Genomic DNA, 144,179 nt, shown 5'->3' with positions numbered 1-144,179 from the left:
GTCTTTACAGCTCAGTTTAGGTCCAAGACAATGACCAGTGAACTTTAGGAGGCTTGTTGGCTTGCTGGGACTTGTAGTGGACTTGGACTGAATTATGCAACCCACGCTGACTTTAGACTTGACAGACTTGACTATGCTGACTAGACTTCTCCCCTGTTTTCGTGCTTACCAGGCTTTGACTTTCCCCTGTTGGGGGTTCCACGGATAATGGCTATGTGACTAGGCCTTGGTCTCCCTCAGGAACACCAGACACTCTCAGGCCTTCACTTGACTGCTCCTCAGACTCATCTGACTAGGCTAGCTCCTCCCTGCTATATAAGAGAGAAATTTGGAGGGTTCCCATAGGTCACCAACAAGTCACCTGGTCACTTACACCTTCCTTGGATACATAGGGCTTAACAACAGGATTTGAAGGTACAAACACTTATTAACACCTTAATGCAATATATTAATTCTGCATGGCAATGAGAGTTCTGAGAAGTGTGGGGGCCAGGGGACAGGGACTGAGTCCACCTGATAGGACCAATAGTGTACAGAAGGGCCACTTCTGTACTGGGCTACCACAAACTCTCCCTCTTAAATAAAGCCCTCCTTGGCTTACAGTCCTTGAGGGTGGACGTAGAACAAGGCCACTAGCCAAAATGAGGATAAAAAGTTCCTGGGGCATTTTGTAAATGCCCTGCACGGGGCTAGTAACTTGGGAAGACTTCATGTGGAATATAAGGAAATGTTCGGACATCCTCAGATAAACAGGGTATTGAAACCAGGATGAAACCAATGTAGAGCTGCAACAATTAATCGATAAAATTGATTAAATTCCATAACAGGATTCGTTGTCGAAGAATTGAATAATCGCCTGATTCGTTGTCCGCATCCAGGAGTGACAGTGAGTCACTGTGGAAATTGTATCGCTCGATGCCCGGGACATGCAGTTCCATGTGCCAGGCAGGTGAATTCGAGCCCCTGAGCCTGCTGGAGTGCACATGGGGGCGGAGTACAGGTAGCATGGGATCAGAGAGGAGGGGAGGTTTTGTAATAATATGGGAGACGGGAGGGGGTTGGGCTGAAATATCATGACACGGGGGGCATCAGAGAAGGGGTATAATGACACAGGTCATCAGAGGGGGGGAATATAATGAAAGAGGGGGCCTCAGAGGGGGGGAATATAATGAAAGAGGGGGCATTAGAGGGGGGGAATATAATGAAAGAGGGGGCATCAGAGGGGGGAATATAATGAAAGAAGGGGCATCAGAGGGGGTATAATGGCACAGGGGGCATCAGAGGGAGGTTATATAATGCTCTACTTAATAAAGTGTGTGTAGTGCACACCGCTTTACCCATGGGAGTATGTGCAGAGCATTGCACCCTTGTGCCTGTAGTACAGTCACAAGGGTGCAATGCTCTTCACATACCCCCATGGGTAAAGCACTGTGTATGTAGTACATATACACTGCTATACACATGGTAGTATGTGCAGAGCATTGCATTCTAGTGTTTGTAGTACTACAGAGTCTGTACTACAGACATGGGTCGGGTGCAATGCTTTGCAGTCTGCACATACCCCCATGTGTATAGAAGTGCTATATAAAAAAAAAAAAGTAAAAAAAAAATGTAAATTAACCACTCCCCCAATAAAAATTAGCCCCCCTTTTCCTATTGCTTTACAAAAAAAATAAGTAAAAAAATATATATATTTTGCATATCTGATACTGCCGCATGGCTAACTGTCTAAACTATTAAAATTAAATGTTAGTAAATCATTAACATTTTATTTTAATAGTTCAGATAGTTACCCATGTGGCAGTATTAAATTTACGCTGGTTTCTGTACAGGATAATTAATAAGTACTGAGCTGTGTGGGGTTCTTCAGTCTTGTCACAGCATCTGCCCATTCCCCTCTTACACTGCGGACTGGGATGTACTCCACTATCTCCCGCTCTCTAAGGAGTGTAGATGTGTGGGAAGGTAATCTCTTTTGACCGCTTGCCAGTTCACAAGGATGGTACCCCCATGGTAGCAGTCCATTAAGGTGCCAAAACCCCAGACTCTCAAATTTGACCACGGTGGCTCTTCGCCTCTCCAGGGGTGGATCTTCTGCTCTGGGGTGGTCCCACATGCAGATATACTGTACAAATGCTTAAAATTTTTGGTATCTGATTGCTGAGCCTGCCACACTTCATAGGGCAATTCTTTAGGGCCATATTCCCATCTCCTCAGCGCCCCCATCTCTTCCATAATGGCAGCTATCTGGGCTTCCTGCCTGGCCCTCTCGGACACCACTGCTGGAACAGGGGGATACTCTTTTTCGGGTATAGAGAGTAAATACTGGTGCATGTACCTTATTAGTTGTGGCTCATTGCCGAACATCCACTCTGGAAGTGGGGGTGAAGTGGGGCCTACAGTGGACTTCTGGGCCTGGGGGGTGGACTCTGGGCTGGACTGGCTGGACGGGGTAGAGAAAACGGCTTCCGCTGGAGTACTCACATCAGACTCCTCTGTAGGTATCTCGGCCCAGGACCCCCAGGATCGATGGTGTGGAGACAGTCTCATCGGCGACGGCCACTGTTCATCAACCTCCGGCAACAGGACTTTCAAGCATGCCTCTTCAGCCCCGATCGATAGCTTCTGCAGCCGGTCCGCCACCTCTTGGAATACTTGAGCAGCGGCCGCTGCTACTTTGCAGGCACCGGGCACCATTTTGAGGCCCTCCTGTGCTTCCGCCATCTTGCTCTTCTCTCCAACTTCCTGCAGACTGCAGCGGTCCAGCGATGCTGCTGCTTTTCTATTGGACTTCGGCAAGATGGGACTTTCCGAGCTTCTGTATGGATTTTACACATGGCGGGCACAATTTCAATACTCTTCACAATGACAGACAAACATTTTTTCACCTCCCCCTCTATTTCACAAGTGCCTCTCGACATATATGGCAGGATAAGACTTCAAGGTGTGATGGGATTCAATGGCGCTGAGCAGGAGCAGACACATCAGGTGAGATGGAGGATGGCTTTATTAAAACAATGCTACGTGTTTCACCCGGGTGAAACGCGTAGCATTGTTTTAATAAAGCCATCCTCCATCTCACCTGACGTGTCTGCTCCTGCTCAGCGCCATTGAATCCCATCACACCTTGAAGTCTTATCCTGCCATTGTCTCGCTTGGATGGGAAGGCTGCAGACTGGACTTGTCTCTCACTCACTCTGACCACTGTTGTGTGTGAGCTTACACAACTGCTCATGGTAAGGGCATTTCCTATTATACCTATGGATCCCATACCTTGCGGTATTACGCTATGGAGCGCTCTTTCCTTCTTTTTTTCTCGACATATATGTAAGTCCCCTACAATTTTGGCACAATTTATGTCACACAGATGAGCTAATTTTCGGCAATACAGATACATTTCAGACTGGAGGGGGGGTACTTTTCGCATTAGGCACACACCTTTATCCTGTTCATAGGATGCTAAAAGTTGTGGTGCAGGGTGTTGGATAGGGCAGATGTTATAACCCTTGAGGCAGATGCGTGGTTATCCTCTACACCACCCGAGGTATGGACGCTGGGTCCTTGGCCAGGCGCGGGGAAAATAATCACTCTGATGCAAGGTTACGGAACAACGGCAGCTTTACTGAGGCAGACAGATGTTAAAGTCTTTACAGCTCAGTTTAGGCCCAAGAAGATGACCAGTGAACTTCAGGCGGCTTGTTGGGACTTGGACTCAATTATGCAACCCATGCTGACTTTAGACTTGATTATGCTGACTAGACTTCTCCCTTGTATTCTTGCTTACCATGCTTTGAATTTCCCCTGTAGGGGGTTCAACGGATAGTGGCTGTGTGACTAGGCATTGGTCTCCCTCAGGAACACCAGACACTCTCAGGTCTTCACTTGACTGTTCCTCAGACTTATCTGACTAGGCTAGCTCCTCCCTGCTATATAAGGGAGAAATTTGGAGGGGTCCCATAGGTCACCAACAAGTCACCTGGTCACGTACATCTTCCTTGGTTACATAGGGCTTAACAACAGGATTTAAAGGTACAAACACTTACTAACACCTTAATGCAATACATTAACTCCACATGGCAATGAGAGTTCTGAGAAGTGTGGGGACCAGGGGATAGGGACTGAGTCCACCCGATAGGACCATTAGTGTACAGAAGAGTCACTTCTGTACTGGGCCACCTCACATGTAAAGTTCAGTTTGAAGGGAGGATATATGTGAGGAAAATTAATGTGGAGTCATAGGTAGAAATATATGAAGAGAAAAAATAAAAAAAATAAGTAGGCAAATGTACCTTTGCTATATGTAAAAAGTTTGAGGTTATTCTAAGAGATGCTATATTGCAGTCCTGGCCATGTTCACACAGCAGAATTTTCACAGAAATTCTATCAAACAAAGCTTGCTGAACGGAATTACGTAATTCACCCTGAATTACGGTGGTATTTATGTGTTCTCAGAACCCAGAATTCTGCCGAAATTTAAGCCTAGTTGACTTAAATGGAATACTGCCATGGAATTCCGCCAATTTGAGGAATGCAGAAATTCCGCTGTCTGAATGGGACTGCGGAATCCCATTGCAATCAATAGGCAGTAAATTTTACAATTTTTGCACTGAAATTCTGCCGTGTGAACATAGCCTCTCAATGAAAATAAATGTATGGCCCCATATCAGCATGGGTTTTTGAGGGATCAATCCTGTCAAACTAACCTGATCAGCTCTTATAAGGAGATGAGCTCAAGACTGGACCATGGGGAATCGTTGGGGAAAAATGTGTGTAAGTGGGCGAATAACTGGCTCAGTGATAGGAAACAGAGGGTGGTTATTAATGGTACATACTCTGAGTGGGTGACTGTTACTAGTGGGGTACTACAAGGATCAGTTCTGGGCCCTATATGTTTTCAAATATTTATTAATGACCTTGTAGAGGGATTATATAGTAAAGTGGCAATCTTTGATGACAATACTAAGCTTTTCAAAGTGGTTAACACAATAGAGGACAGTGTACATTGGGCAACCAAAGTAATAAGGGGAATGGAAGGACTACAGTACACAGAAGTATAAACTTAGAATTAGGGTTTTTTAGTTTAGAAAATATACCGTACTTTAGTGGTGACCTAAAAATTATATCAGGGGGCAGTACAAAGATTTCATCCTTTACCTATTTATAACGAGGACTGTATCTAAAACAAGGGGGCATCCTCTTCTATGTCTAGAGGAAAGAAGATTTTTATGCCAGCACATTAACTATGTAATACTGCTGCATTTAAAGGTCCATACAGAAACTCTTCATAGTTCTACTTAACCCCTTAAGGACCAGGCCATTTTATACCTTAAGGACCGGAGCGTTTTTTGCAATTCTGACCACTGTCACTTTAAACATTAATAACTCTGGAATGCTTTTAGTTATCATTCTGATTCCGAGACTGTTTTTTCGTGACATATTCTACTTTAACTTAGTGGTAAAATTTTGTGGTAACTGGCATCCTTTCTTGGTAAAAAATCCCAAAATTTGATGAAAAAAATGAAAATTTTGCATTTTTCTAACTTTGAAGCTCTCTGCTTGTAAGGAAAATGGGTATTCAAAATATATTTTTTTTGGGTTCACATATACAATATGTCTACTTTATGTTTGCATCATAAAATTTATGAGTTTTTACTTTTGGAAGACACCAGAGGGCTTCAAAGTTCAGCAGCAATTTTGAAATTTTTCACAAAATTTTCAAACTCACTATTTTTCAGGGACCAGTTCAGTTTTGAAGTGGATTTGAAGGGTCTTCATATTAGAAATACCCCACAAATGACTCCATTATAAAAACTGCACCCCCCAAAGTATTCAAAATGACATTCAGTAAGTGTTTTAACCCTTTAGGTGTTTCACACGAATAGCAGCAAAGTGAAGGAGAAAATTCAAAATCTTCATTTTTTACACTCGCATGTTCTTGTAGACCCAATTTTTGAATTTTTGCAAGGGGTAAAAAGGAGAAAATTTTTACTTGTATTTGAAACCCAATTTCTCTCAAGTAAGGACATACCTCATATGTCTATGTTAATTGTTCGGCGGGCGCAGTAGAGGGCTCAGAAGGGAAGGAGCGACAAATGGTTTTTGGGGGGCATGCCGCATTTAGGAAGCCCCTATGGTGCCAGGACAGCAAAAAAAAACACATGGCATACCATTTTGGAAACTAGACCCCTCAGGGAACGTAACAAGGGGTAAAGTGAACCTTAATACCCTACAGGTGATTCACGACTTTTGCATATGTAAAAAAAATATATATATATTTTTTACCTAAAATGCTTGGTTTCCCAAAAATTTTACATTTTTAAAAAGGGTAATAGCAGAAAATACCCCCCAAAATTTGAAGCCCAATTTCTCCCGATACAGAAAACACCTCGCATGGGGGTGAAAAGTGCTATGCTGGCGCACTACAGGTCTCAGAAGAGAAGGAGTCACATTTGGCTTTTTTGAAAGCAAATTTTGCTCTGGGGGCATGCCGCATTTAGGAAGCCCCTATGGTGCCAGAACAGCAAAAAAAAAACACATGGCATACCATTTTGGAAACTAGACCCCTCGGGGAACGTAACAAGAGGTAACGTGAACCCTAATGCCCTACAGGTGTTTCACGACTTTTGCATATGTAAAAAAAAAAATTTTTTTTTACCTAAAATGCTTGTTTTCCCAAAATGTTTTCATTTTTAAAAAGGGTAATAGCGGAAAATACCCCCCAAAATTTGAAGCCCAATTTCTCCTGATTCAGAAAACACCCCATATGGGGGTGAAAAGTGCTCTGCTGGCGCACTACAGGTCTCAGAAGAGAAGGAGTCACATTTGGCTCTTTGAAAGCAAATTTTGCTCTGGGGGCATGCCGCATTTAGGAAGCCCCTATGGTGCCAGGACAGCAAAAAAAAAACACATGGCATACCATTTTGGAAACTAGACCCCTCGGGGAACGTAACAAGGGGTAATTTGAACCTTAACCCCTTAAGGACCAAGGACGTACCGGTACGTCCTTGGTCCTGCTCTTCTGATATAACGCGGGGTTACACAGTAACCCCGCGTCATATCATGGCGGGCCCGGCGTCATAGTGAAGCCGGGACCCGCCTCTAATAGCGCGCGGCTAAAAGTGAAAGTGAAAGTTCCCGGCTAGCTCAGTCGGGCTGTTCGGGATAGCCGCGGCTAATCGCGGCATCCCGAACAGCTGACAGGACAGCGGGAGGGCCCCTACCTGCCTCCTCGCTGTCCGATCGCCGAATGACTGCTCAGTGCCTGAGATCCAGGCATGAGCAGTCATCCGGCAGATTCGTCGATCACTGGTTTCCTATGAGAAACCAGTGATCAATGATGAAGATCAGTGTGTGCAGTGTTATAGGTCCCTATGGGACCTATAACACTGCAAAAAAAAAGTGAAAAAAAAAAGTGAATAAAGATCATTTAACTCCTCCCCTATTAAAAGTTTGAATCACCCCCCTTTTCCAATAATAAAAAAAACAGTGTAAATAAAAATAAAAATAAACATATGTGGTATCACCGCGTGCGGAAATGTCCGAATTATAAAAATATATCATTAATTAAACCGCTCGGTCAATGGCGTGCGCGCAAAAAAATTCCAAAGTCCAAAATAGTGCATTTTTGGTCACTTTTTATATCATTTAAAAATGAATAAAAAGTGATCAATAAGTCCTATCAATACAAAAATGGTACCGTTAAAAACTTCAGATCACGGCGCAAAAAATGAGCGCTCATACCGCCCCATACACGGAAAAATAAAAAAGTTATAGGGGTCAGAAGATGACAATTTTAAACGTATTAATTTTCCTGCATGTAGTTATGATTTTTTCCAGAAGTCCGACAAAATCAAACCTATATAAGTAGGGTATCATTTTAATCGTATGGACCTACAGAATACATATCAGGTGTCATTTTTACCGAAAAATGTACTACGTAGAAACGGAAGCCCCCAAAAGTTACAAAACAGCGTTTTTTTTTCAATTTTGTCGCACAATGATTTTTTTTCCCGCTTCACCATAGATTTTTGAGCAAAATGACAGACGTCATTACAAAGTAGAATTGGTGGCGCAAAAAATAAGCCATCATATGGATTTTTAGGTGTAAATTTGAAAGAGTTATGATTTTTTAAAGGCCAGGAGCAAAAAACGAAAATGCAAAAACGGAAAAACCTCCGGTCCTTAAGGGGTTAATACCCTACAGGTGTTTCAAGACTTTTGCATATGTAAAAAAATATATATTTTTTTTACCTAAAATGCTTGTTTTCCCAAAAATTTTACATTTTTTAAAAGGGTAATAGCAGAAAATACCCCCCAAAATTTGTTAGGCAATTTCTCCCGAGTACGGCGATACCCCATATGTGGCCCTAAACTGTTGCCTTGAAATACGACAGGGCTCCAAAGTGAGAGCGCCATGCGCATTTGAGGCCTAAATTAGGGACTTGCATAGGGGTGGACATAGGGGTATTCTACTCCAGTGATTCCCAAACAGGGTGCCTCCAGCTGTTGTAAAACTCCCAGCATGCCTAGACAGTCAACGGCTATCTGGCAATACTGGGAGTAGTTGTTTTGCAACAGCTGGAGGCTCCGTTTTGGAAACAGTGGCGTACCAGACGTTTTTCATTTTTATTGGGGAGGGGGGTTGTATAGGGGTATGTGTATATGTAGTGTTTTTTACTTTTTATTTTTTGATTTTTTTGTTTTTTACTTTTTATTTTTTTGTGTTAGTGTAGTGTAGTGTTTTTAGGGCACAGTCACACGGGCGGGGGTTCACAGTAGTTTCTCGCTGGCAGTTTGAGCTGCGGCAGAAATTTTGCCGCACCTCAAACTTGCAGCCGGATACTTACTGTAATCCTCCGCCCATGTGAGTGTACCCTGTACATTCACATTGGGGGGGGGGGGGGGGGGGGGGGGAAACATCCAGTTGTTGCAAAACTACAACTCCCAGCATGTACGGTCTATCAGTGCATGCTGGGAGTTGTAGTTTTGCAACAGCTGGAGGCACACTGGTTGTGAAACACCGAGTTTGGTAAACTCAGTGTTTTGCAACCAGTGTGCTTTCAGCTGTTGCAAAAGCTACAACCCCCAGCATGTACGGACAGCGGAAGGGCATGCTGGGTGTTGTAGTTATGCAACAGCTGGAGGCATACTACTTTGGCTGGGGATGCTGGGGATTGTAGTTATGCAACAGCTGGAGACACACTGGTTTGCTACTTAACTCAGTGTGCCTTCAGCTGTTGCAAAACTACAACTCTCAGCAGTCACCGACAGCCAACGGGCATGCTGGGAGTTGTAGTTATGCAACCACCAGATGTACCACTACAACTCCCAGCATGCACTTTAGCTGATTGTGCAAGCTGGGAGTTGTAGTTATACAACAGCTGAAGGTACACTTTTCCATAGAAAGAATGTGCCTCCAGCTGTTGCAAAACTACAAGTCCCAGCATGCCCATAAGGGAATGCTGGGAGTTGTGGTGGTCTGCCTCCTGCTGTTGCATAACTACAGCTCCCAGCATGCCCTTTTTGCATGCTGGGAGCTGTTGCTAAGCAACAGCAGGAGGCTGTCACTCACCTCCAACGATCCTCGCTGCACAGGTCAGTCCCTCGTCGTCGCCGCTGCTCCTGGGGCCCCGATCCCAACATTAACGCCGGGGATCGGGGTCCCCAGCACCCGGGGTGCACGTCCCGCACCCGCTCACGTCCTTCGGAAGAGGGGCGGAGCGGGTTGCGGGAGTGACACCCGCAGCAGGCGCCCTGATTGGTCGGCCGGTAATCCGGCCGACGAATCAGGGCGATCATGAGGTGGCACCAGTGCCACCTCACCCCTGCTGGCTCTGGCTGTTCGGGGCCATCTCTGACGGCCCCGATCAGCCAATAATTCCGGGTCACCGGGTCACTGGAGACCCGATTGACCCGGAATCCGCCGCAGATCGCTGGACTGAATTGTCCAGCGATCTGCGGCCATCGCCGACATGGGGGGTCATAATGACCCCCCTGGGCGATATGCCCCGATGCCTGCTGAACGATTTCAGCAGGCATCGGGCACCGGCTCCGCTCCAGATGGTTCCAGTCCGTAAGGACTCGGAAATGGAGACGTATGAGAACGTCATGTGTCCTTAAGGGGTTAACCAGATTTTGACTATTAAGACCATAGTGTGACAAAAAAAATGAAATGTGGGTCAGCACCTAGTCCAGCAGGAAAAGGTGGAATGAGTTTGTTGCATACTACAGTGTAATAACACAGTAGGTCTCATTTACTAAACTGAATCCTGTTTTTAAAGGTTGTTTTTTTTTTTGCATATGCTTAGAGCGTCATTACTATGACTTTGATGCAACAGAAATCACTGAACGTCTGAACAAAACCACTAGAATGCCCCATCAAAGTGCTTTGGTTTTAAATTAACATATAAACTCCACGTATTTATCAACTTTTCCAACAAAATTACAAGTTTTCTGCAGGGAAAGTATCAGACCAAGAAATAGCTGGTCAATAAAGAACACACAAAGAGCAACTCAACCACTCATTGTTAAAGGAAATCTGTCATCAGTGTCACCCGGACTAACCTGTTAGTACAGGCTGGTAGTGCCGATAATAATGATACTTTCCTTTTCCCAATCCATTGCTCGGTTCGCCCATTATGCTCCTTATTTGGGTGGCAGGCTTGGCGCACAGGTGCCTTCTCCAAGAGCAGGCTGATGTCACCACTTTTTCTGCTGATGAATAGGGGATAGGTAGGCATCAATATCATCAGTGTCACTGATGACAAATTCCCTATAATATGATCCCTATTTGTAATGTGTGTAGATTTTTTTTTCATATAAAATTCTATGAGTAAAAAAATTTTTTTTAACCTCTTAAGGACTCAGGATATGTGATTTTTTCACTTCACATAACAAATCATAACGCTTTCAGTTTTCCACCTACAGACCCATATGAGGGCTTGTTTTTTACGTGCTACCAACTTAACTTTGTAATGACATCAATCATTTCACCACAAAATCTTCAGCAAAACAAAAACAAAAAATTATTTGTGGGACAAAATTGAAAAAAAAAAATGCCATTTTGTCATTTTTGGCGGCTATCATTTCTACACAGTGCAGTTTTCCGTTTTACCTTATCTTTATTCTATAGGTCCATAAGATTAAAATGATACCCAACTTATATAGGTTTGATTTTGTTTTACTTATGTAAAAAAATTATAACTTTTTGCGCGACATTAGTACTTTAAAAAAAGTCATTTTCTGACCCCTATAACTTTTTTATTTTTCTGTACGGGGATGTGTGAGGGCTCAATTTTTTGCGCTGTGATCTGTAGTTTTTATTGGTATCATTTTTGTTTTTATGAGATTTTTGATAGCTTTTTACATATTTTTCTACAGCATACAAAGTGACCAAGAATACGCAATTTTGGACTTTATCTTATTTATGTATACGCCATTGACCGTGCGGTTTAATTAACATTATATTTTTATAGTTCGGACATTTACGCATGTGGTGATACAACATATGTTTATTTTTGTTTACATATTTTATAAATAGGAAAAGGGGGGTGATTCAAACTTTTATTAGGGGATTTTTTGTTTTTGTTTTTTTACACAATTTTTTAGTCCACATAGGGGCCTATTTCATGCAATCCTTGGATTGCATACACTGTTCAATGCTATGCCATAGCACAGCATTGATCAGTGTTATTGGTGCTCGATTGCTCCAGCCTTCCATGGCTGACGGGAGCATCAGATCACTGATCAGATGGAGAGGAGGAAGGTAAGGGCCCTCCCGTCACCCTCTCAGCTGATCAGGACACCACTGTTTTACGCGGTGGTCCTGATCAGTCTGGGACTGGAACTGTTTTTCCTTATTTTAGACGTCGTGATCAACTTTGATTGTGGCATCTAAGGGGTTAATGCCAGGCATCCAGCAAAAAAAAATCATTAAAATCTATAACCTTTATTCCAAAATCGTTTGTAGTCATGGCTAAGAGTGCGGACGCACTTGAAACATGAAGGTCGGATTAGTTTGTATGTTTACATTTTTCTATGCTGTTTTGGACTTAAAGATTTTGGAATAAAGGTTATGGACTTTAATGAATTTTTTTTGCTGGATCGTTGTTTTGGATTACTGCATGGGAGTGTTTAAAAGGAAACTGCAACCCTGCTGCAGGAAATATATAAAAGCACTAGGTGAGCTGATTTCTTTCCTTTCTTACTATTGAATGCCGGGTCTCACCACAATCAGTGATAACTGGCATTAGACACAGCTCCTGAGCCCGCATCATAGAAGGGGATCAGGCGCAGGGTGTACAGGTACACCCTGTGTCCGTAAGGAGTTTAACTTAAAAGGGTACTCCGGCCCTAATACATCTCATCCCCTATCCAAAGGATAGGGGATAAGATGTCTGATTGTGGGGGTCCTGCCGCTGGGGACACTCGCAAATCGCAATCTGTCATTCAGCACCCACTATTGCCAGCTCGCAAAGGTGAATGCTGAATGACAGAATGCGGGGGTCCCCAGTGGCAGGACCCCGCGATCAGACATCTTATCCCCTATCCTTTGGATAGAGGATAAGGTGTATTAGGGCCGGAGTACCCCTTTAATAGAAATGTCATGAAATTTCCATAGTGACAAATTGTTTTGGGTTGCCGAATGCTGAATGAGGGGGAAGAATGTTTTTGCGGTATTTATATCAGTATGCGCCACAACTGTCACATGAGGCAAATCTGCGCCAAAATTTACCAACAAAATCGCCACATAGTAAAATACATAGGAAAACATTACACAAAAAAGAAACTTAAACCCAAACCCATAGGGCATAAGAGGCCCACAAACACTACCCACAAACACTACTATACCAAACCCCAGGGCCGTAGCCCGGGGTGTAACACCCCTATTAATATGCCCCTAAAATATACCTTTTATTAAAGATGTTTAAAATGAACCCAGAAAAAAGATTATTAAAATTTAATTATCAGTGGGATCAGTAATCAATGTATATAGAGGAGTAATCACTCCATAACTGATAAGGAGGTACTGCACATACCTAGGAAGCCTGTTTAGCCGCACCAGCGGCGTTCTCAAGAGGCAATTGCCACGGCGAAACATGTTGAGGCCTGCAATATAGTTCAGTGGTTTTAACATTATCTAGTGGACTTCCTAGGTATCTGCAGTACCTTCTTATCAGCTCTGGAGTGATTACTCCTCCATATACATTGATTACTGATCCCACTGATAATTACATTTTAATAATCTTTTTTCTGGGTTCATTTTAAACGTCTTTAATAAAAGGTATATTTTAGGGGCATATTAATAGGGGTGTTACATCCAGGGCTGGGGTTTGGTACAGTAGACAAAAAAAAAACCACAAAATCAAAACCTGTTAGTAAATAAAGGGCAGTTGTCTATATTGGTACAATCTGTTATCCACATAGCCATGCACATTAGATTGCATGCACATCAGATCGCACTGCTTATAGCTAAATAGAGTGAACTTTCCAGGCTGCTTGCATTACTCTCCTGCTAAAATGGAAAAAATATCTGAAAAAAAAAAATGATTCATAGCACTTTCTTGTGATGTCATGTTTGTAATACCAATGCTGAGATGGCATTTATAAAAATGTTTATTTACCAAGATTATTTGCCTGCCACAGTAACCCCTTACAAACCTCATCACGAGAGCATTCAAGCTGCAAATGTACTCTGACACCAGAACACTTCTACCAGATAAGATTAGGACAGAAGATTAGTGGATCTCTAGATAATGCTTCAAAATCTCGGAGCTGCTCAGCCTCCTTGTTCAACCTTGCCCAGGGCTGGCTCACTCACTATACAAAATACAAATTATTCAGAGGATTAATGCCATGACTAGAACCAATAATGGAGACTTACCCCACAGCCCTATCGATGGGCAAGACACCATGAAAGATATGACCCCCTTTTTTATGCAAAAAGGTAGTCTTTACACATAAATGGCAATATAAATAGTTAGCCAAAAACAGTACATTGTGTTTACTCCCTGAAACAGAAAATTATTCAGTAAACAAAAAGCCATTAATATGTCTCTCAAACCTACTTAGAGCCCTAATAAGTTATCAGAGTCTCTCTCTATTACACAGGAAGATGGGTCAATCTTTTTTAATTGGTTAAAACGACCCCATCAGCCAATGAAAAAGCCTATTAGTCCAAAAATCACCCCATGTAATAGGGCCCACTAGTTACCTCTGTTTCTGGGGAACCTTGGTTCCAACCAATAATGCCACCATTACAGCTCAAACAGATGTGACACTGCTTTCTAAGTATCCTGAGTATATATTAAGAAAGAAAAGATGAATGGCTCCATTTCATTAGGAACTTCAGTAATGTCAGCAGGATATGTGTTTACATTTTTGAGCCACCCAAAAAACTGTGAGATTATGGACTGTGAAATCTATGGATTTGGCAGAAGTTTCAGGACTTGCATGGGACTTCCACAAAATCTATAGATTAAACGCTGTGGTCTCTGGCAAGTCTTATGCAGTGGTGTGAACATTTAAGCAAATATCCTGCCGTCCAAGCCATCACTGGAGTTGCCCTTTAAATAGGCACTGTCAGATTCAAAAACATTTTATATGTTGTAGATCTTGGCAAAACATTAAACCTTTCTAATATACTTGATAAGAAAATGTTATTTCCTTTTTATAGAAATCATGGCTTATAAAATCATGGCTTTGTTCAAGCTGAAGCACAGGCATGGACAAAGTCCATTAAGTGAGGATGTGCTAGTACTCCTCTGTGTCTGATAGGACAGGAGAGAGCACAGAGGAGTACTATCAGACAGGAGAGAGCACAGAGGAGTGCTAGCCCACCCACACTTACTGGACTTTGTCCATGCCTGTGCTTCAGCTTTGACAAAGCCATGATTTTATAAGCCATGATTTCTATAAAAAAGGAAATAACATTTTCTTATGAAGTATATCAGAAAGGATAAAGGGGTTATCCACCATAAGGGGATTTTAGTACGTACCTGGCAGACAGTAATGGACATGCTTAGGAAGGATCTGCACTTGTCTTGGGGCTAAATGGCTATGTTGTGAGATTACTTTACAGGGGTATTCCAGGCCAAAACTTTTTTTTATATATCAACTGGCTCCGGAAAGTTAAACAGATTTGTAAATGACTTCTATTAAAAAATCTTAATCTTTCCAATAGTTATTAGCTTCTGAAGTTGAGTTGCTGTTTTCTGTCTAACTGCTTTCTGATGACTCACGTCCCATGAGCTGTGCAGCTCCTATGGGGATATTTTCCCATCATGCACAGCTCCCGGGACGTGACATCATCATTGAGCAGTTAGACAGAAAACTTCAGAAGCTAATAACTATTGGAAGGATTAAGATTTTTTAATAGAAGTAATATACAAATCTGTTTAACTTTCCGGAGTCAGTTGATATATAAAAAAAAAGTTTTTGCCTGGAATACCCCTTTAACACTGTAGCTAGCTGTTTGTGATCTGGTATTTCCTGTTTGACTTTTCTTTTTTTGACTACAAATCCCACAATTCCATTTCTCTCCCTCCCACACATCAGCCACCCCACCCATTGAAACATAAAGGAGCTGCATCCATTCAAAAGACCTGTGGTTTTCAATCAGGGTGCCTACAGCTGTTGCATTAGTTGCAGATTGATCTCTCTCCCACCAAGTGATCCCTCCACCTATTGAAGCAGACAGGCTCCCTGTCATCAGCTGACTAGTGAAGTCAGGTCTTGGCCATATTGCAAGCTAAGGAAAAATCCAAGACAACAGTCATTTTGTATGCTGGTAAAAATAAATATTAGAGTGAAAATCACAGAAGAATTGTGAGAAAACCATCACACACAGGTACAGACACTATATTATAAACTACACTAACTTTACAGCCCCTATAGCATAGTCAAATAAAAAACATTCCTGGAATACCCCTTTAATGTTTTGCCAAAATGCACATATGAAAAGAGTCCATTTAATAGTACATTCACACAGCTACAGTCATGGCCATAAATGTTGGCACCTCTGACACATGTTATGCTATACACATGTGTATTCCCTTTGTGTGTATTGGAATTAAACCAAAAAAGGTAGGGAAAAAAAGCAAATTGGACATAATGTCACACCAAACTCCAAAAATGGTCTGGACAAAATTATTGGCACCTTAAACGTAATATTTGGTTGCACACCTCTCAGCCAGAACGTTGGACCACTCTTCCTTTGCAAACTGCTCCAGGTCTCTCCTATTGGAAGGCGCCTTTTCCCAACAGCAATTTTAAGATCTCTCCACAGGTGTTCAATGGGATATAGATCGGGACTCATTGATGGCCACTTCAGAACTATCCAGCACTTTGTTGCCATCCATTTCTGGGTGCTTTTTAACGTAGGTTTGGGGTCATTGTTCTGCTGGAAGACCAATGATCTCTGATGCAAACCCAGCTTTCTGACACTGGGCTGTACAGTGCGACCCAAAATCCGTTTGTAATCCTCAGATTTCATGATGCCTTGCACACATTCATGGCACCCAGTGCCAGAGGCAGCGAAACAACACCAAAACATCATTGAACCTCCACCATGTTTCACTGTAGGTACTGTGTTTTCTTTGTAGGCCTCATTCCATTTTCGGTAAACAGTAGAATGATGTGCTTTACCAAAAAGCTCTATCTTGGTCTCATCAGTCCACAGGACGTTTTCCCAGAAGGATTTGCAAAATGTAGTCTTGCTTTTTTATGTCTCTGTGTCAGCAGTGGGGTCCTCCTGGGTCTCCTGCCATAATGTTTTATTTATTTAAATGTCGACGGATATTTCGTGCTGACACTGATGCTCCTGAGCCTGCAGGACAGCTTGAATACTTTTGGAACTTGTTTGGGTCTGCTTATCCATCATCCGGACGATCCTGCGTTGACACCTTTTCATCAATTTTTCCCTTCTGTCCACGCCAAAGGAGATTAGCTACAGTGCCATGGGTTGCAAACTTCTTGATAATGTTGCGCACTGTGGACAAAGGCAAATCTAGATCTCTGGAGATGGACTTGTAACCTTATTTATTTTATTTATATAGCGCCTACAGATTCCGCAGCGGTTAACCTTGATATTGTTGATATGTTTTGATAAATCTTCCCCTTTGTGTATATAGGCTATTCCCTTGGATTTCTGCTGTGGATAACCAACGAATTTAACCAACACATTTTTCCAACAAATAAGGGTACAGAAAATTCTGTTGTCTGCACAGACGTAAGAGTATGTTGCTGCAGGTTTGTTGCATGAATTGTTTTGACTGAAACCTGTTCCATACAGCTTGGAAATTCCATTGCAGCAGAATCCCATTGTTTTCAATGGGATTCTACTGCACCGTGCACATGGCAGAATTTCTACAGCAGAAACATTTGCTGTGGAATTTCCAGTTGCAGCCTCCGCAGAAAGAATTGACATGTAATTTCTTTTTGTGGAATTTACTAGGAAATACATTGCTGTCTATGAAGACAGCACATTTTCAAGTGATCCCAGTGCCTGCTGCTTGCAGAATGTCCGCCAGAAACTTTCCGGGTGGACATTCCACAAAAGATTAGCAAATTTACAAAACAAATAAACTTTGGTGGCCATCCAATAATTTGTGCCAGAGATTGTATAACGTTCTTTCTGCAAAATTATTACTTGCATTCACCAGTCAGTAATAATATTAAAGAGTACCTGCCATCAAACCATATTTTCTAAACAAACTCAGATTATATTCACTAACTACTCCTAAAGGCCCTAACTACCCTAAAAAATGTCTGAGCTTTAAAAAGCTGTGTATCATGCCTTTCCCCTTGCCCATTGTGTAAGCTCCAGGCAGGAGCAAGTGGCCATTCCCCAGCAGGGACGACGTCACTGAAGCCTGCAAGAGCTGTGCCTCGCCATGCCCCACATGCACTTCCTTGGTGTGGACTTCTGCAAGTCCGGGTGGAGACCAAATTAACTGTTTGGGAACATAACAGAGCCACCTAGTGGACGTTTTTTTTCAATCACATTAAAAACATATAAAAGGTGGAGAATTTTAACAAGTAAATAGCAAAGTGTCTTATAATTACATAAGGAACAATATATTAAAAGTTCATTTTTGTGAAAGGTACACTTTAACACTAAACCCACATATGTAATATGTAGGTCAGATTAGTTTACATTCTCTGTGCAGTTTTTGACTTAACGATTTTGGAATAAAGGTAATGGATTTTAACTAATTTTTTCGCTGGATCGTTGTTTTGGATTACTGAATGTGAGTTCAAGAGGAAACTGCATCCCTGCTAGAGAAAATTCATGAAAGCACTAGGTAAGCTGATTTCTTTCCTTTCTTACTATTTAATGCCAGGCATCACCGCATTAGACACGGGTCCCAGCGGCAAATTTGCAGAGCAAAAAATAAATAAATAAATAAACCTTGGTGGCCATCCAATAATGTAGTAATTTTTGCCAGAGATTGTATAACTTTGTTTCTGCCAAATCAATAGTGGCTACTTGCATTCACCAGTCAGTAATGATATAACACTAAACCCACATACGGAACATGTATTCAGACATGCTAAAAAAGCTGGAATATAGCAGATAATTCTTTTACAAGCTAACAAAAAGCTGTAAGGTTTGAGTCTTTAGTCTATGGGTACTGTTGCCAGGAGTTTGGGGCATTGTATAGCTCTGCAGCTAAATATGTTGGTGACTTGCCTACTATATCACCGCTCTCCTGTGGGGAGATTTTTGAAAACCTGTGCTGAGGAAAAGTTGACCAGTTCCCCATATCAACCAATCATATTGCTTTTTTTTTAATTTTTTTATGAGGCCTTTTTTAAAATTAAAGAAGCAATCTGATTGGTTGTTATGGGGAACTGGTCAACTTTTCCTCTGAACAGGTTTTGATAAATCTCCCCAACCAGTCTCTTAGATCAGAAATTATATTTTTGGCAGCACTCTATGGCTGGACAAACATACAGAGAAACACAAAAAAAGCAAGCTGGGTGGGGAGATGTCTGGGAGGTATTAAATAGGCAATGATGTAATTCTGTAGTTTACTAGCAGTTAACCAGTCATAGCAGACTGATCTCCAGTCTTTATGGGACATCAAGCTTTAGAGTGGGGGTTAGACTGTGATCACATAACACAGCAGACAAAAGATAAATGATTCATTGTTCATGGGTGTAATTAATCCGGGATCAAACTAGGGCTGAAACAACTAATCGGTTATTCGGCAACTAATCGATTGATAAAATAGCTGTCAGCTATTTTCATAATCAAATAATCGGTTGGTCGATTAGTTGGTGAGACAATTTCTGAAGTTCACATACACTTAGCGATTATCACTATGTATATATGCAACTGTGGTCCTCAACAGCACACTCCATCTTCTGCTTCGTGCAGCTCCTTTCTGCAGCTATTGTGAGTCCATGGTTGTCAGGGTCTGTGCTAAAGGCCAGACTCGCAATAGTTGCAGAGAGAATTTGCAGGAAGCGGAAGATTATGTGTGCTGGCCCCCTCTTCACAAAATGGGCTGCTGTGGGCACGTAGAATGGACAACCAGGGAATGTGCTGCCCCTCCTATCTGGTCACAGGTAAGGAGCAGGGAGGGAGGGAGGGAGGGTATAGCCCTTACAAGGAAAAAAATCTATAAATAAAATTACATTTAAAGCGTACCTGTCAGATCCCACTGATAAAAAAATAAATAATAAAAAAATAACTTACTCAGTATCTAATCCTAAGCATGTATATCAAATTTTTACTCCTGTATTACCTATATTTATTAGGGATTGACCAATATCGATTTTTTAGGGCCGATACCGATAATCTGTGGAGGTTAAGGCCGATAGCTGATAATTTATATCGATATTCCGGTATAAATTATCGGCTATTTCTCTTTTTAAAGCGGGCGCTTTAAATCAATGAACTGTAGCGGCTTTTGCGGTGCCAGAGATCGCCGCCGCCACTTGCTTCTCTCCCCCTGTCTGTATAATGCCCCCCTGACTTATAATACCCCCTGTCCTGTGTCCCTCATATATAATGCCCCATGTCCTGTGCACCTCACATATAATGCCCCCTGAGGGTGCAGAACAGGGGGCATTATATGTGAGGGGCACAGGACATGGGGCATTATATATGAGGGGCACATGTCAGGGGGCATTGTATGTGAGGAACACAGGACATGGGGCATTATATGTGGGGGTCATAGGACAGGGGGTATTATGTATGAGGGGCACATGACAGCCCACTCTTCATGTGCCCATATAATGCCCCCCTGACTTATAATACCCCCTGTCCTGTGCCCCTCACATATATTGCCCCCTTTCCAGTGCCCCTCACATATAATGCCCCATGTCCTGCCCCCTCAGGGGGCGTTATATGTGAGGGGCACAGGACATGGGGCATTATATGAGGGGCACAGGACATGGGGCATTATATGTGAGGGGCAGAGGACATGGGGCATTATATGTGAGGGGCACAGGACAGAGGGTATTATAAGTCAGGGGGGCATTATATGGGCACATGACAGGGGGGGCTGTCATGTGCCCCCACATATAATCCCCCCTGTCCTGTGTTCCTCACATATAATACCCCCCTGATATGTGCCCCTCACTTATATTTGCCCCCATCACTTATAATTTGCCCGTCCATCCATACAGCGCCTGAGCAGTGCTCACCTTTCTCACACGCTGCTACGTTCTAGTACTGTGAGTGAGAGCTGCAGGGACGTGATCTCCGGGCGCCGACGTGATGATCATCACAACAGCCTGCCGTGGATGGCGTCCACGCGGCTCTCACTCCCACTGCAAGAATGAATCAGCGTGAGAAAGGTGAGGGAGTGGAGGAGCGGGACAGCTGACAGCGCCCTCCCCACCATGCTGTCAGCTGTCAGGCAATTGCTCCGCACGGCAAAACAAGGCGTGCGCACGAATCGCGGGACTTCAGTCCCGGCCTGAAGTTCAGGGCGGGGACTGAGGTCCCGCGATTCGTGCACTCACCTTGTTTTGCGCATTATCGGCAGGTTAGAAGCCGATAACGGAAAAAAACGTGAATATCGGCCGTGCCGATAATCGGTCAATCCCTAATATTTATTATAAAAAAAATATATATATATATATATATATGTTTTTACGCTCACAGTGTTAGAAATCCTCTCAGGGAAAGGGGGCATGTCCCTCCCTTTTGTTGGTGGGAGGTGATTGGTGTGTCTACTCATGAAATCTTGTCCAAGAGTCATCATTTGTCCATGACTCATGGATAAGCCTGATGCTGCTGCAGGACTAGTTAGTGTCCCAAGTAGGTATATGGGGATGCCTAGTGGTGGGATTTTAAGGGGATGTTTTCATTATAAGTATTCAAAAAAAAAATTAAACCACATTAAAAAAAAGGTCTTTCATTTTCATCAGTAACAAAATATAAAATGTTTTTTAATCTGACATTTAAAAAAAATTATTATACGTATTTAAATATAATAAAAAGCTACTCCTCAGGCTTCAAAGCTTAGCATCTAGCCGACCCCACAAACTCTCTCTGAAAGGGGTACTCCGGTGGAATTTTTTTTTTTTTTTTTCTTATCAACTGGCTCTAGAAAGTTAAACAGATTTATTTAAATTACTTCTATAAAAAAAAATCTTAATCCTTCCACTACTTATCAGCTGCTGTATACTTCAGAGGAAGTGGAGTTGTTCTTTTCTGTCTGACCACAGTGCTCTCTGCTGACACTCCTGTACAAGTCAGGAACTGTCCAGAGCAGGAGAGGTTTGCTATGGGGATTTGCTCCTACTCTGGACAGTTCCTGACATGGACAGAGGTGTCAGCAGAGAACACTGTGGTTATACAGAACTATACAACTTCCTCTGGAGCATACAGCATCTGATAAGTACTGGAAGGATTAAGATTTTTTTTATAGAAGTAATTTACAGATCTGTTTAACTTTCTGGCACCAGTTGATTTGAAAAAAATAGTGTTCCACCGGAGTACCCCTTTAACCCCTTAACGACGCAGGACGTATATTTACGTCCTGCGCCGGCTCCCGCGATATGAAGCGGGGTAGCGGCAATGTGCGGTATTAACCCTTTAGAAGCGGCGGTCAAAGCTGACCGCCGCTTCTAAAGTGAAAGTGAAACTAGTCAGTCTGGCTGTTCGGGACCGCCGCGGTGAAATCGCAGCGTCCCGAACAGCTTACAGGACACCGGGAGGGCCCTTACCTGCCTCCTCGGTGTCCGATCGACGAATGACTGCTCCGTGCCTGAGATCCAGGCAGGAGCAGTCAAGCGCCGATAACACTGATCACAGGCGTGTTAATACACGCCAGTGATCAGCATGAGAGATCAGTGTGTGCAGTGTTATAGGTCCCTATGGGACCTAACACACTGCAAAAAAAAAAAAAAAAAGTAAGTGTTAATAAAAGGTCATTTAACCCCTTCCCTAATAAAAGTTTGAATTACCCCCCTTTTCCCATAAAAAAATAAAAGTGTAAAAAAATAAATAAAATAAACATATGTGGTATCGCCGCGTGCATAAATGTCCGAACTATAAAAATATATAATTAATTAAACTGCACGGTCAATGGCGTACGCACAAAAAAAAATTCCAAAGTCCAAAAAAGCTTATTTTTGGTCACTTTTTATACCATTAAAAATTTATTAAAAAAGTGATCAAAAAGTCCGATCAAAACAAAAATCGTACCGATAAAAACTTCAGATCACGGCGCAAAAAATGAGTCCTCATTAGAGATGAGCGAACTTACAGTAAATTCGATTCATCACGAACTTCTCGGCTCGGCAGTTGATGACTTATCCTGCGTAAATTAGTTCAGCCTTCAGGTGCTCCGGTGGGCTGGAAAAGGTGGATACAGTCCTAGGAAAGAGTCTCCTAGGACTGTATCCACCTTTTCCAGCCCAACTGAAAGCTGAACTAATTTATGCAGGAAAAGTCATCAACTGCCGAGCCGAGAAGTTCGTGACGAATCGAATTTACTGTAAGTTCGCTCATCTCTAGTCCTCAAACCACCCTGTACGTGGAAAAATAAAAAAAGTTATAGGGGTCAGAAGATGACATTTTTAAACGTATACATTTTCCTGCATGTAGTTAGGATTTTTTCCAGAAGTACGACAAAATCAAACCTATATAAGTAGGGTATCATTTTAACCGTATGGACCTACAGAATAATGATAAGGTGTCATTTTTACCAAAATATGAACTGCGTAGAAACAGAAGCCCCCAAAAGTTACAAAATGAAGTTTTTTCTTCGATTTTGTCGCACAATGATTTTTTTCCCCGTTTCGCCGTGAATTTTTGGGTAAAATGACTAATGTCACTGCAAAGTAGAATTGGTGACGCAAAAACTAAGCCATTATATGGATTTTTAGGTGGAAAATTGAAAGGGTTATGATTTTTAAAAGGTAAGGAGGAAATAACGAAAGTGCAAAAACTGAAAACCCCCGAGTCCTTAAGGGGTTAACACACAATGCATCCCTTACTTAAAACACACAGAAGACCTTAGTCTGATTCCCTCCCCTCATTAACTTACTCTCTAATCTAACTCCCAAATAATTTTCTTCTAGTGGAAACAATAAATCGGCAGACTAATCGATTATAAAAATAATTGTTAGTTGCCGCCCTAGATTGAACAGATTACATTGTAGGAATATTGCAGGGGATTTAACTTTGTATGTACAAATAAATTGCCCCAATACTTCTTTAAGGATTGATTTTTAAATAAAGGAAGATTACTATTAACCACATCATATATTACATTATAGTTGTATTTAATCATTTTACTACAAATCACTTTGTATGCATATAAAATTCTCACACATGTCACATTACATGTAGGATAAGATTATGACAAAAAAAAACTGAAATGTGAACAGAATGTGAACAAACAGAATTCCAAAAATAAATGTATGTTATTTATATTGAATCAAAGATATAATGAGATGGGATTGAGATGGGATTCAGTTGTTTTAGGATAAAGGACACACTAATGCCAGTACGGTGGACAATGTCAAGGAAACACATTGTTCATCTCTGGTTTAAAATTATTTTAAAAAAAACAAAAACATTTGACATGTAACAGAGTTTTGATCGGTCAGGGTGACAGTGCTTAGATCACCCCACCGCCTTCACTCCCTGGCTTTATTTAAGCACTTCACTTCCCAGATTGCAGCAATCATATAATGGGGCTGTCCAAAGAATCTAGACAGAGATCACTGTGTGCCAGTGAGCAAATCGTTTACGTGTGCGCTTCTCCCTTACCGTATTTGCCAGATTTTGATCCACTTCTGGCTAAAATACTTGTTAACCCAGCTATGGGTCATCAGATATTTACAAATTTCCAGGAGCAACTATGTCTCTCTATCATCAGCAGTTCTTATTCAGTTATTTCAGTATAACCCCTTACAAGTCAGTTACAGCCAAAACCTGGACATCATAGCTCAGTAGTTAGCATTATTGCCTTTCAGAGCTGGGATCTTGTGTTCCAATCCAACTAAAGGCAACTTCTGCATCGCTTTTGCATGTTCTTTACATGTTTTCAAGGGTTACCTCCGAGTACCACAGTTATTTTTCCTACGCTCCAAAAAACATTCTGATTGGTACTGTATTTTGGAATTTAGATTGTGACAGCAAGTGATGATAAGCTTTGTAAAGTGCTGAGGAATAAAATAGACTATATTTACATTATAATGTAGATTATGATAGATTATGAAGTTATCATTTAGTGGTGCCTATTATTGAGCCCTGTTAGGCCAATGCCGGGTATGAAACGTTGCACTTTATTTGGATGCACCATACACTTCTTGTCTGAATGTTAGTATTTTAACACAAATTTTTGAAGCTGTTAGTTATCATGCCCAGGATATGAAACTACTAGTTTAACTGACTTAGCATTGTTTGCCTAATATTCAGAGATTTTGGAAGCCATTTTTGTGCTGATGGATCAGTTTTTTTCTCTTATGATGCAGAGACATGTCAAACATTTTGATAATTTCGAGTCTAAGTGTTTAGACCTCCACAATTTCTAAAACAAGCAGGGAGAAGCACCTGGTTATGCGCTTTACTACCGGGCTCGCTGCCATTTCTGTCTTGCTGATCAAGTGTGAGTGAGACAGAGATCACACTAAGCAGGGGAGTGACGCAGAGAAACGCACCTTTCTTCTGGCTTATTCTAGAGAATAGTGAAATCTGAATACTCAGACCCTGAGCGATAAAAACACTTTAACATGTCAAAATTGTTTTCTGACAGGGGCACTTTAAATAGTAGATGTCTGTTACTTTCTATAATGCTCCTTAAAGGGGTACTCCGGTGAAAACCTTTTTTCTTTTAAATCAACTGGTGCCAGAAAGTTAAACATATTTGTAAATTACTTCTATTAAAAAAAATCTTAATCCTTCCAGAACTTATTAGCTGCTGAATGCTACAGAGGAAATTCCTTTCTTTTTGGAACACTGATGACATCACGAGCACAGTGTTCTCTGCTGACATCTCTGTCCATTTTAGCAACCGTGCATAGCAGATGTATGCTAAGGGCAGCATGGTGGCTTAGTGGTTAGCACTGCTGCCTTGCAGTGCTGGGGCCTTGGGTTCAAATCCCACTAAGGACAACAATAAATAAAGACTTATTGTTATTATTATAATAACGTCAGCAGAGAGCACTGTGCTCGTGATGTCATCAGAGAGCATTCCAAAAAGAAAAGAATTTCCTCTGTAGTATTCAGCAGCTAATAAGTACAGGAAGGATTAAGATTTTTAATAGAAGTAATTTACAAATCTGTTTAACTTTCTGGAGCCAGTTGATTTAAAAGAAAAGGTTTTCACCGGAGTACCCCTTTAAGGGTCTATTCACACGTCACGTGTGACTCTACCCTAAGAGGGAATCTGTCATCACTTGCACTAACCTGTTGGTACAGGCTTGTAGTGCGGGTGACACTGATGAAAATGCTACTTACCACCTGCAGATCCATGCGGTGCTTCTTCATACGGACATCATGCTTACTTCTTCTCCTGTCTGCCTGGCTAATAAATATTCATAAAGCTCTGTCTGCCTGCTTGCCCCTTTCTGTGACTTCTGTACATGTGTGGATGCTGAAGTATACTATTGGTATAGTGCACAATCTAAGATGGCTGCAGCTAAGAAGCAGTACTGCGTGCCACTTCTGGGTGTACTCTGCAAGAGTTTGCAAAAACCGAAAAACAAGCATAACTGGACCAGACCAGCGGAGGCACAGATCTGCGGATGGCAAGTATAATTGTTATCTGTGTCAACTGGACTACAAGTCTGTACCAACAGGTTAGTGCAGGTGATACCGATGACAGATTCCCTTTAAAACATAAGGTTCTTTTTAAATAAAATGTTAGTCATTCTTAAACTTCTTCACAAAAGTTTGTACATTTATCTGCATAACAAAAAAAAAAAGCTGTTGTCACAAAAGTAAAATAGAGAAAATGTAGACCTTATATCATATTAAGTAGTTGCTGAAAATATTAAATGATTTCAACATACAAATAGAGTAGGAATGTGTCTAGGAATCAAACCAAGGTGCTATAAAACGCATTGATGCTTCCATGAAACCAACACTTCATTCTACTACAGTAGGTGGTGAGAGCGAGTCTTCGTCCTAAAAGACATGTGTACCATAGTTTAGAAGTTTGGAATCTTTGTGAAGGCCATCACCACAGAATTATCCTGAAACAGACATCCCTGCTTAAGTTTTCCAGTCTTCGTGTCCAGTGTCTTCAGCTTCCTCTTACCGTTGACTGAGGTGGGACACAACATATATTAAACCAACTAGAAGCAAGCCACGGACACCCATCATTAGAATGAGAAAAAGGAAGAGAATGGACATGACAGGCTCCACCACCTGGTTTCCCAGGTTCCAGCGTGGAAAACCCATATTCACCAGCTGCTGGTTAATGTCGGAGAAAGGAGAGCGCCCCTCCTGCCTTGCACCATCTTGAGGAGCCTGCTGTGGTCCTGCACCACCATTTCCTACAGTGTTAAAAAATCCCTGCACACAAGAAGAGATGAAAAACATTTAGCAAGCAGAAATTATTTATACAAATCTATACAGTATCTATGGATTTCCACCAGTCATTATAGCTTTACACTTCCATTGCAGCACATATTGTCTACCCAGGCCAGCTATTCACAAATATAATGTTATTACCTGAAACACATCCTTTGGCTGTGTTCACGGTGGGTGTTTCTATCACTTTTTCAACATGTGTTTTCTGTTTTGATTGGTTAACTTATTTAGAGACATATAATTTCACCAATCAAAACATTAAATGCATGTTGAAAAGGTAAAAAAAAAAATGTGCAGTGTGAACACAGCGTTAGGCTTCTTTCACACTATGAGCATTCATCCGTTATTAAATATCCATTTTCGGATGAAATAACGGGTGCTAACGGATTAATAAATATTCATCCGTTAAAGGGGTACTCCCGTGGAAAACTTTTTTTTTTTTTTTAAATCAACTGGTGCCAGAAGTTAAACAGATTTGTAAATCACTTCTATTAAACAATCTTAATCCTTCCAGTACTTTGTAGGGGCTATATACTACAGAGAAATCCAAAAAAGAAATGCATATCCTCTGATGTCATGACCACAGTGCTCTCTGCTGACCTCTGCTGTCTATTTTAGGAACTGTCCAGAGCAGGAGAAAATCCCCATAGCAAATATATGCTGCTCTGGAGAGTTCCTAAAATGGACAGCAGAGGTCAGCAGAGAGCACTGTGGTCATGATAACAGAGGAAATGCATTTTTTTTTTGGATTTCTCTTTAGTATACAGCCCCTAAAAAGTACTGGAAGGATTATGATTTTTTAATAGAAGTGATTTACAAATCTGTTTAACTTTCTGGCACCAGTTGATTTAAAAAAAAAAAAAATAGTAAGTTTTCCACGGGAGTACCCCTTTAAGACCCGTTATAACATCCCTTATGTATGGCCATAACACCTCTGCTTCCAGACTCCCACAGCCAGGACTACTACTCCCATTATGGAACAGTCTTGTTTCCATGATGGGAGTAGTAATTCCCTGGCTGCGGGAGTCTGCTGGGGTGGATACATTAGTGTTTTTACTACTACCCCCCTCATGGAACAGAGTCTGTTCCATGATGGGGGTTGTAGTACAGGGCTGAGGGATTGATCGGACCGGGTCTCACTTCTGAGACCCGATGCGATCAGAAGATATTAAGCAGGGGAGCGGGCGGTATGCTCCGCAACCCTGCGATGTATGATGTGTTTTAACTTTCATTTTTAAATCCCCCACGGGGAGCCCTGAATGGCCGGGACCGAGGAGCCAATCAGGGCTCCCAGCGGAAGATTTAAAAATGAAAATTGTGAGTAGCAGGGGGGCCATATGTATATTAAGAGCGCTGTGGGGTGGCGGGGGGGGGCAAGATATATAGCGCTGCAGGGGGGAGACATGTAGCCTATACAGTGGTCCCTCAACATACGATGGTAATTCGTACCAAACGACCCATCGTTTGTCGAATCCATCGTATGTAAAGTATAGGAAGTTATACTCACCTGTCCCCGCTGCTCCGGACCACGTCCTCACCGCTCCCGATGCTGTCCCAGGGGCTCCCGATGCTGTCCCGCTGCTCCGGTGTCTTCTTCGCGATCCTCCGGCTTCTTCCGCATCTTCTGCAGGGTCCGGGCCTCGCTTTCTGGTGACGTTATTATGCTGCTGCGCCGGCACGGCGTGCGTAGCGACGTAATAACGCCGGAATGCGAGGCCCGGACCCTGGAGAAGATGCAGAAGATGCCGGAGGATCGCGAAGTGGACCCGGAGCAGCGGGAATAGGTAAGCGAACCTGTCCGGGATGCTTAAACTGCTATTCGACAGCAGCTTAAGCATTTTGCGGATAGCAGTTAATGCGATGGCCCCAACATATAAAAGCATCTTATGTCGATGCTGACATCGACATGCGATGGCCTCTGAGAGGCCATCGTATGTCGATTTGATCATATGTCGGGGCCATCGCATGTCGTGGGGTTACTGTATACCTAGACCCCCACAGCGCATTAATAAAGATATGACCCCCGCCAGAGCATTTATAAATATATATCCCCCCCAGCACATTAATAAATGTATACCCCCCGCCGGCACATTAAATATATATCCCCCGCCAGCGCATTGATAAATGTATACCCCCGCTGGCGCAAGTAACCCCCTGAAGCGCATGTATAATGTACTGTCGCAGGCTGCCATCTATATACATATGCCGGGCTGCGCTATGAATGAAAATCATTCTAGCAGCAGCATCGGCCGGTCCGATGCTGCTGATAGAAATACTTTTCATTCATAACACAGAGCCAGCATATGTATATAGAAGCGCTGTGGGGGGGCAGATAACACTATATGTCTGCACCCCCCAGCGCTTCTATATACATTTGCCGGCGCTGCGCTATGAATGAAAGGTACATTAAAATTAGCAGCACATATAGGCCGGCCTATTTCATTCACAGTGCAGCGCGGCAAATGTATATAGAAGCGCTGGGGGGTGCAGACATATAGCGTTTATTAATGCGCCAGACATGTAGCATTTATTAATGCGGCGGTGGGGGATATATATTTATAAATGTGCTGGCGGGGGTCATATCTTTATTAATGTGCTGTGGGGGGCTAGATACAGTGAGGATCAAAAGTTTGGGCACCCCAGGTAAAAATTTGTATTAATGTGCATAAAGAAGCCAAGGAAAGATGGAAAAATCTCCAAAAGTCATCAAATTACAGATTAGACATTCTTATAATATGTCAACAAAAGTTAGATTTTATTTCAATCATTTACACTTTCAAACTAACAGAAAACAAAAAATGATGTCTGCAAAAGTTTGGGCACCCTGCAGAGTTAACCCCTTAAGGACCGAGGGTTTTTCGGTTTTTGAATTTTTGTTTTTTCCTCCTTGCCTTTAAAAAATCATAACTCTTTCAATTTTGCACCTAAAAATCCATATGATTGCTTATTTTTTGCGCCACCAATTCTACTTTGTAATGACGTCAGTCATTTTGCCCAAAAATCTACGGGAAACGGAAAAAAAAATTATTGTGAGACAAAATTGAAAAAAAAAAAAAAACGCTGTTTTGTAACTTTTGGGGGCTTCCGTTTCTACGTAGTACATTTTTCGGTAAAAATTACACCTTATCTTTATTCTGTAGGTCCATACGATTAAAATGTTACCCTACTTATATAGGTTTAATTTTGTCGTACTTCTGGAAAAAATCATAACTACATACAGGAAAATTAATACGTTTAATATTGTCATCTTCTGACCCCTATAACTTTTTTATTTTTGCGCATATGGGGCTGTGTGATCTGTGATCTGTGATTTTTGCGCATATGGGGCAGTGTGATTTTTTGCGCCGTGATCTGAAGTTTTTAGCGGTACCATTTTTGCATTGATAGGACTTATTGATCGCTTTTTATTCATTTTTTCAGGATATAAAAAGTGACCAAAAATGCACTATTTTGGAATTTTTTTGCGCGTACGCCATTGACCGTGCGGTTTAATTAACAATATATTTTTATAATTCGGACATTTCCGCACGCGGCGATACCATATATGTTTATTTACACTGTGTTTTTTTTTTTTATGGGAAAAGGGGGGTGATTCAAACTTTTAATAGGGAAGGGGTTAAATTATCTTTATTCACTTTTTTTTTGCAGTGTTATAGTTCCCATAGGGACCTATAACACTGCACACACTGATCTATTACATTGATCACTGGTTTCTCATAGGAAACCAGTGATCGAGGATTCTGCCGCTTGACTGCTCATGCCTGGATCTCAGGCATTGAGCAGTCATTCGGCGATCAGACAGCGAGGAGGCAGGTAGGGACCCTCCCGCTGTCCTGTAAGCTGTTCGGGATGCCGCGATTTCGAACTTTGACGCCGTGGCCCCGTGTTATAGATCGGGAGTGGACACATGACGTTCCAGTACGTCATGTGTCCTTAAGGAGTTAATATCTTGTACTGCCCCCTTTAGCAAGTATCACAGCTTGTAAACGCTTTTTGTAGCCAGCCAAGAGTCTTTCAATTCTTGTTTGAGGTATCTTTGCCCATTCTTCCTTACAAAAGTCTTCCAGTTCTTTGAGATTTCTGGGCTGTCTGTCACGCACTGCTCTTTTAAGGTCTAGCCATCGATTTTCAATTATGTTGAGGTCAGGAGATTGTGAAGGCCATGGCAAAACCTTTAGTTTACGCCTCTCGATGTATTCCCCCGTGGATTTCGAGGTGTGTTTAGGATCATTATCCATTTGTAGAAGCCATCCTCTAAGCCATTAACTTCAGCTTTTTCACAGATGGCATCAAGTTGGCATCCAAAATTTGCTGAAATTTTATTGAATCAATTTTTCCTTCTACTCGTGAGATGTTCCCTGTGCCACTGGCTACAATACAACCCCATTTCATGATTGATCCACCCCCATGCTTAACAGTTGGACAGAGGTTCTTTTTATTAATTTCTGTCCCCCTTCTTCTCCAAATGTACCTTTGCTCATTCTGGCCAAAAAGTTAAATTTTTAACCTCATCGGTCCACAGAACTTGTTTCCAAAATGCATCAGGCTGGTCTATCTGTTCATTTGCAAAGTTCAAACGCAGATTTTTGTGGTAAGGACGTAGAAGAGGTTTTCTTATGATGACTCTTCCATGAAGACCATATTTGTACAAGTATCTCTTTATAGTGGAAGAGAGTAGCACAACTCCAGTGTCTGCCAGATCTTTCTGGAGGGATTGTGCAGTCAAACGTGGGTGTTGAATAGTTTTTCTCACAATCCTGCGAGCTGTTCTGTCTGATATTTTTCTTGGTCTTCCAGATCTTGCTTTAACTTCCACTGTTCCAGATGACTGCCATTTCTTAATTACATTCCAAACAGAGGATATTGACATCTGAAAACGTTTTGCTATCTTCTTATAGCCTTCTGCTTTGTGAGTCAACTATTTTCAGTTTCAGATTTCTAGACAACTGCTTAGAAGAACCCATGGTGCTGAATGTTGGGGCAAGGTCAGATGAGTCTGGGCATTTAAAACCTTTGAGATTGACATCACCTGGTCTTCCCAGATGATGATTGAGAACAATCCATGACACTGGCAGGTCTCAGCTTTGCAAAGGGGGCAGTGCATGCTATAAATTCTGCAGGGTGCCCAAACTTTTGCAGGTGCCATTTTTTTGTTTTTTGAAAGTGTAAATGATGGAAATAAAATCTAACTTTTGTTGACATATAAGAATGAATAATCTGTAATTTGATGCCTTTTGGAGATTTTTCCATCTTTCCTTGGCTTCTTTATGCACATTAATACAAATTCTTACCTGGGGTGCCCAAACTTTTGATCCCCACTGTACATATGGCCCCCCTGCTACTCACAATTTTCATTTTTAAATCTTCCGCTAGGAGCCCTGATTGGCTCCTCGGTAACGGCCATTCAGGGCTCCCCGCGGGGGATTTAAAAATGAAAGTTAAGACACACTGATACATCGCAGGGTTGCGCAGCATGCCGCCCGCTCCCCTGCTTAATATCTTCTGATCGCATCGGGTCTCAGAATTGAAACCTGGTGCGATCAATCCCTCATACCCTGTACTACAACCCCCATCATGGAACAGATGGTTCCATGATGGGGGTAGTAGTACAAACACTAATGTAGTCTCGAATTCGGGTAGAAAACAGACATGGTGCACATCTACAATCTTGTATAATGATCTAATTGCTTCTCAGCATAATATCAAAAACTAACAGGTTGTTAGTATACATTTTTGATCAAAAAGTACAAGCCCACTCACCACGTCAAGGCCACCTATTCAGAGTGGGTCCCTAACGTCCCTAGCATAAAATGGCGTAGCACTGGGCAGCGACCACCACCGCCGTGACACCAGTGTCCACGGGGGGGGAGCGACCCACTGGCAGAGCGGCCCCAATGCGTCTTAAACCAGTCTATGGGCCGCACCCGCCCGCAGACACAGCGCCACGGCAGCAACGGACGCCGCCCTGCACCACACCAGTGTGAACAAGGTGTAATGGCTCACTTACCATGCTCTCCCAGTCAGACTGGGAGGCTGCTAGGAATGAAATGGCCCCTGTGTGGCTAATTACCACCTATATAGGGTTGGGCTGAGGGGGTGGGGAAGAGTGCAGCACATGTTCAAACAAAAAAAAGGGAAGGATAGAAATCACAGTGTGAATTCGGGTAGAAAACAGACATGGTGCACATCTACAATCTTGTATAATGATCCAATGGTCTGTATTCTACTCAAATTCATATTGTGATTTCTATCCTTTCTTTTTGAACATGTGCTGCACTCTTCCCCACCCCCTCAGCCCAAACCTATATAGGTGGTAATTAGCCACACTAGGGCCATTTCACTCCTAGCAGCCTCCCAGTCTGACTGGGAGAGCATGGTAAGTGAGCCATTACACCTTATTCACACTGCAGTGGTGCGGGGCGGCGTCCGTTGCTGCCGTGGCGCTGTGTCTGCGGGCGGGTGCGGCCTATAGACTGGTTTGAGAGGCATTGGGGCCGCTCTGCCAGTGGGTCGCTCCCCCCCCCGTGGGCACCTGTGTCGCGGCGGTGGTGGTCGCCGCCCGGTGCTACGCCATTTTATGCTAGGGACGTTAGGGACCCACTCTGAATAGGTGGCCTTGACGTGGCGAGTGGGCTTGTACTTTTTGATCAAAAATGTATACTAATAACCTGTTAGTTTTTGATATTGTGCTGAGAAGCAATCAGATCATTATACAAGATTGTAGATGTGCGCTATGTCTGTATTCTACTCGAATTTACTAATGTAGTCTCCCCAGCTGTCTGCAGACTTCCGAAGCCGGGAATTACTAGTCCCATCATCGGTTCCATGATGGGAGGAATAGTAGTCCCTCAGCACTGCAGGAGTCTGCTGATGTCACCTCTTCTGAGCATGCTCAGAAGTAATAGCGGATATTATAAACCAGGTGCAAACGGATGACATAAAGGCTCATCCGTTTGCCATAGACTTCAATGTTAAAAATAACGGTCGTTAATTTACCAGTCTCTTGTGATGGAAGGAAAATTAGTGTATGTGCCGTTTTTTCTTCCGTCACAAATAACGTCCATTATTCATGAGGAGCTATAACGGGTCATAACGGATAATCAAAAAATCCCATAGGCTTGAATGTGATTTTGTAACTGACGTATAACACCCGTTATTAAGGCTTTTCTAATGGATGTATTATGGCTAGGCGGTATACCGGTTCATACAGAATTTTTGGGGCTGCACGATATGAATTTTCCCCCATACCGCAATACCGGTTGGGCCCCTCCCCCTCGGAAATGTATTATCAGCCCTGCGCTGTCCCCACATCAGGGAACTAATCCTAGGTTACCCGCCAGCGCTGTTCTGCTCCCCCCCACCGAATCATGTGACCCGCCAGCGCTGTTCTGCCCCCCCCCAATTAATTATCAGCCCAGCGGGGTACTACTCACATATGTCAAGCACTGCCCTACTCCTCTTTGTTGGGGGCCGCCGGCGATGGAACTCACTGTACGCCAGTGGTCTCCAACCTGCGGACCTCCAGTTGTTGCAAAACTACAACTCCCAGCATGCCCGGACAGCCATTGGGGTGAAAATACCGTTATATACCGTGGAACCGCCGTAAAATACCGTCATACACATATTTGGTCATACCGCCCAGCCCTAGGATGAATTTTATAGTGTGAAAGGGGCCTTAGACTGCACTCATAGTATGGCTGCAACTCTCAAACATCAACTGAACCAAACTTAGCCTACTACAGCACACTATAATGATCTATTGGAAAGAAAGCTGCTAGTAAAGGAATTGCTAACATGGCTATTTACATTATGTACAAAACTAGCGGACAGAGAGAAAAAAAATCACAGTAGTGCTGCTTTAAACTGCATGAGAAATCCAAAATTAAAAAGCAAATAGATAGATTCTTAAAGGGGTATTGAGACGAAAACTGACTTACTGACTGAGTGTGAGATTGTGGAGGTCCGACCGCTGGGGATCCCGCCCCCCCCCCCCCCCCCCTAGTCTTTTGAATGGGCTCCGGCTTTCTGAGAGGAGCGTGTGCTGGGGTCTGCATGCACTTTAAGCGGGCACCGAAGAGACCCGAGTGCATCTCCGGTGCTCCCATAGAAATGAATGGAGCATGTGCCGACACCAGCACACGCTCCTCTCAGAAAGCCGGGACGTGTTCAGGAGGCCATCGGTCAGCCCCCCCCGCAATCTAGCACTTATAGGGGATTAGTCAATTTTTGATGCAGTACCCCTTTAACAACATTATATCTGGAGAACAGTTATTTAAGCAATAGTCCATAATCATGAAGACAATCTTGTGGCAACGATAATACATGTCTGCCATATAAGACTTCTATATACGTAGAATAATGTACTTGTTTGATCTGTAGACCTCTGTATTACGTGCACATGGCTGAATGAGCCAAGATGTTGCAATTATAGGAACCTTGCAGGACATAGAGACCTGAACCTAAGTAATCACCTACCTGCCGGGTATTGTTGCGTTGGCTGCTGGCCCTGACTCGAGGGTCATCATCTTGAACAATTTCACCATTTGCTAAAATTCGGACCATTTCCTTAAAAAGTATCTTTGGAGCTCAACGTATCTAATGGAAACACATAGTTTTAAAACATCAGCAACATGCATATAACAAATTATATCTGCATAATGTAATTATGGATAGTAATAAATAAGCAAGGCGTATGAACAAGGTTTTGTCCAGATGGGAAAAACAATTTACAACACTTGTTCACACAGTGCAGGACCTAGGGCATTTATTGTACAACGTGCACTGCTATGCAGCAGTAATCTAAGCAAACATTTTTGTTTTGTGCCAATTGCAGGTTTGCTTGCCCTTTTCCATTCCTCTTACTTTCAGTTATTATTAAAGGAACCCTGTTAGATCCCTAAAAGAGGTATTCCGGCCATAGACATCTTATCCCCCTATCCAGATGTCTGATTATTGGGGGCCTGCCGCTGGGACGCCCTACCCCATCAACCCCACGTGACAGCTGTCACGCCCCTTCCCATAGGCTTGCATTGAGGGGCGGAGCGTGATGGCACACATGCTCCGGGGACTGATTTTAACTGGGGTGCTGCGCGCAAGATCCCCAGCGGCGGGGCTCCCACAAACAGGCATCTTATATCCTATCCTTTGGATAGGGGATAAGATGTCTAAGCGCCGGAGTACCCCTTTAAACTGTCTTAGTACCTGGTTACCATAGGACACAGTGTTCGGACGGTGTGCCAATAACTTTTCTGTGATGTTGCACTTTAATAAATTCAAGTAATGCAAAGCTCAGCACTCAGGGTGTCACTCAAAACTGAGTGATGAAAAGGAAGGCAGAGGCAGTGTGAATAGATGTCACAGCCACGCGCCTTGTGTCATCATGATAAGCCCCCTTGATGCAAGTCTATGGGAGAGGGCGCATGGCCATCATGCCCCCTCCCATATACTTGCATTGTGGGGACATGACGTCATGAGAGGCGTGGCCGAGACGTCCCAATCCCCTCAGCCCACACCCAGCATTCAGAACAAAATGTTCCGAATGCTGGGGCAGTGGAGTACTCCTTTAAATTTAGCATCCAAATCCATGAACAGAGGTGCCATTCTCCCTGCTTTTGGTAGCTGTGCAATCAGAGACAAAGCTTCCCAGTCTGTCTCCACAGCACCCGTCACAAGACCAAGTGTAATGCACTTTGACCTGTGCGTTACATCATGCACAGTGCTGTTGAATTCTGCTTAAAAACACATCATTAAGTGACATGTGACGTATGAAAATTTAAACATGTGAACATCCTCAGTATCAGACACAGGGCTTGACAAATTTGCTTAAGAGTAGGGTCAAACACACTGTATATTGCTGGATATTTGCCTACCTACTCAAGTCAAGGGATAGCAAAAAAAGCTGCCTAATATGTGCAGCAAAATACAACAAATGTGACCATACCTTTAAAGGGGTACTCCAGAGGAAACAATTGTTTTAAATTACGTCTATTTAAAAATCTTAACCCTTCCAGTACTTATCAGCTGCTGTATGCTCTAGAGGAAATTGTGTAGTTCTTTCAAGCCAGACCACAGTGCCCTCTGCTGACACCTCTGTCTGTCTAAGGAACTGTCCGGAGCAGGAGATGTTTGCTATGGGGATTTGCTCCTGCTCTGGACAGTTTCTGAAACAGAGAGAGATGTCAGCAAAGAGCACTGGGGTCAGACTATTACACAACTTGATCTGCAGCATACAGCAGCTGGTAAGGTCATTTACAAATCTGTTTAACTTTCTGACACCAGTTGATTTAAAAAAAAAAAAAAATTCCAGTGGAGTACCCCTACCCATCAGTTGATTTGAAAACTTTTTTTCCCCTCCAGAAATCTACATCTAGCAGCCAAAATTAAGAAGAAGCCAGGATTTTTTTTTTCCTTTTTTAACAACCATGATAATTTTTCAGCTTTTGTGCTGTGAGCTGTAGTGTTTATCGATACCACTTTTGCATAGTATTGACTTTTTGATCACTTTTTATTTCAATTTTTCTGGGAGGTGACAAAAAAAAAAAAAATCAGCAATTCCGGTGCTTAGGCTCCTTTCACACTGTAATTGCTCCGTTACAAACAGACATTAATGGCTTTTTTTTTTTTTTTCAACATTAACTTCCATTATTGTAACGGGAGTTATAACGGGCAAAGAGGATCCCATTCACTTGAATGGGATTCCTCTAACGTCCGTTATAACTCCCATTAGTGTGGCCGAAGATAGCAGGAGAAAAAGACGGCGCAAGCACTAATTTTTCTCCCACTATCTTCATAACGGCCGTCACACTACCGGGACTAATCGGTAGTGTCAAGGGAGCCTTAGAATTTTTTGCATTCACCCCCTTGACTGTGTGGAATCAGTAATTCAATGGCTTGAAAAAAAAATATATGTTTATCATTAATGTTAATTTTATTTTGTTTGTTTTTCTATAAAAAAAAAATATATAGTGTTACTTCTTTCATATTTCTTTGGCAGGAGGGTGACAGGAGGTGCAGAAGAAGGGAGGGTGACAGGAGGTGTAGCACGAGAAAGGGCAACAGGAGATGCAGCAAGAGGGAGGGTGACGGCAGTGACAGGAGATGCAGCAGGAGGGAGGGTGACCACAGTGACAGGAGATGCAGCAGGAGGGAGGGTGACAGCAGTGACAGGAGATGCAGCAGGAGGGAGGGTGACAGCAGTGACAGGAGATGCAGCAGGAGGGAGGGTGACAGCAGTGACAGGAGATGCAGCAGGAGGGAGGGTGACCGCAGTGACAGGAGATGCAGCAGGAGGGAGGGTGAGAGCAGTGACAGGAGATGCAGCAGGAGGGAGGGTGACAGGAGGTGCAGGGGGAGAGTGAAAGGAGGGAGGATGACAGGAGGTTCAAGAGGGGCCTGGGGCTGGCTGGGCGCAGAGTTGTTACATGTGGCAAGCTGCAGGGCAGAGCCAGGATGCCAGGCCAGATGTCCAGTCCCCCCTCCACTTCTCCAGGCCAGATGTCCAGTCCCCCCCCCCTCCACTGCTCCAGGCCAGATGTCCAGTCCCCCCCACCCCTCCACTGCTCCAGGCCAGATGTCCAGTCCCCCCCACCCCTCCACTGCTCCAGGCCAGATGTCCAGTCCCCCCCACCCCTCCACCGCTCCAGGCCAGATGTCCAGTCCCCCCCCCCCTCCACCGCTCCAGGCCAGATGTCCAGTCCCCCCCCCTCCAGGCCAGATGTCCAGTCCCCCCTCCACCGCTCCAGGCCAGATGTACAGTCCCCCCTCCACCGCTCCAGGCCAGATGTACAGTCCCCCCTCCACCGCTCCAGGCCAGATGTACAGTCCCCCCCCCACCGCTCCAGGCCAGATGTACAGTCCCCCCTCCACCGCTCCAGGCCAGATGTACAGTCCCCCCTCCACCGCTCCAGGCCAGATGTACAGTCCCCCCTCCACCGCTCCAGGCCACATGTACAGTCCCCCCTCCACCGCTCCAGGCCAGATGTACAGTCCCCCCTCCACCGCTCCAGGCCAGATGTACAGTCCCCCCTCCACAGCTCCAGGCCAGATGTATAGTTCCCCTCCACCGCTCCAGGCCCGATGTACAGTCCCCCTCCACCGCTCCAGGCCACATGTACAGTTCTCCTCCAACGCTCCAGGTCAGATGTACAGTCCCCCTCCCCAGGCCAGATGTACAGTTCCCCTCCAGCTCATTTCCGGCCTCAGTCATATGCATTGTTTATGCAGCAGGGATAGGCAGCCAGGAAGCTGGAGATTGCAAAGGAAGAGGAGGCAGCAGCAGCGGCGGCACAGGAGTAGATTGGTTGGGATTATACCCTGTATGGTAGCAGAAGGGTATAATCCCAACCAGTACAAATCCCTCTAAGCTTTAGGTACCAGCCACAAATAGGTGTATTGTCTACCTGAATCCTAGGATTTGACAAGGCCTGCATATAGGTCATAAGTAGATATATAGTTATCTTCCAGAAGGAAGGAAACTATCCCTCTAGTCACAATGACATGTCAGAAGAAGTTTGCTAAAATAATAGGTATACTTTAGAAACAAAAAAATCTGTTTTAAACTCAGTCAATTTCCACACAAATGTTTTGCTGAATTATTTCATAGTACGTGAATGATATTTCTACAAATGAAGTGAATTCACCGCAGAAAACCACTAGCGTATCTGCCCTGTACAAACACGTTTAATTTTCTGGTCACCGCTTAAGCAAGTGCCTAGGAAGTTTCACATGAGCGAATGACAATACGCTGTAATGCAGATCCAAAATACGGCTGAATGAGGGTATGTTCCCACCATGGTATCTCCGCCTAGATATATTCCAGGTCAGAGATCCTGTGTGAGCTCCTGCTGAAGAAATGCAATTCGCTAGCAATTCGCTAAAATTCTGTTGCAAAAATCCCCCCCGCCAAAATAATGAACATGTTCATTTTTTTCTGCTAAATTATGCACAGACTACATTGCTGTCAATGGTGACTGCACATGTCATTACACGCCAGTCCGACCAGATGGGAGTACTCCGGTAACTAATTCTGTTATACTTTGGGTATATAAGTAAGCACTGTCTTTTCATTGTTTGACATGACTAAGGGCTTGAATTAAGCCCGAAACGCATCAGCGTTTATGTTTTTATCCTTTGGATCCTACCATAGTAACCTAGTTCATAAGGTTGAAAAAAGACCAGAGTCCATCAAGTTCAACCTATATCCCTACTGAGTTAATCCAGAGGAAGGCAAAAAACCCTCATGCTAGAGGTAAAAATTCCTTCCTGACTCCAAATATGGCATCAGAATAAATCCCTGGATCAATGTTCTGTCCCTATAAAGCTACTATACATAACCAGCGATGTTATTACTCTCCAAAAATGCATCCAGACCCCTTTTTAATTCTTTTACAGAGTTCCCCATGACCACCTCCTCTGGCAGAGAATTCCACAGTCTCACTGTTCTTACAGTAAAGATCCCCCGTCTGTGCTGGTGTAGAAACCTTCTTTCCTCTAGACGTACAGGACGCCCCCTTGTTATAGATACAGTCCTGGGTATAAATAGATCATGGGAGAGATCTCTGTACTGTCCCCTGATATATTTATACATAGTTATTAGGTCTCCCCTAACCCTTCTTTTTTCTAAACTAAATAACCCTAATTCTGATAATCTTTCTGGGTACTGTAGTCCTCCCATTCCCCGTATTACTCTGGTTGCCCATCTTTGAACCCTCTCCAGCTCCACTATATCTTTCTTGTACACTGGTGCCTAGTACTGTACACAGTATTCTATGTGTGGTCTGACTAGTGATTTGTACAGTGGTCTAAGTATTTCCTTGTCGTGGGCATCTATGCCCCTATTGATGCACCCCATGATTTTATTTGCCTTGGCAGCAGCTGCCAGACACTGGACACTACAGCTAAATTTGCTGTTAACTAAGACTCCCAAGTCCTTTTCCGTGTCAGTAGTCCCAAGTGTGCTCCCATTTAATACATAATCCCAGCCCAGATTTTTCCTCCCCATGTGCATTACCTTACATTTATCAGTGTTGAACCTCATCTGCCACTTCCCAGCCCAAACCTTCAACCTATCCAGATCCATTTGTAACAGTGCACTGTCCTCTATTGGGTTTACCGCTTTACAGAGTTTAGTATCATCTGCAAAGATTGCTAATTTACTATTCAACCCCTCTACAAGGTCATTAATAAATATGTTACATTGAACAGGACCCAAGTCTGACCCCATGTTTTAACCCCTTAACGACGCAGGACGTATATTTACGTCCTGCGCCGGCTCCCGCGATATGAAGCGGGATCGCGCCGCGATCCCGCATCATATCGCGTGGGTCCCGGCGCTAATCAACGCCCGGGACCCGCGGCTAATACCACACATCGCCGATCGCGGCGATGTGCGGTATTAACCCTTTAGAAGCGGCGGTCAAAGCTGACCGCCGCTTCTAAAGTGAAACTGAAAGTATCCCGGCTGCTCAGTCGGGCTGTTCGGGACCGCCGCGTTATAGGGGTCAGAAGATGACATTTTTAAACGTATAAATTTTCCTGCATGTAGTTATGATTTTTTTCAGAAGTGCGACAAAATCAAACCTATATAAGTAGGGTATCATTTTAACCGTATGGACCTACAGAATAATGATAAGGTGTAATTTTTACCGAAATATGCACTGCGTAGAAACGGAAGCCCCCAAAAGTTACAAAATGGCGTTTTTTTTTCTCGATTTTGTCGCACAATGATTTTTTTTTCCGTTTCGCCGTGAATTTTTGGGTAAAATGACTTATGTCACTGCAAAGTAGAATTGGGGACGCAAAAAATAAGCCATAATATGGATTTTTAGGTGGAAAATTGAAAGGGTTATGATTTTTTAAAGGTAAGGAGGAAAAAACGAAAGTGCAAAAACGGAAAAACCCTGAGTCCTTAAGGGGTTAATAGATATCATTAAAGCTTGAATTTTAACGGAATATTTGCTCAGAAGCTGGACCCACTACCTTTTGTTACACCACTATCTTTTGTTACAGGTCTGCACAGTCCTGGTGCCGTCACGACTTTATTGGGTGTTTTTCATCCCCAAATGAAGGACATGTTGCATTGTTGGATGAAAAACACCTAGACGTATTACTGTCTGCAAAAAGAGGATTTAATACACATGAAAAATATTCTTATGAGAAACTGGGTATCGTGGAGCAATCATGTGTATTAAAACGTATAAAGGGCTCAGGGTTGAAGGAAGATATAAAAAAAACATAAATAAAATAAATAAAAAAAACAGGAGTCATCTGACACTGATCCCCTGTATGATCCCACTGCCGAGCCCTTCCAGCTCTCCTTTGACGCATAGCAAATGCCCACTCAGCCAGTCCCTGGCCATAGCGATGAACCTTCAATATCAGCCCTTTTAACAATAAGATTAAAGGGGTATTCCAGGCAAAAACTTTTTTTATATATCAACTGGCTCCGGAAAGTTAAACAGATTTGTAAATTACTTCTATTAAAAAATCTTAATCCTTCCAATAGTTATTGGCTTCTGAAGTTTTCTATCTAACTGCTCAATGATGATGTCACGTCCCGGGAGCTGTGCATGATGGGAGAATATCCCTTGCTGGACAGCTCCCGGGACGTGAGTCATCAGAGAGCAGTTAGACAGAAAACAGCAACTCAACTTCAGAAGCTAATAACTATTGGAAGGATTAAGATTTTTTAATAGAAGTAATTTACAAATCTGTTTAACTTTCCGGAGCCAGTTGATATATATTAAAAAAGTTTTTGCCTGGAATACCCCTTTAAAGTCAGAGAGACATGGCAGAAGTTTTGATCAGTGGGGTTTTCAGCAGTCGATGAGACTTTCACTGTAACTGTACACTACACATTAGAAATTAAAGGGGTACTCCAGGAAAGAAAACGTATCCTCTAAGTAGATAGGCGATAAGTTTCTGATTGCAGGGGGTCCGACCGCTGGGACCTCCTACAATCTCCTGTATGGAGACTGGCTAATGACCTGTCCTCAGGGCGATATGGCCCCCACCCTCTGAGAAAGGCTCCATTGACGACCCGCTAAACAAATAATTGGCTGAGCCGGCTTAGCTGGTGATTTGGGATACATTTTATTTCCCCAAAGTGCTTCTTTAAAGAGGTTATCGAGAATTAGAAAAACAAAGCATATTTCTTAAAAAAACAGCACCACACCTGTCCTCAGGTTGTGTGTGGTATTGCAGCTCAGTTCCATTAAAATAAAAGGAGCAAAGTTGTAATTCCACACACACAGGACAGGCGTGGAACATTTTTTGGAAGAAATGGGTTCAGTTTTTTAATTACAACTTCATGTCTCTATATGACACATCAGAAGTTACATGAATGTGTATGTTTTCTGAACTGCTTTCCTGGACCCAGATTTCGGCTTTGAGTGTCAGCTTTAGTGGTCACCTGAGTAGAAACTTAAGGGGGTATTCCAGGAAAAAACATTTTATCCCCTATCCAAAGGATAGGGGATAAGATGTCTGATCGTGGGGGGGGGGGGGGGCACTGCTGAGACCCCCCCGCGATCTCCCTGCAGCACCTGCATTCTATGCGGGGACTGCGTCTCTAGTTTCACGGGGGTCTCAGCAGCAGGAACCCCAAACCCCCCCCCCCCCCGCGCGCGCGCGATCAGACACCTTTAAATATTTTTGCCCGGAATGCCCCTTTAACTTTCTTTTTTTTTATATATCAACTGGCTCCAGAAAGCTAAACAGATTTGTGAATGACTTCTATTAAAAAATCTTAATCATTTCAATAATTATCAGCTGCTGAAGTTGAGTTGTTCTTTACTGCCTGGCAACAGTGCTCTCTGCTGTCATCTCTGCTTGTCTCGGGAACTGAACTGCACAGAGTAGAAGAGGTTTGCTGTGGGGGATTTGCTACTACTCTGGACAGTTGCCGAGACACGTGTCATCAGAGAGCACTTAGACAGAAAAGAACAACTTCAGCAGCTGATAATTATTGGAAGGATTAAGATTTTTAATAGAATTAATTTACAAATCTGTTTAACTTTCCGGAGCCAGTTGATATATATAAAAACATTTTTTTTCCTGGAATACCCCTTTAAGCCATGGCGCAAAGCACAGAAGAGGGTCCAAGGAAGTGTAGACAACTCCGGGTGTTTGTGGTGGCAACTGGGGTATGCGATTTGTGGGTTCATAATCTAAAGCAGCATGCCATAATACAGTGTTTTCCAACAAAGGTGCCTCCAGCTGTTGCAAAACTACAACTCCAAGCATTCCTGGACAGCATACTGAGAGTTGTAGTTTAGCAACAGTTAAAAAAAAATGGTTGGGAAACAATGCCATAAGACATATGGGCTGGGTCTGTGGTAATGCAAACCCTAACCCAGTGTTTCCCAACCAGAGTGCCTCCAGCTGTTGCAAAGCTACAACTCCAAGCATTCCTGGACAGCATACTGAGAGTTGTAGTTTTGCAACAGCTGGAGGCACCCTGGTTTGGAAACACTGCTTTAACCTGTCTGACCCCTTGCTGTAAAGGAGATAAGTGTGATTGGTGGTGCCTGGCAGCCACTTATCTCCCTCCCTACAAGTTATAAGACATAGTGTGGCAATAACTACATCTCCTTTAGGTTGACAGTGCATGCTGGGAGTCGTAGTGTCGGCAGAGCACAGGCAGCAGATGGTACAGTGTTATCTTGTGTACAGCCCGGATGTTTGTGCCCACAGCTACTTGCGTCCTCAGTCCAGACACGTATGCCCTAGTGCCAGCTAGACAATGAGCCGGGTCACGATATCCGGGCGTGCTTACCAGCAGAACCCCGCTCCTCCACAGCCACTTCCTGCTGCTCTCCTCCAGCTACACACACACAGGAAGCAGGGCTTGGCTTGTGCTGGAGTCGGCTCAGTGCTGCCCTCTGCCGGGGCCCTCCTCAATCCATCGACACGAAGCAGCTGGGTGAGCATGGTACTTGTGGTACTTCTCCCCTGTGCGGACATGACAGGAATGTGTGTAGTGGAGTGATGTGTAACTCCTGGAAAGGGAAGTGCCAGGCTTGTATGGACTCAGGCTGTAACTACATATAGGAGGATTGTGTGACTAAAATAATCAGTCAGGAATGATTTACATGTTGCTGAGGTAATTATCTGCAGAGACACTGCCCCTGCTCTGCACAATATGGAGTCCATTGCAGGGTAACATTGTGTCTCTTCTTTTCCTTGTTCTCTGAAGCTCCCATTCAAGTCAAGAGATATTGGGGTGCGTTCATACTGGGGGACATATATCATTGTTGCTTTGGTAAGCAAGTTCTGTTGGCTTATTTTTTATTTGCTTTAGTTTTACTATCACGGGGTTGATAATTGTGGCTTACATAAGCATAAACCAATAAATGACTTCAGAACACCACTTAGTAACAGCACTTCTGTGGAAAAAATGAAAATGTGTGATATATATATATGTGTGTGTGTGTGTGTTTACCACTTTTTTACCACTTTTTTACCACTTTTTTTTCCCCTAAATGTACTAACTAGAGATGAGAGAACTTACAGTAAATTTGATTCGTCACAAACTTCTCGGCTCGGCAGTTGATGACTTTTCCTGCATAAATTAGTTCAGCTTTCAGGTGCTCCGGTGGGCTGGAAAAGGTGGATACAGTCCCAGGAGACTCTTTCCTAGGACTGTATCCACCTTTTCCATCCCACCGGCGCACCTGAAAGCTTTACTAATTTATGCAGGATAAGTCATCAACTGCCGAGCGGAGAAGTTCGTGACAAATCGAATTTACTGTAAGTTCGCTCATCTCTAGTACTAACCCATTTTTTTGTTTGTTTTTTTCAGATCCGTGTATGCAGAGGACTACTTTGCATTTGGGCGAATACAATGACCAGCGTTTTTTGGTTTAATATAAATAAAATGGTTCACGAGGGCTTGTGTGGGAAAAGTTTTTTTTTTTTTTTAACTTGTATGTTTTAAAAATTTTTACTTTTAAAGAGTCCTTTATTAAGCCGGGGCTTAGCGTTAGCCCCAAAAACAGCTAGCTCTAACCCCGAATTATTACCCTGGTACCCACCGCCACAGGGTTGCTGGGAAGTGCCAGTACCAATAGGCCCAGAGCATCACAAATTGCACTCCTGGGACTAGGGGGTAACGGGCTGACGTTATTTAGGCTGGGCAGGGCCAGTAATAATAGTCCTAAATAACACCAGCCTGTTACCGCCTCCAGGCCTGTTGGTACAGGCTCTTCCCGGCACCCCTGTGGCGGTGGGTAGCGGGGTAATAATTGGGGGTTAGCGCTAGCTGTTTTTTTGGGCTAAAGTTAAGCTCAGCTATAAGACTGCTTCCACTACTAAGCCTGTAAAGTACATAAAGAAAAAGAAAACACGTTAAAAAAAAAACTTTTATTCCAAAAAAACACTCCCCCACAAGCGCTCGATAACTATTTTATTAACATTAAACAAAAAAATGGTCGTCGACGTAGTCAACCAAATCCGAAGGATATACGGATCTGAAATGAGAAGGGAAAAAAACACGGAAAACAGGTTAGTACATTTATTGTCACCCGCTTGCACATCTCCCAGCCCCGCCACAGGACTACAACTCCCAGAATGTCCTTACTACAAGGACATGCTGGGAGTTATAGTCGTGCAGCAGGGTCAGGTGACAAACTTGTCACCTGCTCCTACTGCAGGACTTCAACTCCCAGCATGCCCTTACAGTAAGGGCATGCTGGGAGTCGTAGTCGTGCAGCGGAGGCAGGTGACAAGCTTGTCACCCGCCCCCGCCGCTAGACTACAACTCCCAGCATGTCCTTACTGCAAGAGCATTTTGGGAGTTTTAGTCGTGCGATGGGGGCGAGTGACAAGTATGTTCTTGCAGTATGGACATGCTGGGAGTTGTAGTCCTGCTGCGCGGGCCCATGCCACTCCACTACAACTCCCAGCATGTCCTTACTGTAAGGGCATGCTGGGAGTTGTAGTAGTGAGGCACGGGCAGGTGACAAGGAAGCCAGGGAAGCGGGCTGCATTGTGCCCCGCTCCCTGGCCTCCCAGTGGGAAAAATGAAGTGACGGCACTGTAATGTCATATTTCCCGCTGGCAGCTGTGATTGGCCAGGAGGTCTGGTCCTATCACAGGTCTGCCCGGGAAATATGAAATTACAGTGCCGTCACTTCATATTCCTGTCGGTCGTCTCCGCTCCACGGCCACCCGCTGCAGAGGTGTGGAAATAAAAAATAAAAAAACTACTTGTCCAAGGAACTAAAGCGGAACACAATCTACTTGTCCTGGTAGATAAAATAATTTCAACCAAATTAGTTTGTAAATAAGGTCTTTATTAGTGCACTCTTGTTTTTTCCTCCTATAATAGCCATAACTTTTATTTTTCCCATCTACAGACCCATGTGAGGCTTGTTTTTTGCGGGGATGTGTATACTTTGTAATGACACCTTTCATTTTTCCATAACATGCTCTGAAACAAAAAAAATTATTTATGAGGGGAAATTGAAAAAAATGCAAATTTGGGGGTTTTCTTTTTTTTCGCCATTCACCTTGTGGTCAAACTTACATATTATTTTGATTCTTTAGGTCGGCCTGATTACACCAATACCACATTTTTTTTAGTTTCCATCATGTTTTATTAATCATTTTTTTTTTTTACTATTTAATAAAAAAAAAAAAAACCCTGACCCCTATAATCTTAAATATTTCCGGATACTGGGCTGTAGTAGGGCTAATTTTTTGGGCTGTAATATTCTGTTTGTATCTGCACCATTCTGGTATTGATCAGACTTTTTGAACACTTTTTTTGTGTTATATGTTATAAACATAAAAAACACAATTCTGTGATTTGTTAATTTTTTTTACGTTAATGTCATTTACTGTACAGGATATAAAATGTTATTTTTTCAATAGTTCGGTCACGCTGCGGTGGGGTCGGGGGGGGGGGGTGATCCACCCCGCTAGACCACCAGGGATGGTTAAAAGATCCCTTTAGATCTAAAGGGTTAATAGCCGGCCATATAACATGCACTGGCGTATAACACACACCCCCATTTTAACAGGGAAATTTAAGTAAAAGGGACGTCACTTTTCATTTCCTGCAGCCGTTGCTAGTCAGAGTTCGGAGTGCGGCGACTTCAGGAAATGAAAAGTGATGCCGCGCAGAGAAGCCGGGAGAGGACGTCACTCATCTGCTTCACTGACTGCAGCCCACAAGACCCGCTGCCTGACCTGGCCTGCCGAAGCGCAGCCAGGTAAGGTAAATAAAAAAAAAATAAAAAACGATGAAAAGCATGGAAAAGGGGGAATGGTGAGGGAGGGGGAAGGTAAGAAAAATTAAAAGCAGAGCGGGGAGGAGACGCTGCTGGTCACTGATTTAAAGTGTCTGTGGCCGTGCAGTGACCAGAAGAATTATCGTCGTATAACACGCAGGCCTTTTGCCTTAAATTTAAGTTTTAAAAGTGCGTGTTATAAGCCGATAAATACGGTATATGGCTATTTGTGAAGGTAAGGTTTAAGGTCCTACAGGACCCATGATGTGCTGCTACGTCATGACACCCTGGGTACGTTCGTTATAATTTCGGTCCCTGCCGGGTGCCGAGCGGGGACTGGACCAGGGTGACGGATGATATTGATCAGCAGGCACCCCGCGCAAATGCCCAGGGGGGTCATCGGACCCCCCCATGTCTGCGATCGCCGCAAATCGCCGGTGAATTCACACTGGCGATTTGCGCAATTCCAGGTCATACAGGTTTATGGTGACCCAGAGACCCCTCCTATCCCTGCTATTGGTCGTATAGAAGCGACAACCAATAGCAGATCGGGGATGGGGGGGTTAACTTTCGGTTTCCCCGTTATGCCCACCCACAATAGGCGGGGCAGAACGGGGAAACCGAAGGGGACCGGTGTCGGAGATCCACTTACCCATCTGCAGCGACGATCGACGGTGGAGATCGGTAGCAGCAGAGGACGGCGATGCGGCTCCCTGGATCCTACGGAAAACGGTGAGTTGCCTAGCAACATCTGGAGGGCTACAGTCTGATACCACTATACAGTGGTCTCTAAACTGTAACCCTCCAGATGTTGCAAAACTACAACTCCCAGTATGCCCAGACAGCTGTTTGCTGTCTGGGCATGCTGGGATTTGTAGTTTTGCAACATCTGGAGGGCCACAGTTTGGAGATCACTGTGCAGTGGTCTCTAAACTGTAGCTCTCCAGATGTTGCAAAACTTCAAATCCCAGCATGTCCACACAGAAAACAGCTGTCTCGCCATGCTGGGAGTTGTAGTTGCATACCTCCAGCTGTTGCATAACTACATCTACCAGCATTCCCTTTTGCGATCAGTACATGATGGGAGTTGTAATTTTGCAACAGCTGGAGGCACACTGTTTAGAAAATACTGAGTTAGGTAACAAAACCTAACTGAAGGTTTTCCAACAAGTGTGCCTCCAGCTGTTGCAAAAGTACAACTCTCAGCATGCACGGTCTGTCAGTGCATGCTGGGAGTTGTAGTTTTGAAACAGCTGGAGGTTTGCTCCCCATGTGAATGTACAGGGTACATTCATACGGGCGAGTTTACAGTAAGTCACCTGCTTGAATTTTGAGCTGCTGCTAATTTATCGCTGCAGCGCAAACTCCTAGCAGGAAACTCACTGTAAACCCACCAGTGTGAATGTACCCTAAAAACACTACACTACACTAACACATAATAAAGGGTAAAACCCCCTTACACTGTCCCCCTCACCCAATAAAAATGTTTTGTACGGCAATGTTTCCAAAACAGAGCCTCCAGCTGTTGCAAAACAACCACTGACTGTCCAGGCACGCTGGGAGTTTAGCAACAGCTGGAGGCACCCTGTTTGGGAATCACTGGCGTAGAATACCCCTATGTCCACCCCTATGCAATCCCTAATTCAGTCCTCAAATGCGCATGGTGCTCTCTCACTTCGGAGCCCTGTCTTATTTCAAGGAAAGTTTAGGGCCACATATGGGGTATTTCCGTACTTGGAAGAAATTGCACTACAAATTTTGGGGGCTTTTTCTCCTTTTACCCCTTATGAAAAGGAAAAGTTGGGGGCTAATTTTTTTTGCACTAACATACTTTTTATTTTCAGAAGCGGTAAAAGGAAAATAAGACCCCCAAAATTTGTAACACAATTTCTCCTGAGTACGGAAATACCACAGATGTGGGCGTAAAATGCTCTGTGGGCACACAATAAGGCTCAGGAGTGAGAGTGCACCATGTACATTTGAGGCCTAAATTGGTGATTTGCACAGGGGTGGCTGATTTTACAGCGGTTCTGACATCAACGGAAAAAATAAATACTGTGACCCCATTTTGGAAACTACACCCCTCACGGAATGTAACAAGGGGTATAGTGAGCCTTAACACCCCACAGGTGTTTGACGAATTTTCGTTAAAGTTGGATGGGAAAATGAAATATAATAAAAAAAAAAATGCTAGTGTTACCCTACATTTTTCATTTTCACAAGGGAAAATAGGGAAAAAAATTTAAATTTTTACCAGATGTGACCCCATTTTGGAAACTACACACCTCATGTAATTTAATAAGGGGTACAGTGAGCATTTACACCCCACAGGTGTCTGACAGATTTTTGGAACATTGGTCCGTGAAAATGAAAAATGTAATTTTTCATTTGCACAGCCCACTGTTCCAAAGATCTGTCAAACGCCAGTGGGGTGTAAATACTCACTGCACCCCTTATTAAATTCTGTGAGGGCTGTAGTTTCCAAAATGGGGGGGACTTTGTAAATGCACATTACCCTTGACTTACATTCCAAACAAATTCACTCTCCAAAAGCTCAAAGACGCTCCTTCTCTTCTGAGCATTGTAGTGCGCCAGCAGAGCACTTGACATCCTAACATGGGGTATTTCCATAATCAGAAGAAATGGAGTTACAAATTTTGGGCACCATTTTCTCCTATTACCCCTTGTAAAAATTAAAAATTTTGTGAAAAACCAGCATTTTAGTGAAAAATTGTTTTTCCCATTTATATATCCAACTTTAAAAAGTCATACAACACCTGTGAGGTGTTAAGGGTCACTGTACCCCTTGTTACGTTCTTTGAGGGTTGTAGTTTCCAAAAAAGTATGCCATGTGGGTTGTTTTTTGCTGTGCTGGCACCATAGGGGCTTCCTAAATGCGACATGCCCCGCAAAAACCATTTCAGCAAAATTTGCTTTTCAAAAGCCAAATGTGACTCCTTCCTTCTGTAGTTTGCCCGCAGAGCATTTTACGTCCTAACATGGGCTATTTCCATACTCAGAAGAGATGGGGTTACACATTTTGGGGGGCATTTTCTCCCATTACCCTTTGTAAAAATGATAAATTTGGGGGAAAAAACATATTTTTTTCATTTACACATCCAACTTTAACGAAAAGTCATCAAACACCTGTGGGGTGTTAAGGCTCACTGGACCCCTTGTTACGTGCCTTGAGGGATGTAGTCTCCAAAATGGTATGCCATGTGGGGGGTTTCTGCTGTTCTGGCACCATAGGGGCTTCCTTAATTTGACATGCCCCCCAAAAACCATTTCATAAAAATTCACTCTCCAAAATCCCATTGTTGCTCCTTCCCTTCTGAGCCCTCTACTGCTCTCGCCGAACACTTGCAAGTGTAAAAAATGAAGATTTTGAATTCTCTCCTTCACTTTGCTGCTATTCCTGTGAAACACGTAAAGGGTTAACACACTTACTGAATGTCAATTTGATTACTTTGAAGGGTGTCGTTTGTGGGGTATTTCTAATATGAAGGCCCTTCAAATCCACTTCAAAACTGAACTGGTCCCTGAAAAATTCAGATTTTTAAAATTTTGTGAAAAATTGGTACTGAACTTTGAAGCCCTCTGATGTCTTCCAAATCTAAAAACATGTCAACTTTATGATGCAAGTATAAAGTAGACATATTGGGGGAGATTTATCAAAGGAGTTAGACTGGTTTTTCCTGTCTAAATTTGTCGCACAAAAAGTCGCAGTCTAAATATGTGCGACTTTTCTGCGACTTTTGCTGTAGAGGATTTTTAGAACATGATGCATGCAAGTCTATTTTAGACGGAAATGCATTGGAAAATGCATTGGTGCTGAATTTATCAAGTGCGACTTTTGTGCGACAAGTCGCATCTGCCCAAAATACGCTGAAATGTCAGACCATGTTGGAGCAGGTCTAAATGCAGTTTAAGCTGTAGACCCTGAAGTCTGAGCTCAGAATTTATCAAGGGCTGTGAGAACTTTGATAAATTAGGAGCACAATAGGCAGGAGACTACTACATACGCTGGTCTATAAGCATACCCAGAATAGACTAGATTAGTAAATGTCCCCCATTGTATACGTGAATCAATATATAATTTATTTGGAATATTCATTTTCCTTACAAGCAGAGAGCTTCAAAGTAAAAAAAAATAACATTTTCAATTTTTTCATCAAATGGTATCGACGAAAATTTACCACTAACATAAAGTATAATATGTCACGAAAAAGCATTCTCGGAATCAGAGAGAAAGGTAAAAGCATCCCAGAGTTATTAATGCTTAAAGTGACAGTGGTCAGATGTGCAAAAAATGGCCGGGTCCTACACTGAAATTTTTTTTTTATATGTTGTAGTATATATGTACTACAACATATCTCTAATATATTTTCGTAATTTTTTTAAAAATTAATATGTTGTAATTTACATAGGGGGTCTCCCTCCTAGTTGCCGGCTGCAGGCTGGCTTGAAGTCACGCCTGAATTTGGACCGATGCCGGCCGTGCAATCGGTCCAAATTCATTCAGCCAGACAGGAGCGAGTGCTGAGAGCGCATTGGCTCCCTGGCCTCACACGCCGGCCCTTCCTCCCGGCATTTACACACCGCTTCTGCTGCCTCAGGACTCTGCAGGACTCTAGGGTATATCTTGTGGAGAGCGGGATTCGGGGTTTTTAAGACAGCTGGGGGACAGCTGGGTTCGGGGTTTTTAACACGGGGGTTGGGGACAGTGGGGTTTGGGGTTTTTAACACGGGGGTTGGGGGACAGCGGGTTTCAGGGTTTTTAACATGGGGGTTGGGGGAGAGTGGGGTTCGGGGTTTTCTACAGTGGGGGGGGGGGGGGGAATGCGGTAGCCCCTAACTTATTGTTTTCAACACAGGGTGCCTCCAGCTGTTTCACCACTACAACTCCCAGCATGCCCTGACAGCCAATACATGTCAGGGCAAGCTGGGAGTTGTAGTGGTGAAACAGCTGGAGGCACCCTGTATAGTAAACTAAGGGCGGAAGTGTCGGCCCCAGCAGGCATCAGTGACGTTGCGCCTGCTGGGGAAGTCTGCCTGGTAGTGAGCACACTACCAGGCAGACAAAAGGGCATTTTTAATATAGTAAAAAAAAAAATTTAAAGGCAGGGAGGGGGTTAGGGATAGATGGGCAATAGGCAGGGACAGAAAAAAAAAAGGATGGTGGGAGCTACTCTTTAACCTCTTAAGGACCCATGACGGACGCGTACGTCATGGAGAATTCATTCAGCAGGCATCCCGTGCAAACGCCCGGGGGGCATCAGACCCACCCCCCCCCCCCCCCCCCCCCATGTCGGCGATCGCGGCAAATCGCAAGTGAATTCACACTTGCGATTTGCGCGATTCCGGGTCATTACGGGATTATAGTGACCCGTAATATAAGGGGGATCGCGGTTGTCTAAGACACCTATGATCCCCCTGAAGGGATAGGAGTGAGGTGGCAGGGGTGCCACCCCTCCTATCCCTGCTATTGATCGCCAGAAGCGACGACCAATAGCAGATCGGGGGCGGGGGGTTAACTTTCGTTTTCCCCGTCCTCTCCACCCACAATAGGTGGGGAAGAACGGGGGGGGGGCGACGGAGGCAGCGGGCGACGGAGTTGGGCGGGCGGCAATATCGTGCGGCTGGATCCTGCGGAAGCCGGTGAGTTGCCTAGCAACATCTGGAGGGTACAGTTTGAGACCACTATACAGTGGTCTCTAACTGTAGCCCTACAGATATTGCAAAACTTCAACTCCCAGCATGCCCAGAAAGCTGTTTGGGCATGCTGGAATTTGTAGTTTTGCAACAGCTGGAGGGCTACAGTTTGAGACCACTATACAGTGGTCTCTAAACTGTAGCCCTCCAGATCTTGCAAAACTACAACTCCTAGCATGCCCAAACAGCTGTCTCGGCATGCTGGGAGTTGTAGTTGCGTACCTCCAGCTGTTGCATAACTACATCTCCCAGCATGCCCTTCGGTGATCAGTACATGCTGGGAGTTGTACTTTTACAACAGCTGGAGGCACACTGGTTGGAAAATACTGAGGTTTTCCAACCAGTGTGCCTCCAGCTGTTGCAAAAGTACAACTCCCAGCATGCACGGTCTGTCAGTACATGCTGGGAGTTGTAGTTTTGAAACAGCTGGAGGTTTGCCCCCCCCATGTGAACGTACAGGGTACATTCACACAGGCAGGTTTACAGTAAGTTTCCTGCTTTAAGTTTGGGCTGTGGCAAATTTTTCGCCGCAGCACAAACTCCTAGCGGGAAACTCACCGTAACACGCCAGTGCGAATGTACCCTAAAAACACTACACTACACTAACGCATAATAAAGAGTAAAACACTACATATACACCACTTACACTGTGCCCCCCCCCCCCCCAATAAAAAACGAAAAACGTATTGTATGGCAGTGTTTCCAAAACGGAGCCTCCAGCTGTTGCAAAACAACAACTCCCAGCATTTCCGGACAGCCACTGACTGTCCAGGCATGCTGGGAATTTAGCAACAGCTGGAGGCACCCTGTTTGGGAATCACTGGCGTAGAATACCCCTATGTACACCCCTAGGCAATCCCTAATTTAGTCCTCAAATGCGCATCCAGCTCTCTCACTTCGGAGCCCTGTCGTATTTCAAGGAAACAGTTTAGGGCCACATATGGGGTATTTCTGTACTTGGGAGAAATTGCACTACAAATTTTGGGGGCTTTTTCTCCTTTTACCCCTTATGTAAAGGAAAAGTTGGGGGCTACACCAGCTTGTTAGTATAAAAAAATAAACATTTTTACTCTAACATGCTGGTGTTGCCCCATACTTTTTATTTTCGCAAGCGTTAAAAGGAAAAAAAGACCCCCTAAATTTGTAACACAATTTCTCCTGAGTACGTAAATACCCCATATAAGGGCGTAAAATGCTCTTCGGGTGCACAACAAGGCTCAGGAGTGAGAGCGCACTTGAGGCCTAAATTGGTGATTTTCACAGGGGTGGCTGATTTTACAGCGGTTCTGACATAAACGCAAAAAAAGAAATACCCACATGCTGGTGTTACCCTACATTTTTCATTTTCACAAGGGAAAATAGAAAAAAAGCCCCCCAGAATTTGTAGTAAGAACATATCCCACGTGTAGATGTAAAGTGCTCTGCGGGTGAACTACAATGCTCAGAAGAGAAGGCGCGCCATTAGGCTTTTGAAGAGAAAATTTGTCCGGAATTGAAGGCGTGTGTTTACAAAGACCCCATAGTGCCAGAACAATGCCCCCCCCCCCACATGTGACCCCATTTTTGAAACTACACCCCTCACATAATGTAGTAAGGGGTACAGTGAGCATTTACGCCCCACAAGTGTCTGCCAGATTTTTTGAACAGTGGTCCGTGAAAATGAAAAATTTTATTTTTCATTTGCACAGCCCACTGTTCCAAAGATCTGTCAAACGTCAGTGGGGTGTAAATACTCACTGCACCCCTTATTAAATTCTGTGAGGAGTGTAGTTTGGGGGGGGGTCCACTGTTCTGGCACCACGGGGGGGCTTTGTAAACGGTCATGGCCCCTGACTTCCATTCCAAACAATTTTTTTCCCCAAAAGCTCAATGGCGCTCCTTCTCTTCTGAGCATTGTAGTGTGCTAGCAGAGCACTTGACGTCAACACGTGGAGTATTTCCATACTCAGAAGAGATGGGGTTACAAATTTTCGGGGGCATTTTGTCCTATTACCCCTGGTAAAAAAAATTTATTTGAGGGAAAACTAGCTTTTTAGTGAAAAAAAATAATCATTTACACATCCAACTTTAACGAAAAGTCGCCAGACACCTGTGGGGTGTTAAGGCTCACTGGACCCATTGTTACGTGCCTTTAGGGGTGTAGTTTCCAAAAAAGTATGCCATGTGGGTTGTTTTTTTCTGCTGTCCTGGCACCATAGTGGCTTTCTAAATGGGACATGCCCCCCAAAAACCATTTCAGCAAAATTTACTTTTCAAAAGCCAAATGTGACTCCTTCTCTTCTGAGCATTGTAGTTCGCTCGCAAATAATGTTACGTCCTAATATGGGGTATTACCATACTCAGAAGAAATGGGGTTACAAATTTTGAGGGACATTTTGTCCTATAATCCCTTGTAAAAATTTGAGGGAAAACTAGCATTTTAGTGAAAAAAAATATATAATTTTCACATCCAACTTTAACGAAAAGTCGTCAAACACCTGTGGGGTGTTAAGGCTCACTGGACCCCTTGTTACGTGCCTTGAGGGGTGTAGTTCCCAAAATAGCATGCTATGTTTTTTTTTGTTTTTTTTTTGCTGTTCTAGCACCATAGGGGCTTCCTAAATGTGACATGCCCCCAAAAACCATTTCAGAAGAACTCACTCTCCAAAATCCCACTGTCGCTCCTTCCCTTCTGAGCCCTCTACTGCGCCCGCCGAACACTTGACATACACATATGAGGTATTTTCTTACTCAAGAGATATTTGGTTACACATTTTGGGAAGATTTCTCTCCTTTTACCCCTTGTATAAATTCAATAACTGGGTCTACAAGAACATGCCTGTGTAAAAAATAAAGATTTTGAATTTTCTCCTTCAATTTGCTGCTATTCCTGTGAAACACCTAAAGGGTTAATAAACCTTGTGATTGTCATTTTGAATACTTTGAGGGGTGCAGTTTTTATAATAGGGTCATTTGTGGGGTATGTCTAATATGAAAGCCCTTCAAATCCACTTCAAAACAGAACTGGTCCCTGAAAAATTTCGATTTTGAAAATTTTGTGACAAATTGGTAAATTGCTGCTATACTTTGAAGCCCTCTGGTATCTTCCAAAAGTAAAAACATGTCAACTTTATGATGGAAACATAAAGTAGACATATTGTATATGTGAATCAATATATAATTTATTTTGAATATTCATTTTCCTTACAAGCAGAGAGCTTCAAAGTAAAAAAAAAAAAATGCAAAATTTTAAATTTTTTTATCAAATTTTGGAATTTTTCACCAAGAAATGATGCAAGTATCGACAAAATTTTACCATTAACATAAAGTAGAATATGTCACGAAAAAACTATCTTGGAATCAGAATGAAAGGTTAAAGCATTCCAGAGTTATTAATGTTTAAAGTGACGGTGGTCAGATGTGCAAAAAATGGTCGGGTCCTACAGTGAAAATTGGCTGGGTTAAGGGGTTAAGGGGTTAAATGACCCCATGTTGAAATGCTTACATTATTTTCTTTTATTGACTTTTAGCTCTGAGTGAAAGAGTACTGTCTCTTACAGTGCTAATGAATTGATATTATTATTGGATTATTTCTACCACAGGTGTTTACAGAAACAGCTAAAGGGCAGAATCACTTTGCAGAGCAGAACTGTCAGGAAGAAAAAAGGTATCCTCTCCAAATAAAAGGTATGGCTCTTCTCTAACATGACCAAAGCCAATTCTTTTGAAAAACAAACATCTACAATGTACATGCCCCAGTGTTCTACACAAGAAGTCAAGTATGATTCTGTGGAATCCTGGGGCTCTCAGATAGAAAGCACATTAAATGCAGGGAATGGTGTCAGGGTTGTGGAAATCCTATTGCCCAACGACCGGGACATGCAGTTCCTGGGGGCCGCGCAGGTGAATTTCTCAAGTCTTTAGCCCTACTTTGGGCAAGCAGGGCTGGACCTGAACGCCCCCGACAAATACGTGCTCAGGGTGTATGGAGCGGCTTCTGACTTGAGCCTGCTCCATGCCCGGTGGCCTCCAGCTGATTTCAGTAGCTGGTGATCGCCGCTTATAGTAGGCATGCGGACTTCACCGTATGTGGCTATTAAACCTTTGGATCGCCGCTGTAAATGCTGACAGCGGCCTCTAAAGGGTCTTGTAGTTGCTATGCGATCGGGGGGATTGGGAGTTGCTGGGCAATCCACTGTAGAGGTAGCCTGAGGGCTTACCTCTGCTTCCCTAGGGACCATGGCTTTGTCATTGATAGAATAGCACACACAACAATGGTGTTCAGTTGAACTGCATTGATATGTATGTAAACATATATGGTATCGGCGCATTAATAATTGTCTGAACTAATAAAGTATAATATTATCAATCCCATACGGTAAATTTTGTAAATGTAAAAAAATATATATTAGGGATCGACCGATTATCGGCACGGCCGATATTATCGGCCGATATTCACGTTTTTTCCCGTTATCGGTATCGGCTTCTAACCTGCCGATAATGCGCAAAACAAGGCGTGCGCACGAATCGCGGGACTTCAGTCCCGGCCCTGAACTTCAGGCCGGGACTGAAGCCCCGCGATTCGTGCGCACGCCTTGTTTTGCCTGCGGAGTAATTGCCTGACAGCTGACAGCATGGTGAAGAGGAAGCTGTCAGCTGTTCCGCTCCTCCACTTCTCCACTCCCTCACCTTTCTCACGCTTTCTCCCTCACCATTCACGGCAGGGGCGTCACTAAGTCAAATTATCCAGGGCCTGAGCCCCATATGTCAGCAAAGGAGCCCCGAATGTCAGGAGGCGGTAGTGGCATATTTACAGGGGCCGTTCATCTGCCCTTGCACTTTTTCTTTTAATAAAGCATATGCGGACCTTGCCGCTCTCCTCCCCTTCGGCACTGAAGGGGACCTCGCTCCAGGCCGGTGTTATAAAGGAAACTGTGTCCCTGTGGAGGAGAATCACATTCTGCTACAGGGACACAGTTTTCTTTATTACACCAGCGATGAGTTAACAGGCAGGGACGCAGCACACGACGCAGGCACCTAACGTCACGGTCCGTACCCTGGATGGAGGAGGAGGAGGACGACATCCCGCCGCCACAGAGCTGCTTCAGCTGTCCTCCCCACAAGGTGAGAAGGTGGGTGAAAAGGAGGATGGGGGAGCGAAAGAGCAGTATGGAATGAGGGAGGGGCTGTAATTGGAGTGTAGAAAATAACAGAGGGGTCGGGGGGGGAGGGGTTTAGAAGATAATAAAGCATCAAAGAGGTGTGTGTGTGTGTGTGTGTGTGTGGTTGATGGCAGAGAAGTTTTAATAATTATAGAGGAGTCGGGGAGGAGGGCAGAAAAGTGTGGTGGAGAAGGAGACAAGGGGATCTGGGGGGGACTTAGTGGCTGGAGGAGGATAACAGAGGGTCTGAGAGTGACTAAGGCAGTGGTGTACAAACTGTAGCCCTCCAGATGTTACAAAACTACAACTCCCAGCATGCCCGGACAGCCAATGGAACGGGCATGCTGGGAACTGTAGTTTTGCAACATCTGGAGGGCTACAGTTTGGACACCACTGGACTAAGGGTTCCAAACAAGGGTAAAAGGGGGATCTGGAGGAGAACTAAGAGGTCTGGGGGGACTAAGCGCTCATCCACACTGCGGACATTCGGCTGGCATAATTTCACTGTGGAAATCCACTAGCAGCAGAGTCCTATTGTTTAAAATGGGATTCTGTTTCTCTGTGTATACTGTGGAATTGCCACAATGGAATTATGCTGGAGCAATGGACGTCTTCCCAAAGAATGAACATGTTTATTCTGCCACACTGCATTGCTGTCAGCGTGGTCCTATTACTGAGGACTTAGGTGGCGCCTGCTGCAGGCAGAATTCTGCCGACTGAATGTGCGCAGTGTGGGCAAGCCCTTAGAGGACAAAGATGAGTCTGGGGGGGGGGGGGGGCTTAGGGGTCCGGGGGAGGTCACCACAAGGGTGGGATTCTGCCAAACAGATGAAACAGTGTATGGCATGATGTCTGGCAGGGTTATATTTAAGGGCATAGGGGAAGATTTATCAAATTTAAAAGTCAGATCAATACCAACAGGGTATCTATACAAAGAGCAGATTACAGCGCAAAAATTGAGCCATCACAGCCTCGTATATGAAAAAATAAAAAAGTTACAGGAGTTGGAAAATGGCAATAAAAAAAAAAGTAAAAATGTGTAGAATTTTTTTTAAATTAGTAAAATGTGACGGAAACTATACAAATTTAGTATTGCTCTAATCAGGCAGACCTAAAGTATCAAAATAACTTGTTAGTTTGACCACAAAGTAGATGGCGTAAATTATTTTTTTTCACCTCACCAGTCACCTCACTCCCACTTGCATAGTGGGGGCGGGGCGTGACATCACACAGGGGCGTAGTCTTGACGTCACAATACTCCGGCCGTGTGGTTGGCACCCGGAAGTTTGTAAGCTGGCAGCACGGCGTGCAGCTCAAAGAGGTGGGTGCCCAATGCAAGATTGCAGGGGTCCCCAGTGGTGGGACCCCCGCGGTCAGACATCTTATCCCCTATCCTTTGGAGTATCCTTTAACGTTCTGGCACTAGTTGATTTTAAAAAACGAGTTTTTCACCAGGTACCCCTTTTTTTTTTAAATATATACCTTTTATTAAATGCTCTTTTCCCTCAGTGGGAACAAAACATCAATGCACACATAATTGTTTCAAATCATTTAGTCATGGTCCTAGTAAAAAAAAAAAAAAAAAAGGGGGGGGGGAGGGGGAGATCCCTTTCCCTTATTACTAACATTGATTATATTTCCCAATACAAACTAATTTTCTATTTATCCATCTTTCCCATATCCGATTAAATTTGTCTTCATTTCCTCTTTTATTATATATAACTTTTTCCCATGCAACTATCTTTTCCATCTTCTCGAGAAATGTATTCTAATTCGGCGGATTTGAATTTTTCCAGAACTGAGCTATCAACTTCCTGGCATTATATAATAATCTCCCCAGGGCAGTTTTAATATTTTCCTCAACCAATAAATCATCCAGGCAACCCAAAATACATATCCTGATTTCTTTAGGTATACTAAGCTTGAATATCTCTCCAATATATATTTCCCAGTAGTTGTGAATAGATGGGCATTCCCAGAACATATGAATAAAGTTTGCTCCTCGGTGAGGACAACGACAGCATTTAGCGTCTTTTATATAACCAATTTTTAAGAGGAAGGCCGGGGCCTGATACACTCTATAAAGAATATATCTCTGCGATAGTCTCGCCCCTTCCCTCAAAGCTTGGTTTGGAAAATTTTTCAATTTAATATAGATCTCCACTGATCCAGAGTAACACCCGTTTCCAACCGCCATTTGTAAAAAGCCAGTATTTGTTGATTTTCCCATCCCTTTACAGCTGCGCTTCTCAAGCGACACTACTAAATTAATACATGGGAAGGTACTGCTTAAAATAGCACTAATACTATTCCCAAAATCTGGCCTGTCCCATCCTTCAAAATGTTTGGACAGGCCAATATTGCGCAGCCAAAAAATACCATTATGGATTAGACAAGGCAAATCCCCCCTCGTGTTTAGGACGTTGTTATGCTTATTTTATTCCATTCCATATTCATTGGTGAATTATGTAAGAGATATAGCAGCTGCGGCATTAAGTTCATTTTTATGAGATTTATTCTACCTACTGGAGACAAATTTAATTTACGCCAAGCTGTGCTTTTAGTTTTAAACCGATTTAACAAAGGGATCATATTTATCTTTTGATAATCTTGAACTAGAGGTGTGACTTCTATTCCCAAATATTTAATTTGCGAGACACATGTTATTGTTAAGTTTTCATTTATTTGAATATGAGTGAGAGAGCGATCAAGCAGCATTAAAAAATATTTTTTCCAATTTATTATAATCCCCGAGAGACTTCCATATCGAGAAATGTATCGATTGCAGCCTTAAGCAAAGTACCTATGTCATTTAAAAATAATAATGCATCATCCTCGTATAGGGCAATCTTATTCACATATGTTCCATTCTGAAATTCCTCTATATCGGGAGCAGAACGAATATATTCTGCCAGTGGTTCATTATGATCGCAAATAACAGAGGAGACGGGACACCCCTGTCTCGTACCTCGAGATAATGGAAATCCATCGGAGACTTGCCCATTCGCTCTTACACATGCTGTCGGGTCTTTATATAACAACTTAATCCACGATATAAATCTAGGGCCAAAGCCCATTTCCTCCAGAGTCGCCCAAAGACAGGGCCATTCAACCAAATCAAATGCTTTTTGTGCATCTAAGGAAAATATGGCCCTGTCTTTGTGGGAGTCCGGAGGAACCTGTATACTAAGAAAAAGACGTCTAATATTAGACGAAGCTGATCTAGTTAGGATAAACCCTGTTTGATCAATGTGTATCAATGTTGCTATTACTTTATTCAGGTGTGTCGCCAGTATTTTAGCCAATAATTTAAAGGGGTTATCCACCATAAGGTGATTTTATTACGTACCTGGCAGGCAGTAATGGACATGCTTAGGAAGGATCTGCGCTTGCCTTGGGGATAAATGGCTATGTTGTGAGATTACCATAACACTGTGGCTAGCTTTTTGTGAACTGGTATTTCCTGTTTGACTTTTCTTTTTTGACTACAAATCCCACAATTCTATTTCCCTCCCTCCCACACATCAGCCACCCCATCCATTGAAACATAAATGAGTTGCATCCATTAAAAATACCTGTGGGTTTCAATCAGGGTGCCTACAGCTGTTGCATTAGTTGCAGATTGATCTCTCTTCCATTGAAGCAGACAGGCTTCCTGTTATCAGCTGACTAGTGAGTCAGGTCTCGGCCGCATTGCAACCTACACTAACTTTACAGCCCCTGTAGCATAGTCAAATAAAAAAAAATCCTGGAATACCCCTTTAACATCACTACAAAACAGTGAAATCGGCCTATATGATGCATGTAGTTGGGGGTCCTTTCCCTTCTTAGGTATAACCACGATAATCGCCTCTCGCATTTGCCTTGTGAGGAATCCCTCCCTTAGTGCATGGTTAAAGGTGTCTAATAGTTTGGGTAAAAGAACATCCCCATATTTTTTATAAATTTCTGCTGGCAAACCATCTACTCCTAATGATTTTTTATTTGGGGGCCATATTAGCTGCCTGCTTTAACTCTTGTAATGTAAGTTCTGCTTCTAAATAATCTCTTTCCACTTGTGATAGCTTAGGGAGCTTTATTTCTTTAAAAAATGTCACTGTCTGATTAGAACCCTACATCGCTCTGGATTCATACAATTGCAAGTAATATTTTGCTAGGGCTTTTAATATTTCTTTACTAGTTTTAGCCCCATTTTCGTCAATCAGTACTGGTATATTAGATGGAGGTTCTTGTGCTCTAACAATATTGGCAAGCATTTGCCCCACTGCTTCCCCTTCTGAATACAACACTTGCTTCTGCATCATTCTTCTATTATTTGCTGCCTCCAATAAATGTATTCTCAAATCAGCCTGAGCTTTACGTAACTTCATAGAGTCCCATACTGTTTGCGGTGATGCCGTATTTTCATTATACAGTAACCCCCCCCGACATGCGATGGCCCCGACATATGATCAAATCGACATATGATGGCCTCTCAGAGGCCATCGCATGTCGATGTCAGCATCGACATTCGATGCTTTTATATGTCGGGGCCATCGCATTAACTGCTATACGACAGCGCAATATGCTTAAGCTGCTCTCGGATAGCAGTTTAAGCATCCCGGACAGGTTCACTTACCTATCCCCGCTGCTCCGGGTCCACTTCGCGATCCTCCGGCGTTTTCTGCATCTTCTCCGGGGTCCGGGCCTTGCTTTCCTGCGTCGTTATTACGTCGTGCGCACGCCATCCCGGTGCCGCAACGTAATAACGTCACCAGAAAGCGAGGCCCCAACACCGGAGAAGATGAGGAAAAAGCCGGAGGATCCCGAAGAAGACGCCGAAGCATCGGGAGCCCCTGGGACAGCATTGGGAGCGGTGAGGACGCAGTCTGGAGCGGCAGGGACAGGTGAGTATAACTTCCTATACTTTACATTGCACAAATCCCTCAACATACGATGGATTCGACAAACGATGGGTCGTTTGGAACAAATTACCATCGTATGTTGAGGGACCACTGTATAAGAAAAATTCCTTTATCAAATCCCTCATATTCTGAGTGTTCTCAACCAATATGGATTTAATTTCCACAAAGTCCTACCAGGACTTTCTTTTTGTATCCTAAGCTTGACCTGCAGAGGGGAGTGATCAGAAAGTGATCTAGTATCATAGAAAATCTTATTAACCCCTTGGGGACGGAGGGTTTTTCCGTTTTTGCACTTTCGTTTTTACCTCCTTACTTTGTAAAAATCATAACCCTTTCAATTTTACAACTAAAAATCAATATGATGACTTATTTTTTGCGACACCAATTCTACTTTGTAATGACATCAGTCATTTTACCCAAAAATCTACGGCAAAATGGAAAAATAAATCGTTGTGCGACAAAATTGAAGAAACAAATGCCATTTTGTAAATTTTTGGGGCTTCCGTTTCTACGCAGTAAATTTTTTGGTTAAAATTACACATTCTCTTTATTCTTTAGGTCCATACGATTAAAACAATACTTTTCTTATATCATTTTGATTTTGTCTTACTTTTGGAAAAAATCATAACTACATGTAGGAAAATGTATACATTTAAAATTGTCATCTTCTGACCCCTATAACTTTTTTTATTTTTCCACGTACGGGGCGGTATGAGGGCTAATTTTTTTGCGGCGTGATCTAAAGTTTTTAGCTGTACCATTTTTGTATTGATTAGACTTTTTGATCCTTTTTATTCATTTTTTCATGATATAAAAAGTGACCAAAAATACGCTATTTTGGACTTTTTTTGTGCGTACCCCATTGACCATGAGGTTTAATTAACTATATATTTTTATAATTTGGACATTTCCGCACGAGGCTATATCACTTATTTGTATTATTGTTTACACTGTTTTTTTTTTTTTTATGGATTACCTATTGCCCTCCACTCCTGCCCCAAACTCATATATTCTTTTTAATTGCCAGCTTAAAAATAAAAAATTTACTTTTATTAGTAAATACATTTTAACCCAGGGTTATTATTTAACCCCTAATCCATTCTTAAATATTATATCCCTATTTTCCTCTCTGATCTGGTCCCTCTGCATTTTTTCAGCAAACATATGGCTATCTCTATGGGGTAATTCGGTTCTCATTTAGGTCCAGCCATTCATTGGCTTCTTCAGCTTTATCAAAAAAGTATATAGACTCAAACGCAACTATTCTTAATCTGGCAGCATAAGGGATAGATAACTGCTGAAGTCTCTTTTTAACGTATTTTTTCTTTGTCCTAAGCTTTTGGACTTCAGTGGAATAGTCCAAGAATAGGGAAATACGGGACACATTGTATTGTAATTCTTGACAGTCTCGTGCTTAATGGATAATTGTCTCCTTATCCCTATCCGGGCTAAGATTGGCCGCAGAGGCCGAACTGGTGGAAACGGTTTAGGTCGAACTCGATGTGCCCGTTCAATAACAAACACTGATGACAATAACTCTTGACTAAACTGTGCAACAATCCACTTTTCAATAAATTCAGTAGCATTAGAACCTTACGCTTTTTCCAGGAATCCCAAAAAACAAATATTATTCCGTTTTAGACTGTTTTCAATATCGTCCAATTTGGTAGTTATCATGGTATTCTCTTTAATAGTTTTAGTCATCTGTTTGTTACAATCTGACAAATTATCCTCGACCAAATTGAGCCGCTGTTCTGTCTGCCCCACTCTGAGGGAAATTTTTTGAAAATCATTTCTTAACCCCTTAAGGACCAAGTCCATTTTCACTTTAAGGACCAGAGCGTTTTTTGCACTCTGACCACTGTCACTTTAAGCATTAATAACTCTGGGATGCTTTTACTTTTCATTACTTTTGGAAGACATCAGAAGGCTTCAAAGTTCAGCAGCAATTTTCCAATTTTTCACAACATTTTCAAAATTGGAATTTTTCAGGGACCAGTTCAGTGTTGAAGCGGTTTTGAAGGGCCTTCATATTAGAATTACCCCATTATAAAAACTGCACCCTTCAAAGTATTAAAAATGACATTCAGTAAGTGTGTTAACCCTTTAGGTGTTTCACAGGAATAGCAGCAAAGTGAAGGAGAAAATTCTAAATCTTCATTTTTTACACTCGCATATTCTTGTAGACTCAGTTTTTGAATTTTTACAAGGGGTAATAGGAGAAAAAGCCCCCCCCAAATTTGTAACCCAATTTCTCTTGAGTAAGGAAATACCTCATATGTGTATGTCAAGTGTTCGGCGGGCGCAGTAGAGGGCTCAGAAGGGAAGAAGCAACAATGGGATTTTGGAGAGTGAATTTTGCTGAAATGGTTTTTGAGGGGCATGTCAAATTAAGGAAGCCCCTATGGTGCCAGAACAGCAAAAAAAAAAACACATGGCATACCATTTTGGAAACTACACCCCTCAAGGCATGTAACAAGGGGTCCAGTGAGCCTTAACATCCCACAGGTGTTTGACGACTTTTCGTTAGTCGGATATGTAAATGAAACATTTTTTTCACTAAAGTGCAGTTCCCCCCCCCCCCCCAAATTTACCATTTTTACAAAGGGTAATGAGAGAAAAGGCCTCCAAAAATTTGTAACCCCATCTCTTCTGAGTATGACAATACCCCATGTTAGGACGTAAAATGCTCTGCTGGCGAACTACAATGCTCAGAAGAGAAGGAATCTCATTTGGCTTTTGGAAAGCAAATTTTACTTAAAGGGGTTGTAAGCTGCCCTGCAGTTCGGAGCTCCGCTCACAGCGTCCGGAAGTTCATTAATCCGAACGCTGTGTGTGCGCTTTCATGTTCGCAGCCGCCGGGCGTGACGTCACGCCCGGCCCTTTTGTGACATCTCGCCCGCCCCCTCGTTGCGCCCCCTTCTCATAGACTTTCGTTGAGGGGGGCGGGCGAGACGTCACGAAGGGGCCGGGCGTGACGTCATACCCGGCGGCTGCGAACACGGAAGCCCACACACAGCATTCGGAGTAATGAACTTCCGGACGCTACGAGCGGAGCTCCGAAATGCAGGGCAGCGTACAACCCCTTTAAATGGTTTTTGGGTGGCATGTCGCATTTAGGAAGTCCCTTTGGTGCCAGAACAGCAAAAAAAAAACACATGGCATATTATTTTGGAAACTACACCCCTCAAGGAACGTAACAAGGGGTACAGTGAGCCTTAACACCTCACAGGTGTTTGACGACTCTTCCTAAAATTTGGATGTATAAATGAAAAAAAAATGTCACTAAATTGCAGTTTTTTCCACAATTTTTACATTTTTACAAGGGGTAATAGAAGAAAATGACTCCCAAAATGTGTAACCTCATTTCTTCTGAGTATGGAAATACCCCATGTGTGGACGTCAAGTGCTCTTCTGTCGCACTACAATGCTCAGAAGAGGAGGAGTGCCTTTGAGCTTTTAGAGAGAGAATTTGTTTGGAATGGAAGTCGGGGGCCATGTGCATTTACAAAGCCCCCCCCGTGGTGCCAGGACAGTGGACCCCCCCCCACATGTGACCCCATTTTGGAAACTACACCCCTCACCTCACAGAATTTAATAAGGGGTGCAATGAGTATTTACACCCCACTGCCGTTTTTCATTTTCACGGACCACTGTTCCAAAAATCTGTTCTGGCACTATGGGGGCTTTGTAAACACACGTGGCCTCCAATTCCGGACAAATTTTCTCTCCAAAATCACAATGGCCCTCCTTCTCTTCTGAGCATTGTAGTGCTCCCGCAGAGCACTTTACATCCACATGTAAATGGGCTATGTTCTTATTCAGAAGAAATGGGGTTACAAATTTTGGGGGGCTATTTTCCCTTGTGAAAATGAAAAATTTAGGGTAACACCAGCATTTTAGTGAATTTTTTTTTTATTTCATTTTCCCATCCAACTTTAACGAAAATTTGTCAAACACCTGTGGGGTGTTAAGGCTCACTATACCCCTTGTTACATTCCGTGAGGGGTGTAGTTTCCAAAATGGGGTCACAGTGAGTATTTATTTTTTTGCGTTGATGTCAGAACCGCTGTAAAATCAGCCACCCCTGTGCAAATCACCAATTTAGGCCTCAAATGTACATGGTGCGCTCTCACTCCTGAGCCTTATTGTGCGCCCACAGAGCATTTTACGCCCACATATGGGATATTTCCGTACTCAGGAGAAATTGCGTTACAAATTTTGGGGGTTTTATTTTCCTTTTACCTCTTCTGAAAATAAAAAGTATGGGGCCTCACCAGCATGTTAGTGTAAAAAACTTACTGTAAACCTGCCCATGTGAATGTACCCTGTACATTCACATGGGGGGCAAACCTCCAGCTGTTTCAAAACTACAACTCCCAGCATGGACTGACAGACCATGCATGCTGGGAGTTGTACTTTTGCAACAGCTGGAGGCACACTGGTTGGAAAACCTTCAGTTAGGTTCTGTTACCTAACTCAGTATTTTCCAACCAGTGTGCCTCCAGCTGTTGCAAAACTACAACTCCCAGCATGTACTGATCGCCGAAGGGCATGCTGGGAGTGTAGTTATGCAACAGCTGGAGGTACGCAACTACAACTCCCAGCATGGTGAGACAGCTGTTTGCTGTTTGGGCATGCTGGGATTTGCAGTTTTGCAACATCTGGAGGGCTACAGTTTAGAGACCACTGCACAGTGATCTCCAATTTGTGGCCCTCCAGATGTTGCAAAACTACAAATCCCAGCATGCCCAGACAGCAAACTTCTGTGTGGACATGCTAGGAGTTGTAGTTTTGCAAGATCTAGAGGTCCACAGTTTAGAGATCACTGCGCAGTGATCTACAAACTGTGACCCTCCAGCTGTGGCAAAACTACAAATCCCAGAATGCTCACACAGACAACAGCTGTCTGGGCATGCTGGGAGTTGTAGTTTTGCAACATCCCGGCTTCCGTAGGATCCAGGGAGCCGCATCACTGTCCTCTTCTGATGCCTATCACTGCCGACAACGATGGGTAAGTGGACTTCGGAGCCGGTCTCTGTCGGTTTCCCCGTTCTGCCCCACCTATTGTGGGTGGGCAGAACGGGGAGACCAAAACTTAATTCCCCTGCCCCCGATCTGCTATTGGTCATCGCATCTTGACGACCAATAGCAGGGATAGGAGGGGTGGCACCCCTGCCACCTCACTCCTATCCCTTCAGGGGGATCGTGGGTGTCTAGGACAACCCCGATTCCCTTTATTTTCCTGGGTCACCGAAGACCCGTATGACCCGGAATAGCTGCAAATCGCCTGTGTGAATTCACCGTCTATTTGCGTCAATCACCGACATGGGGGGGTCTCAGGACCCCCCTGTGCATTTGCACGGGGTGCCTGCTGATCGATAACAGCAGTCACCCCGGTCCAGTCCCCGCCCAGCGCGCGGCGAGGACGGAAATTCCCACGGGCATACAGGTACGCCCTTGGTCCTTAAGTACCAGGGAGCAAGGGTGTACCTGTACGGCCTTCGTCCCCAAGAGGTTAACAGAGATATAACTTGTTGCAGATGACCCACTTGATTAGATAAACCAGTTATATCAGCAAAAATGTCTCTTAAAGTTGGTTCTCATTCCCGATTAGTAACGGGTACATAGTCTCTCCTTAAATTGCCCGTGTTCGAATATTTATGAACCTCAGTCATAATAGACTCTCCTCCCTCTATATGACTTATAGGTTGGAGCAATATTGACTGCATAGAATTACTACTATCTGTCTGAGCCTGTAATTGAATATCCAACTGATAATTTATTTCCACCATGCTCCTCTTCATATTTTGGGAATCTGGGTTTGAAGAAATAATGTCCCAAATTGTCGTCTTGATTCTACTGTTTCCTCCAAACTTTCATTCAGAGTTTCCTCACTCCCCTCCTCCAGGCCCCCACCTACTGCTTCGGCCATTGCAGCCTTCTGGATTGCAAGGGCTCTAGCCAGGGCCCTTGCCCGTCTTTTAGCTGCTGCCGCAGCCATTACTTTATCTCCCCCTTCATCTTATGACCACCACTGGTCCTGCTACTTGTGGTCGCCATATTCACTTAGCCACTATTTGTTCTATACAAGGTAAGCAGCACTGGATCCGAACATCCTTATTATTAAAAATTGTATTCTCAGAACTTATTGATACTTCCGGCGCGTCTTCTGGTTGTCACAAATGAATTATCAGCTCTATAAGCCCAGTCTATCTTGCCGAGGATCATGCACACCTCTCCCCCCCCCCCCCCCCGTTACCTTCCTTTGCTGGTCGCAGGACTGTTCCGGGAGTGCTCACTTCCCGGGATATTGCAGTAGCTGGAGTGAGATGAAATTTCCTCGGAAGCGCAGCTGGGACCTCAGATCCGGATCTCTGCACAGTCTCCACGAGCCTTCCCGGAGCCCCAGTCAGAGGCGAGCAGAGAGCAGGCACTGGATGCGCCAGGCGACGGGGGGACCGAGGACCTCCAGGACCAGGTATATCGCAAGCAGATCCGGCACTAGACAATTTTTTTTTCCAGTGGTCAAGGAGGTTGGGGGAACGGGCATGGAGGTTAGAGACAGGGCATGAAGGGATAAGTCTGGCTCAAAATAGCTAAATCTCGTAGGAGCTGGAGGGAGAACAAGTGAACCGGCGTCCTACGTCATTTCCGGCCAAGCTCCTCCGGAGTACCCCTTTAACTTAATTTTCTTTTGTAGTGGTCACGTATTTATCATGAGCGATTTGTCACACAATTTGTCGCAAAGCCCTCGGCAGGTGTACACCTTTAACTTAACTTCTGCCAAGGGCTTTGTGACAAATTGTGTGACAAATCGCTCATGATAAATACGTGACCGCTACAAAAAGATAACCCGACTATTGCATAGCTTCACAGCTTTAGAAATAGCTTCTAAAGCAAAAGTCTCTAAACAGCATCTGTGACAAATCATGCAACAAATCAACAGCACAAAAACTTAGAAGGGAACTGTTTACCAATGTTAAGTGAAACTATAGAATCCCACTTGAGGAAGTTGTTATGACGTTTAAATATATTACAAGTTAGGCTATGTTCACACATAGTAGTTCAGTGCTCATTTTGTGCCAAATTTGTTTACAGTGGAAATACACTCTATAGTTAAACATATGTTTTTTGAGCGCACATTCTCTGGAATAAGTGACATGTCTAATCAGTGGCCATGACCGGTAGTAAAATATGTGATAGAAATCTGTTATACTCACTATGAAGGACATTTATCATCGTTGCTTTGATAAGCAAGTTCTGTAGGCATTTTATTTATTTTTTTGCTTTGGTTTTGCTTATGTGTGACATACTGTATTTATCATACTAACATAGAAACAAAGAATGTGTTGGCAGATAAGAACCATTTGGCCTATCTAGTCTGCCCAATAATCTGAATCCTATCAGTAGTCCCTGGCCCTATCTTATATGAAGGATAGCCGTATGCTTATCCCATGCATGCTTAAACTCCTTCACGGTATTTGAAGCGACCACTTCTGCAGGAAGGCTATTCCATGCATCCACTACTCTCTCAGTAAAGTAATACTTCCTGATATTACTTTTAAACCTTTGCCCCTCTAATCTAAAACTATGCCCTCTTACCTATATCTTCCTACCCTATATGTGGTAGTTTTTCTTCTTTTAAATATGCTTTCCTCCTTTACCGTGTTGATTCTCTTTATGTATTTAAAAGTCTCTATCATATCCCCTCTGTCTCTTCTTTCTTCCAAGCTATACATGTTAAGGTCCTTTAAATGGGTACTCTCATTAAAATAAATGTTTTTTATTAAAAAGTTTATGTAAAAATAAACATATTTATAATATATGTTAATAAAAAAAAAATTTTTTTTATGTGTTTTTCACTTTAGAAAACCTGGCCACTAGGTGTCACCCTACATGGCTCAGGATTCCTTTTCACCCCCTTACGTTCATCACGTTCGGACCACTGCTGGCTGGGCAGCGTGGGCCAACGTGGTCCGAAATGCGCGTTCCCAGCTCGCCCTCTGCCTGTATATGAAACAGGCAGAGAGCGAGCACAGCGCTCATTCGTGCGCGATGCGCGAAACTTGAAACTCCCCGCCTCCCTTCACACTCCCGTGCTGCAGTCTCTTTTGCTGGAGACAGGGAGACAGAAAGGGAGACCCAGAGTGGAGACGGGCAGATGGAGAGAGGCACAATCCAGGAGGATATTTTTATATTCAGGTAAGGTGTTTAAAAAAATAATAATAATATGTTACCTAATATAATTCATCTTTATGCATCTTTGTCAGTGGTCTTCATCCTGTGGACCTCAAGATGTTGCAAAACTACCGGGAATGCTGAGAGTTGTAGTTTTGCAACATCTGGAGGTCCACAGGTTGAAGACCACTGATCTATGTGAAGCTTATTTCTTATCTCTTGCATAATGGCTATTTATATCTACGGGAGGCATTTTTGGGGGTATGAATTATGAGGATTTTCCACCTATGCTCATTATGTAGTAATCGTGTGTATAATATAAATGAGTGTATGTGTGTTGGTGTGTATATATATATATAAGTGTATATGTGTGTGTAATATATATATATATGAGTGTATATGTGTGTATAATATATATATATATATATATATATATATATATATATATATATATATATATATATATTAAAAACAAAACAGCAGCACTCCGGTTAAGATGAAAGAGTGTCAGGCTTTATTCATCAGATGCCACGACGTTTCAACCGTCTCTCACGGTCTTTGTCAAGCCTTGACCGCGAGAGACGGTTGAAATGTCGTGGCATCTGATGAATAAAGCCTGACACGCTTTCATCTTAACCGGAGTGCTGCTGTTTTGTTTTGCTGGCTGTTTGTGGAGGCTCTTGACCTAGGCTCGACCTGCTTGCACCCGTGGACATCCTTGGGAGTGCGGTCCTTTTTGTTGAATTATATATATATATATATATATATATATATATATATATATATATATATATATATATATATATATATATATATATAGTGTGTGTGTACATATATATATATATATATATATATATATATATATATATATATGTGTATATCATGTAATGAGTGTGCATGATATGCACGCTCAGCTATGCACGCTCATTATCATGTATTGACTGTGCATGCTATGCACACTCAATATCATGTATTGAGCATGCATGCTATGCACATTCAACTATGCACGCTCATTATCATGTATTGAGTGTATGGTATGCACGCTCAATATCATGTATTGAGCCTGCATGCTATGCACGCTCAATATCATGTAATGAGTGTGCATGCTATGCACGCTCAGCTATGCATTCTCATTATTATGTATTGAGTGTGCATGCTATGCACGCTCAATATCATGTATTGAGCGTGCATGCTATGCACGCTCATTATCATGTATTGAGCATGCATTCTATGCACGCTCAAATATGCACGCTCATTATCATGTATTGAGCATGCATGCATGCTATGCACGCTCAAATATGCACGCTCATTATCATGTACTAAGCATGCATGCTATGCACGCTCAATCTCATGTTTTGAGTGTGCATGCTATGCACGCTCAGCTATGCATGCTCATTATTATGTATTGAGTGTGCATGCTATGCACGCTCAATATCATGTATTGAGCATGCATGCTATGCACACTCAACTATGCACTCATCATGTATTGAGCCTGCATTCTATGCACGCTCATTATCATGTATTGAGTGTTCATGATATGCATGCTCATCTATGCACGCTCATTATCATGTATTGAGTGTTCACGATATGCATGCTCATCTATGCACGCTCATTATCATGTATTGAGCATGCATTCTATGCACACTCAAATATGCACGCTCATTATCATGTATTGAGTGTGCATGCTATGCACGCTCAATATCTGGTAATGAGTGTGCGTGGTATGCGCAATTTATTCAGATTTTGGACTTTAGATCACCATCTATATTGTAGTACTCGGTTTTATTGAGTGTAAAACCGGATCACTCCAATATAGATGGTGAGCAAAAGAAGCACATTTATTCCATTGGGGGGAGGGGAAGGTGTTATGTTTATCACTTTTTACTGTAAACTCTCAGCAATACAGTATAGTTGGTGATAAAAAAAATTTGAATTTGTTCCATCAAGAAATATGCATAATTTTTGGATGTAATTAATTATCTTTTTTCATCACCACCTATACTGGATTGATGCGGTGTTCCTAATGCAATAAAATATGCAATCAGTAAGCCCATGTACAAGGTAAAACCGCAGCAATGCAATATAGAGGGTGATTGAAAAAAGATAATTATTACATACAAAAATTATAAATAATTTTTGAATGGGATAAAATCACTATTATTGACACCTTTTATAACAGTGGTCTTCAACCTGCGGACCTCCAGATGTTGCAAAACTACAACTCCCAGCATGCCCGGAGACCACTCATTTATAATGTACTGCTGGCTGCAGCCATTAATTTGGGACTGCAGCTATTAATTGTATGCTTTGTGTATTTTATTTATTTTAATATTAAAAAATATAAATATACTATTATGTACCCACCATTTTATAGAAGAGATTCGCTTCAGGGCACAGCAGCTCACTCCGACATTCATCCGCTCTGTTTGGCACGTGAGTATCCAAACAGAGAGCAGGAGACTCAGAGGCTGCCGTCCCTGCACTTTACTTAGCCTGTATGCGCGCTCCCGAGAGGGATCGCAGTATACAGGAAGACGGGCGGAAGTGATCCCCTTCCAGGCTTCAGATTACGTCACGCCGGCCGGGGCCGCCCACTTCCTGCCCTCCGGAGACTGCTCAACTCTGAGCTACTGAAGCATGTGAAAACAAGGTATTTTTATGGGGAATTTCAGGAAAATAAATGACGGGATGGACATAGATAGATAGTCAGGGAGAGATGGGGAGGGGGATTAGGGACATTTATGTTAGTGATAGCTACTCTTAACCTTTAAGTTTTATCCTGCAATCCATGTACTAGTTTAGTAGCTCTTCTCTTAACTCTCTCCAGAGTATCTATATCCTTTTGGAGATACTGCCTCCAGGACTGTGCACAATTCTCCAAGTGAGGACTCACCAGTGTTCTGTACAGCGGCATGAGTACTTCCCTCTTTCTACTGCTTATACCTTTCCCTATGCGTACAAGCATTCTGCTTGCATTTCCTGCTGCTCTATTACATTGTCTGCCTACCTTAAAGTCTTCTGAAATAATTACTCCTAAATCCCTTTCCTCAGATACTGAGGTCAGGACTGTGTCAAATATTCTATATCCTGCCCGAGGGTTTTTATGCCCCAGGTGCATTATCTTGCACTTATACACATTAAATTTCAGTGTCCAGAGTTCTGACCATTCTTCTAATTTTCCTAAATACTTTTCCATTTGGCGTATCCCTCCAGGAACATCAATCCTGTCACCTATCTTTGTGTAATCAGCAAAAAGACATACCTTAGTATCGAGACCTGTTGCGATATCATTAATGAAGATATTAAACAAAATTGGTCCCAGTAGAGAACCCTGAGGTATCCCACTGGTAACAAGACCTTGCTCTGAATATACCCCATGGACTACAACCCTCTGTTGTCTGTCACTCAGCCACTGCCTAATCCACTCAACAATATGGGAGTACAAGCTCAATGACTGCAGTTTATTGATAAGTCTTCCATGTGGGACAGTGTCAAAAGCCTTACTAAAATCTAGATATGCGACGTCTACTGCCCCTCCGCCATCTATTATTTTAGTCACCCAGTCAAAAAAATCTATAATATTTGTTTGACATGATCTCCCTGAAGTAAACCAATGTTGTTTTTCATCTTGCAATCCATGGGATTTTAGATGCTCCACAATCCTATCCTTTAGTAGGGTTTCCATTAATTTCCCCACTATTGATGTCAGACTTACTGGCCTATAGTTGCTTGATTCCTCCCTACTACCTGTCTTGTGAATGGGCATGACATTTGCTAATTTCCAATCTTCTGGGACGACTCCTGTGACCAGTGATTGGTTAAATAAATCTGTGAACGGTTTTGCTAGCTCACTACTAAGCTATTTTAATAATTTTGGGTGGATCCCATGAGGCCCCTGTGACTTATTTGTCTTCACTTGAGACCGCAAACGTAGAACCTCTTCCTCTGTAAAGACACATGCATCAAATGATTCATTAGTCTTCCTCCCTAATTGAGGTCCTTTTCCTTCTTTTTCTTCTGTAAAAGTTGAACAGAAGTATTCATTAAGGCAATCGTCTTGCCCTTTATTTTCTTCTACAAACCTTCCTTCCTTTGTTTGTTTCCTTTAGTTATTCCTTGTTTTAATTTCCTTTTTTCATTTATATATCTGAAGAATGTCTTATCCCCTTTTTTCTCTTTCTGCCTGGTAGATTTCCCTATCTCCATTGCTCTGGGTTGTTTTATAATTTCTAAATGCTAGCTTTTTGTTTTTTATGATGTTGGCCACTTCTGCTGAGGACCTTCCTTTTTCTGTTTTTATTTTTATTATTTTTTTAAATAATTTTTTTGACCACTTCTGCTGAGGACCACAGTGGTCTCTTCCTTTTTCTGTTTTTATTTTTATTTTTTACTATCACATACATTTGGCTCACATAAGAAAAGAACAATAAATCACTTTAGAATACCAGTCTTTTAGCACACATAAGCAAAAACCAATAAATTACTTCAGAACACGCAGTTGTGGAAAAAAATGTGCAATAACGAGGGCTTGTGGGGGAGTGTTTTTTAAAATAAGTTTTATAAACGTGTTTTTTTATTTTATTTACTTTACAGGCTTAGTAGTGGAAGCCATCTTATAGACGGAGTCCATTACTAATCCGGGGCTTAGCGTTAGCCCCAAAAAAACAGCTAGCGCTAACCCAGAATTATTACCCTGGTACCCACCGCCACAGGGGTGCCGGGAAGAGCCGGTATCAACAGGCCCGGAGTGTCAAAAATGGCACTCCTGGGCCTAGGCGTTAACAGGCTGGCATTATTTCGGCTGGGCGGGCCAGTAACAATGGTCCTCACCTATCCTGGTAAGATCAGGCTGTTGCTGCTTGGTTGGTATCTTGCTGAGAATGAAAATAGGGGGAAACCCACACATTTTTGGTATAAATAATTAAATATAAAAAAACAAAAAAAAAAAACGTATATGTTTCCCCCTATTTTTATTCTCAGCCAGATACCAACCAAGCAGCAACAGCCTTACGTTACCAGGGTGGGCCTCCCCAGCCTAAATAAGGCCAGTCTGTTACCGCCTAGGCCCAGAAGCACCTTTTTTGATGCTCCTGGCCTGTTGGTACCCACTCTTCCCGGCACCCCTGTGGCGGTGGGTACGGGGGTAATAATTTGGGGTTAGCGATAGCTATTTTTGTGGCTAACGCTAAGCAGCGGCTTAGTAATGGACTCCATCTATAAGACAGCTTCCACTACTAAGCCTGTAAAGTACCGTATTTATCGGTGTAACATGCACTTTTTAGGCTAAAAGTTTTAGCCTAAAGTCTACCTGCGTGTTATATGCCGATAAGCCGCTGCAGTTCAATGATTTAAAGCGGGTGCTTTAAATCAATGAACTGCAGCGGCTTTGCAGGTGCAGAGACCTGCCGTCGCTGCTGGCTTCTCTGCCCCTGCCTGTCCTGGGGTCTAGAGCCCTGCTGCCGACCCTTCTCTCCCCTTGGCTATCGGTGCCACTGCCCATTCTCTCCCCCTGGCTATCGGTGCCCCGTTGCCTCCCCCATCCCCGGTTGTATAGTTACCTGTTGCCGGGGTCGGGTCCGCGCTGCTTCAGGCCTCTGGTGTGCGTCCTTGCGTCGTTGCTATGCGCTGCGAGACGCAATGATGTCACTCGTCGTTGCGCCGCGCCATGCAGTGCATAGCAATGACACGGGACGCACACCGGAGGCCTGAAGCAGCGCGGACCCGACACCGGCAACAGGTAATTATACAACCGGGGATGGGGGAGGCAACGGGTCTAGAGCCCTGCTGCCGGCCCTTCTCTCCCCCTGGCTATCGGTGCCGCTGCCCCTTCTCTCCCCTTGGCTATGTTGCGCCGGCACCGATTGTCAGGGGGAGAGAACGGGCAGCAGCGCAGATAGCCAGCAGGAGAGAGAAGCGGCGGCAGCAGGGTTCTAGACCCCAAGAAAGGCAGGGGGAGAGAAGCGGGCAGCGACGGCCTCTCTCCCCCTGCACAACAACTCCACAACGCCACACGACAACAACTCTTAGCATTCCCTTACAGTAAGGACATGCTGGGAGTTGTAGCCGTACGGCACGGGCGGGTGGCAAGCTTGTCACCCACCCCTGCCACAGGACTACAACTTCCAGCATGTCCTTACTGTAAGGGCATGCTGGGAGTTGTAGTAGTGCAGCAGGGGCAGGTGACAAGCTTGTCAACTGCCCCCGCCGCAGGGCTACAATTCCCAGCATGTGCTTACTGTAAGGGCATGCTGAGAGTTGTAGTCGTGCAGCAGGGGCAGGTGACAAGCTTGCCAACCACCCCCATTGCAGGACTACAACTCCCAGCATTACCTTATTGTAAGGACATGCTGGGAATTGTAGTCATGCGGCACGGGCAGGTGACAGGGAAGCGAACGGCAGTCGCAGCTGTGACTTTTTGTGTGACTTTTTGAAAATGCTGTCAAGAGCAATATTGTAAGCCAGGTCTGACTTTAGCACTTGATAAATTCCCGACCACTGCAAAGTGAAAACTGAAAATTGTTTAGGTAGGGCTGACTGGTATTTTTTGATTACCCACAAAAGTCGCACACAAAAAGTTGCTTACATGCACGTGCGACTTTTTGTGCGACTCTAAATCCCTCTAAACTACAAAAAAAACTCTAAATCCCCTTCTGTATCATACAAGTGAAACTAGATCAATCTCATGAGCAGGGACTGTTGTCGTCTATGAGGGCTTTATGTGCATATTTACAATTATCGCAGAGCATTTTAGCAAAAGTCACTGTGAAATAGCAACATGCATTAACAGATATATATTTAACTGGTATTGATATTAGTATATTTTTGATACAGTCGTGGTGCTTCTCTGTTTATGCACGGCCACTTTTTAAATTCCTGGTATATGATTTGAATGATTTTAATATGTATTAAGTATTAAAGGGGTACTTTGCCCCTAGACATCTTATCCACTATCCAAAAGATAGGGGATAAGATGTCTGATCACAGGGTTCCCACCGCTGGTGACCCCCGCAATCTCGGCTGCGGCACCCCAGACATCCGGTGCATGGAGGGAACTTCGCTCCTGCTGGATGACTGGCGATCTGGGGCAGAGGCTTGTGATGTCACGGCCATGCCCCCTCAATGCAAGTCTATTGGAGGGGGCGTGATGTCCATCATGCCCCTCCCATAGACTTGCATTGAGGGGGCGTGGTCATGACATCACGAGCCTCCAGCGCTGTACCAGGCGCGCTAAACGGACGCCGGAGATCGCGGGGGGTCCCCTTTGGAGAGCGGATAAGATGTCTAGGAGTGAAGGCGGAGTACCATTTTAAGTATTTCTTTGAATATACAAGAGGAGTTTATAACTCAACTTATTATTTGTTATGTTTTATATTGAGCTGTTCCTATATAATAAGGTAAAACAGACGACACAACAATTTGAAGTTGCTACATTTACAATGGTAGAAATGACAGATTTGGCATTAGAAAATAATTTTTTCTCCATAAGTTGAGGAAAATTGGCTTCTAGACAAGCATAGATATGTGTGTGGGAGGTGGAAAAGGACAGCATCCTTTTAAGTCCACACAAGTCACACAAAATGCTGAATGTGGTAAAATATGGAGGCCTTGTGTGAGTGGTTCAATCGTGCCTTTGCTATGGGAGACACGCTGTTGTGATGATCTGGGGAGCCATTGTATATATGGTCATGTCCGTAAACGCTGGCACCCTTGAAATTTTTCAAGAAAATGAAATATTTCTCACAGAAAAGGATTGCAGTAACACATGTTTTGCTATACACATGTTTATTCCCTTTGTGTGTATTGGAACTAAACCAAAAAAGGGAGGAAAAAAAGCTAATTGGACACAATGTCACACCAAACTCCAAAATGGGCTGGACAAAATTATTGACACTGTTAACTTAATATTTGGTTGCACACCCTTTGGAAAAAAAATAACTGAAATCAGTCGATTCCTATAACCATCAATAAGCTTCTTACACTTCTCAGCCGGAATGTTGGACCACTCTTCCTTTGCAAACTGGTCCAGGTCTCTCTTATTGGAAGGGCAATTTTAAGATCTCTCCACAGGTGTTCAAGGGGATTTAGATTTGGACTCATTGCTGGCCACTTTAGAACTCTCCAGCGCTTTGTTGCCATCCATTTCTGGGTGCTTTTTGAAGTATGTTTGGGGTTATTGTCCTGCTGGTAGACCCAAGATCTCGGACGCAAACCCAGCTTTTTGACACTGGTCTGTACAGTGCGACCCAAAATATGTTGGTAATCCTCCTATTTCATAATGCCTTGCACACATTGAAGGCACCCAGCAGAAAAACATCATTGAACCTCCACCATATTTCACTGTAGGTACAGTGTTCTTTTCTTTGTAGGCCTCATTCCGTATTCGGTAAATAGTAGAATGATGTGCTTTACCAAAAAGCTCTATCTTGGTCTCATCTGCCCACAAGACATTTTCCCAGAAGGATTTTGGCTTACTCAAGTTCATTTTGGCAAAATGTAGTCTTGCTTTTTGATGTCTCTTTGTCAGAAGTGGGGTCCTCTTGGGTCTCCTGTCACAGCGTTTCATTTCATTTAAGTGTCAATGGATAGTTTGCACTGACACTGATGCTCCCTGAGCCTGCAGGACAGCTTGAATATCTTTGGAACTTGTTTGGGGCTGCTTATCCACCATCCGGACTATCCTGCGTTGACACCTTTCATATATATTATTATATCATTATATATTATTTATTATATCATATAAATCCCTAGTGGATTGGTAGTCTAATCTTTTAAATATCCATGTTAGTCCATGGGCTATTCATTGTTCCATATTCGCACCTTTTCTTGCAGTCATTTGTTTACATTAGCTATTATCATTTTTTTTTCTAAGATTCCCTACTATTTACATGCTGGTCGGCCATCTTACAGTAGACTCCGGTCCCATCATAGGGAATGGCCATCTTTCTGTGGATGGATTTCCACCTTTATACAGTACTTTGCTGTGCGCATGTGCGGCAGCCATTTTTTTTGTATATCTATTACTATTTGGCCTCACGTGTAACTTTCGGGCACAAGTCCCCGGGCGTCCATCCTGCTTTACAGTCATTCTATACAAGTGAGGTGCTGCATTCTTATTGGTTGTTAGGGATATAAAGAGTGCCTTATCCCAGTTGCCCACCACTGGGCTGGATAAATCCCCGCTCGGGCAAAACGCGTCGGAGGTGTGCTGGGTGACTGGGGAACTCACAGGGGGGCTCTCACCTTTTACTTCATTTATCAGCAGGTCCCTTTCATGGCCTCTAATGGCCGGTTCTGACCTTTTGTCTTAAATATACCACTTACTTTTCTCTGCATCAGCAGTTCAGCATTTCACATTGCTAACATCTTCTATCATATTTTGCACACTTGTGCTGTTATATACATTCCTCCTTGTAGGTTGTTACTAGATATTCTTACACCTTAAATGAATATAAACGTATGTGTTTATTCACCCACTTATATACTTTTGTTGCATTAATTTTCTACATGTTTTTTCTTTGTGTTAGCACTTTACTGCTGAATTTGCACTGGACCTATGCTGCTTTTTCTCCCCCCTCTCCCCAGTCCCCCACCTATTTGTCTGTGTCCATACGACTTGTGTGGTTTTTAACCTTCCCCATTTTTTCTGTATTTGTCTCAAATTTGCTATAATAAATAAAACATATTGATTTAACATTTTGGTCCCTTTGTGGAGTGGTTCGTTTTTTTTGGATAGGCTATATGTGTATGGTATAGAACCACAGGACCCTATTACCAGGTCTATAGTTTAAGTACCCTCACACTATGTTGGTGCTAATTTTGCACTGTGGACAAAGGCAAATCTAGATCTCTGGAGATGGACTTGTAACCTTGAGATTGTTGATATTTTTCTGCAATTTTGGTTCTCAAGTCCTCAGACAGTTCTCTTCTCTTTCTGTTGTCCATGCTTAGTGTGGCACACACAGACACACAATGCAAAGACTAATTGAACCTCTCTCCTTTTTATCTGCTTTCAGGTGGGATTTTTATATTGCCCACCCCTGTTACTTGCCCCAGGTGAGTTTGAAGGAGCATCACATGCTTGAAACAATCTTATTCCGCAATTTTGAAAGGGTTCCAATAATTTTGTCCAGACCATTTTTGTAGTTTGGTGTGACATTATGTCCAATTGCTTTTTTTCCTCCCTTTTTGATTTAGTTCCAATACACACAAAAGGAATAAACATGTGTTACGGCAATCCTTTTCTGTGAGAAATACTTCATTTTCTTGAAAAATTTCAGGGGTGGCAACATTTACGGCCATGACTGTAACAGTCAGTCACCTCTAGTAGTGATATGAGGGACATTAACAGCTTAGCAGGGCATTCCACAGCCATATGTTGTCCCTCATGACAGGGCTTCAAACTGGCATTTTTCAGTCTGAAAATGCTCATCCACACACACACACACACAGCAAGGGCTTCCCAAGAATGTCTTAACCAGATTGCAACACTTCCTTGACCTGGCGGGTAGCTGCTAGATTTGTTTTGCAAATCATCCATTTATGGCAACCCAGCTTCAGCATCTATGGACAAATGTATGTGATGCAGTATGCCATGTAGAATCTATGGGGGAGATTTATCAAAACCTGTCCAGAGGAAAAGTTGCTGAGTTGCCCATAGCAACCAATCAGATTACTTTTTTTTTTCATTTTTCAAAGGCCTTTTAAAAAAATGAAAAAAGTGTTCTGATTGGTTACTATGGGCAACTCAGCAACTTTTCCGCTGGACATGTTTTAATAAATCTCCCGCTGTGTGCCCAACCCTATGTCATCTTGCATCTAGGCTAGAGGTGGCCCAACAGAATACTTATTTGAACTGTATTCCACGAAAGATTAAGAACAATGTGATCAGGCATGTCCATAAAAACTTCCAGACTTTATTGTATCCAGTCTAAAAATCCAATTCGTAGGACAACACAACCACCTAGCTGCTACCACATCAATGAATTTGGAAGTTTTTATGGACTTGCTGGATCACCTTGTTCTTTATCTTTCGTGGAATACGTTGATCACCAGGCCGGGTGGGGATCCGTGCAAGGAGAAGAGGAGGTGAGCTGAAAACTTTTTTTCTTTGTTCACATTACTGTTCTTTGAATTGTAGTTTTTCCCAATAAACATATCCTTTCACTCTAATATTGTAATCACTTACATGTATCTTCATTACAATCATTGAATCAAACCAAAAATGTTTCTGTCAATAAATGTAGATCATAAATACTTATAAAACATTTTACCTTTTTTATACTATGCGATCATGTCTGACTTCCTAAGGTAAGCAGAACATCCTGTTTAGTCGTACAGATGAAAGGATGGCTGTAATTAGAAAACCTATGTTTGGCAACCGATTGATTCATCACGTTCATCAATATTGACCAAAGTTTTATAGATAAGAAGTTCTAAGGCTTCTAATGCCTATACCGCATGCTCATTGCCTTTACTTGTGCTGCACATGTTCAGCTGGACTTCTGGCAGGCATTGATTTCCTTACAATATGTTACACATTAACATAAAGTTATTGTTCATCTCCGGTTTCCAGGGTCATGAAGGTTTAGTTGATTTTTTTTTCTTTAGAAATATTTGCACTTTTAGTGGGGTGCTTATAGCTGCAAGAAAAAAACATGTTTGCAAACTACAGTATTAGATAGTTAAGTCGTTTTCTGGGAGTACAAAATTTTTTTGTAAAGTTTAGAACTGGGAAAAAAAAACAACAACTTTACTCTTCAATATATTTTCCATCATTTAAGTGTTGCCTTCAACCCCTGGTATATCTTATATGTGGGCACAGTATATCATGTAGGGAACAGTATATCTTATATTGGGGAACAGTAGTTATATATTATAGGGGGCATAGTACTATATTTATATTATATACATGTGTAGGGACACTGTATATATAACCCCTTAAGGACCCAGCCCATTTTCACCTTTAGGACCCGGACATTTTTTGCACATCTGACCACTGTCACTTTAAGCATTAATAACTCTGGGATTTTCATTCTGATTCCGAGATTGTTTTTATGTGACATATTCTACTTCATGTTAGTGGTAATTTATGTCGATACTTGCATCATTTCTTGGTGAAAAATTCCAAAATTTGATGAAAATATTGAAAATGTTGCATTTTTCTAACTTTGAAGCTCTCTGCTTGTAAGGAAAACAGACATTCCAAATAAATTATATATTGAGTCACAAATACAATATGTCTACTTTATATTTTCATCATAAAGTTGACATGTTTTTACTTTTGGAAAACATCAGAGGGCTTCAAAGTTCAGCAGCAATTTTCAAATTTTTCACAAAATTTTCAAAATCGGAATTTTTCAGGGACCAGTCCAGTTTTGAAGTGGATTTGAAGGGCCTTCATATTAGAAATACCCCACAAATGACCCCATTATAAAAACTGCACCCCTCAAAGGATCCAAAATGACATTCAGTAAGTGTGTTAACCCTTTAGCTGTTTCACAGGAATAGCAGCAAAGTGAAGGAGAAAATTCAAAATCTTCATTTTTTACACTCGCTTGTTCTTGTAGACCCAGTTTTTGAATTTTTATAAGGGGTAGTAGGAGAAAATGCCCCCAAAATTTGTAATCCAATTTCTCTCGAGTAAGGAAATACCTCATATGTGTATGTCAAGTGTTCGGCGGGCGCAGTAGAGGGCTCAGAAGGGAAGGAGCGACAATGGGATTTTGGAGAGTGAATTTTGCTGAAATGGCTTTTGGGGGGCATGTCACATTTAGGAAGCCCCTATGGTGCCAGAACAGCAGAAAACCCCCACATGGTTACCCCTCAAGGCACGTAACAAGGGGTCCAGTGACCCTTAACACCCCACAGGTGTTTGATGACTTTTCCTTAAAGTCGGATGTGTAAATGAAAAAAAAATTTTTTTTCACTGAAGTGCAGTTTTTTACCCAAATTTAAAATTTTTACAAACGGTAATGGGAGAAAATGCCAAAATTTGTAACCCCATCTCTTCTGAGTATGGAAATACCCCATGTTGGGACGTAAACTGCTCTGCAGGTGAACTACAATGCTCAGAAGAGAAGGAGTCACATTTGGCTTTTGGAAAGCAAATTTTGCTGAAATGGTTTTTGGGGGGCATGTTGCATTTAGGAAGCCCCTGTGGTGACAGAACAGCAAAAAAAAAAAAAAAAATGGCATACTATTTTGGAAACTACACCCCTTAAGGAACGTAACAAGGGATACAGTGAGCCTTAAAGGGGTTATGCACCATAAGGTGATTTTAGTATGTACCTGGCAGGCAGTAATGCTTAGGAAGGATCTGCACTTGTCTTGAGGATAAATGGCTATGTTGTGAGATTGCCATAACACTGTGGCTAGCATTTTGTGAACTGGTATTTCCTGTTTGACTTTTCTCTTTTTTACTACAAATCCCATAATTCCATTTTCCCCCCTCCAACACATCAGCCACCCCACCCATTGAGCTGCATCCATAAAAGTCAGTGTGATTTTCAATCAGGGTGCCTACAGCTGTTGCATTAGTTGCAGATTGATCTCTCTCCCACCAAGCAATCCCTGCACCCATTGAAGCAGACAGGCTCCCTGTCATCAGCTGACTAGTGAGTCAGGTCTCGGCGCATTGCAACCTGGGATAAATCTGAGACAACAGTCATTTTGTATGCTGTTAAAAATAAATATTGGGGTAAAAATCACAGAAGAATTGTGAGAAAACCGTCACACACAGGAACAGACTCTATATTATGAACTACACTAACTTTACAGCCCCTGTAGCATAGTCAAAAAATAATAATTCCTGGAAAACCCCTTTAACACCTCACAGGTGTTTGACGACTTTTTGTTAAAGTTGGATGTGTAAATGAAATTATTTTTTTTCACTAAAATGCTATGTATGGAAATACCCCATGTGTGGAGGTCAAGTGCTCTGCTGGCAAACTACAATGCTTAGAAGAGGAGGAGCGCCACTGAGTTTTTGGAAAGAGAATTTGTTTGGAATGGAAGTCAGGGGCCAGGTGTGTTTACAAAGCCCCCCCATGGTGCCAGACCGTGGTCCCCCTAACATGTGACCCCATTTTGGAAACTACACCCCTCACAGAATTTAATAAGGGGTGCAGTGAGTATTTACTCCCCACTGGCGTTTGACAGATCTTTGGAACAGTGGGCTGTGCAAATAAAAAATTACATTTTTCATTTTCACCGTCCACTGTTCAAAAAATCTGTCAGACACCTGTGTGGCTTAAATGCTCACCGTACCCCTTATTACATTACATGAGGGGTGTAGTTTCCAAAATTAGATCACAAAGGTGGAGGGGGGTCCATTGTTCTGGCACTATGGGGGCTTTGTAGACACACGTGGCCTTCAATTCCGGACAAATTTTCTCTTCAAAATCCCAATGGCACTCCTCTTCTGAGCATTGTAGTGCACCCGCAGAGCACTTTACATCCACATATGGGGTATGTTCTTACTCAGAAGAAATGGGTTTACAAATTTTGGGGGGCTTTTTTCCTATTTCCATTGTGAAAATGAAAGTTAGGGTAACACCAGCATTTTAGTGAAAACATATATTTTGTTTCATTTTCCCATCCAACTTTAATGAAAATTCGTCTAACACCTGTGGGTTGTTAAGGCTCACTTTACACCTTGTTACGTTCCATGAGGGGTGTAGTTTTCAAAATGGGATCACATGTGGGTATTTATTTTTTTGCGTTAAATCAGAACCGCTGTAAAATCAGCCACCCCTGTGCAAATCACCAATTTAAGCCTCAAATGTACATCGTGCGCTTTCACTCCTGAGCCTTGTTGTGCGTCCGCAGAGCATTTTACGCCCACATATGGGGGGTTTTCCTTACTCAGGAGAAATTGCGTTTCAAATTTTGGGGGCACCAGCATGTTAGTGTAATTTTGTTCTAGACAAATACTGTTTAAAGAGTAGTGTAGCGTATTGTAATACCCTCATATACGCACTAAGTATATCAGGCAGAGAAGTGCCAGGACATGCACAGCGGAGTGGCAGAGGCCTAAATACTTCAGGTAGAGTTGGCAGCAGACTAGGGGCGAGTGGCAGCAGGAGTCGCAGCGAGAGGCCTTTGCTCCCGTTATCAGCCAGCGGTCGTGTCTTGACCAGCAACCTATCGGCTATCATCGATTGGTTAACACGCTCATCCACTTCATCTCAAGTGACATCTGACACCCCCAGTCAACAGTCAGTGGGTTCCTCAGACACAACCCTCAGTTTGCATGGCCAGGGAGCAGTCCCTGTCTCCCATTGCCTTTGTCCTATGCTGTTCCCTCTCCTAGAGAATTATCTTATGCTGTGGGTTCAGCTCCACTAGTCACTCAGGACGAACTAATAGAGGACAGTCAGCAGCTACTGCCCAGCCAAGAAGGGGAGGAGACATGCGCCGCTTTCTCCGTTAGGCAGGCAAGTAGTGATGCGGAGAGTGATGTGGGAGGCGGTGTTGCCAGGGTTCAGGGTCCTGAAGCAGACACTGTTGGGGAACCTGAGGAGGACATCAGTGACGTGCAGACAACTGTTGATGATGATGAAGCCGATCGCAATTGGGAGCCGGGTGCAGAAGGGGCTTCATCATCAGGAGAAGAGAGTTGCAGGTTGCCCTCGAGGCAGCAGCTGAGCCAGCAAAGCGGTAGCATGGTTGGTAGTCAGTATGGTGGCAGGAGTGGAAATTATGGAGCCAAACGTGCCCGGGGGAGACCACCTGCTTCGCGGCAGCCTACCTTTCTGGGAGGTAGTGGAACAGGGGTTCCTGAAGACGGTGCCAGTAGCAATTAGTGCGGACTGTAGGTGGGAAAATCAGCTACTCGGAGGTGTGGCAGGTTTTCATCAGGCATCCGGAGGAGGTTCACGTAGTCACATGCAAGATATGTAGGCAGAAGGTGAAGCGTGGCCAGGGTCCCAATGTCGGCACCACGGCCCTGCATCAACACATGCTTCGCCACCATAAAGCGGCCTGGGAGAACCGTGGCTCCGATGTAGTGGTCCAGCCTGCTGCATCACCCAGTGGCCATCCGCTCCCTCCTTCATCCAGCCGAGGCTCCACCACCTCAGCCGAAGGGAGCTGTGTGTCAAACCCTCCTTCTGTCGCTCCAGATGCTCCTGCTTCTCCCGCTTTTAGTCAGCCATTCCGTCAACAATCCATCGGCGAAGCCATTTCCAAGAGACAACAGTATGCGCCCACTCATCCAACGGCACAGAAGTTGAATGTGCTGCAGTCCCTCCCTTTTCAAGTGGTGGACTCTGCACCTTTCAGAGAATTGATGGCTTGTGCCGAGCCGAGGTGGAGAGTCCCAAGCCGTCATTTCTTAGCGAATAAGGCAGTACCAGCTTTGCATAAGTTTGCAGAAGAGAAGGTGGGCCAGGCCTTGAGCATGTCGGTGTGTTCAAAAGTAAACGGCAGCGCCGACATGTAGAGCTGTAACTATGGGCAGGGACATTACTTGTCTTTTACGGCCCACTGGGTAAATTTGTTACTGCACAGCCACAACAGCAACTTGGACAGGTCGCACTGCTTACTCCTTCACGCTCTCACTCTCAGGCAGTTAGTCATGTGTCAGTGTGCGACTCCGCCTCCTCATCCTTCACCGTGTCCTTGGCCTCCACTGCACGTAGAAATCTCGGTGGTCCTTCATCTTACCATGTGTGTAGGGCACGGTGGTGTCAAGCTGTTCTTCACATGGTTTGCCTTGGCGAACGGAGTCACACAGGGGAGGAACTGCTAAAATTCATTCGTAAAGAAATCTGAGTATGGCTTACTCCATGAAATCTGGAAATGGGAACCATGGTGACCGACAACTGGAAGAACATCGTGTCCGCTTCGACAAGGAAGTGTGAAACATGCGCCCTGCATGACACACGTGTTGAATCTGGATGCCATGAACAACGTAATTCCACTCCTACATTTCCTACAACAAATGATTGAAACAATGGCTGGTCACGGCAATGGAGACGTTGAGCCTACATCTCAAGGCTACATTAGCCCTGTGGGGGCTGAACTGGAGGAGGAGGATGAGGGGCAGTGTGGAGCACAGTTTAGGTTGGATGAGATGGCCGGTGTTTCTAGTCATTGGACAGGAGAGGAGGAGCAGGAGCAGCCAGAGGAGCTAGAGGGTTATGAGGAAGGCGAGACAGAGGACCCAGACACACCGTGGAAGTATGCAGTGGAGATGGAGGCAGATAGTCCCTCCAAGTCACTGGTGCAAATGACACAATGCATGCTCAGTTGCTTGCGTAGTTACCCCCGAGTTGTCAAAATTTGTCAGCGGGATGACTTCTGGATCTCCACCTTATTGGACCCTCGCTTACGTCCCAGAACGGGGGCCTTTTTTACACCCACTGAGAAGGAGGACAAACTGACCTACTACAGAGAGATCCTACGTAGTCAGTTGGCCGATGCCTATTGGCGACATGGTCCATCCACTTGCAGGTCTGACTTGGGGGGCCCTCTGCGCTCCCCTTCCACTGCCATGACTATTGGGGAGGGGAGGGGTTTGCAGGAGCAGTACCAGCTCAATCAGCAGCAGCCTGAGTTTACAGTCGCTGATGAGTAGCTTTCTTCACCCGCATAGTGAAGCAACTCATCAGCAGCAGGTAGACCTGGAGCAGGACCTGAACCAGCAGGTGGTGGCATACCTTGACATGGCCATGCCAACAAACATTGAAGATTCGCTGGACTTCTGGGCAGCCAAACTTGATTTCTGGCCGCAACTAGCAGAGTTTGCCCTGGAAAAGCTGTCCTTCCTGGCCAGTAGTGTGCCATCAGAGCGGGTGTTTAGTGCGGCCGGGGCCATAGTCACCCCAAGGCGAACTCATTTGTCCACGAAAAATGTGGAGAGACTGACCTTTGTCAAGAGGAATCAGGGATGGATCAGCCAGGATTTCCAGCCACCAATGCCAGATGCCTTAGAGTAGATTGACCATGCTGCTACACCAACACTTCCCAATTAAGGTTATGAAACCCTCTTAGGTACTGCGAATGCCTGCTCCGGACTCATCCTGTGTCTCTTTTAGGAACTACTTGTTTCACAGATGCTTCGGGCCTTGGCCCTTTAATTTTTGGATGTTTAGCAGTAGCTAAATACATGCTTAATGCAAATTTCAACATTGATCTTTAAATGTAAGGGGTTTCGAAACCCTCTTGGGTACTGCGAATGCCTGCTCCTGACTCATCCTGTGTTTTTCAGGAACTGCTTGCCTCACAGATGCTTCGGGCCTCGGCCCTTTAATTTTTGGATGTTTAGCAGTAGCTAAATACATGCTTAATGCAAATTTCAACATTGATCTTTATTGAAGGGGTTATGAAACCCTCTTGGGTACTGCGAATGCTTGCTCCTGACTCATCCTGTGTTTTTCAGGAAGTTCTTGCCTCACTGATGCTTCTGGCCTTGGGCCTTTAATTTTTGGAAGTTTAGCAGTAGCTAATACATGCTTAATGTTAATTTCAACAATGATCTTTAAATTCTCGGCGCTCTGCCAGGGCCATCACCTACCCCACCGGGGCCGATTCGAGGACCTCACTAAACCATTCAATCGGTAGTAGAGACAGGTGGTGTGTACAAAGGGCAGGGACTTAATAAACCCAAGCTTATGACCCGCACTTAGTTGAAATTCTTTCATGGCAAATAATTGCAATCCCCCATCCCTATTGTTAACAGGGTTCAGCGGGCTACCCACACCTGTCGGTGAAGGATAGACACACGCTGGTCTGTTCAGTGTAGCGCGCGTGCAGCCCCGGACATCTGAGGGCATCACACACCTGTTATTGCTCGATATCACGATTGATCGTGCAATGTAGGTGTTATGAAAGCCTCTTGGGTACTGCTGATGCCTACTCCTGACGGCTCCTGTGTCTTTCAGGAACTTGCCTTCATGATGCTTCTGGGCTTGGGCCTTTCATTTTAGGATTTTTTGAATAGATACATACATGCTTAATTTAATTTAAATTTCAACATTTATGGTGCAATGTATGGGGTTATTAAACCCTCTTGGATACTGTTTTAATTTTTTTTCTAATTTTCTGATAATTTTCTCGGTAATAAATTTGAATTTTCCAGAATAATAACCGTTACTCCATTGAACACTTGTTGTGTGTGATTTTTTAATTAAAAATTTCAAAAATAATACGTAGATGGAGGAACTCTGCTTCTTTATTTCAGAAAACATTACTTTAGAGAAGAATGTCTTTTTGTGGTCCACTGTCCTGCATTATAGAGTCTTCTGGACTCTTGAATATCCGCTTGTTCTTAAACAAAGGTACAAAAAAAAAATAATGGCCGGTCAGGGCAATGGAGACATTGCGCCTACATCTCATGGCCACATGAGCCCTGTGGGGGCTTGTTAGATTAGGTCCTTTGTACCCACACGCCGGGGTCCGGGGCACTAAATGTTTGATTTAAATTTCAAATAAAAAAATTAGACATTTCAATGGTCTCCTCATGCTGCATACATCAACAAAGGAATGGAAAAAATGCTCAGCTCACCATCCACTTGTAGTATGTAGCATTGACTCTGGCTGGGTAGAGGTACCTGGAGCAGGGATGAATCCGAGCCGCTTCCCGTAAATGAGAACCATACAGACAGAGGGAATCCAGCTCTCAGGATGTAAAAGAGGATAAGACGTAGCTTTTAATAACTCATGTTAAAATGATCCAAAATCGATCACAAACCCAAAAATAAGTGGGAAGGAAAAGGGGGGGGGGCAAGCCCCTAAAACCAACATGCCAACGCGTTTCGAGCTACAAAAGAGCCCAGTTTCGAGTTACAAAAGGGCTCTTTTGTAGCTCGAAACGCGTTGGCGTGTTGGTTTTAGGGGCTTCCCCCCCCCCCCCCTTTTTTTCCTTCCCACTTTTTTTTTAGTTTGTGATCGATTTTGGATCATTTTAACATGAGTTATTAAAAGCTACGTCTTATCCTCTTCTACATCCGGAAAGCTGGATTCCCTGTCTGTATGGTCCTCATGCTGCAGCCAACTCCAGGCTGCGTCATTCAGGTAATATATAGGTAGCACCCGCTGTCCTAAATCTTCTTCAGAAATTTCGGAAATTGTTGTGTTTTTTTCCTAGGGATTGTGTAGCCCTGGTGTGTAGTCATGCATCAGCCAACTCCAGGCTGTGTCATTCAGGCAAAATATAGGTAGCACCCGCTGTCCTAAATCTTTTTCAAAAATTTTAAAAATGCTTGTTTTTCTTAGGGATTGTGAAGCTCTGGTGTGTACTCATGCATCAGCCAACTCCAGGCTGTGTCATTCAGGCAATATATAGGTAGCACCCACTGTCCTAAATCTTCTTAAAAAATTTAAATCTTCAAAAATTTCTAAAATTGTTGTGTTTTTTGGGGGGGGATTGTGAAGCCCTGGTGTGTACTCATGCATCAGCCAACTCCAGGCCAAATCTTCTTCAAAAATTTCAAAAATGGTTGTTTTTTCTTAGGGATTGTGAAGCCCTGGTGTGTACTCATGCTGCTTCCTGCTACACTCTGTCAGCCCGTTGGTCCTGTGACAGTGTGTGATTCCGCCTCCACATCCTCCACTGTGTCCTAAGTCTCCACTGCCAAGACATAGCAATTTTTCATTGTCAAAGGGTTAAATAATTTAACCACGCTGTGCTATTTACAGAACATAAAAAGAGAAATGCAAACTTGGAATGACTAAACAATAAAAAAAAAGGGTTTGTATTTTTTAAATGAAAAATTATACCCAATTCTAACAGTTGTAGGCAGGTGGAGATATTAAAGAAAAACTGTTCAATAGCAATAAGGCAGAATTGTATAATAGAAAGAAATGAAATTTGGTACATTAAATTGGTTAAATCATTTAAACCTGGACACACGTCACATGTTTAACCCCCTGCAGCAAATAGCCATTCATTAACGTCCATCTGCGGCTCCCGAGGTATAACACGCGCTCAACAGGTGAGCGCGCATCATACCCAGTTGCCAGAGGCAACCAGGACCCACGGCTAATGCCTGACATCACCGATCGGGCTGATGTCCGGCATTAACCCTCAAGTTTGATCGCCGCGTCTAAAATGAAAGTAAACATTACCGGTTAGCTCAGTGGTGCTGATGAGGACCGCCACAGTGAAATTGCGGCATCCCGAACAGCTAGCAGAATGTGAGGGGGATCCCTACCTGCCTCCTCGCTGTCCGATCGCCGAATGACTGCTCCGTGCCTGGAATCCAGGCAGGAGCGGTTGAGGGGGGATAACACTGATCAATGCCATGTTATTTCATGGCAGTGATCAGTGTAGAAAATCAGTGTGTGCAATGTTATAGTCCCCTATGGGGGCTAGAACATTGCAAAAAAAAAAAAAAAAAACTGAAAATAAAGTGTTAATAAATGTGATTTAACCCCTTCCCTAATAGAAGTTCGAATCACCCCCCTTTTCCCTTTAAAAAGAAAAAACATCCGTAAATGTCTGAACTATAAAAATATATTGTTCATTAACCCCTTAAGGAATAGGGGGTTTTCTGTTTTTGCACTTAAATTTTTTCTCCTTACCTTGAAAAAATCATAACTCTTTAAATTTTACACTTAAAAATCCATATGATGTTTTTTTTTTTTTTTGCGCCACCAATTCTACTTTGTAATGACATCATTCATTTTACCCAAAAATCTAAGATGAAACGGATTTAAAAAATCATTGTGCGACAAAATTAAAGAAAAAAAATACATTTTGCAACTTTTGGGGGCATCCGTTTCTACGCAGTACATTTCACTGTAAAAATTATTTTGTCGTACTTCTGGAAAAAATCATTCTGGAAAAACTACATGAAGGAAAATGTATACGTTTAAAATTGTCATCTTCTGATCCCTATAACTTTTTTTTATTTTACCACGTACAGGGCGGTATGAGGGCTAATGTTTTGCGCGTGATCTGAAGTTTATAGTGGTACCATTTTTGTACTGATCAGACTTTTTTTTAACCTCTTAAGAACCCAGGACGTATGGGTACGTCCTGGGTCCCGGTCCTGAGATATAACGCGGGATCACACGGTGACCCCGCAACATATCGCGGCGGGCCCGGCGTCATAGTGAAGCCGGGACCCGCCGCTAATAGTGCGCGGCACTGATCGCGGTGCCGCGCACTATTAACCCTTTAGCCGCGCGTTCAAAGCAGACCCACGGCTAAAAACGAAAGTAAAAGTGCCCAGCTAGCTCAGGGAGCTGTTCGGAATCGCCACGGTATAATCGCAGCATCCCGAACAGCTCTTCTTACCTTCTCCTGCGCTGTCTGATCGCCAAATGAATGCTTCAAGCCTGAGATCCAGGCTTGAGCATTCAATCGCCAAAAACACTGATTGATCCATTCCTATGGAGATGAATCAATCAGTGTAAAAGATCAGTTAATGCAATGTTATAGCCCCCTATATGAGCTATAATATTGCAAGAAAAGTGTAAAAAAATCATTAACCCTTTCAATTATCCCTTCCCCTAATAAAAGTTTGAATCACCCAGCACTTCCAAGAATAAAAAAAACACAGTGTAAATAAAAATAAACATATGTGGTATCGCCGCGTGCGGAAATGTCCGAATTATAAAAACATACCGCTTTTTAAACCACACGTTCAATGACGTACGTGCAAAAAAATTCCAAAGTCCAAAATAGCGCATTTTTTATCACTTTTTATACCACAAAAAAGTGAATAAAAAGTGTTCAAAAAGTTTGATCAGAACAAAAATGGTACTGCTAAAAACTTCAGATCACGGTGCAAAAAAATGAGCCCTCATAGCGCCCTGAACACTGAAAAATAAAAAAGTTACAGAGGTCAGAAGATGACCATTTTAAACGTATAAATTTTCCTGCATGTATTCATGATTTTTTTCTGAAGTAATACAAAATCAAACCTATACAAGCAGGGTATCATTTTAACCGTATGGACCTACAGAATAAAAATAAGGTGTCATTTTTGCCAAAAAATGTACTGCGTAAAAACGGAAGCCCCCAAAACTTACAAAATAGTGTTTTTTCATCAATTTTGTCCCACATAGATTTTTTTTCCCGTTTCACCGTCGATTTTTGGGTTAAATGACTAATGTCATTACAAAGTAGAATTAGTGATGCAAAAAATAAGCCATCATATAGAATTTTAGGTGAAAATTTGAAAGAGTTATGATTTTTTAAAGTTAAGGAGGAAAAATTGAAAATGAAAAAACGGAAAAAGCCCAGGTCCTTAAGGGGTTAATCACTTTTTATTCATTTTTTCATGATATAAAAAGTGACCAAAAATATGCAATTTTGGACTTTGGAATTTTTTGCGCATACGCCATTGACCGTGCAGTTTAATTAACAATATAATTTGGACATTTCCGCACGCGGTGATACCACATATTTTTATTTATACTTTTTTTTTATGGGAAAAGGAGGGTAATTCAAACTTTTATAAGGCAAGGGGTTAAATGATCTATTAACTTTTTTTTTCCCTTTTTTTTTTTTGCATTGTTATAGCCCCCATAGGGAGCTATAACACTGCACACACTGATCTTTTACATTGATCTTTGTTATCCCATAGGATAACATAGATCAATGTTTCAGCCGCTTTTCTGCTCATGCCTGGATCTCAGGCACTGAGCAGTCATTCGGCAATTGGACCCTCCACGTGTCCTACAGCTGTTCGGGACAACGCAATTTCACCGCGGCAGTCCTGAACAGCCCACTGAGCTAGCCGGGGTTAGTTTAGTTTCACTTTAGACGCAGCGATCAACTTTGAACGCCGCGTCTAAAGGGTTAATAGCGCGCAGCACCGCGATCAGTGCCGCACGCTATTAGCCACAGTTCCCGGCTGTTTTAAGAGGCCGGGCCCAACCCGCTATGATGCGGGCCCCGCCTTATAGAAAGGGAGCGGACTCTGGACGTACAGGTATGCCCTTGGTCCTTAACAGGTTAAAACGCACGGTCAATAGCGTACACGTATAAAAATTCCATAAGTCCAAAATAGCGTATTTTTGGTCACTTTTTATACTATAAAAAATGTATACAATGTGATCAAAAAGTCCGATCAAAACAAAAATGGTACCGATAAAAACTTCAGATGATGGCGCAAAAAATTAGACCTCATACTGTCCCTTATACAGAAAAAAAAAAAGTTATAGGGGTCAGAAGAGGACATTTTTCATCGTATTAATTTTGGTGCATGTAGTTATAATTTTTTTTTAGAAGTAAAATAAAATCAAACCTATATAAATTGGGATTTGTTGAGACCGTATGGACCTACAGAATAAAAATAAGGTGCAATTTTTACCGAAAACTGCACTGTGTAGAAACGGAGGCAAATAATTAGTTTCCTGTTTCGCCGCTGATTTTATAGTGAAATTATTAATGGTATTACAAAGTAAAATTGTTGGCGCAAAGAACAAGCCCTCATATGGATTTTTAGGTGGAAAATTTGAAGTGTTATAATTTTTAGAAGGTAAGGAGGATAAAACAAAAGTGCATAAATGAAAAATCGCCAAAGAGGGAAGGGGATAAAATTGTAAATGCAAGAGTGTGGGGGAAATATATAATGGTCGGGTTTAAATATGGACATTGATCCCTGATGTATATTTTGAAAGAAATTTTAGATTTAAAACATCCTCTTAATTTTTGCAAATGAAAAAGAGGTAAATAAAAGGAAAAAAAAATTAGCTAACAAATTTAGTTAAATAAAAAAAAATATATACTATATTTGAAAGAGGACATAATGAAACATGACACACCGTGTTATAACACATAACCTTATGTAATTAGAACAGTATAACAATGGACTAAACTGTACAAGGGTTCTGCCGATGTTTTTGAAAGGTTGCCTCCTCCCTTGTCTATATTTGCACATTTTATGAATGATATTTGCCAATTGATGCACTTAAGTTAAAAAGATACATATAGTAAATATCTTCCACTGCCTAAGTCAAAAAGGAATTCTGCATCTCAAAAAAAAATTGTGCAAATACCAAAAATTGCGCAACAATGCGCCTTTTTACAGCAAAAAAAATTATGGGAACAGCTTAATAAATCTCCCCCACAGACCTTACAGTGAAATATGGTGGAGGTTCAATGATGTTTTGGGGCTGTTTTGGTACCTCTGGCACTTGGTGCCTTGAGTGTGTGCAAGGCATCATGAAATCTGAGGATTACCAACAGATTTTGAGTGGCACAGTTAGAACTGGGCGGTATGACCAAAAATGTCAATCACGGTATTTTTGTAAGTCATGGCGGTTCCACAGTATTTAACGGTATTTTCCACCCCCTCAATCATGTGACCCGTGTGCGCTGCTACCCACATGTGGGTATTTTTTTGCATTTATGTCAAACCCGCTGTAAAATTAGCCACCCCTGTGCAAATCACCAATTTAGGCCTCAAATCTACATAGTGCGCTCTCATTCCTGAGCCCTTTTCATAATGGGTAAAAGGAGAAAAAGCCCACCAAAATTTGTTAGGCAATTTCTCCCGAGTACGGAAATACCCCATATGTGGCCCTAAACTGTTGCCTTGAAATACGACAGGGTTCCAAAGTGAGAGAGCGCAATGCGCATTTGAGGCCTAAATTAGGGATTTGCATAGAGACGGACCTGGATGCAAGAATTACACTTTCCTCCAATATCAAAATTACCCTACGGCAGTGTTTCCCAAACAGGGTGCCTCCAGCTGTTGCAAAACTCCCAGCATGCCTGGGCAGTCAATGGCTGTGCAACAGCCATTAGTTTGCAACAGCTGGAGGCTCTGTTTAGGAAACAGTGCCGTACCAGACGTCTTTCATTTTTATTTGGGGGGGGGGTGTAACTGTGTAGGGGTATGTGTATAGGTAGTGCTTTACCCTTTATTTTGTGTAGTGTTTTTAAGGTACATTCACATGGGCGGGGGTTTACAGCGAGTTTCCCGCTGGGAGTTTGAGTGGCAGGAGAAAGTTTGCTGCATCTCAAACTTGCAGCAAGAAAATCACTGTAAACCCCTGCCCATGTGGATATACCCTGTACATTCACATGGGGGGGGTGCGGGGAGGGGGGGGGCAAACCTCCAGCCGTTGCAAAACTACAACTCCCAGCATGCCCTTTGTCTGTCTGTGCATGCTGGGGGTTGTAGTTATGCAACAGGTGGAGGCACACTGGTTGCAAAACAAAGAGTTTGTTATATAATTGTTTCGCAACCAGTGTGCCAACAGCTGTTGCAAAACTACAACTCCCAGCATGTACGGTCTATCAGTGCATGCTGGGAGTTGTAGTTTGCTACAGCTGGAGGCACACTGGTTGCAAAACACTGAGTTAGATAACAAACTCTGTGTTTCACAACCAGTGTGCCTTCAGCTGTTGCAAAAGCTACAACTCTCAGCATGCAGTGACAGACGAAGGGCATGCTGGGACTTGTAGTTATGCAACAGCTGGAGGCATACTACTACAACTGCCAGCATGCCCTTTGGCTGTCCGTGCATGCTGGGGGTTGTAGTTATGCAACAGCTAGATGCACACTGGTTGCGAACCACTGAGTTAGGTAACAAACTCTGTGTTTCGCAACCAGTGAGCCTTTAGCTGATGCAAAACTACAACGCTCAGCATGCATTGACAGTCGAAGGGCGTGCTGGAAGCTGTAGTTATGCAACAGCTAGAGGCACACTACTACAACTCTCAGTATGCCCTTTGGGTATCCGTGCATGCTGGGAGTTGCAGTTATGCAACATCTGGAGGCACACTTTTTCATTTGGACTTTTATTAGGGAAAGGGTTATCCCTTAAGGACCCAGCCAATTTTCACTGTAGGACCCGGCCATTTTTTGCACATCTGACCACTGTCACTTTAAGCATTAATAACTCTGGGATGCTTTTACCTTTCATTCTATTTCCAAGATTGTTTTTTCGTAACATATTCTACTTTATGTTAGTGGTAAAATTTTGTCGATACTTGCATCATTTCTTGGTGAAAAATTCCAAAATTTGATGAAAAAATTAAAAATTTAGCATTTTTTTAAAACTTTTAAGCTCTCTGCTAATAAGGAAAATGAATATTCCAAATAAATTATATATTGATTCACATACACAATATGTCTACTTTATGTTTGCACCATAAAGTTGACATGTTTTTACTTTTGGAAGACATCAGAGGGCTTCAAAGTGTAGCAGCAATTTTCCAATTTTTCACAAAATTTTCAGTCGAAATTTTACAGGGACCAGTTCAGTCTTGAAGTGGATTTGAAGGGCTTTCATATTAGAAATACCCCATAAATGACCCCTCAAAGTATTCAAAATGACATTCAAAAGGTTTGTTATAGGCATCGACCAATACCGATAATCTGTGGAGGTTAGGGCCGATAGCCGATAACTTATACCGATATTCCGGTACAACTTAATGGCTATTTATCCCCCCCCCCCAGCAACCCCGCTGCAGATCATTGATTTAAAGGGGGCGCTTTAAATCAATGAACTGCAGCGGCTTTTGCGGTGCCATAGGCCGCCGCCGCCACCCGCTTCTCTCCCCCTGCCTGTCCGGGGGTCCTCCTGAGTCCTATCACCGCCACCACGACCGCCCCCCACCGCCGCACCGCATCCCCCACCACCGCACCGCCCTGGCCCCATTGCCTCCCCCCATCCCCGGTTTTATAATTACCGGGGTCCACTCTACATCTGGCTCCGGTGGCGTCCTCCTGAGCTGTCACTGTGCGCACTGACAGTGACGTCGGGTTGAGGACGTCACTCGTCATTGCGCACAGCGTAATGCAGGAGGCAGCAGGAGCCAGAAATAGCGTGGACCCCGGCCCCCGGGAACAGTTAATCATAAAACCGGGGATGGGGGAGGCAATGGGGCCGGAGCAGTGCGGTGGGGGGGGTGCGACACAGTGTGGTGGGGTGGGTCGGTGTGAGGGGGGGCGTATGCAGTGCGGTGGGCGGGGCATTATCGGACTATCAGCAAGGTAATTGCCGATACCGATAACGCCCAGAATCGTGAATATCGGCCGATAATATCGACCAAACCGATAATCGGTCGATCCCTAGTTTGTTAACCCTTTAGGTGTTTCACAGGAATAGCAGCAAATTGAAAGAGACAATTCAAAATCTTCATTTTTTACACTGGCATGTTCTTGTAGACCCAGTTATTGAATTTTTACAAGGGGTAAAAGGAGAGAAATCTTCCTAAAATGTGTAACCCAATTTCTCTCGAGTAAGAAAATACCTCATATGTGTATGTCAAGTGTTCGGCGGGCGCAGTAGAGGGCTCAGAAGGGAAGGAGCGACAGTGGGATTTTGGAGAGTGAGTTTTTCTGAAATGGTTTTTGGGGGGCATGTCACATTTAGGAAGCCCCTATGGTGCCAGAACAGCAACAAAAAAAAACACATGGCATACTATTTTGGAAACTACACCCCTCAAGGCACGTAACAAGGGGTCCAGTGAGCCTTAACACCCACAGGTGTTTGACGACTTTTCGTTAAAGTTGGATGTGTAAATTATTATTTTTTTTCACTAAAATGCTAGTTTTCCCTCAAATATTTTTTTTTTTTACAAGGGATAATAGGACAGAATGCCCCCAAAATTTGTAACCCCCATCTCTTCTGAGTATGGAAATACCCCATGTGTGGACGTCAAGTGCTCTGCTGGCGCACTACAATGCTCAGAAGAGAAGAAGTCACATTTGATTTTGAAAAGCAAATGTGTAAATGATATTTTTTTTTTCACTAAAATGCTAGTTTTTCATTTTCACGAATCACTGTTCCAAAAATCTGTCAGACACCTGTGGGGCGTAAATGCTCACTGTACCCGTTATTACATTACATGAGGGGTGTAGTTTCCAAAATGGGTCACATGTGGGGGAGGTCTATTGTTCTGGCACTATGGGGGCTTTGTAAACACACGTGGCCTTAAATTCCGGACACATTTTCTCTTCAAAATCCCAATGGCGCTCCTTCTCTTGTGAGCATTGTAGTTCGCCCGCAGAGCACTTTACATCCACACATGGGGTTTGCTCTTACTCAGAAGAAATGGAGTTACAAATTTTGTAGGGCTTTTTTCCTATTTTCCCTTGTGAAAATGAAAAATTTAGGGTAACACCAGCATTTTAGTGAAAAAAAATTTTTTTTTCATTTTCCCATCCAACTTTAATGAAAATTTGTCAAACACCTATGGGGTGTTAAGGCTCACTATAGCTTGTTACGTTCCGTGAGGCGCGTAGTTTCCAAAATAAGGTCACATGTGGGTATTCATTTTTTTGCGTTTATGTCAGATCCGCTGTAAAATCAGCCACCCCTGTGCAAATCCCCAATTTAGGCCTCAAATGTACATAGTGCACTCTCACTCCTGAGCCTTGTTGTGTGCCCGCAGAGCATTTTACGTCCACATGTGGGGTATTTCCGTATTCAGGAGAAGTTGTGTTACAAATTTTGGTGGGTCTTTTTTTGCTTTTACCACGTGTGAAAACAAAAAGTATGGGGCAACACCAGCATGTTAGTGTAAAAAATTTAATTTTTTTTACACTAACAGGCTGGTGTAGCCCCCAACTTTTCCTTTTCATAAGGGGTAAAAGGAGAAAAAGCCCCCCAAAATTTGTAGTGCAATTACTCCCGAGTACGGAGATACCCCATATGTGTCCCTAAACTGTTTCCTTGAAATACAGCAGGGCTCTGAAGTGAGAGAGAGCAATGAGCATTTGAGGACTACATAGGGGTGGACATGGGGTATTATACGCCAGTGAATCCCAAATAGGGTGCCTCCAGCTGTTGCTAAACTCCCAGCATGCCTTGACAGTCAGTGGCTGTCCGGAATTGCTGGGAGTTGTTGTTTTGCAACAGCTGGAGGCTCCTTTTTAGAAATACTACAATACATTTTTCATTTTTATTGGGGGGGGGGGACAGTGTAATTTGCCACAGCTCAAACTTCAAGCAGGAAACTTACTGAAAACCTGCCCGTGTGAATGTACCTTGTACATTCGTATGGGGGGGGGCAAACCTCCAGCTGTTTCAAAATTACAACTCACAGCATGTACTGACAGACCGTGCATGCTGGGAGTTGTACTTTTGCAACAGCTGGAGGCACAATGGTTGGAAAACCTTCAGTTAGGTTCTGTTACCTAACTCAGTATTTTCCAACCAGTGTGTCTCCAGCTGTTGCAAAACTACAACTCCCAACATGTACTGATTGCCGAAGGGCATGCTGGGAGATGTAGTTATGCAACAGCTGGAGGTACGCAACTACAACTCCCAGCATGCCGAGACAGCTGTTTGCTGTTTGGGCATGCTGGGATTTGCAGTTTTGTAACATCTGGAGGGCTACAGTTTAGAGACCAGTGCACAGTGATCTCCAAAATGTGGCCCTCCAGATGTTGCAGAACTACAAATCCCAGCATGCACAGACAGCAAACTGCTGTGTGGGCATGCTAGGAGTTGTAGTTTTGCAAGATCTAGAGGAATACAGTTTGGAGATCACTTTGCAGTGGTCTCTAAATTGTAGACCTCCAGCTGTTGCATAACTACAACTCCCAGCATGCCCAAACAGCTGTCTGGGCATGCTGGTAGTTGTAGTTTTGCAACATCTGGAGGGCTTTAGTTTAGAAACCACTGTATAGTGGTCTCAGACTGTAGCCCTCCAGGTGTTGCGAGGCAACTCACCGACTTCCGTAGAATCATGGGAGCCTACCACGACATCACCGGCCGCCGATCCCCGTCGCCCGCAGCCTCCACAGATCGGTAAGTGACCTACGGCGCCGGTCCATGTCGGTTTCCCCGTCCTGTCCCTCCTATTGTGGGTGGGCAGAACGGGGAAACTGAAAGTAAACCCCCCCCCCGCCCCCGATCTGCTATTGGTCGTCGCGTCTATATTACCAATAGCAGGGATAGGAGGGGTGTCACCCCTGCCACCTCACTCCTATCCCTTCAGGGGGATCGTCGGTGTCTTGGACAACCGCTATCCCCCTTATAATCCGAGTCACCTGGTCACCATAGACCCGTAATGACCCGGAATCGCGCAAATCGCAAGTGTGATGACCCCCCCTGGGCATTTGCGTTGGGTGCCTGCTGATCGATATCAGCAGTCACTCCGATCCGGTCCCCACCGTACATCCTGGGTCCTTAAGTACCAGGGTGTCAGGACGTACCTGCACGCCCTGGGTCCTGAACAGGTTAAATCACATTTATTAACTTTTTTTTTCACTTTTTTTTTGCAGCGTTATAGCTCTCATAGGGGGCTATAACACTACACACACTGATCACTGCAAAGCCATAGCTTTGCATTGATCAATGTTATCGGCAGTCGATTGCAGGCTTGGAGCAATCAATCGCCGAACGGACATGCCGGAGCAAGGTAAGAGGACCTCCTCTCGTGTCCTAGCTGATTGGAACACTGCATTTTAACTGTGATGGTAGCCGGGAAGCTTTTACTTTCATTTTAGACGCAGCGTTCAACTTTGAACGTCGCGTCTATAGGGTTAATAGCGCGCAGCACCGCGATCGCTGCCGCGCGCTATTAACCCCGGGTCCCGACCCGATACGACACGAGTGTGAATGCAGCCTTACAAAGATATTTGCTCCTCCTTCTATTAACTTACCCATCCATACATGTAATTTGTAGCCAGTTCTCGCAATAACATGGAGCACAATAAATACTGTATGGAAAAATATCAGCTGTAGAAAACACGTAGCGAGATACGGCACATGTGACCCTACCTATAATCAGAGATGAGTGAATTTTTGAAAAATTTGAATTGTCCAATTTGCCTAATTTTTCAAAAATATAGTTTTGATCCGAATAAATTCCCGGCAAATTTTTATTAGTAATGGATTTTAATAATGTGTTTAATAAAGTGTGTGCTTCAAATTTTTTTCTAAATTTTTTAAAAATGTTTTAGGTAGTACTACTACTCCGAGCATGGAACATATTGTTCCATGATGGGGTAGTAGTACCTTTGCTAATAGACAGATCACCCCGGGTGCACTCCTCACACCCGCTGCGATCATCCTGTATAATACAATGACCCCCCGACCTACAGTGGCCCCGACATATGATGAAATCGACATACGATGGCCTCTCAGATGATCGCATCACGTCAGGAGTGACACCTGCTGTGATCTGTCCTCAACTACAGGTACTACTGCTCCCAACATGGAGCACACTTGCTCCGTACTGGGAGCTGTAGTACCTGCATTAATAGACAGATAGCAGCGGATGTCACTTCTGACACCCGATGCGATCGTCCTGTATAATGTATAGATGCTAAAAAAGGGGGTATAGTTACTAAAAGTGCCACTTTTAAATATACTAGGTTTATATACAAAATACACCTGTACTGCATAACGAAAGGTGCTCTGGACGCAATGGTACATATGCTGGATTTTCTATACTGTATAAACCTAGTATATTTAATAGTGGTACTTTTAGTCACTATACCCCCTTACTAAAAAATTTTTGCAAAATAAATCCATCCCAGCAGAACTGTACAACAGGCTGAATAAATCTTCTGCACACAGCAGTGTAAACTATTTCTGCTGAACATCACAGCTAGAAATATTGAATGTGATATATATAAAGCACCAGTCTAAGAATATTATTTGTCTATTCTAACCTTTACTCTAATACTATATTATAGTATTCTATTCATTTTCACAGGCTGCTTTGCATGTTAATATCGGCTGGCCGGGGCTCTCAGTTTCCTGCCCTGCTCACAAAAATTGTTCACTGCTTTTTTATAAAAAAAAAATTATAAAAAATATTTTGTTTTAAAACATTTTAATTGTGTTGCCTACAAATTCAGGCATGGCCATAGTATCAGTTTTACATATTTTATTTCTCTATTTTTGTGATGCATAAGAAAATTATTGAAATCCACATAGCAGACTTTTTTATTTTCAGCGCAGAGCTGAAATAATCATAATCATTAAGCAGTAGCTACAAAGGTCACACAGAGGTTAAATATGTGGTAAACCACAAGAGCACAGTCAATTGACCTACTTATTATGCAAATTAATTGTGGTTAACCACATATTTAACCTAGAATTAAAAAAAAACAGAGCAGGAAGCGCTCTGTAGTGTGATACTGCAAGGTGTATAGGTAACGCAGAATGTGGATATGCGCTTGCCAGGATTGGTTATACTGCATCCAAGTACAACCATGGATCAGAGTACATAAAGTATAGAGTTCCAGCAGCCGCTCCACCTTTCACAGATAAAGATCCAATCCAATTTCCTCCAATATAGGCAGTCAGAGAGGCGCTTGAAACCAAGGTAAGAGTAAAACTTCTACTTTATTCCAATAATGCAATGCATTTCGCGGGGGTTCCGCTTCATCAGGCATGCCTGATGAAGCGGAACCCCCGCGAAACGCGTTGCATTATGGTAATAAAGTAGAAGTTTTACTCTTACCTTGGTTTCAAGCGCCTCTCTGACTCTGCCTATATTGGAGGAAATTGGATTACATATTTAACCTGTGATCTTTGCAGTTTATGATTTTCTTTGCTCTGGCAGAATAGAATAAAATGTAGACTCCATTCTTGGGTGTATAAAAAAAATTAAAAAGTCACAAAAAAAAGTTAATGTTAATTTTTAAACAGGGATCAATTTATGTGGGTGGGCAGGGACCTAAAATGTAGCCAACAATAATAACAATGTAGAAAGGGTCCATTTAAATGAAAAAATTATATCTTTTTTATAATACATTTTTTTATTAGTAATGTATTTTAATATTGTGTTTAAGTGAGTGTGTGTTTCACTTTTTTTCTCTATTTTTTTTCAAAATATTTGAGGTAGTACTATTGCTCCCAGCATGGAACAGACTGTTCCATGATGGGAGCTGTAGTGCCTGTACTAATAGATCACAGCAGGTGTCAATCCTGACACCCGATGCAATTGTCCTTTCTATTGCAGAGATGTAGCGGCTTTCTCCTGCGCTCGCATCATTGCACTATACTCCGGCCGGACAGTGTTGTGAATAGAATTCACAGCACCTACTCATATTTCTCACAGAGAGCTGTTATTGGCCAGATGGTTCCAGCCACTCACAGCTCTCTGCGGGAAATATGAATAATAGGTATATATATATATATATATATACGGCATATACTCATTCTACAGTGGGACCAGAGAAGTGCGGCCGGCCGCATCAATACATTATGCAGGATGATTGCATCGGGTGTCTGAAGTGACACCCGCTGCGATCTGTCTATTAATGCAGGTACTACAGCTCCCAGTATGGAGCAGAGTGTGCTCCATGTTGGGAGCAGTAGTACTTGCAGTTAAGGACAAATCACAGCAGGTGCCACTCCTGACACCTGCTGCAATCGTCCTATCTAGAGATGAGCAAACTTACAGTAAATTCGATTCGTCACAAACTTCTCGGCTCGGCAGTTGATGATTTATCCTGCGTAAATTAGTTCAGCCTTCAGGTGCTCCGGTGGGCTGGAAAAGGTGGATACATTCCTAAGAAAGAGTCTCCTAGGACTGCATCCACCTTTTCCAGCCCATCGGAGCACCTGAAAGCTGAACTAATTTATGCAGGAAAAGTCATCAACTGCCGAGCCGAGAAGTTTGTGACAAATCGAATTTACTGTAAGTTCGCTCATCACTAGTCCTATCTATTGCAGAGATACGAGCGCAGGAGAAAGCCACTCATAATGACGAAACAAAAAAGGATAAGTGGGCCAGCACATACTTATACACAACTATTGCATGGACCCAGCATACAGGTGAATGCTGCTAGGCTAAATATACACAAACAGGAGAATACAGCAGCACACTGCTAGCTCAAAGATACAGATAAAACATGAAATACTATATAGCCACATTGAAAAATTGAGGCGCTTCGCTCACCATTTAGCCAAATAGTTTGTACCATCCCACCACAATAACGTGACCTCATTGGGACGGACCTTACACTATGAATGTGCCTCTGAACAGTCAGTTACAAGGCTTGTAAGGTCTGAGACATCCAGCACCTTATAAGATGGGTGGGGTGCAAGAACCAATATGGAGGTAGCCACGCCCCCATATATACAATACAAAAAAGGATAAGTTGGCCAGCACATACTGATACACCCGACATACAGGTGCACACTGCTAGGCTAAATATACACAAACAGGAGAATACACACACACTGCTAGCACAAAGATACAGATAAAACATGAAATGCTATATAGTTACAATGAAAAATTGAGACACTTCGCTCACCATGTTGCCAAATAGTTTGTACCATCCCACCACGATAAGGTGACCTCATTGGGACGGACCCCACACTATGAATGTGCCTCTGAGCAGTCAGTTACCAGGCTTGTAAGGTCTAAGATATCCAGCACCTTATAAGATGGATGGGGTGCAAGAATCAACATGGAGGTAGCCACTCCCCAATATATACAATACAAAATGTTGCAAAACTACAACAATATGCCCTGACTGTAGTTTTGCCCTTGCAAAACTACAACAGTATCCCCTGACTGGAGACAGTGGTCTCCAAACTGTAGCCCTCCAGATGTTGCAAAACTACAATTCCTAGCATGCCCAAACAGTCAGTGATCCTGGGCGGTGTAGTTCTGCAATATCTGGTAGGGATCGACCGATATCGTTTTTTTAGGGCCGATACCGATAATCGGTGGAGGTTAGGGCCGATAGCCGATAACTTATACCGATATTCCGGTATAAGTTATCGGCTATTTATCCCCCCGCGACACCGCTGCAGCGGGCGCTTTAAATCAATGCACTGCAGTGGCTTTTGTGGTGCCATAGGCCGCCGCCACCACCCGCTTCTCTCCCCCTACCTGTCAGGGTGGTCCGGGCCATCCAACCTTTCTGTAGTGTCCGGCGGCATTCCGGGTGGAGGGTGAACCGGTCCGGGCTGTCCTTCTTCTCCGGGGGTCATCTTCTCCACTCTGGGCAGGCTCCGGTCTAGTAACGCAGCATAGACGCCGCTGCGCAGCGACGCACCTGACGTCACGGCGTAGCGGCGTCTATGCAGCTTCCTGCCCGGAGTGGAGAAGATGACCCCCGGAGAAGGACAGCCCGGACCGGTTCACCCTCCACCCGGAATGCCGCCGGACACTACAGGAAGGATGGATGGCCCGGACCACCCCCATTACGGGTAAGTTAATTTTTTTTTATTGACTCGGAGGGTGTGGGAGGGGCCCGACCGGTATAGCGGTATGGGCAAAAATCCATACGTGGGAGAAAAAAAAAAGGTATCCGGTTCATACTGGTATACCGCCCAGCACTACGGTGGGGGGTGCGACGCGGTGCGGTGGGTCGGGGGGGCGGTCGCGGTGCGGCGGGTCGGGGGGGGGGGGTCGCTGGCGGTGCGGGGGGCGGGGCATTATCGGCTTATCGGCAAGGTAATTGCCGATACCGATAATGCCCAAAATCGTGATTATCGGCCGATAATATCGGCCATACCGATAATTGGTCGATCCCTAATATCTGGCCCTTCCGATGTTGCAGAACTACAACTCCCAGCATGCCTGGACAGTCTGGGCATGCTTGGAGTTGTAGTTTTGCAACATCCGGAGGGCTACAGTTTGGAGACCACTACTTAGCGGTCTCCAAACTGTTCTTCCCCAGTTGTTGCATAACTACAACTCCTAGCATGCCTTTCGGCTATCAGTGCATGCTGGGAGTTGTAGTTTTGCAACAGCTGAAGGCACACAGGTTGTGAAACACTGAGCTAGAGTCCGTTTCCTAACTCAGTGATTCCAACCCATGTGCCTCCAGCTGTTGCAAAACTACAACTCCCAGCATGTACGGTCTGTCAGTGCATTCTTGCATTCTGGAAGTTGTAGTTGTAGTTTTGCAACAGCTGAAAGTTTGGTGTGCCCCCCCCCCAAGGGTACATTCACACGGGCGGGTTTACAGTGGGTTTCCTTCTACAAGTTTAAGGTGCGGCAAATTTTCTGCCGCAGTTCAAACTCCCAGCGGAAAGCTCACTGTGAACCCCCACCTGTGTGAATGTACCCTAAAAACACTACACTACCACAAAATAAAAAGTAAAACACTACATACACACCCTTACACGTCCCCCCCCGCCCCCCCAATAAAAATGAAAAACGTCTCATACGGCAGTGTTTCCTAAATGGAGCCTCCAGCTGTTGCAAAACAACAACTCCCAGTATTGCCGGACAGCCATTGACTGTCCAGACAGCTGGAGGCACCCTGTTGGGGAAACACTGTCGTAGGGTTTTGGTGGAGACAAGTCCCATCCTTGTATCCGGGTCTGCGCCTATTGCAAATTCCTAATTTAGGCCTCAAATGTTCTGGGTGCTCTCTCACTTCAGAGCCCTGTCGTATTTCAAGGCCACAGTTTAGTGCCACATATGGGGTATTTCCGTACTCGGGAGAAATTGTGTTACAAATTTTGGGGGGATTTTTCTCCTTTTACCCCTTGTGAAAAGGAAAAGTTAGGGGCTACACCAGCATGTAAGTGTAAAAAAATTTTTTTTCATTTTCACAAGAAATAAAAAGAGAAAAAAAATTATTTGTAACACAAATTCTTCTGAGTACGGAAATACCCCATATGTTGACGTAAAACGCTCTGCGGGCGCACAACAGGGCTCAGGAGTGAGAGAGCACAATGTACATTTGAGGCCTAAATTGGGGTTTTGCACAGAGGTGGCTGACATGACAGCAGTTCTGACATGAATGCTAAAAAAAAAAAACACCCACATGTGACCATACCAATAATCGGTCGATCCCTAATATCTGGCCCTTCCGATGTTGCTGAACTACAACTCCCAGCATGCCTGGACAGTCTGGGCATGCTTGGAGTTGTAGTTTTGCAACATTCCACTGTTCTGGCACCATGGGGGCCGCAGCGCAAACTCCTAACTCACCGTAAACCTGCCAGTACGAATGTACCCTAAAGACACTACACTAACACATAATAAAGGGTAAAACACTACATATACACCCCCTTACACTGCCCCCCCCCCCCCAATAAAAATGAAAACTTATCATACGGCAGTGTTTCCAAAGCAGAGCCTCCAGCTGTTGCAAAACAACAACCCCCAGCATTTCCGGACAGCCACTGACTGTCCAGACAATCTGGGAGTTTAGCAACAGCTGGAGGCACCCTGTTTTGGAATCACTGGCGTAGAATACCCCTATGTCCACCCCTATGCAATCCCTAATATAGTCCTCAAATGCGCATGGTGCTCTCTCATTTCAGAGCCCTGTTGTATTTCAAGGAAACAGTTTAGGGCCACATATGGGGTATTTTCGTACTCCAGAGAAATTGCACTACAAATTTTGGGGGGCTTTTTCCCCTTTTACCCCTTACGAAAAGGGAAAGTTGGGGCTGCACCAGCCTGTTAGTGGAATTTTTTTTTTTTTGAAACAGTGGTTCCGTGAAAAGGAAAAATTTTATTTTTCATTTGCACAGCCCACTGTTCCAAAGATCTGTCAAACGCCAGTGGGGTGTAAATACTCACTTCACCCCTTATTAAATTCTGTGAGGGGTGAAGTTTCCAAAATGGGGTCACATGTGGGGGGGTCCACTGTTCTGGCACCACGGGGGCTTTGTAAACGCACATGGCCCCCGACTTCCATTCCAACCAAATTCTCTCTCCAAAAGCCCAATGCCGCTCCTTCTCTTCTGAGCATTGTAGTTCGCCTGCTGAGCACTTTATATCCACATATGAGGTATTTCCATGGGGTTACAAATTTTTGAGGGCTTTTTCTCTTGTTACCACTTGTGAAAATGAAAAATTTGGGGTAACACCAGCATTTTTACCTTTTACCCCTTGCAAAAATGAAAAAAAAACAATAACATGTTAGTGTAAAAAAAATGGAGATTTTAATTTTTCTCCTCCATTTTGCTGTGAAACACTTAAAGGGTTAAGAAACTTTTTGAATGTCATTTTGAATACTTTGAGGGGTGCAGTTTTCAAAATGTGGTCCATTATAGAGGATTTCCAACTTAAAGACCCTCATATTCATTTCAAGACTTAACTGGTCCCTGAAAAATTCAGATTTTGAAATTTTCGTGAAAAATGTGAAAATTGCTGCTATACTTGAAGCCCTCTGATGTCTTCAAAAAGTAAAAACATGTCAACTTTATGATGCCAACATAAAGTTAACATATTGTATGTGTGAATCAATATGTACTTTATTTGACATGACCCTTTTCCTTACAAGAGTGCTAAATTTTGAAAAAAATTAAGAAATTTTTGAATTTTTCACCAAGAAATAATGCAAGTATTTACCACTAACATAAAGTAGAATATTTCACGAAAAAACTATCTCGGAATCAAATTTATAAGTAAAAGCATCCCAGAGTTATTAATGCATAAAGTGATTCAGATTTGAAAAAAAATGCTCCCGTCCTTAGGATCATAATGGGCTCTGTCCTCAAGGGGTTAAGCACTATTGATCAATGCGTTGGAGTATGTTTTAGGTGCTTAGTGACCCACTTGGTCACACTAATTTGCTGCTAGGTCACTCTTAATCTCACAGTGGCCATCAGGTGTGTAGGTCTGCTTGACCCCGCCCACACGACAGCACTTCAGCTTCTCATTAGTGAATGCCCCTGATGCTGATAAACAATTTGAATGAGCATCAAGCCATAAAAGACACCGCCATCAAGTAGCACGGAGGCACCAGTATTGTCTGAGTGAGACCTTACAATTATTGGTGGATCAGACAATTTTTGAGGTTTCAAGAAAATACGGCAGTTTTTTGTAAAATTATTACTTTATTATTTTTAGTCTCATCAATATTTTGAGATTTTCAAATTTGCTTTATATATTGTCATCTTTGTATAAGAGGGTGTAACGTCTGTTGTAAACAAATATCTTTATCTTGTAATAAGCATATTTAAATAAGGCAAGTAAAACAAAAACTTGCCTAAAACATTTTAGTTGCTGTTCAATTGTTAGCAGATATTTAAAACGTTTCTACAATTGTCTTTGGAAGTAAATCAAAACTTTTAAGGCAAGATTAGGGGAATACATTGAAAGATAGATATTGTTGGATTGGAAGCTTTTATTCACTACAGCTGCACCCTTGATGAATAGTTTGACACATCTCAAAAGAAAAGAGTGGACTTAATTCAAGATGAATAGGGTCCCACCTATATAGATGACATTTTCATTGCAGCTAACAAGGAGAGAAATCCAATTACATCACAAAGAGGTTACCTAATAACCCATTCAGCATAAGAGTCCATAGCTAGGAGGGGTGAGGTCTGTAGTGGACTGTGTATTCAGACTGTTGTTTCCTTGCGTGTGTGTGGGCACGTTAAAGAGGAAGTAATGTTCAGCCTAGACTCCTTTTTCAGGAGAAAAACAAGTAAGGCTATATTTGGTTCCAAGACTAAAACACCCAACATTGCTGCTTGTATTAAATGCAGATAGTTAAGTCTCACATTCATTTGTAGGGCTTTTCCTCACATTCAACAACAGCACATTTATTTCCATGCCTGGGCGCATGCAGGACTCCTATTTTAATACGATTTATATAAACACTAAATTAGAACTTTGCCCAGAAAGAATATATGCATGCTACACTCACATTGGGAGGAAGTTATCACTGGTTTTACCCTGGTTTTGTGAGGTAAATTTGTTACACAGTTTGTCTCAGATGCTGTTTAGAGACTTTTCATTGCGATACCCAGACTCCATTTTTAATGATCAGCTTACCAATTTGCATTTTCCCAGGAGAGGGCTCAACTCTTGATCCCCCAGAAGAGAACCACTGAGGGCCTACAACCCACTAGAATAATAGGCACATTTGATGCCTTCCACACAGAGATTCGTGAGATTATCTCCCGACATTGGGATATTCTCTAGCTTGTCCCTGATCTTTCAGACATAATAGGACTCTCACCAATGATCACATACAGAAGGGGGAGGAATTTAAGGGATATGTTGACACATAGCCATTTGGCACTGAAAGCCTTAAGTACTTGACTTAATACTTCATGCCCTCGGGGCTGCCACAGATGTGGCCACTGTAAAGCCTGTGACAACGTTGTCAAAACTAAACAAGTGGTGGATCCAGTTTCAGGCAAATTGATCTACATTGACCGCTTCATAAACTGCAGGTCCCGGGGGGTGATCTATGTTGCCATATGTGCATGTGACAAGTACTATGTTGGGAAAACCACACGTGAATTTAGAAAAAGAGCTTTGGAGCACCTTGTTGATGTCTGGAATAAACGGGACACGTCAGTAGCAACACACATGAATGCATTTCGCCAGGGTGACACAAGACTCATCAGATTCATTGGAGTGTAACAAGTAGTTCCCACACAAAGAGGGGGAGATCTAGATCGAATTTCACTCCAGAAAGAATGCAGATGGGTGTACCGCCTACAAAGTTTGGCCCCCAGAGGTTTAAACGAACAGCTTTGTTTTGCACCCTTTCTTTGACTCTATTAACGCATTCATAGTTTTCCCCCCCTGGGGATGCCCCCCGATACCAATCCCTACATATGGCCCCTCCCCTCGGCTTTTAATTCCTCCCCCTCCGGTTGTGCCCCTCCCCCCTTTTCCCCAAATATACAGGGTTAAACTAATAAGGGTGGTGAGCTAGGAAGTTAGAGGAGGTCCCAGTGGACCTTGACAGCTAGAACCACCCTTAGCCTAGTGCACAATTGGGGGCATCAGGAGGTACGTGAATTACGGTACCGCCCTTTTAAGGGCGTCAATGCCGCTTAGGGTAAGGGAACTCTAACTAGGGTGTAACAGGGCCAGTTGAGGTAGGGTATCTGTCTAGTCCAAGACTAATATGTGAGGGTCCCTATTGAGGGGCATAGTCTACAACGATCCCCCTGATGATTGGTGATGGTCCCTTTGTCTGAATATGCACTTCAGGGCTATTTTTTAGTGTAACATATTTTTTCAACATGGTTTGCATTCGTAACTGAGCTAATAAAATTACCTATATCGTTGGCATATGGTCCTATAACTATCTAGGTGTAACTATTCGGGACTGTCCCGACTGGTGCAGGGCTGTAGAGTCGGTAGATAAATGTTCCGACTCCCCGGCTCCGACTCCTCTGTATTAATATGCAAATGTATTTATAAACACTTACAGTTGAATCCAAGAAGCTGTTCCACCAAGTTCTTCTAAGCTCTTCTAGCAGAGAGAGGTAGTTAGGCAGAAGCTGCTGCCTTCTCCTTTTTGTGTGCTGATCTGCTGCTGAAGATAGGGCAGTGGGAGGATCCAGGAAGGGGCATTTATTATAAAACATGATTTCCCTAGTAGAATCCCATAGTCATGTTTAAAGGTTAAGCTAACAATCAGAGTTTACAAGTTTTTATAACCTTAGCTGAATGGCAGCAGTTTTTCCAATGGTTTACAGCTTCAGTCTTGAACTATTGACCCTCCATTCCCTTCACGTATACAAGTGTCTCTAGTCCTGCAAAAAACATAGTTACTTAATAGGTAAAATAGAGAAAAGGACAGGCGTCCTGCACTCACTGCGTAAATCTGGTCATTCGGCTCCCAACTCGGGTCGCTCCTCCGGAGGATCTTCAAGACAACGTGGGGCGCTCAGAGGCGACTGACGGCGGTTTCACGCAATGAATGTGCTTCCTCCGGCCTCGTTTATGTCATCGCACTTGTGCGAAGGATATAGTGCAGCTGGTGGTCACATAACCGTGAATGAGCTCACACCGGAGTTAGTGAGTGGAAAAAGCAAATAAAGCAAAACCCACTATCGCATGCAAAACAGAAAAAGAGGCTAATTACTGGTAAGTACATCAGTATTATTAACTACCTAAGCCACCTAAAACTGATTATTCTCCTACAGAAAAGGGGAGAGATCCAGCCAGTCGTTTAGCTCTAACGGTCCCTAAGCATCCAGACGTAGGATCCATCGGGCTTCAGCTTGTAGCAGTGACCTACGTCTATCTCCCCCATTTGTATCCCGAGGAGTTAATTCTAAACCTCCGAATCTCAGGGACCCACAGTCACTGTTGTGATGCACTTGCATATGATTAAAAAATCTAGGAGAACCTCCTCCTTTTCTTACTGAATAAAGATGTTCTCTGATCCTCAAACGTAGTTGTCTTTCTGTTTTTCTAATATAAAAAAGTTTGCAGCTGCAAATCATAAAATAAACAACAAAAGTACTACGACAGGTAATAAGATTCTTGACTGTATAATTAAATCCTCCTAGATTTCCTGCTGAAGAATTAATATTGAGGGGACATTGGGGACAGAAGCCACATTTCTTATTGCCTTTGGGGGTACTGGAAGCCATGATTTCTTAGAGTTGCTTTTATTTTTAGAATCTAGTTTTTTTAAATGGTCCGCAATAGTAGCATTTTTTCTGAAAGTCACTATGGGTCTATTTTGTGCTGTTACAGCAATGTCTGAATCAGATAGTAACAAATGCCAATTCCGTGTGATGGCTGATCTGATGGTTCCATTAAGAGGGCTGTTCTTAAATGCAAAGATGAATCTCTTCAGACTGTCGTTGTCCTTGGCAACTACTGGTTTCTTAGTATATAGCAGGCTTACCCTATCTCTTGATAACGCTCTTTTGTACGCTTTAGAGAATACATGATTAGGGTATTGTCGTTGTCTAAACCTTTTTAATAAATCTTCAGCTTGTTCTAGATAATCAGAATGTTTACAATTATTCCTCTTTAAACGTAAAAGCTGGCTATATGGAATAGCATTTTTTACATTCACAGGATGGGAACTCCCGTAATGCAAAAGAGCATTCTTCACTACATCTTTCCTGAATCCTTGAGCTATTAATGTACTGTTTTCAACGAACAAACGTAAATCCAGGAACTCTAAGCTCTTCCTACCATATACACTGGTAAATGCCATATTCATAGTATTCACATTGAGATATTTAACAAAGTCATTAACCCCTTCAGGACGGAGACCATTTTGGCCTTAAGGACCGGAGCGTTTTTTTGCACATCTGACCACTGTCGCTTTAAACATGAATAACTCTGGAATGCTTTTAGTTATCATTCTGATTCCGAGATTGTTTTTTCGTGACATATTCTACTTTAACATAGTGGTAAATTTTTGTCGATACTTGCATCCTTTCTTGGTGAAAAATCCGTAAATTTGATGAAAAATTTGAAAATTTTGCATTTTTCTAACTTTGAAGCTCTCTGCTTGTAAGGAAAATGGATATTACGAATACTTTTTTTTTTTTGGTTCACATATACAATATGTCTACTTTATGTTTGCATCATAAAATTGACGTGTTTTTACTTTTGGAAGACACCAGAGGGCTTCAATGGTCAGCAGCAATTTTCCGATTTTTCACAAAATTTTCAAACTCAGTATTTTTCAGGGACCAGTTCAGGTTTGAAGTGGATTTGAAGGGTCTTCATATTAGAAATACCTCATAAATGACCCCATTATAAAAACTACACCCCCCAAAGTATTCAAAATGACATTCAGTCAGCGTTTTAACCCTTTAGGTGTTTCAAACGAATAGCAGCAATGTGAAGGAGAAAATTCACAATCTTCATTTTTTACACTCACATGTTCTTGTAGACCCAATTTTTGAATTTTTACAAGGGGTAAAAGGACAAAATTTTTACTTGTATTTGTAGCCCAATTTCTCTCGAGTAAGGACATACCTCATATGTCTATGTAAAGTGTTCGGCGGGCGCAGTAGAGGGCTCAGAAGGGAAGGAGCGACAAGGGGATTTTGGAGAGTACGTTTTTCTGAAATGGTTTTTGGGGGGCATGTTACCTTTAGGAAGCCCTTATGGTGCCAGAACAGCAAAAAAAAAACACATGGCATACCATTTTGGAAACTAGACCCCTCGGGGAATGTAACATGGGATAAAGTGAACCTTAATACCCCACAGGTGTTTCACGACTTTTGCAAATGTAAAAAAAAAAAAAAAAATTTTACCTAAAATGCTTGTTTTCCCAAAAATTTTTTATTTTTAAAAAGGGTAATAGCAGAAAATACCCCTAAAAATTTGAAGCCCAATTTCTCCCGATTCAGAAAACACCCCATATGGGGGTGAAAAGTGCTCTGCTGGCGCACTACAGGTCTCGGAAGAGGAGTCACATTTGGCTTTTTGAACGCAAATTTTTCTCTGGGGGCATGCCGCATTTAGGAAGCCCCTATGGTAACAGGACAGCAAAAAAAACCCACATGGCATACCATTTTGGAAACTAGACCCCTCGGGGAACGTAACAAGGGGTTAAGTGAACCTTTATACCCCACAGGTGTTTCACGACTTTTGCATATGTAAAAAAAATTTTTTTTTTTTACCTAAAATGCTTGTTTTCCCAAAAATTTTACATTTTTAAAAAGGGTAAAAGCAGAAAATACCCCCCAAAATTTGTAACACAATTTCTCCCGAGTACGGCGATACCCCATATGTGACCCTAAACTGTTGCCTTGAAATACGACAGGGCTCCAAAGTGAGAGCGCCATGCGCATTTGAGGCCTAAATTAGGGATTGCATAGGGGTGGACATAGGGGTATTCTACGCCAGTGATTCCCAAACAGGGTGCCTCCAGCTGTTGCAAAACTTCCAGCATGCCTGGACAGTCAACGGCTGTCCGACAATACTGGGAGTTGTTTTGCAACAGCTGGAGGCTCCGTTCTGGAAACAGTGGCGTACCAGACGTTTTTCATTTTTATTGGGGAGGGGAGGGGGGCTGTGTAGGGGTATGTGTATATGTAGTGTTTTTTACTTTTTATTTTATTTTTTGTGTTAGTGTAGTGTTTTTAGGGTACAGTCACACGGGCGGGGGTTCACAGTAGTTTCTCGCTGGCAATTTGAGCTGCAGCAGAAAGTTTGCGGCAGCTCAAATTTGCAGCCAGATACTTACTGTAATCCTCCGCCCATGTGAGTGTACCCTGTACGTTCACATTGGGGGGGACATCCAGCTGTTGCATAACTACAACTCCCAGCATGCCCGTTGGCTGTCGGTGACTGCTGAGAGTTGCAGTTTTGCAATAACTGTAGGCACACTGGTTATGTATCACTGAGTTTGTGACCTAACTCAGTGTTTCACAACCAGTGTGCCTCCAGCTGTTGCAAAACTACAACTCCCAGCATGTACGGTGCATGGTGTACGGTGACTGCTGAGAGTTGTAGTTTGCAACAGCTGGAGGCACACCGGTCGTGAAACACTGAGTTAGGTAAAAAAAAAACTCTGAGTTTCACAACCAGTGTGCCTTCAGCTGTTGCAAAACTACAAATCTCAGCAGTCACCGACAGCCAACGGGCATGCTGGGAGTTGTAGTTATGCAACCAGCAGATGCATCACTACAACTCCCAGCATGCACTTTAGCTGTTTGTGCAAGCTGGGAGTTGTAGTTATACAACAGCTGAAGGTACACTTTTCCATAGAAAGAATGTGCCTCCAGCTGTTGCAAAACCATAAGTCCCAGCATGCCCATAAGGGAATGCTGGGAGTTGTGGTGGTCTGCCTCCTGCTGTTGCATAACTACAGCTCCCAGCATGCCCTTTTTGCATGCTGGGAGCTGTTGCTAAGCAACAGCAGGAGGCTGTCACTCACCTCCAATGATCCAGACGCTGCAGGTCAGTCCCGCCGAACAGAGACGGCCCCGAACAGCCAGTAATTCCGGGTCATCGGGTCACTGGAGACCCGATTGACCCGGAATCGCCGCAGATCGCTGGACTGAATTGTCCAGCGATCTGCGGCGATCGCCGACATGGGGGGGCATAATGACCCCTCTGGGCGATATGCCGGTATGCCTGCTGAACGATTTCAGCAGGCATCCGGCTCCGGTCCCCAACCGGCTAGCGGTGGGGGCCGGAATTCCCACGGGCGTATGGATACGCCCTCGGTCCTTAAGGACTCGGGATGCAGGGCGTATCCATACGCCCTATGTCCTGAAGAGGTTAAAGGGGTACTCCGGTGAAAACCTTTTTTCTTTTAAATCAACTGGTGGCAGAACGTTAAACATATTTATAAATTACTTATATTAAAAAATCTTAATCCTTCCTGTACTTATTAGCTGCTGAATACTACAGAGGAAATTCTTTTCTTTTTGGAATGATCTCTGATGACATCACGAGCACAGTTCTCTCTGATGATGTTATCATAATAATAATAACACTTTGTTTATTGCTGTCCTAAGTGGGATTTGAACCCAAGTCCCCAGCACCGCAAGGCAGCAGTGCTAACCACTGAGCCAACATACTGCCCTTAGAATACAGCTGCTATGCATCTGCTATGCATGGTTGCTAAAATGGACAGAGATGTCAGCAGAGAGCACTGTGCTCGTGATGTCATCAGTGTTCCAAAAAGAAAGGAATTTCCTCTGTAGCATTCAGCAGCTAATAAGTACTGGAAGGATTAAGATTTTTTAATAGAAGTAATTTACAAATATGTTTAACTTTCTGCCACCAGTTGATTTAAAAGAAAAAAGGTTTTCACCGGAGTACCCCTTTAAAGCACTCTTTGGACCCATCCCATACAATCAATATGTTGTCCATATACCTCCAAAACGCTCGGATAAATCTCACGAACGACTTGGAGAAAGAAAGAATACGTGAGATTAATGGAGGATTTATGTAAATCTAAACTCGAGTATCGGAGGAGAGTATCTGACAGTCAGGTTAGCCAGTTTTTTAAGAACTTGGAAAGAAAATTAGCACTATTACAAATTGAGATAAAGGAGACCAAAAAAGACAAATTTGTCCGTGTTAGCACTAAGCAAGTGAGATCAGTCTTAAAGGAGTACTCCGGTGGAAAACTTTATTTATTTTTTTTTTTTTTTAAATCAACTGGTGCCAGAAAGTTAAACAGATTTGTAAATGACTTCTGTTAAAAAAATCTTAATCCTTCCAGTACTTAATAGCTGCTCAATACTACAGAGGAAATGCTATTATTTTTGGAACACAGAGCTGTCTGCTAACAACATCATGACCACAGTGCTCTCTGCTGACATCTCTATCCATTTTAGGAACTGACCAGTCACTCGTCATTGCGTCTCGCATCGCATAGCAACGATTAAGGGGACGCACACCAGAGGCCTGAAGCGGCGTGGACCCCGGCAACAGGTAATTATACAACCGGGATGGGGGAGGCAATGGGGCAGCGGCACTGTTAGCCAGGGGGAGAGAAGGGGCAGTGGCGCTGATAGAAGGGGGAGAGAAGAGGCGGCAGCAGGGCTCTAGACCCCGGGAAAGACAGGGGGAGAGAAGCCGGCAGCGACGGCCTCTCTCCCCCTGCCTTTCCTTGGGGCTTCTGTGGGGTCAGAAACAGTGTATCGGGGTATACACATGCACACACACGCACCCTCATTTTACCAAGGATATTTGGGTAAAAAACTTTTTTTACCCAAATATCCTTGGTAAAATGAGGGTGCGTGTTATAGGCCGGTGCGTGGTATACCCCGATAAATACGGTACATGTTTTCTTTATTCTGCGGGTCAATACGATTAAAATGATACCCATGTTATATGCTTATCTATAATTGTACCGCTTAAAAAAAATCTCAAACCATTTTAACAAAATTAGTATGTTTCAAATTGCCCTAATTTGACCACCTATAACTTTCAATTTTTTGCGCCATGATCTGTAGTTTTTATCAGTACCACTTTTGCTTAGGTTTTACTTTTTATTAATTTTTTTATAAAATTTTTTGGGAATAAAATGTGACAAAAAAGCAGCAATTTTGGACTATTTTTTTACATTTACGCCGTTCACCGTACGGGATAATTAACAATATATTTTAATAGTTCAGACTTTAACGCATGCAGTGATACCAAATATGTGTATAAAATTTTTTTTTTTACACTTTAATGGGGGTAAAATGGGAAAAACAGACAATTTTACTTTTTTATTGGAGAGGGTATTTTTCACATTTTTTTACTTTTTTATTTTACATTTTTTTACATTTTTAAGTCCCCATAGGGGACTATTCATAGCAATTAGTTGATTGCTAATACTGTTCAGTGCTATGTATAGGACATAGCACTGATCAGTATTATCGGTGATCTTCTGCTCTGGTCTGCTTGATCTCAGACCAGAGCAGAAGACCCCGGGAGACGGCCAGAGCAAGGCGAGGTGACCTCCGACCACCATGCTGGATAATCGGATTGCCGCAGCAGCGCTGCGGGTGATCCGATCGTCCATTCAAAGTACCGCAGTGCTGCAGATGCCGTGATCTGTATTGATCACGGCATCTGAGGGGTTAATGGCGGACATCCGTGCGATCGCGGATGTCCACCATTACCGGCGTGTCCCTGGCTGCTCCGATGCTCGCGATTATGGTGACAAGTGAATGTACGTCATGGTGCGCTAAGTACCATGTCACCATGACGTACATTTACGTCCATTGTCGTTAAGGGGTTAAAGGGGTTATACAGGAATCAAAAAACAGCCAGTTTCTTTCAAAAACCTCTCCCCGTCTGTCTCCAGGTTGGGTGTGGTTTTGCAGCTCAGTTTCATTTAAGTAAATGGAGCCACTTTCATTGAAGTTGTAATACCACACCCAACCTGGAGACAGAGGGAGCGTTTTTTTTTTCTGGATAACCCCTTAAAAAAGCAAAACTGCTTGAACTTCATGTGCTGACTAGTGCATAAACCAAAAATGGTTTATCTGCTGTGAACTTTTTACTTGAGTGATAGTAAACAGCAGTATGCATAAAAGATAAAACAAAAAATACCAGATATTGTGAAAAAATTTATATACTGTACTTGTAAACACTGATTTAATCTTGTAGACTATCCATTGTCATCACAATGAACCAAGCAGTTTATTGTACATTGAATTAGTAAGAGTTTAAGGGCTAATCTAAGAAAGGACAAAATGGACAAAACCTTGTACAGTACCTTTTCCTGAAATGTCATACACATCATAAATTTTGATGATCCTCAGTAATACCAGGCTTTTCTATTCAGAAATGTTATCATGCAGGCATTTCTTAATTTTCAAATATATATATTCCTTTTACTTCCTAATCCTTGTGGGGGAGGAAAATCAACAAAGGAGGAAGCTTTTGACTTCATATTCCGTCCTCATATATTGTTGTCATATCCCAACCCCATATCCCGTCCTCCTATCCTGTCCTCCTATCCCGCCCTCCTATCCCATCCTCCTATCTTGACCTCCTATCCCGTCCTCCTATCCCATCCTCCTATCTCGACCTCCTATCCCGTCCTCTTATCCCGTCCTTCTATCCCAACCTCCTATCCCGTCCTCCTATCTCGACCTCTTATCCCATCATCCTATCTCGACCTCCAATCTCGACCTCCAATCTCGACCTCCAATCTCGACCTCCAATCTCGACCTCCAATCTCTACCTCCTATCTCGACCTCCTATCTCGACCTCCTATCTCGACCTCCTATCTCGACCTCCTATCCCGACCTCCTATCCCGACCCCCTATCCCGACCTCCTATCCTGTCCTCATATCCTGTCCTATCCCGACCTCCTATCCCTTTCTCATATCCAGTCCTCCTTTCCTGTCTTCATAACCCAACCTCCTACCCCGACCTTCTATCCCAACCTCCTATCCTGACCTTCTATCCCGTCCTCATATCCCTACCTGTGATATGTGTACCAGGTATTGAAATATCTCCAGCCGTAAGGAAGTTATGTGGGAACATACATTTCCCATTGATTTGCATGGGACTTTAAACAAAAACCCTGACCCTCACAAATGGGAGTAGTTAAGGGTTAAATTAACTATCCTATATTTTAAGTGGACATATAAGTAACATGTGACCAAGTATTAACGAAATATCTCCGGCCGTTTGGAAGTTATGCAGTAACAAATATTTCCCATAGACTTGTATGGGACTTTAAACAAAAACCCTGACCCTTGCAAATGGGAGTGAGTAAGGGTTAAATCACCTATCCTATGTTTGTTGTTGACATACAAGTAACATATGTACCAAGTTTCATGTTAATATCTTTAGCCGTTTGGACGTGATGCTGGAACATACACACATACCGTATTTATCGGGGTATACCACGCACCGGCCTATAACACGCACCCTCATTTTACCAAGGATATTTGGGTAAAAAAAGTTTTTTACCCAAATATCCATGGTAAAATGAGGGTGCGTGTGTGCGCGTGTATACCCCGATACACCCCCAGGAAAGGCAGGGGGAGAGAGGCCGTCGCTGCCCGCTTCTCTCCCCCTGCCTTTCCTAGGGTCTAGAGCCCTGCTGCCGGCCCTTCTCACCCCCTGGCTATCGGCGCCGCTGCCCCTTCTGTCCCCCTGACTATCTGTGCCGGCGCCCCATTGCCGGCGCCGATAGCCAGGGGGAGAGAAGTGGCGCCAACAGCCAGGAGGAGAGACGGGGCAGCGGCTCCCATTGCCAGCTGCCCCCCCCCCCCCATCCCCGGTTGCATAATTACCTGTTGCCGGGGTCGGGTCCGCGCTGCTTCAGGCCTCCGGTGTGTGTCCCCTGCGTCGTTGCTATGCACTGCACGGCGCGGCGCACTGACGTCATGTGCCGCGCCGTGCAGCACTTAGCAACGACGCAGGGGACGCACACCAGAGGCCTGAAGCAGCGCGGATCTGACCCCCGGCAACATATAATTATGCAACCGGGGATGGGGGGAGGCAACGGGGCAGCGGCGCCGGCAATGGGTGCCGCTGCCCCTTCTCTCCCCCGATAGCCAGGGGGAGAGAAGGGCCGGCAGCAGGGCTCTAGACCCCAGGAAAGGCAGGGGGAGAGAAGCGGGCAGCGACGGCCTCTCTCCCCCTGCCTTTCCTGGGGGTGTATTGGCGTATAACGCGCACATAGACTTTAGGCTACAAATTTTAGCCTAAAAAGTGCATGTTATACGCCGATAAATACGGTACATACATACATACACACATTGGCCCTCATTTACTATTGCAAACCCGACATGTTTTGTCGGGATGTGCGCCAGAATTGAAAAAACCCAGACTAACTCTCCATTTTGCTAAGAAAACCCGAAAGGGCCACCGGTAAAACAGGGCGTGGTCACCGAAAAGGGGCGTGTTCCCGACAGTTTCACAAAAACCCAACATATTTACTAAGGTTTCCACATAAAATGTGGTGGATTTGAGCTGAGGAAAACTATAACACGCACCCTCATTTTACCAAGGATATTTGGGTAAAAAAAGTTTTTTACCCAAATATCCATGGTAAAATGAGGGTGCGTGTGTGCGCGTGTATACCCCGATACACCCCCAGGAAAGGCAGGGGGAGAGAGGCCGTCGCTGCCCGCTTCTCTCCCCCTGCCTTTCCTAGGGTCTAGAGCCCTGCTGCCGGCCCTTCTGTCCCCCTGACTATCGGTGCCGGCGCCCCATTGCCGGCGCCGATAGCCAGGGGGAGAGAAGTGGCGCCAACAGCCAGGAGGAGAGACGGGGCAGCGGCTCCCATTGCCGGCTGCCCCCCCCCCCCCATCCCCGGTTGCATAATTACCTGTTGCCGGGGTCGGGTCCGCGCTGCTTCAGGCCTCCGGTGTGTGTCCCCTGCGTCGTTGCTATGCACTATGCACGTCGTTGCTATGCTAGGCCCTCATTTACTATTGCAAACCCGACATGTTTTGTCGGGATGTGCGCCAAAATTGAAAAAACCCAGACTAACTCTCCAAGAAAACCCGAAAGGGCCACCGGTAAAACAGGGCGTGGTCACCGAAAAGGGGCGTGTTCCCGACAGTTTCACAAAAACCCAACATATTTACTAAGGTTTCCACATAAAATGTGGTGGATTTGAGCTGAGGAAAACCCCACAGATCAGAGCAGGTGTAAAAAAGCAAAATGTAGGAAAAGTGGAAAATGTAGGGAAACCTTAGTAAATACTGTGGAAAATAAATTGTAGGGAATTAAAACCCACAAAGAAACCTACACAACACTCTTAGTAAATAAGGGCCATTGAGTTTTATATATATATATATATATATATATATATATATAGATAGAGAGAGAGAGAGAGAGAGAGAGAGAGAGAGAGAGAGAATAATGTGTAAGTTTAAAGTGTTATTATTTGAGTGAAACATTTCTACACAATGGGGAAGATTTATCATAACTTGTGAAGAGGAGTCTGGTTGCTATGGGTAACCGGTCAACTTTTCTCTACACGGGTTATGATAAATCTCCCCCATTGTTTCTAGACAAAAAAAATATATTTTTGAAAAAATAAAATAAATAAATGTTGTCATACGCAATCACATTAAAAATATCCCTTTGCATTTTGAACAGCAGTTCATAGTCATAGTATATAAATTATATTCTGTCATGGATAAATTAAATCAGTGTAACTATTTTATAGATATTTTCTGCACAGCCATTGAATGTATCTGGTCATCACCATTCACCTTTCTTTTAAACTGAATAGTACAATCTTTGTATTGAATTGTAAAAGGAAGTCTATATAGGGGAGTTTCTTTTCTTAGGCACTAAAATTTCTCTTTATAACAGTCTTGGTACAGGCAGCCTGGCTGATCATCCGTCTACTGCCGGACCAGCATAAAATAACAAAAAAGAAAAGGAATCAAGAGAATAAAATAAAAAAGGCACAGGCGCATGTGACATTAGCATTTGTTTAGGCATACCCTGGGTGAGCAAATCGCTGCTTCAAAGCCATCCAGACCGAAGTGAGGCCTAGTCATTGTGGACCATTGTAATTTCACTTCAACTGATGAAGGAATGAACTAATTGAAACCTCCTGTTTTGGAATGAATAGATAAATGAGGGGCAAGTGGAAGGGGACAAGGGGAGAGCTCAGAAGAAAGAATCAAGGGGGCTATTTTTTTTCTCAGTCCCAGTTGTGATGGATGAGCCGTGGTCCCACGCTGCATTGAGAAAGGTCGTAAGGTTAAAAGCAAGTCATCCAAGCTAGCTATTCTGGGGTTACTTCCTCATTCATGGGTGGTTCATAGGCAGCTTTTGCTTTGGCTACATAAGTCTCAGGGTTGCTCCGGTGGAAAACAATTTTTTTTATATCAACTGGTGCTAGAAAGTTAAACTGATTTGTAAATTACTTCTATTTAAAAATCTTAATCCTTCCAGTAAGTATCAGCTGCTTTATACCACAGAGGAAGTTGTTTTCTTTTTTAATTTATTTTCTGTCTGACAACAGTGCTCTCTGTTGACACCTCTGTCCATGTCAGGAACTGTCGAGAGCAGGATATCTGCTATGGGGATTTGCTCCTGCTCTGGACAGTTCCTGACATGGACAGAGGTGTCAGCAGAAAGCATTGTGGTCAGACAGAAAATAAATTCAAAAAGAAAAGAACTTCCTCTGTAGTATACATCAGCTGAGTACAGGAAGGATTAAGATTTTCAAATATAAATAATTTACAATTCAGTTTAACTTACCACCAGTTGATTTAAAAAAAATGTTTTCCACCGGAGTACCCCTTTAATATTAGTACTTTTAGTTCATACATTACACATTAGTCCATTAAAGGGGGACTCCGCCCCTAGACATATTATGTCAGATCGCCGGGGTCCTGCTGCTGGGGACCCCGGGGATCGCTGCTGCAGCACCCCGCTATCATTACTGCGCAGAGCGAGATCGCTCTGCACGTAATGACGGGCAATACAGGGGCTGGAGCATCGTTACATCACGGCTCTGCCTCTCGTGACGTCACGGCCAGCCCCCGTCAATACAAGTCTATGGGAAGGGGGCATGGCGGTCGTCACGCCCCCTGCCATAGACTTGCATTAAGGGGACGGGCCATGATGTCATGAGGGGCGGAGCCATGACGTCATGCTGCTTCGGCCCCTGAATCGCCCATCATTACGTACAGAGCAAACTCGCTCTGTGCAGTAATTAGAGATGAGCGAACTTACAGTAAATTTGATTCGTCACGAACTTCTCGGCTCGGCAGTTGATGACTTTTCCTGCGTAAATTAGTTCAGCCTTCAGGTGCTCCGGTGGGCTGGAAAAGGTGGATACATTCCTAGGAAAGAGTCTCCTAGGACTGTATCCACCTTTTCCAGCCCACGGGAGCACCTGAAAGCTGAACTAATTTATGCAGGAAAAGCCATCAACTGCCGAGCCGAGAAGTTCGTAACAAATTGAATTTACTGTAAGTTCGCTCATCTCTAGCAGTAATGATGGCGGGGTGCCGCAGCGGCGATCCCCGGGGTCCCCAGCAGCGGGACCGCGGCGATCTAACATCTTATCCCCTATCCTTTGAATAGGGGATAAGATGCCAGGGGCGGAGTACCCCTTTAATGAATTAAATGAATAAACTCATCAAAAAAATGTTTGCCTTCAAATATTTTGTGTGTATGTATATATTCGCACAATCATATATGACATGAATATATAGGCAGACAAAGCGATTCAGATTTTGCTGGGACAATCTCACCAACCCAGTGCAAAAATGGTTGGTTTGGTGAAAATTTTGGGTGTTCCTTTGCAGTTTTTCATAGTAAACCAGCTATATTTTGAAATCCAATATTACTTTGTCTTTCAAGGGTTCTCTTTAACACATACAGCTATAGAATGAGCTAATTATTAGTGCAAGCACAGTGGGGTACAGTATTTACAGGGATATTCCAGGCACTGATGACCCACCTCAGCCAGTGATTTCCTGGATGAACAAAACATCAGAGAAAGCTGAGAGCAGCAGTGAATGGGAGCTGTGGGGGATCAGGGCAAGTGAGTAGGAATTTTAACATTTTGCAAGCTCAAAATGCTCCTTTAGTAAAAGGGTATTCCAGGATTTTTTTTTCTTTGAGCCCATGATGCCAAGTTATAACACTGTGTGATATGCTTCTGTTACCTCTGTGCACTGCTGTGTCCCTTTTTCATGCAGAGGACCTACACCCACATTTGCTGTAGTGCAAGTCTTTTTATTTTACAGTTGTCTCTTACCTTTCCTAACATTCCATACTGCAAGAGACAAAATATCATAAGTCACATGGTCCCTAGGGGAGAATGGCTATGCTGCAGTGGGTGAGTGGATAGAAGGGTGGATAGCAGGGAATTACTAAAGTAATGCTATCCACCCACCCACTGCAGCATAGCCATTCTTCCCTGGAGCTAGTAATTTTTAGTTTGATAAAGGCAGCATCCAAACAACTGCTACAGAGTGGATTGAATATCCTGGCTAGTCTGATATTTACTTTGGTAACTACTTTACACCTCAATTATAACCATGGGAATCCATCATGAATACAACAGATGAAGCCACGACTCTGCAAATTCCAGGTCGCCATGGCGACTGCAATTTTTTTTTCTTGTCCTAAGACATACATTTATGTCATGGGTCATGTTAGGGAGTATGATATGCGCTCTGGAGCCAGTCCCTCATTATACCCCGCAGGTACCAGCTACTATCTGCTGGTAATGAAGGACATAGGAGATCACTCCAATGTCCATCATTTAACTGCTTAAATACTGCAGGCATTTAAGCCATTATTGTACACATACCTAGTGGTCTAGGTATATAGCAATAGAGCATTGTTCTCGCAGGTCAAGCAAACAATTGGGGGGGGGGGGGGGGGCAAAAAAGTATGAAAAAAAAATTTAGATTGCATCTTTTCCCATTTTCTAAATAAAAAGAAATTTAAATACAAAATAACATATTATGTATCACCGGGTGCGGAATTGTCCAACTATCAAATTATAACTTTACTGACCCTGCAGGTCAATGGCGTACAAAACATTTGATATTTGACATTTGTAATAAAAATGTTGGTCATATCATATACCAGAAAAGCCTTTTTTTTTTTTTATAAAAAGTGATCAAAAAGTCAATACTACATAAAAGTGGTACTGGTAAAAACTGGAAAGAAAACTGAAAAATTTGAGCTCACATACTAACGACAGACGGGGGTGCGACTCCACTGACGTAGCACAGGAGCTGACGGATATAACGTCAGACGCCAGCTACATGTGCTGTCAGCGCAGTGAAGCCGGCGGTTCCGGCTCCCTGCCATAGCAGGTTTGCACTTCTCCGTATCTCTATGCCGGACATCTCAACCGTGAGTATGCCGCTGAGCGGAACACCCCATGAGCCCTTCTTCATTACAGTGAACATATGGAATGGAGACAGGGCTTGTTACATTTACATTTCTTATGTATTTCTCTCTAGGTTCCTTGCCCATCTATGGTTTACTGTGAGTAGAATACATTTACAAGGGTGGCCGTTACTGAGGTCTCCAGGATATCACTTCAATACTGGTATACACACTGTCTGTACTTTTTATTTTACAGGATCCAGGAGATGCACAGTGAAGCGTCATATAAGAAGGGGTTATCATTTTATGCAGCTCTGTTATCATAGGTTGCTACCCCTGTGACGCAGTTATATCTATTTATCCTGGAGGATTTTTTTTGCAGTTCTGCTATCATAGACTGTAACTTATAAATGCCTTCTGATTTTAATTGATCTATTTGCTCTGCTTTTGCATACTATACGTACAAATTATATATGGTAGACACCCATGAGGATGCCGCGGAATTGCAGTAGAAACACGTTGGGTACCTCTATTTCAGGAAACATCTGTGTTGGTGTATATACATCTACACTGGTGTTATTGTAATTTTTTTAGCTGCACATGTACAGGGATGTGGGAGTGGTTATCTGACCTGATCCGTGTATATGTGTGCAGGTAGTTATATGGAATACGAATTCAGGTAGAAGACAGACATGGTGCACATCTACAATCTTGCACAATGATCTAATTGCTTCTCAGCAGAATTACAAAAACTAACAGGTTGTTAGTATATACGTTTTGATCAAAAAGTACAAAGCCCACTCGTCACGTCAAGGCCACCTATTTAGAGTGGGTCCCTAACGTTCCTAGCATAAAATGGCGTAGCACTGGGCGGCGACCACCACCGCCCCGACACCAGTGCCCACAGGGGGAACGACCTACTGGCAGAGCGGCCCCAATGCCACTCAAACCAGTCCATGGGTCGCACCTCCCTGCAGACACGGCGCCACGGCAGCAACAGACGCCGCACAGCACCACACCAGTGTGAGCAGAGTGCTACAGCTCACTTACCATGCTCTCCCAGTCAGACTGGGAGGCTGCTAGGAGTACCTCTTGAAAAAGGGAAACCGAAACGATCTTAGGGGTCAGTCGCAGAATTCGCTATCCCACATGGGCAGGTTACACATTGACTTTTACTGAGTACTTAGACATGTTGTCCTCAATATCATTGTATCTCACTATGCACTCTCAGACCTGGCTATACACCAGCTCTAGGCTATATTACTAGCTAATCTTGATACATTATTATGCAGCATTTGTATGGATAGCCCATAGTGGCTAAACTGTGTTATTCCATAGATTGCTATACATAGGGTGTGGACAATTTCTATGTACTCATTTGTATGTACTACTCTTACTCTGCGCCAGATATTTCTGTGTTGGATTTCCATTGCAATACTTAATTTTTTTGCATTTATATGTTTTTTATGTAAAACATTTTCAATAAAGATTTATACGTTTATACTTAAGGTGGTGTTATAACTCCAATTTCTCTGTATACATTCATTTATGGAGTTCCCCTGTCCTTGACAGGATTAGTACACACTCCCTTATGGGTGTCATTGGGGCACATGGGAGTGTATGGTGCATTTTTTTAGGACTTTGGTATTCATTAGGAAAGAAATGGCCCATGTGTAGCTAACTACTACTTATATAGGGTTGGGCTGAGGGGGTGGGGAAGAGTGCAGACACATGTTAAAAAAAAAAAAAAAAAAAAAAGGGGATAGAAAACACAATGTGAATGCTGGTAGAAGACAGACATGGTGCACATCTACAATCTTGCACAATGATCTAATTGCTTCTCAGCAGAATTACAAAAACTAACAGGTTGTTAGTATATACGTTTTGATCAAAAAGTACAAAGCCCACTCGCCACGTCAAGGCCACCTATTTAGAGTGGGTCCCTAACGTCCCTAGCATAAAATGGCGTAGCACTGAGCGGCGACCACCACCGCCGCGACACTAGTGCCCACAGGGGGAACGACCCACTGGCAGAGCGGCCCCAATGCCACTCAAACCAGTCCATGGGTCGCACCTCCACGCAGACACGGCACCACAGCAGCAACAGACGCCACACAGCACCACACCATATGGAATATGGAATACGTCTTGATACTTACCTTATGCAGCAGAACTTTAGCCTTTATGGGCAAATTGGTGCCCTGCTTTTTTGACACTGTTGGAATCATTTCTTGTATTTAGCACTAGAGGAGCGCACTTTGGATAATATAATTTAGACATATGGGATATTACGCTATACAGTATCTCCCCCCCCCCTTCCTTTTTCACACTGATAAGGAAAAAAATCTTTCTTTGTAAATTTGTTTGGGAGTTATGCACAAGTGTATTTAGGTCTTCCTGCTGGACCCTTTTTAAATAGCAGTTTATAGTTTCCAATACCCCTTTTAGGTAATGTTTACAAAGTCAGTTTCAGGGCTGGGAGATAATCTTGTGTTAGGCTACTTTCACACTACGTGAAAGGCTCCGTTACAAACGGACTCTTTTTTTTCTTTTTTTTTCCCCTTTGACCGCCATTAACGTCCGTTATTGTAACAGAGCCTAACAGGACATAACTGGCACAGAGGATCCCATTCACTTGAATGGGATTCTCTGACATCCGTTATTGCGGACGCTAATCTGCCGGCGCATGCACAAATTTTTCTCCCGCTATCTTCACACTGCTGGGCACTAAAGGCTGTGTGAATGTAGCCTTAGAAGATAGCTAATTGCAAAGTGGGCAAATTACCTTAAAATTGCAGAATGCAATGTTGTCTGTGTCCTTGTGTATCTAGGTAGAGAAATTGGTGAACCCTGTGCTTTCATGATGTTCTATCTTCTCCTTTCTGTGTCTGTCCAATATCTGGGAAGTAGCAAGAGTGAAGCGGGCGAGTTTGGCCACTGTAGGAAGCCATGTGATTCTCAACACAGTAGAGACAGCACCAGTCTGCTGTGCTTTCCATGTTCATTGGTTCTGTGTCCTGGCTGGCTAAAGGCAGCTGGAGGAGCCAGAGCACAAGAAAGCAAAGATGGAAGTGAGAAGAGCCATTAGAAGACAGTGATAAAGAGAAGTGGTAAGAGACAGACTGACCAACTAGAGGACTGGCTGCATCAAATACAGTAGAAGGCTGGCAGACAAGAGAAACCAGTGTGAGCCAATACCAATATCACTAGTCTTATTTTTATTCCAGTTTTAAGAGTGAACAGAATAAGTTTATGTGGCCATTTGTGACAGAACCACTGTACAGGTCTATGACAGAAACCCTCCTTTTCATACTAAACTCAGTATTTGCAGAAGAAAAGGATTGTCCAGCGCTAGGCTTGCGTATAAAAGCTTGTTCTTTATTGGAAAATTCACAGAGATCACTCGACGGAGGATAATGACTGATGCGTTTCACACATAAGTGCTTAATCGTAGACTGACATGTTGTACGGATCATACAGGTTAAAATACAAGAACGCCAGATCACATAACCTAATGCGTCATCAATGAGTTAAAATTACAAGAATTCTTGGAAAACATGGAAGGATCTTAAAGCGACGTGTTGGCTGCAATCAGGTGGGTGGCTAGAAGACACTGGCAACCGGACTAACTTGAATCTGGATCGGATTCATGTCTACCACATAAACATTATTTATACATGCATACATTTAATCTTATATTGATGCCATTCTTATTGTATTATTGTAAATTCGTGTTTCTTTTGTCGGTTTCGAGATTGTTACTATCACCGTTGCCAATGGTTACCACCCCTCTGATGCAACGTCCACGTCTTACAGGGTTATCATAGACATTTATCTTGATTCAGAGAGGTGCTTCTTGAGTTGCTAGGGGAACATAGAGACAAAAGACCATAAGTAAATGCAATATAACATTATTAACACATGAAAGGCTTTCCATGTGTTGTATACAATATTTATTAATATTATTATTTCATATAGTTAGAATTTTTGTTTGTATAGTCTTTTAATTTCTATGTGTTTTATTGCCCCAGAAAAAATAAAGTGATCACATGAATGTGAATAAAGACCTATCACAGCATATCTCAAACTATATGGCTTATTCCCCAATACTAGATCTTATTGGTTAGCATATTGAATCTCTTGTAGTTAAGGCACCAGTACATTATACTGCATATGTTTAGGAGTATTTTAGGGGCATGTCATAATCATGTCTAGTCTTTTATTCATCCCCCTCGGGTATCTGGTGTCTAACACAAAGATCCAGTATGTCTCTCGATTGTAAAGTTTTCTTTTTAGATCGCCACCTCTGGGGCCCAATTTGACTCTCTCCAACCCTGTCAATTTAAGTGAGCTAGTATTGCCTGCATGTGCCTCCCGAAAGTGCCTAGATAACATGGATATATTAATACTGTTGTTACTAGCATCTGATACATGCTTTCTGAATCGCATTTTTAATGTGTTGCCCGTGCAGCCTACATATTGCAGTCTACACTGGGTGCAGGTTGCCACTTAAACCACATTTTTTGTGTTGCAGTTTATGTAGCTCTGAATGGCATAACTACTCCCTGTATAACATGATACAACATTTTTTGTGATGTCCATGTAATTGCACGTTAAGCATTTATTATGGCCACACCTGTAATTACCTATGGATTTAAGCCATGTATGTTGTTGATTTATTTGACTAATACTTTCTCCTTCGTTTTTGCTCATGCTAGAAAAAAGATTGGGTGATAGAGCTGCTCCAAGTGAGGGGCCCTTCCTGGAGACTACAGCTATGCCATTCGATACAATTTCTTTCAGTATGGGATCTGTTTCCAACACTGGAATGCATTTATTAATAATATGTATAATTTTACCAAACTGTACACTGTAAGGGGTGACAAAGAACGTTTTTCTTGAGTTTTTGTTTTTATTTTTATTTTTGCTATCGCTCTGCATATCTGTTACCATTACTTGGGGGTTGTCATCTTCCCTATTGGTTGTATTTCTCCTTGAATATTTTACCAACTCCGTCCTGCTGATCTTATCCACTCTGCTGCGTGCCTTTTCTAGGACAGGGGTTGAATATCCCCTGTCCTTAAATCTATCCATTAACTCTTCGTTGACTGTTTTTAAGGTGTTAACGTTGGAACAATTTCTTTTTTGTCGGCACATTTCCCCAAAAGGAATATTTTGTAATACATGCTTGGGGTAGCAGGAGGATGCCAGCAGGACAGAGTTGGTAGCTGTCTCCTTTCTATAGGGAGCGATCTCAATCCGCGACTTAACTACAAGAGATTCAATATGCTAACCGATAAGATCTAGTATTGGGGAATAAGCCATATAGTTTGAGATATGCTGTGATAGGTCTTTATTCACATTCAAGTGATCACTTTATTTTTTCTGGGGCAATAAAACACATAGAAAGAGAATATTAATAAATATTGTATACAACACATGAAAAGCCTTTTGTGTGTTAATAATGTTATATTGCATTTACTTATGGTCTTTTGTCTCTATGTTCCCCTAGCAACTCAAGAAGCACCTCTTTGAATCAAGATAAATGTCTATGATAACCCTGTAAGACGTGGATGTTGCATCAGAGGGGTGGTAACCATTGGCAATGGTGATAGTAACAATCTAGAAACCGACATTAGAAACACGAATTTCATTGATGGATACATCTTTAACGATACATCTTTAAGAATGGCATCAATATAAGATTAAATGTATGCATGTATAAATAATGTTTATGTGGTACACATGAATCCAATCCAGATTCAAATTAGTCCGGTTGCCAGTGTCTTCTAGCCACCCACTTGATTGCAGCCAACACGTCCCTTTAAGGTCCTTCCATGTTTTCCAAGAATTCTTGTAATTTTAACTCATTGATGACGCATTAGATCATGTGATCTGGCATTCTTGTATTTTAACCTGTATGATCCATACAACATGTCAGTCTACGATTAAGCACTTATGTGTGAAACACGTCAGCCATTGTCCTCTGTCGAGTGATCTCTGTGAATTTTCCAATAAAGAACATGCTTTTATCCGCAAGCCTAGCTCTGGACAATCCTTTTTTCTGCAATTGCTCTGGGCCGAGGGTGGGACCGGCGTGTCCGTGCGCAGGTGTGGTGGAATTGATCGGTGTAGTGAGCGACATTGAAGTTTGCTAAACTCAGTATTATGTACTGCCCCGACACTTAGGGCGCATTACTTCCATTAGAGAATCCATCCATGTCTCTCCATCATACAGGGACATAACATAAAAAAATTCAAAAAGTGCAAAAATAGGTGCACTACTGTGGTAGATGTAAATAATAACATTGACTAACCCTCAAATCTGATGTAAAATTTAGACATTAGCCAGTATATCCTTATATGAAGGACACACCCGAGCCCACACACTAAAGCCAAGGTTTCTCAAGTGGCACGGGACCTAACACTAAACCTACCTGTGCAAGATAAGCACAACCAGGGGCCAGTGGGAAATTACAACAGCATTAGGTCCGACTTACAGGCTGCTCCCAGGTTACCTCCAGTGTGACTAAGCACACATACAAGGGGAGGAGGGAGACAGGCTATAAGCCCCACCTAAGTTGGCTATGTGGCCGGCCTCACAGGTGCACCTAGATGCTATTTCAAATGATAGTGAGGGGCATTAGTAAAACATCAAAATTTGCAACTACGAAGACTTGGCCCCTGGTTGGGCTTATCTTGCACAGGTAGGTTTAGTGTTAGTACCCGTGCCACTTGAGAAACCTTGGCATTGGTGTGTGAGCTCCGGTGTGTACTTCATATAAGGATATACTGGAAATAGGTGCACTACTGTGGTAGATGTAAATAATAACATTGACTAACCCTCAAATCTGATGTAAAATTGAGACATTAGCCAGTATATCCTTATATGAAGGACACACCGGAGCCCACACACCAACACCAAGGTTTCTCAAGTGGCACGGGACCTAACACTAAACCTACCTGTGCAAGATAAGCACAACCAGGGGCCAAGTCTTCGTAGTTGTAAATTTTTATGTGTTTTACCAATGCGCCTCACTATTATTTGAGGTAGCATCTAGGTGCACCTGTGAGGCCGGCCACATATCAGCCAACTTAGGTGGGGCTTATAGCCTGTCTCCCTTCTCCCATTGTATGTGTGCTTAGTCACACTGGAGGTAACCTGGGAGCAGCCTGTAAGTCGGGCCTAATGCTGTTGTAATTGCTCACTGGCCCCTGGTTGTGCTTATCTTGCACAGGTAGGTTTAGTGTTAGGTCCCGTGCCACTTGAGAAACCTTGGCGTTGGTGTGAGGGCTCAGGTATGTCCTTTATATAAGGATATACTGGCTAATGTCTCAATTTTGATCAGATTTGAGGGTTAGTCATATTGTTATTTACATCTACCACAGTAGTGCACTTATTTTTGTACTTTTCGTATTTTTGTATTAACTTATATGTTACACATCTCCATCTGGAGTAGGATGCCATTGTGGAACTTGTGGTTCTTTGCAGGCATCCTCCATTGTATGGATTTTTTATGCTGGGGATTGCCCATAGCAACAGACCCCAAGTGCATGATTTGCCTCCCCAGTATAAATGCACATCGACATTTTGGGTTGAGAACATCCTGCCATCTTTGACCACGTCTTCGTAGTTGTAAATTGGGACATAACATAGTCAGGAAGTTATTGGCCCTCCACATTTAGTATCATTAGACCCTTGTCTGCAATCTAGAGTGGGTTACTTTTGTTTTTATCTCCAGTAAATAACAAGTATTTGTGATTCTAGTGGACTATCATCGATATTTCTAGTAGACTGCCAATAGCTAAACTTCAACGGATTATTAAAAAAATATCTGCTAATCTATATTATTGGATTACACAATTTTAGTGTAATAAAATTAATTTCATTCACACTCTGAATAGTTCTTTCATAAAGGAATCTGCTGACTGCAATTTATAGTAACAACATTTTGATGCCTAACCACAAAAATACAGCCAAGACTGCACAGCATGCCTGTATGCAAATGTGCATAGATTTAAAGCACACAATCCTAAAAGACTTTTACTTTACATCTATTTTCTTCACAACACTGCCTCTAATCCTGGAGTATACGTGTCTAAATTGTTACTAGGGCAATGGTAGTAAAACTGGCAGTAAGTGAGCAAAAAAATAAGTTAATGAAAGCCAAGTAATTTACTGTTCACCTTTAACCGGGTCAGAGTCAGAGCTGTTGGGGACAGAAGAATAGAAGACATAAATAGGCGCAAGTAAATAACAGCAACTGACAGCAGATGTATGATATATTATAAGAAAATCTCAATATGCAACTGAAATGTTAACAAGTCCAATTTGCCCTGAAATGTTGTGTTGGAATAGTTAAATAAAAAAGGTGTATGTATAAATCATTAATGAGTAAAAAAAAAAAAAAAAAAATTGTCTGAATAAATAAGGTCTCTATTTTAAATGGAGAAGGGACAGTAATACATTTAAAACCAGCAGCTCCACCAGAATTATTAATGGGGGCAAGAGGTTGAAACCTTGCTTTGCCCAGTCTAGCCAGAATGATGGACTGTTGAGTATACTTTTTATCAATAGGTTTAGCAAGCTACAGCAGATGGTTGGATGGAATACAGGGGGAGGAGACTGGGAGGATGACACCGATACCATGTTCCTTATTTTGTGTAATTTTCCACTTTTTTATGCAATTTTTGTGTCCACAGGTTTGTGTAGTATGCTTGTTAATATGACTGATCTGAGGCTACCGAGTTACAGGCACTTGGACAAAGTAAGCCACACAGCCATCTCTCACCTATAAAATTAACTCCTCTTTTAACCCCTTAAAAACCAAGCCCATTTTGACCTTATGGACTAGACCAATTTTAATAACTCTTTTTTTATTTTTTTCACCTGGGCTGGTTTTTTGTCAGACCAATTGTACTTAGTAATGACTTATTTTATTTTACCATAAGATGTACCATAAAACCAAAAAATTATTTGCTGGCGGAAATTTATAAGAAAGCTGCAATTTTGCAACTTTTGGGGGGTTTGGTTCTTACGCTGTGCACTTAATGGTAAATAAATACATTGGCCCTCATTTACTATTGCATGTTTTGTCGGGTTGTGCACCAGATTCTGTCGCGTTGAACCAGAAATTCTATCTGCGCCAGAACTGAAAAAACCCTGACTAACTCTCCATTTTTCCAAGAAAACCCGAAAAAGGGGCGTGGTTGCCGGAAAAAGGGGGCATGGTCTCCGAAAAGGGTCGTGTTCCCGACATTTTTACAAAAACCCAACATATTTACTAAGGTTTCCACAGAAAATGTGGTGGATTTGAGCTGAGGAAAACCCCACAGATCAGAGCATGTGTAAAAAAAAAGCAAGATGTAGGGAAAGTGGAAAATGTAGGGAAACCTTAGTAAATACTGTGGAAAATAAATTGTAGGGAATTAAAACCCACAAAGAAACCTACACTCCACTCTTAGTAAATGAGGGCCATTATCTTTATTCTGTAAGTCAATGCGATTAAAATAATGCCCAATTTATATAGTTTTTCTTTTATTGTGCTACTTGCAAAATGCAAATTCATATACATAAAATAACTTAACATTTTTTTGTATATGGGATGTATTTGGGCAAATTTTTTGCGCCGTGATCTGGAGTTTTCATCGGTACAATTTTTGCTTTGATGTAACTTTATGATCGCTTTGTATAATTTTTTTCTGGTCTACGATATGATTTAAAAATCCCTTTTACACACCTTTCTATTATTGTACTACTTTATTTATCGTGTACGGGGCTGTATAAAGGCAAATTTTTTGCACCATGATCTGTAGTTTTCATCAGTACCATGTTTGTGTCCATGTGACTTTTTCATTGCTTTTTATAATTTTTTTCTGGGATGTCATGTGACAATTTTTTTACTTCTGTTTACGCCGTTCACTGGATCATTAACAAAATATTTTAATAGATCGGACATTTTTGCACACGGCTATACCAAGTATGTTGATTTATTTTTAACTTTTTTTTTTGTAATGGGAAATAAAGAGGGAAACTTAATTTTTATTGGGGGAGGGGCTTATTCACTTTTTTCACACAGGGGACTATTTGTTTCAATTTTTAGACATAGGCATAGCACTGATCAGTGTTATCTGCGATCTTCTTCTCTGGTCTGCTTGAAGGCAGACCAGAGAAGATGACTTCATGGTGACGGCAGGATGCAGATAAGGAGACCTCCATTACCTGGTCCCGTTCCGTGCTATGGTTCTCCGACTATCCTCTTCGGTATCTTCAGCTCCGGGCCTGACTTAGAGCATGTACAGAGCTTAGTAACGTCACCACTGCTTTTCTGTGCTGGGTCCCACTGTTAGTAAACAGCAGCAGTGACATCACTAACCTCCGCCTATTCTCCAAGTCGGGCCCAGAGCTGAAGATACAGAAGAGGATAGCCGTATAACCACAGCAAGGAACAGGATCGGGTAAGTATCGTTGTCATCAGTGTCACCTGCGCTACCTGTCTGTACCGACTGGTTAGTGCAGTTGACACTGATGGCAGATTTCCTTTAAAGTGTACCTGTCATAGTGCAAAAAAGAAGTGATATGTTACTCAGGACCCAATCCTGATCATGTGCATATAATTTTTATTTGTCTCGGACCTATATATCCAGAGATATAAGCATTTATCTGCTGGTGAGTTACTTTTTCATTGTGCAGGCTTGAGGGGGCGTGTCAGTCTGTCTCCCTCACAGGAGCAAGCCTGTTCAGTCAGCCAATCAGTACTCTCTACTCTGTAACCCTTTCCTCTCTGGTTTTATGCTGTGTCATGTGTCAGAGGAAGATGCTTGGAGCTTGCCTGCAGTAATCAGAAGACATTATGGTGAATTAATAACAGGATAAAATGTATAAATATAAGAATAGATCTTTATAAAATTAATGCAAGGATTTTTTAGATAAAAGTACAGCATTTTTATGAATACATGTTCTATCTGTTTTATCTTCTCCTAGTAAAGCTGGATGCTAATCAGCATAGCTGTCACTATGTGTGCCATTCATATTTCACAGACTCCTGAATGTCTGTTCAACTTCTTTGTCATTCAGGAGTCCGAGAAAGCTTTGACTATTTCTGCATGCTGGGAGTTGTAGTTTAGTAACAACTGAAGCTGCAATGTTTGTAAATAACTGTGTTAGAGCAGTGTTGCCTCCAGCTGTTTTAAAACTACAGCCCCCAGCATGTCCACACATCCTTTATCTGTAGTTTTGCATACACAATAGAAATCTCCTATACTGGATACCGGTATGCTTTACGGCTGGTATCCAGTATGCTGTAAAATCTAGACTAGTCTGTCTGGCTAAAAGACAGGCGACCCCTAGTGGTGAAAAGCTTTTAACAATGACAGTGCCTCTTTAATAGTTTTTCATTAATTGATGAAGTGAATGAACAGAAGAGAAGTCTGAATCAAATCAATATTTTTCTGGAGTTTTCTGTGGTAGATGGAAGAGCTATTACCACAGAAAACTCTAGAAAATAAGGATGTAAGAAAAATCACAAAAGAAAGCCCTAAACAGTCAGCAAACAAAAAATAAACACCATAATCATCCTATTGTTCCACATACTACATGAGTCAAAGCGTAAAGTCTTTAAACCCTTCAAGGACATAGCCAAGTTTCCTTTTTGCGTTTATTGTCTTTCTTTCTCGCCTTTAACCCCTTAAGGACACAGCCCATTTTTTCCTCCTCGCCTTCTAAAATCCATAACTCTTTTATATTTCCATTCCCAGACCCAAATGAGGGCTTGTTTTTTGCATGACCAGTTGTAATGACATCACTCATTTTACCCTAAAATGTATGGTAAACCCCCCAAAAAAAATTTGTGTAAGGAAATTAAAACGAAAATCATAATTTTGCTAATTTGGGGGATTTCATTTTCGCACTGTACACTTTACGGTAAAAATTACATGTTTTCCTTATTCTGTGGGTCAATACAATGAAAATGATACCCATGGTTACATACATTTCTATTATTGAACTGCTTTTAAAAAATCTTAAACTTTTTTTTTTTCCAAAATCAGTACATTTAAAATTGCGCTATTTTGAACACCTCTGACTTTCTTATTTTTCCTTATTCAGGGACGTGTGAGGACTTATTTTTGCGCCATGATCTATAGATTGTTTTAGTACCACGTTGGCATATATGTGACTTTTTGATCACTTTTTGAAAATAACATTTTTTGCAGTTTGATGTAACAAAAAGGCAGAAATTTGGGACTTTTTTTTTTTTTTTTACATTTACACTGTACGCCATAGGGGATCATTAACACTATATTTTTATAGCTTGGACATTTATACATAACAAATATGTGTATTGTTAGTTTTTTTACGCTTTTTGTATTAATATGTTGAAAAGGGGTGATTTAAAACTTTATTGGGGGGGAGGGGCTTTTTCACATTTTTAAAACTTTATTTTAAAACTTTTTTTTACATTTATTTTACACTTTTTTAGTCCCCATAGGGGGCTATTTATAGCAATCATTAGATTGCAAATACTGTTCATTGGTATGCATAGGGTATAGCACTGATCAGTATTATCGGTGATCTTCTGCTCTTGTCTGTTGGAAGGCAGATCAGTGCAGAAGACCCCAGGAGATGGATGGAGGCAGGTGAGGGGACCCCTGTCCACCATCTTGGCTGATCTGATCCCCGCGGGCGATCAGATCAGCCATTTTAAGTGCCGCACTGCCACAGATGCCGTGATCTGTACTGATCATGGCATCTGATGGGTTAATGGCAGACATGAGCACGATCGCTGATGTCCGCCATTACCGGCAGGTTTGCGGCTGCCGTGAATAAAGCGACCGCAGCTCCTGCGCTCGCGTCACAGCTGCGCTGTAAATGCACTACGCTGTGCGTGAAGTGACGCTATGAAGAGCCATACATTTACGGCGCATGTCCTTCAGGGGTTAAGGGAAAACGGTCACCCGTTCACCCCCACTTATAACCCAATACACCGGGTTATAGTGCGGGTGAACAGGAGACCGATGCGGGGTCTCGGACTGCTATACCTACCTTTAGTCCGGAACCCCAATCATCCGAAGGTCCCCCTCTTTCAGCGCCAACTTGCGTTCTAGAGACGGGCCCACTGGCTTGATTTAAATATTCTTAGCGCTGGTCACGTGAGCGCTTGTGCCTACTGAACGCTCACATGACCAATGCTTACGAATATTTAAATCCAACCGGTGGACCTGCCTCTGGAGCACAGATCAGCGCTGAAAGAGGGGGACCATCGGAGGATCGGGATTCCGGACTGCAGTTAGGTATACCAGTTTGAGACCCCACATTGGTCTCTTGTTCACCCGCACTATAACCCGGTGTATTGGGTTATAGTGCGGGTGAACAGGTGACCGTTTTCCTTTAAGACACATAACTTTTAGTTTTCCCTTCCACAGAGACATAAATTCTTTCCACAGAGACATACCACAAAATGTACGGCACAATTATTTGTGTGTGTGTGTGTGTGCGTATACTTTACAATAAAATGGGCATGTTCTCTTTATTCTGTGGGTCAATATGTTTAAAACAATAACCCAAGAAAATGGGTATGCCTACAATTGACCTATTCTGACCCCTATGTAGGAGGTTTGTTCTGACAGCCACCTGTTTATGGTTGATGGGTTGTCTGGTACCTCATATAAGGTGAGTAGCCAGTCTTCGAGAGTAGGATCTGGATTGGACGTAAAACATCCTGAAGGCAGATGGGGTCTAGTGTCTAATTGCCTAGGATAGCTAGGAGATCTGTAGATGATTGCTTGGGGAAGCATATGTATGACCTGGATGTTAGTACATGACTGTGGAATAGGTGATAAATGGTTACATGGAAGAGCAATAAGGGTTTTTGGTGGAAAGATTTTTATGTGGTGATTGGTGGATAGCAGTGTTATAAGGCTGATGGGGAATAGAGTTAAGGTTTAATTGGCTCTTTGAGCTGTAAAAGTTCTAGCAGCTTGGAGGTGTGAGGTAAGGGCTTTTGCAAATCATACATATCCTTCAAAAACACTGCAAGATCCTTATATACACTCCACACTCCCTGGTAAACTTATGCTTACATTCCATAGGGCCTGGAACCTAGAAAGAACTGTGTCAACCATCCAAAAGATCACTTTTAGTTTCAGATGTAACCAATAGAGATGAGCGAATCTTTGAAAGATTCGATTCGGCCGATTCGCCGAATTTTCCGAAAAAATTTGGTTCGGTACGAATTTATTTGCGACGAATCGCTATTGAAAACTTCTATTTATGGCCTACAGAGAGCTTCAATAGGGGTGATGAACACTTTGATTTACTGTAACACGAATAGGGTGTGTACTGAGTTACATAGTTAGTACGGTTGAAAAAAGACATACGTCCATCAAGTTCAACCAGGGAATTGAAGGGTAGGGGTGTAGTTAGTGAAATAATACTGTTATTCAGTATAACATGCAGATCAGAGGCATCACTATTAGAATCACTGTCGCAGAGAGGCACAATGACAGAGCCTGGAGGGGGCATCAGAATGAGGAGACCATATAGTGACTGAATGACACAGCGTGGAGGTGGCGGTAGCATGTGGAGAACAGATAGTTGCTGAATGACACAGCCTGGAGTTGGTGGCAGCATGAGACCACATAGTGGCTGAATGACACAGCCTGGAGTTGGCGGCAGCATATAGTGGCTAAATGACACAGCCTGGAGTTTGCGGCAGCATGAGGAGACCATATAGTGTCTGTATGACACAGCCTGGAGGTGGCAGCAGCATGAGGTGAACGTATAGTGGTTGACTGACACAGCATGGAGGTAGCGGCAGCATGAGGAGACCATATAGTGGCTGAATGACACAGCGTGGAGGTAGCGGCAGCATGAGGAGAACATATAGTGGCTGAATGACACAGTGTGGAGGTGGCGGCACCATGAGGAGACCCTATAGTGCCTGAATGACACAGCCTGGAGTTGGCGGCAGCATATCCTGCCTGAATGACGCAGCCTGGAGTTTGCGGCAGCATGAGGAGACCATATAGTGGCTGAATGACACAGCCTGGAGGTGGTGGACGCATGAGGAGACCATATAGCCTCAATAGGGGTGTAGAACACTTTGCTATTTTGTTATTCAGTATGATATGCAAATTACAAGCATCGCTATTAGAATCACTGCCGCAGAACTTTAATGTAATTTTTATTTTATTTGAATGTATTTAAATGTTTTGAGTACCCATTCTAGTGAG

At 43.0% G+C, this 144,179-nt stretch overlaps 1 protein-coding gene and 1 long non-coding RNA gene across 4 annotated transcripts; one reads left to right on the top strand and one right to left on the bottom strand.

Annotated features, from left to right (window-relative positions):
• Positions 1-25,746: 25,746 nt before the first annotated feature.
• On the bottom strand, positions 25,747-44,890 carry FAM241B (family with sequence similarity 241 member B). 2 transcript variants are annotated; one of them, XM_056530690.1, is made up of 3 exons: positions 44,591-44,737; positions 35,483-35,602; positions 25,747-26,989 (listed from the first exon to the last, which is right to left on the bottom strand). In XM_056530690.1, the coding sequence occupies exons 2-3, from the start codon at positions 35,567-35,569 to the stop codon at positions 26,729-26,731; spliced, it is 348 nt and encodes a 115-aa protein (XP_056386665.1). In that variant the 5' UTR covers positions 35,570-35,602; positions 44,591-44,737; the 3' UTR covers positions 25,747-26,728. The 2 variants fall into 2 exon arrangements, with proteins under 2 accessions (XP_056386665.1, XP_056386664.1); XM_056530689.1 differs by lacking the exon at positions 44,591-44,737 and adding an exon at positions 44,781-44,890 and having other exon boundaries at positions 25,748-26,989.
• LOC130282434 (uncharacterized) lies at positions 44,840-130,378 on the top strand. Of its 2 annotated transcripts, none has more exons than XR_008846380.1 (5): positions 44,840-44,927; positions 57,534-57,618; positions 120,005-120,101; positions 129,083-129,107; positions 129,205-130,378. It is a non-coding gene; the product is annotated as an uncharacterized LOC130282434 (long non-coding RNA). The 2 variants fall into 2 exon arrangements; XR_008846379.1 differs by lacking the exon at positions 44,840-44,927 and adding an exon at positions 44,949-45,107.
• The last annotated feature ends 13,801 nt before the right edge of the window (positions 130,379-144,179 follow it).

The sequence above is a fragment of the Hyla sarda genome, chromosome 7 (assembly GCF_029499605.1).
Source record: "Hyla sarda isolate aHylSar1 chromosome 7, aHylSar1.hap1, whole genome shotgun sequence".
NCBI lineage: Eukaryota > Metazoa > Chordata > Amphibia > Anura > Hylidae > Hyla > Hyla sarda.
This window is presented reverse-complemented; position numbering and strand designations above follow the sequence as displayed.

Coding starts and splice junctions, on each gene's coding strand:
- FAM241B (XM_056530689.1), bottom strand. CDS start 35,569: ATGGTCCGAATTTTAGCAAATGGTGAAATTGTTCAAGATGATGACCCT. Junction 26,990..35,482: donor AACGCAACAATACCCGGCAG/GTAGGTGATTAC, acceptor TCTTGTGTGCAG/GGATTTTTTAACACTGTAGG.